We start from the raw sequence: 144,179 nt of genomic DNA on the forward strand, positions 1-144,179 counted from the left end.
ACTGCAAGAGAGAGACAAAAAGTTACGTACAAGGGATCTCCCATTAGATTATAAAATGATTTCTCAACAGAAACACATCAGGCCAGAAAAGAATGGAAGGAAATTTACAAAGTGATGCAAAGCAAAGGACTGAATCCAAGAATACTCTATCCAGCAAGGTTGTCATTCAAAATTGAAAGGGAAATAAGGAGCTTCACAGACAAAAAAAAGGCTAAGGGAGTTTATCACTAACCAAGCCAGCAATGCAAGAAATGCTAAAGGGACTGGTGTAAAAATAAGAAATAAAAAGGGATGAAGGAGCACAGGCACAAAAAATAAAAATGGCTACAAACAAGTACCTATCAATGGTACATTTATAAATGGACTAAATGCTCCAATCAAAAGATATTGAGTGGCTGAATGGATAAAAAAACATGACCCATATATATGCTGTCTACAAGAGACCCACCTCAGAACAAGGGACTCACACAGACTGAAAGTGAAGGGATGGAAAAATATCTTTCAGGCAAATGGAAATGAAAAAAAAGCTGGGGTAGCAATACTTATATCTGACAAAATAGACCTCAAAGTGAAGGCCATAACAAGAGATAAAGAAGGCCACTTCATAATACCAGATGGATCGATACAGCAGGAGGATATAACCCTGATAAACATATATGCAAGAGCACCCAAATACATAAAAAAACTCCTGGAAGATATCAAGAGAGAGACTGACAACAATACAATCATAGTAGGGGAATTTAATACACTACTGACATCACTGGATAAATCCTCTAGACAAAAAATCAGCAAAGAAACAGCAATCCTAAATGACTCACTAGATCAGATGGACTTAATTGACATCTTCAGAACATCTCACCCCAAAGCCACGGAATATACGTTCTTCTCAAGTGCACATGGGTCATTTTCAAAAATAGACCATATATTGGGTCACAAGCAAAGTCTCCCCAAATTCAAGAAGATTGAAATCATATAAAGCATCTTCTCAGACCACAATGGCAGAATACTAGAAATAAACTACAATAAAAACAATCCAAAAAATCCAAACACTTGGAAGCTGAATAGCATGCTGTTAAACAATGATTGGGTTACCAAAGAGATCAAAGAAGAAATTAAAACCATCCTGGAAACTAATGACAATAAAAACACAATAATCCAAAATCTATGGGATACAATTAAAGCAGTCCTGAGAGGGAAGTTTATAGTTCTACAGGCCTACCTCAAAAAAGAAAAGAAAAAATGGTAGTAAATCATCTAACTCTACAACTTAAAGAATTAGAAAGAGAGCAACAAGAAAAGCTCAGAGTGAACAAAAGGAAGGAGATAATAAAGATGAGAGCAGAAATAAATGACATAGAGACCAAAAAAAAAAAAAAACAATACAAAAGATCAATGAAACCAAGAGCTGGTTCTTTAAAAGGATAAACAAGATTGATGAACCTCTAGCCAGGCTCACCAAGAAGCAAAGAGAGAGGACCCAAATAAACAAAATCAGAAATGAAAGAGGCAAAATAAAAACAGACCCCACAGAAATACAAAGGATTGTTAAAAAATACCATGAACAACTCTATTCCAACAAACTAGACAACCTAGAGGAAATTGACATATTCCTAGAAAAATACAACCTTCCAAAACTCAATCAGGAAGAATCTAAAAATCTCAATAGGCTGATAACTATGGAAGAAATTGAAGCAGTCATCAAAAAGCTTCCAGCAAACAAAAGCCTGGGGCCAGACAGCTTCACAGGGGAGTTTTACCAAACATTCAAGGAACAACTAAAACCTGTCCTCCTCAAACTATTCCAAAAAATTCAAGAGGAAAGAACACTTCCAAGCTCATTCTATGAAGCCAGCATTACCCTAATACCCAAACCAGATAAAGACAACACAATGAAAGAGAATTACAGGCCAATGTCCCTCATGAACATAGGTGCCAAAATCCTCAACAAAATTCTAGCAAATCATATCTAGCAGTACATCAGAAAGATCATACACCATGACCAAGTAGGATTTATCCCGGGGATGCAAGCATGGTATAATATCCACAAATCAATAAACATGATACATCACATAAATAAATTGAGAGATAAAAATCACATAGTAATATCAATTGATGCAGAAAAAGCATTTGACAAAATCCAATACTCTTTCTTGATAAAAACTCTCAGCAAGTGGGATTCGAAGGATCATACCCCAACATAATAAAAGCCATATATGACAAACCCACAGCCAACATCATACTCAATGGGTAAAAACTAAAACCATTTCCCCTAAGAACAGGAGCAAGACAGAGATGCCCAATCTCACCACTCCTGTTTGACATAGTACTGGATGTACTAGCCATTGCAATCAGTCAAGAAGAAGAAATAAAAGGTATCCAAATTGGAAAAGAAGAAGTAAAACTGTCCTTATTCGCAGATGACATGATACTGTACATAGAAAACCCTAAAGATTTAAAAAATTATTAGACTTAATGGATTCGGCAATGTAGGAGGATACAAAACACCAAGAAATCTATGGCATTTCTAGACACCAATAGTGAACTTACAGAAAGAGAGACTAAAAAAGCAATCCCATTTACCATCACACCAAAAAAACTAAGATACCTAGGAATAAACTTAACTAAGGAGGTAAAAGACCTGTACTCGGAAAACTACAGGACACTGAAAAAAGAGATAGAGGAAGGAATAAACAGATGGAAGAACATAACGTGTTCATGGATTGGTAGAATCAACATTATTAAAATATTCATACTACCCAAAGCAATCTATAGATTCAATGCACTCCCCATTAAAATACCAATGGCATATTTCACATCAATAGAATAGAATAGAGAACCCAGAAATCGACCCAAACCACTATGCTCAATTAATATTTGACAAAGGAGGCATACAATGGAGTCAAGACAGTATCTCCAATAAATGGTGCTGGGAAAGTTGGACAGATACATGCAAAAAAATTAAACTAGACCACCAACTTACACCACACACAAAAATAAATTCAAAATGGATAAAGGACTTAAACATAAGACAGGAAACCATAAAATTACTAGAGGAATCAAAAGGCAGCAAAATCTCAGACATATGCCGAAGCAATTTCTTCACTGATACCACTCCTAAGGCAATGGAAACTAAAGAGAAAGATAAACAAATGGGGCTACATCAAAATAAAAAGCTTTTACACAGCAAAAGAAACCATCAACAGAACAACAAGAAAGCCCACTTCATGGGAGAACATATTTGCAAATGTTATCTCCGATAAGGGTTTAATCTCCAACATTTATAAGGAACTCATTCAACTTAACAAAAGGAAGATAAACAACCCAATCAAAAAATAGACAATAGACCTAAATAGTTACTTTTCCAAAGAAGACATAAGGAAGGCCAAGAGACATATGAAAACATGCTCAAAGTCACTAATCATCCGAGAGATACAAATCAAAACGACAATGTGGTACCGTCTCACACCTGTCAGAGTGGCTATCATCAACAAATCAATAAACAACAAATGCTGGCGAGGATGCGGAGAAAAAGGAACCCTCGTGCACTGCTGGTGGGAATGCAGACTGGTGCAGCCACTGTCGAGAACAGTATGGCGTTTACTCAAAAAAACTGAAAATGGAACTCCCATTTGACCCAGTGATTCCACTTCTAGGAATATATCCCAAGAAACTAGAAACACGAATCAGAAAGGATATATGCACCCCTATGTTCATAGCAGCACAATTTACCATAGCTAAGATCTGGAAACAGCCTAAGTGCCCATCAGCAGATGAGTGGATTAGAAAACTATGGTACATCTACACAATGGAATACTACGCTGCGGTAAAAAGAAGGAATTCTTACCATTTGCAACAGCATGGATGGAACTGGAGAACATTATGCTAAGCGAAATAAGCCAGTCAGAGAAAGATAAGTAATCACATGATCTCACTCATTTGTGGATTATAATGAACAACATAAACTGATGAACAAAAACAGATCCAGAGACTGAGAAGCATAAATCAGACCATCAAACCTCAGAGGGAAGGTAGGGGAGGGTGGAGGTAAGGGGGAGAGATCAACAGAAGGACTTGTATGCATGCATATAAGCCTAACCAATGGACACAGACACCAAGGGGTGAGGCATGAGTGGGGGGGATGAGGGGGGCAATGGGGGGGATAAGGACACATATGTAATACCTTCATCAATAAAGAAAAAAGATATTAGCTTGTAAGAACATGTAATAAATAACTTCAAAATGCAATGGGTATTTAATTTTAAGACGTGCCTTTAACATGTATATAAAACAGTGTGTAATATGAAAATACAAGAATGCTCAGGATCCGCCCGCAATGTGTTAACTCATGTTGGTGAATATCATATTGATTTATAGTGGTGTACTAACTTTCTGTCTGTGTGGGTAGATAAGCATGGTAATTTATCCTGTGCACAAATGAAGACCACAGGGTCAATGCTATTCAAACCTGTGAAGTCAGTGAAGGTTTTTCTTTGTTAGCCCCATCTTTCTTCATGATCTACATTTTGTCCCATCGATGGTGGCCATTTTTCCAGTTCAGGCACTAAGTATCTTCTCACCTTCTGCTTACCAGCTCCCTCTCTGATGCCTTGACTGAAGCAGGATAGTGTCCTAAGAAGAGCATGGGCTTGGCCTGATCTTGGTTTTAATTCCATCTCTGTTTCTTACCAGCCTGGTGAATTTTGGGAAACCACTCTCCCTCGTTGAGCCTCTGATTCTTCATCTACAAAATGGGTCTAATAAATGCCATCTATCAGATAAAGCTGTGATGAAGAATGAAACAAGGTCATGTGTATAAAACGTCTACCACAGTGAGCATCACATAAACATTCAGCACTTAGTAGTTATCACTGTCACCAATATCATTATTTGAACGAATAGGACGGACCAGGGCTAGCCTCTGTCTGATAGGAGTCAGCATTATATTTAACGTAGAAAGAGTAAAGTTATGAGGGTCAGAATTGGAAAAGTGTGTGGAAACGCTGAGTAGACAGGTTATGCAGTGGAGACATATTGGCAAGGCATCTGAACTTCAAGCATGGCCTGAGAGTTTATGGTTAGGAAGTTGGTTTGGAGTACATGGTCTTGGGGCTGAGAGCTGAAAGGGCAAAAAAGTCACAGAATGGATCAAAGAGCCCAATGAGACCATCTGAGTCTGGAGTATCTTAGGGAGAGTGGCTTGATTAAAAAAAAAGTGCACAAGGTGAATGAGGCAGGCAAGCAGACCTCCATGCCCACCATGAGGTATAGTTGAGGTGGAACACATACGTCCACATATAACTTGATCAAGTCCCCTAAATCTACTGAAATTACTAGAAAATTATATTTGACAAGATTGAAAAAGCAGGAAAGGAGATAGAGGAGTAGTAATTAACTGAGCAGACCCCAGAAGGCCACAAACTGGGAATCCTAAGCCCTAAGTAGGAAAAGCCCCAAACCATCCTGATTTACTACTGTTCCTCTGCCCCCCCCCCCCCCCCCCCGAAGAATCTTCAAAGGCTGCAAAGGGTAACTCTGAAAGTAGAGGTGAAGGGGGTGGGCACCAAAACAATGAGGGTGAAAACTGTTTAAGAACTAGAAGAATTTTCAACCCCCCTCCTGCACTATAAAACAGATAAATTGTATGACATCCAAATGCAAAGCGTTTGTGCATCAAAGGACTCTATGTAGAAAGTGAAAGGACAACTTCCAGAATGGGAGAGACATTTGCAAATCATATATCTGATAAGGGCCTACTTTCCAGAACGCATCAAGAATCTTAAAACTCAGCAACAGAAAGACAAGCAGCCCAGTTGTGGGAAATGGGCAAAGGAGTTGAAAGTACACCTGCTTTGCAGGAAGCAGATGTATGAATGGGAAAGGGTGCTCAACATCACTAGCCATTAGGGAAATGCAAATCAACACCATGAGATACCACTTCGCACCCACTGGGATGGCGATTAGAAGCAAAACAAGAGGAAAATAAGTTTTGATGAGGATATGGAGAAATTGGGGCCCTCAGACACTGTTGTCGGGAGTGTACAATGGAACCATCACTATGCAAATCAGTGGGGCGGTTCCTCAGTAAGTTAAACATAGAATTACCATATGGCCTGGCAACTCCACTCCTAGATACACACCCAGAAGAACTGAAAACAGGTGTTCAAACAGAACCCTGTGCAGGAATGTTCACCGCTGTGCTATTCACAACTGCCAGGAGGTGGAAATTACCCAAGCACCCATCACCTGAGGAACCGATGCACAACATGTAGTCCACCCATACAATGGAATATTATTCAGCCATGAAAAGGGAATGAAGTGCAGATCCATGCTACCACCTGGGTGAACCATAATGAGACCATTATGTTAAGTGAAAGTAGGCAGACACAAAAGCCACCTGTTTATTCTATGATTACATCTCTAGAAATTTCCAGAATAGGCGAGCCTCTATGGACAGGAAGCAGGTTCATGGTTGCCCGGGGTCTAGGGGAGGAAGAAGGCAGTGGGAAGTGACTGCCTGACTGGGTACAGGGGTTTCTTTTGGGGGAGGTTCCAACGTTTTGGAAGTAGATAGTTGTGTTGGCTGTCCAACACCACCAGTTATGCCTGGTGCCACTGCATTGTTTTTTTTCTGTACAAGATTCCTGTCCAGTAGACAGAGTTCCCTCAAAGAGAAGGTCCCATGGTCAAGGGTGCATAGGGAGCTGCTAGCATCCCTTCTTTGCAGGCCCAGGCCCAGGCCCAGGCCCACCAGGGCCAATGGGAAAGCAGTGACCTCATGGAACTTATAGGTTATAGGGCCTGTACCTGGACCAATGAGGGGCCAGACAGGGGTCGCTAGGATACAACGCAGGAGCCTCCGTACCGGCCGTTTTGAGCGGTTGAGACCAACGGGCACCTACCTGACCGCACTGAACCGCACCGCACTGAACCGCACCGCACTGAACCGCACCGCACAGCACACTGCAGATCTAGGCGGGTCGGAGACAGCGCCATCCAGCGCCCATCATGTCTGGGCAAAGGAGCCGTGGAGGGTCTTCTGATCACCAGAGGCGGACCCGCAACCGCAGCCGCACCACCAGAGCAGACTTGACCTTCTCTGTGAGCCACCTGGAGCGCCTCCTGCTGGACGGCCACTACACCCAGCGTCTCAGCCCCAACGCCCCCGTGTACCTGGCGGCCATCATCCAGTACCTGACGGCCACCGTCCTGGAGCTGGCGGGCAACGAGGCCCAGAAAATCGGCTGCAGGCGCATCACCCCCGAGCTGCTGGACATGGCGATCCACAACAACGCCCTGCTCAGCGGCTTCTTCGAGAACACCACCATATCCCTAGCTGCCCCGGGCAGGCAGTAGCTTCCCAACATGACCCGGGGTCCCGGGCCTCCACCCCTCCCAGCCCAGGCGGCCTGGCGCCTTGGGCAGAGTTATTGAAAATAAAGTGTTGACGGAAACCCATGTGCCTGCTTCAGTCACTTTGGGGGGGGGGTGGCTGGAGGGAGGGGGCTGGTGGTGGTGTGTCCTGGAGCGGGGGTGGAGTTGGGGATGACAAGAGGAGCAGCCCCTCATGGTGACAGTGCCCGGGTGGCCCAGGGCGGGGGAGGCCGGCTGGGGTGGGGGTGGGCTGGGGTATGCAAGACTCCCCCATCGCCTCTGAGCAAGTCAGAGCCTGACAACGTCCCAGGAGGCTGGTGTTCACTGGGGTGGAGTGCAAGACCATGACTCAGGCGTCGTGATGGGGTGAAGGTGCAATGCCAACCCGCGTGCAGAATGGGCGGAGTGGTTGGCATCGACTCCCATGGGGCTGTGGCTTTGACGGGAAGATTGAGGAGTGAGGGGGGTGGGGGTATTGGACAAGCAATAAAGATGCAAAATCGGAATGAAGGTCATGAAGGATCAGGAGTTTTTTTGGTCCTGTTCCCTTAGAGATGTTAGGAGACTCACTGAGCAACCTGGGTAAACAAGGTGTCACCTAGCAACAGTGGGTGCCTGGCCAGGGCTGAGCCTGGATTCTCTATTTGCCTATGCTGCTTGCACCAGGCAAGGTCTAGCCCCTCAACAGTTTTGCACGGGAACTGTGTCCCTGGAAAGGCTTTTCCCCAAACCCCTAGTTGGTGTGTGTAACCTGTTCTCAACCAGGTTCTTCATCAAATCACTCGATTTGCATATACCTAGGGAAGGGGGCCTTCGTTTCTGAAAGCCAGATTAATAACTGACTCTGATACCCATATTTTAAAATAAATAATACTTCTTTTTGCCCTATGTAGTTTGATTTTGATTCTGCCTACTGCTTCTCTGCCAGTGTACTAGTCTTTCACTGAACTACAAGGAAGATTTTCTCATTGCCAGGCAACCAATGAGAGACTCACAGCCCATCCAGTGAAAACCCACTACACTTCCAACTCCCAATTTTCTCCAATGGACTCTATTTGTAACAGCCTCTCCCAACTACCCCCATTCCTCTATAAAGAAACAGTTCCTCTCCTTTGTTCTCTGCACTTGCCTATGGTTTTGCCATAGTTTGTCCTGAATTGCAATTCTTTGCCATTCCCCCAATGAGCCCATTTTTGTTGGTAAAATAACTGACTTAAGTGACTGCTGTTGTTTTTTAGTTCAACACAGTCATGGATAAATTTCTGTATGAACACAAATTTTCATTTCTCTAGGGTAAATACCCAGGAGTTGGACTACTGGATCATATGAAAAGATTTCTCAAGCCCCTGTCCAATTATCCTCATCCTCATATCCTAGAGGCAACCAATGTTCTTATTTTTTACACCACATAATAGTTTGGCCTGTTCTAGAACTTCAGATTAATGGATTCATACATGTAAGTACTTTCAGGGAAGCCTCTTTTGAGATCCACTCATGTTGTTGTGTGTATCAAGGATTCATTCCTTTTTCTCACTCAGTGTTATTTCGCTATATTGATAAATCACGCTTTATTTATACATTCAAATGATGATGGACATCTGGCCTGTTTTCAGTTTTTATTATGAAAAAAAGCTGCTGTGAACATTTGTGTTCAATTTTTTGTGTACATGTGTGTTTTCATTTCCCTTGGGTAATTCCCCAAAGGCGGAAGTGTTAGTGTTAGGTGTATATCTAGCTTTATAAGAAAGTGATAAACTGTTTTCAAAAGTGTTTGTACCTATAAGGAGTCAATGGGGACGGGGGCAAGGGGACATGTGTAATACTTTCAACAATAAAGATTTTTTTAAAAAATGTTTGTACCATTTTACATTCCCACTATTTTTGAAGGTCCTAGTTCTTCCATACCTTGCCAACATTTGATGTTGTCAGCAAGTTAGTTTTAGCAATTCTAATAAATGTATAGTTATATCTTATTGTGGCTTTAATTTGCAATTACCTATTGACTAAACATGTTGAGCATATTTTTTTTTCATTTTTCTTCTTCTTCTTTTCTTCTCCCCCCCCCCCCACCCCGCTCAGGGCAAGGTGTTTTCCAATAGGGTGTGTCGACTGTTTCCTGTTGAGCATATTTTTGACTTGCCAATAAAGTGATGTTAAAATCTCCAAAATGATTGTGATTTTTCTAATATCTAAGTAATCATTTCAGCTCTCTTATGCTTTCTGTTTGTGTGGCATATATTTATACAACCTCTTCTAATCTTTCTTTGTCTTTATATTTAAAGATAATCCCCTTTTAAAATTTTCATTTTATTTGGGTAACATTTAAAATGAGGTTCATCCTCTTAATAAAAATTTAGTGTGCAACACATTATTGTTGGATAGGTATAATATTTACAGTAGATCTCTAGAATTAATTCATCTTGCTTATCTGAAAATTTATGCCCATTGATTAGTAACTCCCCATTTCTCCCTCCCCTTTGGCCTTAGAAACTACCATTACACTCTTGGATTCTGTGAAACTGACCATTTTAGATACCTCATGTAAGTGGGATTGTGCAGTATTTGTCTTTTTGTTAGTGGCTTATTGCACTTAGCATAATGTCCTCAAGGGTCATTTGTATGGTTAAAGAACATCTTTTATAGACAGCATGGAGTTGAAGCTTGCTTTTATTTACAGTGTGATTATCAGATTAGTCTTCTATGTTGCCAGAACTGAAAGTAAGGCATTAATATTTTAGAGATGTTGGAATCAAGTTTTAGTTGGAATTCAAGCTCAAAATGCTCTTTTCTCCCCTTTCCCCAACAGTCCTTGCATAATGGAAGGTTTCCACAAGTTCATAGACTAAGAATTTGTGAATCAACATCTAGTTACCCATTCTACCTTTTTTTCATATTTTTTTTCGCTTGTACAATGGTTCATGAAACTTAAAATCCTAGTTAAGATCCCGAAAATCTTTTAAAAAATTAATAGTGTTTCTTTACGCCTACCTAAGACTCAAGATCCAAAAATAAAGGCAAGGTTTCTTTAAAAAGTCCACATAAGAATAAACTCAAAATGGATTAAAAGCTTAAATGTAAGTTGCAAAATCATAAAAATCCTAGAAGAAAACATAGGCAGTAAAATTTCAGACATTTCTCATAGCAATAGTTTTACCGATGTGTCTCCTTGGGCGAGGGAAACAAAGGAAAATATAAAAAAATGGGACTACACCAAACTAAAAAGCTTTTGTACAGCAAAGGAAACAAACAAAATGAAGAGATAACCCACTGTATGGGAGAACATATTTGTCAATGATACATCTGATAAGGGGTTACTTTCCAAAACATATAATTTATACAACTCAACACACACAAAAAATCCAATTTTTAAAAATGGGCAAAAGGCCCTGACTGGTTTGGCTCAGTGGATAGAGCGTTGGGCCATGGACTGAAGGATCCCGGGTTCGATTCTGGCGAGGGCATGTACCTTGGTTATGGGCTTGAGCCTCAGTGGGGGGCATGCTGGAGGCAGCTGATTTATTTTTCTCTCTCATCGATGTTTCTGGCTCTCTATCCCTCTCCCTTCCTCTCTGTAAAAAAATCAATAAAAATAATATTTTAATTAAAAAATGGACAAAGGATCTGAATAGACAGTTTTCCAAAGAGGACACATACATGGCCAATAGACATATAAAAAAATGCTCAATCTCACTAATCATCAGAGAGAAACAAATTAAAACCACAGTGAGATTCACCTCACACCTGTCAGAATGGCTATCATCAATAAATCCACAAACAAGTGTTGATGAGGATGTGGAGAAAAGGGAACCCTCATGCACTGTTGGTGATAATGCAGACTGGTGCAGCCACTGTGGAAAACAGTATGGAGTTTCCTGAAAGAAAAAAAGGAACTACCTTATGAACCAGTGATTCCACTTCTAGGAATATATCCCAAGAAACCCAAAACACCAATCAGAAAGGATATATGCACCCCTATGTTCATAGCAGCACAACTTACAATAGCTAAGATCTGGAAACAGCCCAAGTGCCCATCAGTAGATGAATGGATAAAAAAAGCTTTGGTACATTTACACAGTGGAATGCTATGCAGCTGTAAAAAGGAAGGATCTCTTACCCTTTGAGACAGCATGGAGGGACCCAGAGAATATTATGCTAAGTGAAATAAGCCAGAGAAAGATAAGTATCACATGATCTCACTCATATGTGGAATCTAATGAACAAAATAAACTGATGAACAAAATAGATCCAGGAACATAGAAGCATGGAACAGACAATAGAGTGGTGAAGACCTGGGGGGCGGGCGGGCCCAGGGTGGAGGGGGTCAATGGGACAAAAGGGGGGAACATCTGTAATACTTTTAACAATAAAGATAAATTAAAAAATTTTTCTATTACAGTTGATATACAATGTTATATTAGTTTCAGGTGTACAGCACAGTGATTAGATATTTACATAACTTACGAAGTGATCACCCTCATAAGTCTAGTAGTACCCATCTGACACCATACAAAGTTACTATAATATTATTGACTGTATTCCCTATTACCGTACTGTACTTTACATCCCTGTGACTAGAGAAATAGTCCATTTGCTTTTTCTTACCTTTTTTTCTCCTTTTTTTTTCTGGGTGTCTCTCTCTCTCTCTCTCTCTCTCTCTCTCTCTCTCTCTCTCACACACACACACACACACACACACACACACACACACACACAGTAGACTCTTTGTTTATGGACAATGAGAGTCTTGAATGAGTTTGAAGCTAGTAATTCTAAAACCCAGTGCCCTTGTGAGCTGGATGCAGGCAATTGAGGAAGCACAGCACCAACTGGCTATTCGGGGACAATTTCTGAGCTGCACAGGCTTGCATTTTCTACTAGAGCTGAGTTGCCTATGTCTGGCATTGTGCTGCAAGCAGCCCCAGAATTTTCAGGTGAGTTGATAATTTCTGATGCTCTCTCTTCTTTTGACACTAGGACAGTCCCCATCCCTACCCACCACACATCTAGTTATTCCTATTATTAGTTACGACATTTAGTTATTTAGATATTACTTATTACTATTGTATAGAAAACAATATCTGTGAGTTGAGAGAGAAAACAGGTGTGAGTTGATTATTTCCTGACATCGCTGATCAGCACCACTGAAGTGGAAGGGGGCTATACTGAGCCAAAGTATTCTTAGAGCACAGACAATGGAGCTAATTTGGGAGTGAAATGTAAGGGAGAATAATAAAATTGATGTTAGAAGAGGATAGAATAAGAGAGGAGAATTTATTTTTATTATAAACCCAAGAGATTCCCTTGACAAAAGACCATGTTTCCCAAGTACTTCTTGCTGTTCTGGGGACATGAGGGTCTTATGTTTATTTGCAAGAGGAAGGTGCATGGTGTCAGAGAACTGGTAAAGCAAGAAAAGGAAGTCGAGAATAAACAGCCTATGAGGTCTTCTGAGAGACACACTGAATACCTCTTTTCCCCCAGGGGTCTAAGTATTGTTTGGCTTTTGTGAATGTAATGTTGCTGGGGAAGGTCTCTTCCTGTTGATCCTGAAAATATCCCCACAGCTCAGGGTATAGAAAAAGATTGGGTTCAAGACCAAATACTTTCCCAGAGAACAGAAAGATGGAGTCTACATTAGTAGAACAAAGTACACCTTCAATACAATTACCTTAGTCTAGATGTCTTGTCGGTGGGGGACAAATGTGTAGATTTTATCTGATTTGAAGATTTCATGCCTATAGTAATAAAACTGACTCCAATTTGTCTTTCCAGTTGGTTTATGTACCACAGCTCTTGACATCCTTCCCTCTGCCTCCCTCCAGAGGTCTCTTGGGGACATTACATAAAGTGACACTGGCCTATGGTACAGATAGGGAAATGGTTGAATAAAAGGCAGATACAGGGGTTGGGCAAAAGTAGGTTAAATAACCAGCCCTTATTACCCTAAGGTTAAATAATAAGAAAGGACATGAAATAAAAACAATAATAGTAACAAATAATACAAATAAATAATACAATAATTAATAAATAAACTCTGTGTTTCATGCACTCACAACTGTAAAAGCACTTTTGCCTACCCCTATATTTGACCACTGGAACAAGTAAGTGGAAAAGCCAAATCTACTACTTTGGACAATATGATGGTTAGGATTATCCACAGCATCACTTGGAGCTTATGAGACCACTGAATGGTTAACTCTTTTTCAGTTCATTCTGAAGCAAGACCCTGGTCCATGATTTAATGTTGGAAACTTATAGCTCCTGTTGATTAGTTGAGTCAATAGTTTAAATGCTAAATTTAATGCTGTTACCTATTCTCTCTTGTTTCATTTTTGATGATTGCATTTTTGTTGTTGTTGAAAGTTTAATAAGGTTCTTATTCCAACTCTAGAAAATATGATGATACCCAAAGTCACTAGGGTCCACAGCCAAATGCATACTATTATTTTCTTTTTGTAGAAGAGGAACTTAAGACACAGATAAGTTAAGTAATTGATGGAGGAAGAAAGGTGGAGGTCAGTGCTTGAGGTCTAGTACCAATTAGCAAATGTGAGGAGAGCATCAGAATATAGAAAATAAGAAATGAGTTGAGGTGTCTGCACCTAAGAAGTTTAGAAGTAGGTCAGGAGGTAGAGAGCACAAAGGATGGAGTTTACCAGTTCAGGACAGAGGATGCAAGGACCTGAGGGCTGCCCTAGCCAGTTTGGCTCAGTGGATAGAGTATCGGCCTATGGGCCAAAGGGTCCCAGGTTCAATTCCAGTCAAGGGCATGTACCTTGGTGCGTGCAGGAGACAAGCAATCGATGTGTTTCTCCAGCGTTAATGTTTCTCTCTGTCTTTCCCTCTTTCTTCCACTCTCCCCAAAAAATCAATGGAAAAATATCCTCGGGTGAGGATTACCCGGGACAAGAGGAAAACAACTCCGAGACATGTGGATTCCTGCAACAGAGAGGAATTGACAGGAGTGCTCCAGCCATGAAGTCAGAAGAGAAACAGTCCAGAGATGGAAGATGCTGACGATGCCTTGCCATACTAGCAGTCAGCAGATATGCATCACTGCAGATTGCCCAGGACCAAACCAGAGAGGGTCGGACCTGCAATACCACCATTTGTCCACCATCCAGAACTGAAATATCATTGCTGTTATGTACACATTAACAACTGTTGGACATAGAAACCGGGACTCAAAAGAACTGTTGGCCCAGAAAGAAACTCACTATAGACTGATTCATTTGCCTCTCAGCATAACTATTATTGCTTGTCTCATTTTCAGTTCCTATAAGTGTATTCCTAGTATCACATGAGCTCACTCATCTAGGGGAAAAGATGAACAACATAGACTGAAGAACAAGAACGGCATTGATCAGACTGTCAGACCTCAGAGGGAAGGTAGGGGAGGGTGGGGACAAGGGAGATAGATCAACCAAAGGACTTGTGTGCTTGCATATGAGCCTAACCAGTGATCACGGACAACAGGGGGAGGGGGGCTTGCGTGTGGGGGGGGGGTTGGGGAAGGGAACGGGGGAGGGGGTTGATGACAAATATGTGATACCTTAATCAATAAAGTAATTAAAAAAAAAGAACCTGAGGGCCATGGTATCTTCTGACTGGGAGATGTTTACATTTTACAAGCGAAGAATTGCTGGCTGCACTGGACTCTACTGTCTCCCCTCGGGCCTTCCCTGGTGTGCAGGTCAATAGATGAACTCTTTCCCAGATTTTCTCCGTGAAAGGCTACATTGTATTCTGGAGCCGATTTGAGGTAGGGTTTGAGTTCTGTGAACTCATATACATACCTTTCTTATTAAGTCATAGGCTTATATCTTTTTTCTATTAGATCATACATCAGAAATGGCTTTAATGACATGTGATTCTCAACAGAGTATACATGTTCTGGTCATTTGAATAGATAGTGATCTAGAGTGTAACATGGAATTAAAATACGCGAAATGTAGCAAGAAAGTTGAAGATGAGTGGCTGTGTATGTGTCCAAGGGCAGAAGACAACGGTGCAGACTTGGGAGTCAGATATGCCTGGATTTGACTTCTAGCTCCATAACATGTTTTTCTCTAATCACTTTTACCTTTTTGTTGATTCTCTATATTTTAAAAGCATTTTTTTCATGCTACCCCTCCTTATAATTTATATGATTTTTGTAATGGTGACTTATCTTTGTTGCTTCTGTTATAGTCAATAGTCTTATTTTTTCCCTTACCTTATTTCTCTAATCCTTTTACTTCTTAGTTTTACTTCCTAATTTTAAATATATTTTATTGATTTTTTTTTTTACAGAGAGGAAGGGAGAGGGAGAGAGAGCTAGAAACATCGATGAGAGAGAAACATCGATCAGCTGCCTCCTGCACACCCCCTACTGGGGATGTGCCCGCAACGAAGGTACATGCCCTTGACCGGAATCGAACCTAGGACCCTTCAGTCTGCAGGCTGACGCTCTATCCACTGAGCCAAACCGGTCAGGGCTTACTTCCTAATTTGTTCCCATTTTTAACTTGTGCATTCTTAAGCACATGTCTTTCATCAACTCAGGAACTTTTTATATCCAGCTTTAAATTTGGTCATTTTTTCCTGTTCCTTGAGTGGGATTTTCCTGAGGCACATCAAATATCAACATGTTAGCTTTCCATTGTCTGTCAAATATTTTCCAGTTCATTTTCATTAACAACTTGATTTTATATACAAATACATTATTCTTAAATTATTTAAGACTCAATTGTTTTTCATCCAGTGTATACCAACTTTATTCATGCATTTCCTTTTTACTTAAATTTGTTCTCTCCTTATTATGTCCGAGTACTGTTGCAAACAGGTCTTTTTAAATTTTTATTTATTTTTATTTATTTTTAAAATTACAGTTTACATTCAATATTATTTTGTATCGGTTTGGGATGCATTTTCCCAAAGCTGAATGATTGAGAATGAGATTATACTCTGAAGAATTCTTGTTATCACTCTTGAAACTGTAAATAAAATAAAATTGAATTTAAAACAACAACACACCACACAGCTAAGTCAGTTTGCATGTAACATCTGGACCAAAAAATCTTGAAGATTTAGAGTTTTTAAACGGAACGCCATCATACTTTTGGTCATATACATGATCATACAATACCAAAGAGCCATGCTGATTTTACATAGTCGAGTTAAATAAGAGTTGCAGAAAGATTCCTACTACAAATATAGAAATGTGCCAAGAAATCAGTCATGATAATTTGTGGGTTATAGGTAACTCTCAGAATAGAAGCATACATGTGAATTCCAATGCACACCTGACACATTTGCCTTGGACCCCCCCTCCAACCACACCCCCAACCTGACATTGCACCAGATACATTTGCATTGCAGCTATCCGAGTAAAATGATCTCTGTAGACTCATTGTCCAGTGTAATTGCATACTAAGTACACTGTCAATTTCAAATGAATGAATACATCTTAGAGATGTATTCATTCATTTGAATGAATTTGAATACATCAAAGAGAACTCTTTCTGTTTTCTGGGGCCTGACAAGCAGATAAATTATTCCCATTTTATAGATGAAGTAAATCTAAACCACATGTCAGGACTTTTGGAATGGCTTTATCATAGATTTAGAGCTGTAGCAACAACGATGTATGGAATTAAATGGTTCCCATGAATATGTATGGCGTAGATAAAACAGGAGAAATTGGGTGATCACATAGGTAGATATAGAAATGCACCAAGAAATGAGTCATGATAAAAACACATAGCTTAAGTATTTAGACAGCAGTGCAAAATAAAATCCTGATGATGAAACAAAGATTGGGATATGGGGTGAGGTGACTTGGGTGGAAGAGGAAAAGGATAAAAGGCTTCTCATTTTTATGGTACAGTTTTGGGGAAGCAAGCCATGTGTTCTACTCTGTCCCGATCATACTGCTTTTTTCTCCCACTATTCTGGAAAGAAGCCTTTGGGGTACAGGTAACTTTCAGTCAACTAAATTTCTGTGGTGGCCAGAGGAATAAGCTAACAAAGGTAGAACCGCTGTGATCAATAACTTTTATTTCCCTCCAAATGCAAAGGCGGTGCCCGAGGTCTGGCCGCAGGCAAAGTCACCAGGCTAATGTGAGTCATCCGATCCCCTGTCCCGAGGGGGAGATGGTTTCCTGCAGCACCAGGTGAAGCAGGTGGTTCTGCTCGGCGCTCAGCAGTGGCCACAGCTCCACCTGCAGCGCCTTGACGGCTTCCGTGTCCTTCTCGTGGGTGGCCATGACCAGGGACTGCAGCAGCAGGAAGAGGTCTTCGGGAAGCTGGCCGCTGCTCTCCTGGCCCTGGCTGTCAAACGCCTCCCAGGAGTACTTCTCCAGCGTGTGGGCGTGCTCCGGGAGCAGCTTGGCGGGCGGGGGCTGCAGCAGCAGCAGCAGCAGCACGCGGGACACCTCGCACCGGACCAGGATGTCCGAGAAGGCGCCCAGCAAGGCACCAGAGGGCGCGGCCGCAAAGCCAGCATTCGTCGGGCGCAGCGAGGTGGACAGGACTGGGACCGTGCTGGGTCTGAGCTGGGGCCCCTGAGGCTGAGGCTGCATCAGTGGATGCGACGGCGGCTGCGGCGGGAGCGGCGGCGGCGGCGGCTGCACCGGGTGGCTGCCGTGCTCCTGCGCCAGGCGCTGCATGCGCGTGAAGGTGGCCAGGGCGCCGGTGTAGTCGCGCGCCAGCAGCTGGCAGGAGGCGGCGTCCCCGAGCGCCTGCAGCGCGGCCAGGGGCAGCTGCGACAGCTGCAGCTGGGCGGCGCGCTGGAAGTGGCCGGCGGCGGCGGCCGGCTGGCCCAGGTCGCGCAGGGCGGCGGCCAGCTCCAGGCAGAGGGCGGCGGCGGCGGCCGGCTGGCCCAGCTCGAGGTGCAGGCGCACGGCGGCGCCCAGGGCGCTGGCGGCCGCCTGCAGGGGCTCCCCGTAGGCGGCGGGGCAGGCGAGGCGCTGGCGCGCGTCGAGCTCCTGCTGCAGGAAGAGGCGGGCGGCCTCGGTGAGCGCCAGGGCCTCCCCCGGCCCGTGGAACAGCTCCTGGTGGCAGCGCGCCACGGCCAACTGGCACCAGGCCGCGTAGGGCAGGCACTCCTGGGCGCGCAGCTCGCGGCCCAGCTGGGCGAACTGCTCGCCGGCCTCCGCCACGTTCGGCTTCCGCAGGAACCGCTTCTTCAGCTTGTTAGACACCTGCCGGTACCTGGCCAGGAAGTCCCCGGCATCCAGCCCCAGTCCGGAAAAGCCACCCAGGCCGCTAGAGGACGCCGCCATGTTCCCAGCCCGAGCGCTTCCTCTGGGCGGACTTTGTGGGTGCAGGCAGCTGACAGCGACGTGCCCTGCGTCCCGCTTTGGCCTCCCTCCCACGGAGCAGGCACAGGCTTCGCACGCCCTGTCGTTGCCCTGGTGATATGCAAATATAGGGCACCCTGGGCGGGGCCTAGCCTAGAACAATGAGTTTAAACGAATCACAGATCCTGGGGCGGGGCCTGGCCAGGCGCCCTCTGTTGCTAGGTGACAGCTTGTTTACCCAGGTTGCTAAGGGTGTCACCTAGCATCTCTAAGGGAACAGGACCAAAAATAAACTTGTGACCAGGCGTGACGCTCATTCGCTCATTCTGATTTTGCATCTTTCTCCTTGTCTTCCCTCCTCCCGTGTACTCCTCAATCTTCCTGTCAAAGCCCTTTTGGAGTATATGCCAACCACTCCGCCCACAGCCTCCATTCTGCATGCGGGTTGGCATTGCACCTTCACCCTATCACGACGCCTGAGTCATGGTCTTGCACTCCACCCCAGTGAACACCAGCCTCCTGGGGACGTGGCCAGGCTCTGACTTGCTCAGAGGCGATGGGGGAGTCTTGCATACCCCAGCCCACCCCCACTCCAGCCGGCCTCCCCTGCCCTGGACCACCCGGGCACTGTCACCATGAGGGGCTGCTCCTCTTGTCATCCCCAACTCCACCCCCGCTCCCAGGACACACCACCACCAGCTCCATCCCTCCAGCCCCCCCCCCCCAAAGTGACTGAAGCAGGCACATGGGTTTCCTTCAACACTTTATTTTCAATAACTTTGCCCAAGGCGCCAGGCCGCCTGGGCTGGGAGGGGTGGAGGCCCGGGACCCCGGGTCATGTTGGGAAGCTACTGCCTGCCCGGGGCAGCTAGGGATATGGTGGTGTTCTCGAAGAAGCCGCTGAGCAGGGCGTTGTTGTGGATGGCCATGTCCAGCAGCTCGGGGGTGATGCGCCTGCAGCCGATTTTCTGGGCCTCGTTGCCCGCCAGCTCCAGGACGGTGGCCGTCAGGTACTGGATGATGGCCGCCAGGTACACGGGGGCGTTGGGGCTGAGACGCTGGGTGTAGTGGCCGTCCAGCAGGAGGCGCTCCAGGTGGCTCACAGAGAAGGTCAAGTCTGCTCTGGTGGTACGGCTGCGGTTGCGGGTCCGCCTCTGGTGATCAGAAGACCCTCCACGGCTCCTTTGCCCAGACATGATGGGCGCTGGGGTGCACTGTCTCTGACCCGCCTAGATCTGCAGTGTGCTGTGGCGTGCTGCGGTGCGGTTCAGTGCGGTCAGGAGCAGGAAGGTGCCAGTTGGTTTCAACCGCTCAAGATGGCCAGTACAGAGGCTCCTGCTCTGTATTCTAGCGACCCCTGTCTGGCCCCTCATTGGTCCAGGTACAGGCTGTATGATACATAAGTTCTGTGAGGTCACTGCTTTCCCATTGGCCCTGGTGGGCCTGGGCCTGCAAAGAAGGGATGCTGGCAGCTCCCTGCTCACCCTTGCCCATGGGACCTTCTCTTTGAGGGAACTCTCACTGTCCACTGGACAGGCATGTTGTACAGAAAAAAACAACAAACATGTGGGATGCAGTAGCACCAGGCATAACTGGTGGTGTTGGACAGCCAACACAACTATCTACTTCCAAAACGTTGGAACCTCCCCCAAAAGAAATTTATAAATAAAATCAATTATTTTATTTATACATATATGAATTTACTTCCCACTGCCCTCCTCCTCTCTCCAGCCCAACATCCCTACTCCTCCTCCCCTAGGCCCCGGGCAACCATGAATCTGCTTCCTGTCCATAGAGGCTCGCCTATTCTGGAAATTTCTAGAGATGTAATCATAGAATAAATAGGTGGCTTTTGTGTCTGCCTACTTTCACTTAACATAATGGTCTCATTATGGTTCACCCAGGTGGTAGCATGGATTTGCACTTCATTCCCTTTTCGTGGCTGAATAATAGTCCATTGTATGGGTGGACTACATGTTGTGCATCGGTTCCTCAGGTGATGGGTGTTTCTGTAATTTCCACCTCCTGGCAGTTGTGAATAGCACAGCGGTGAATTTTCCTGCACAGGGTTCTGTTTGAACACCTGTTTTCAGTTCTTCTGGGTGTATATCTAGGAGTGGAGTTGCCAGGCCATATGGTAATTCTATGTTTAACTTACTGAGGAACCGCCCCACTGATTTGCATAGTGATGGTTCCATTGTACACTCCCGACAACAGTGTCTGAGGGCCCCAATTTCTCCATATCCTCATCAAAACTTATTTTCCTCTTGTTTTGCTTCTAATCGCCATCCCAGTGGGTGCGAAGTGGTATCTCATGGTGTTGATTTGCATTTCCCTAATGGCTAGTGATGTTGAGCACCCTTTCCCATTCATACATCTGCTTCCTGCAAAGCAGGTGTACTTTCAACTCCTTTGCCCATTTCCCACAACTGGGCTGCTTGTCTTTCTGTTGCTGAGTTTTAAGATTCTTGATGCATTCTGGAAAGTAGGCCCTTATCAGATATATGATTTGCAAATGTCTCTCCCATTCTGGAAGTTGTCCTTTCCCTTTCTACATAGAGTCCTTCGATGCATAAAAGTTTAGTATTTGGATGACATACAATTTATCTGTGTTTTTTTCTTTGTCTTTTGTGGCTGTGCTTTTGCTCTCATATTTTTGTAACCGTTGCCTAATCCATGGTCATGGGGATTTGCATCTATGTTTTATTTCAAGTGTTATATTGTTTCAGCCCTTAACTTTAGGTCTGTGGTCCATCATATTTAATATTTGTTCCTGGCGTGTATTTGGGGTCCATATTCATTCTTATGTCTGTGGATATCTAGTTGTCCCTGCACTTTTTTTTTTTTTGAAGAGATTTTTCATTCTTTCATTGAATGGTATTGGTACCCTTATTGGAAATCAATTATTTATACATATATGAGTTTACTTATGACTCTAAATTCTAAAACATTGACCTACAATAGGTTTATCGTTATGCCAGGGCCACACTTTGTAGGATTGCTATAGCTTTGTAGTTAGCACTGAAATTGGGAAGTGAGAGTCCTCCCACTTTGTTCTTCTTTGTGAGATTGTTTTGGCTATCTGCATTCCTTGCATTTCCATGTGAATTAAAGCATCAGCTTGTCAATTTTCACAAAGAAGCCAAGTTAGATTGTAACAGGCATGGCACTGTATCTGAATATTGCCTTGGCGATTGTGGCCATCTTAGCAATTTAAATGCTCAATCCACTAACATGGGATGCCTTTCCATTTATTTCGGTCCTCTTTAATTTCCTTCAGCAATGGTTTGCAGTTTTCAGAGTACAAGTCTTACATGTCTTTTGTTAAATTTATTCCTCAGTATTGTATTTTCTTTTGGATGATACTATAAAAGGAAGTATTTTCTTAACCTCATTTTTGGATTGTTCGTTGTTAGTGTATAGAAATACAATTGATGTTTGCACATTGATCTGGGCTCCTGCAACTTTGCTGAGCTCCTTGATTGCATAATTGAATAGGCTGTTGTGTTTTAGTATATTCTTTAGTGTTTTATATGTATATGTATATATGTATGTATATATGTGTATCCTATATAATAAAGAGGTAATATGCAAATTGACCCTCATGCCCTTGTGTCACAAGATGGCTGCCCCCATGTTGTCACAAGATGGCCGCCCCCACATCGTTACAAGATGGCTGCCCCATGTCATCACAAGATAGCCACCCCCACATTGTCACAAGATGGCCGGCAGGGGAGGGCAGTTGGGGGGAACCAGGCCTACAAGGGAGGGCAGTTGTGGGTAATCAGGCCAGCAGGGGAGGGCAGTTGTGGGCGATCAGGCTGGCAGGGGAGCAGTTAGGCATCAATCAGGCCGTCAGGTGAGTGGTTAGGGGGTGATCAGACTGGCAGGCAGAAGTGGTTAGGGGCAATCGGGCAGGCAGGCAGGCAGGCGAGCAGTTAGGAGCCATCGGTCCTGAATTTTGAGAGGGATGTCCAACTGCTGGTTTAGGCCCGATCCCACAGAGAGGGTGCAGGCCTGAGGGGTTCCAGATTGGAGAGAGTGCAGGCCGAGCTGAGGGACGAATTTCATGCACCAGGCCTCTAGTATATATATGTGAACATGTCTGTGAATAGAGATAGTTTTACTTGTTCCTTTCCAATTGGATGTCTTTTATCTATTTGGCCTGGCACAACTTGGAGCACAATGTTGCATAGAGTGTCAAGAACAAACATTCTTATCTTCCTCCTGATGCTTTGGGGAAAGTACCCAGCCTTTCACCATTGTGAATGGGATGCTCTTTATCAGGTTGAGGAAGTTCCCTTCTATTCCTATTTTGTTGAATTTATTTTCATGAAAGGGTGTTGGATTTTGTCAAATGCTTCCCTTCCCCCTACATCTATGAAATAAATGAGCATGAGATTCCCTCCACCCCCTGCATTCTATTAGTAGGGTGCATTATATTAATTGACTTTCACATGTTACATTCATGGGAGAAATCCCACTTGGTCATAGTGTATAACGAATGGTCCACACACCTTTTGTTGAAAGCATAGGTGTGGACCAGGCAAGCTGCTTGATGGCAAGTGTGTGTGAGAGAAGGGACCTGCACCAAGATGAGAAGCCGAGGCATTTGGGGGGACCTGCAATTAGTTTACTAAGACTGGAGAGTAGGTTGCCCATGGGGGCGTGGCTATTGATGTGGCTAGAGTAGAGGCTGCAGGAGCCAAGACACGTAGGTTCTGGTCTGCTATTCTCAGGTTTTGGAATACCTTGTAGGCTATTATGAGCTCACTGTGGTCATTAAGCTGTGGAGTGGCATGACCTGATTTGTTTCCAGAAAGCTTATTCTGGCAGCTGTGTGGCAAATAGGATAGAGAGGACTGAGATTGAAGTTAGAAAGCTACTGCAGTAACTTAATGAAGAAATGATAGATATTTTAACTAAGATGATGGCATTGGTAAATAACTCCAGGGGACAAATTCAATTTAAAAAATAATTTGGCTGACAGATCTCAGAGGGGAGGAGGTTGGGGGGGGGTTGGAGGATATTAAGCAAAGAACATATATGCATATATGTATAGCCAATGGACACAGACAATCGGGTGGTGAAGGCCTGGGTGGGGCATGTGTTGGGTGGAGAGGGTAAAGGGGGGGAAATGGGGGACATCTGTATTACTGTCAACAATACAAATAATAACTTGGTTAGTAAAATGACACATAATAGGTGCTTGAAACACATTTATGATACTGTTGACCTTAGCTGGAGACTTGGTGATTCTTTTATTCATTCCTTCAACAAATATTTATTGGATGCCTACTATATGTCTAGGACTGTGGTAGGCATTGAAGAAATACTGATGAACAATGTACATCAGGTTCCTGCATATAGTATGATGAAAGAGATATATATGGAACCTGACAAATAAAACACGATATTGTGATAAGCGCTATGAGAAGGGAAGTTCAAGATGCTATAGGAACATTTAGGAATAATTTACATGGATTTTGCTGTTTGGGACATATTCCTGGAGACGTTGGTGTCCAAGCTGAAGAATATAAGTTAGCTGAGTGGAAAAATAGAATATTAGTGGAGGAGCGGAGGAAAGCTCTGGCATAACTCCTCGAAAACAGGGTGAGATGACTATGGATTTTGGACCCATTATTGGAGATATGGGCTAAAGATGAAGGTCCTGGTATTTGTTGGAAGATGAGTTCATTTTGGAGTATGTCAGTTTTAGATGCCTGTGTGATATAGAGATGGAGATGAAGGATAAATGGTGTGGGAATTAAAGAGAGAGAGAGAGAGGTCAGGGTGGAGATATAGATTTGGGAGTCATTAGGATAATTTTAGTGGACATGATGTAGTGAGATCATACAGGGAAAGTGTATAGAAGGGGACCAAGGATGACTTCTTTTAAGGGGCCAGCAAAGGAAGAAAATTCTTGGAAGGAGACTGAATGAGTGTCTGCACAGAAAATAAGAGAGGACTGAGAGAGAATCAAACAAGAAAGAAAAGATCGAGGAGTCAGAAAAAGACAGATTTCACCCTAGCTGGCTTGGCTCAGTGGATAGAGCGTCGGCCTTAGGACTGAAGGGTCCCAGGTTTGATTCTGATCAAGGGCACATGCCTGGGTTGTGGGCTCGATCCCAGGTAGGGGACATGCAGGAGGCAGCCAATCAATGATTCTCTCTCATCATTGATGTTTCTATCTCTCTCTCCCTTCCTCAGTAAACAATATATATTTAAAAGAGAGGAGAGAGAGAGAGAGAGAGAGAGAGAGAGAGAGAGAGAGAGAGAGAGAGAGAGAGAGATTTCCTTTAGATTCTTTCTTATATTTTCCATCTGGTTTTTCATTTTGTCTATCTTTTCCATGAGAGTCCTTAACATAGTAATCATAGTTTTTTTGAGTTTCCTGACTGATAATTTCAACACCCATGTCATATGTGAACCTAGTTCTCATGGTGCTTTGTCTCTTCAAATTGTATTATTTCTTGCCTTTTATCGTGTTTTTAAATTTTGTTGTTGTTGTTAAAGGCCAGGCACGCTGTCTAGGACAGTAGATTCTGAGGTGAATAGAACTTCAGGGTGAATATTTATATCAGTCTGGCCAAGAGATGGGCTCTATCTGATGTTTGCCTCTCTGAGCAACAGAGGCAGTAAATTTATCTAGTGACCTTGTTTTTGTCTCCCTTTCCCTTTGTGCTGCACATCAGAGACGGTCTGCCTCTTGCAGCTCTCCTAGCTGTAGCCCACCTTTATTTTAACTGGAGGCGTATTAGTTGGTTGTATTGTGTGTGGGAGGAGGACATTCTCTAATCTTTGGCTTATGTTTCAATCTTTGGAGTGAATAGTGGGCCTATGTCTTGGGAGTGTGGCCTTCACAAATGTTTTTGTCCCTTTCTCAGGTGTTATGGTTTGAACTGTATGCCCCCAAAAGATATGTTAATATCCCAACTCCTAGTACCTGTGAATAAGACCTTATATTTGGAAATAGGGTCTTTGAAGGTAACCAAGATAAGTTGAGGTCATACTGGATTAGGGTGGCCCTAAATCCAACAATTGATGTCCTTGTAAGGAAAGAGAGATTTGAAGGCACAGAAGAGACACAGGGAAGAAGGCCATGTGATGATGGAGACAGAGAATGTAGTGATGTTGCCACAGGCCAAGGAACATGAAGGATTGTCAGCAACCACCAGAATAGCTTTAATGATAACCAGAATCTAGAAGAGACAAGGAAAATCTCTCTCCCAAAGTCTTTGGAGGGAGCATGGCCCTGCCAATGCCTTGATTTCAGATTTCTAGCCTCCAGAATTGAGAGAGAATAAATTTATGTTGTTTTAAGCCAACTAGTTTGTGGTAATTTGTTATAGCAGTGTTATGAAACTAATACACTGGGATAAAGCTTTCCTCCCTCTTCCACCTAATACCTCTCCTGGTGGTAGCATTTCCAGTCTATGACTTTGAACCTCTCTCTTGTACAACGAGGCTTTCTCTTCTTTTCTATTTTTCCTTACATGATACAGGGAGATAAAAGTGGGGCTGGAACAGTGTTCCCTTTTCCTAGCTGGGATGACATTTTACTATTGCCCAAATTATTTTTGTCTTTCTTGCAACCTGTAGGATAACCTTAGAAATAAATGGCTAGAGGTCCTCAGAAAGTATTTTCAGTCCACATAAAAAGTATCTGTTATTGCAAAACAATGTGAATATATTGAACACTACTGAACTGTACACTTAAAATAGTTATGTTAAATTGTATGTTTTTATCACAATTAACAAGGAAGTATTTTTCTCCACACATCTTACCAAAATCATCTCCATGTTGTTGTCAAGCACAATTCAGAGACTTGGAGTCTGTATGGTGTCAATGGATGGTTAATGGAAGTAAGCTTTTGAAGTTGGGCTGTTGAAGGGCCCAATGAATGACTCTTCCCCTCAGCAGGTCCTGGATCCTGCTTTGCAGGTAGGACAAACTGTGGCACATCCTAGAAAATTCAATAATCAGAAGAAAGAGTTAGTAACAACATAAAACAACTTTTATGAGCCCAGGGGAATAAGACTACATACAAAACTGTGTAAAAGAATAGATTTCGTGATCTCAACTACACAGGATTAAACAAGGAAGACATTCTAAACAGCTAAACATAAATGGTCTATAACCATTACTTCTACTTATTCACCAGCCATTCTGATTTTATGCCTTGCAATGTTGATTCCACCCCACTATCTAAGAAGTGGTTCTTTTATTTACTTTTAATGTGTATTGAATTTATTGGGGTGACGTTGGTTAATAACATTATATGGGTTTCAGGTGTACAATTCTATACTAATCCTCTGTATATTGTATTGTGTGTTCACCCCCAACGTCAAATCTCCTTCCATCACCATTTATTCCTCCTTCACCGTCCTCTATCTCTCACCACCCCTCCTCCTCTTCCCTCTGGTAATCATCATAATGTTGTCTGTGTCTATGAAGCAAAAAACCCCCTAGAGAACAAAAAATCTGAGGTAGTACTTTTAAAATTCACTATTTTTTCCCCATTGATTTTTAGGGAGAGTGGAAGGGGGGGGGGAAAGACAGAGAGAAACATTGATGTGAGAGAAACACATTGATTAGTTGCCTCCTTCACGTGCCCCAACCAGGGCCCAGGCTAGGGAGGATCCTGCAACCAAGGATCCAATGCTTTAGCCACTGAGCCAAACTGGCTAAGGCTAAATTTCATTAATTTTAACCTTCCCACCACATATAAGCATTGGTTTGCAGGTTCCATCCTTCTGGGCCTCTTCACTTACAACAGTATTGATTGCCCTCACCCTGGCTCCTTGGAGCTTTCTTTTCCACTGATTGTGGGCAAGTTACTTAAACTTCCAGTGACTCCATTTCCTATTTTGTAAAATGAGGGCATTAATAACACTTCCCTCCTGGGTTTAATATGAGCACTAAAGCACTTAGACCTGTGTCTGTCCCATACTAAGACCTATGTATATTAGCTGCTATCATCATCATCATCATCATAATTATTATGATGGTTGTTGTTAGGAATAAACTATATCTCTTGATAAACCTACTTGGAGTTGGGAACTCCCTGAGTGTGATGGTTTCAGAAAGCTTAATAAAACAACGTTATTTGGATAAAACCTTAAAAGCAATTAATTTGTCTTGTGGGAAAAGAGAAGACATGCAACTGCAGAGAAGCTGAATGGCGCTTGATATGAACCTTGTCAATAATCCCCTAAGGTCACTAAACCCACAAAATGCTATTTTTTGGTATGTTTTTATTGATTTAAAGAGAGAGGATGGAAGAGGGATAGAGAGACAGAAACACTGATGAGAGAGACACATTGATTGGCTGCCTCCTGCATGCCCTGCACTTGGGATCAAGCACACAACCCAGGAATGTGCCCTGACCGGGAATCGAACTAGGGACGTCTTGGTGCATGGGTCAGTGCTCAACTACTGAGCCACACCGGCCAGGCACAAAATGCTAATTTTGAGTGGATGTGTGCATGTGTGTGTGATGTAAGCTGATGAGGGGACTAAATTTCATGTTGATGTGGGATGAAACCAATCACATACCAAAGGCTATAGCTAAAGACATAATAGAATTTGCTGACGACTAAGGGAATGTTCTGAAATAACAGGTTTGGAAGTCAAGAGCTAAAGTCAAATTTATTGAGAGTTTATGGGTGGTTGCAAGGAGCAGAGCATAGAGTGGCCTCTGCTGATATGTGGGTTATATTTATTTTTTCCATAGACTCTTGTTTTCCAAACTCCTACCTATGGGTATTGTCTATTACAGAGGCTATCAAACTATGGCCCATGCCTATTTTTATATGGCCTATGAGCTAAAAATGAATTTTACATTTTTAAAGGGTTGTAAACAAAAATAATGAAGAATATGAGACCAAAACCATATGTGGCCTCCGAAGTGTACACTATTTCTTATCTGGTCCTTCGAAGAAAAATAAAATTCCAACCCCTGGTCTAATGTTCAATTCTTAATCAAATACTCTTATTCTTTTATGTTGTATTACTCCCCCACCCCAAACTACTCTTAAGCAAGTATATTAATTCATTTATTCATTATTTCACCCAACACATATTACTGAGCACTGGAAATATAAACATAAATAAGTCAGCAATCCCAGCCACCATTCAAGAATCTCACAATATAATGAGGAAGAAAGACAAATATAAGGTGATTACCAATACTATCTATGATAGTTGTAAGCACAGAGTACAGTGAAAAAGTGCAAAGGAAAAAGCAGTTAACTATGCCTGGCAAAACTGGGAGGACTCCATGCGATCAGAGTTCTTTGTAGAACTTAAAAATTAGCCTGCTATATTTGCTCAAACATTTAATTAACTCACCTCTAATGCCTTGGCAGGGTCAGACCAAATGATTCCATGGACCTTGTACGGCTTGTGGGCTGGATATTCCCCACCCCTGACCTAAATGATGCTCAAACCCCATCTACTACATTATATCTCTACTTATCACCATCTAAGTTCAGGTCCACTATTATTTCTCACTCAAAGACTGTAATAGACTCCTAATTAATCTATCCATATACACACTTACCTTCAATTCAAACTATTGTGCACACTGTTAGGAAAACAGATATGTCAGTATGTCATTCCCTTTGAATGGATTGCTAGGGCCGTCAGGGTACAGTCCAGTTTCCTTATCATGTTATGCAATGCCTTCCATTACCTGGTCCTGAGCTACTTCTCAGCCTTACTTTCTGCTATTTATGTTTGTACATTATTGCTTATAGTTTCCCAGACCCACTGAATGCTTTCATGATTCTAAGAAACTCATGTTCATGTTCTTTATTCCCTCAAACTGGAAGCCCTTCCTACTCTATCTTTTACTCATCCTCAAGAATCATCTCCTCTAAGAAGTCTTCTCTAAACTCCCAGAATAAACTAGTATCTTTTTTGTTCTCTCATAATACTGTATATGTATCTTTCTTCTTAATACATTTTGCTAAAATTATGTTTTTATGTCTTTCCTCCTAGAAATACTTATATGCTCCTCAATAGAAAGATATATGTCTCATTAATCTTTATACTCTAATATCTAGTATGGTTTCTAGACATAGTAAAACTGCATAAATGTTTGTGGGAATTGGATTGAATTACTTTTCTTCTAGCTTCATAGTCTGTTAAGATGCTTGTTCCAAATCTTTACTTCAATAATAAAAATATTGACTAGGTCAAGCTAAAGGTAGGTTTGAAACAGCCTATCAAAACTCTTCCTTTGCCTGTGGTCTGTTAATCGTTACTCTTTGAGTATGATAATAACTTAATTAATTTACAATTGTATTATCTAAACCATCAATATGGGTTCATAATTATTTTTCATAAGTATGTCATAAAAGATGTGTTAAAATCTTGGTGAAATATCAGTCATTCGCTCATTCCATATTTCTTCCATACTTCCATAAACTACATCTAATGATCTTGTCAGAAGTAAAAATTATATTTGTGTGGAATGTCTTTGTTGATAAGTTTGTAACTTTCTAAGTACTCACTTACTTGAAAACTCTTCCTTCTTTTTCTTTGTTATAAATGGTAATGTATTTACATTAACCCAGTCTTTATTTTGCTTTAAAACTTCTGTACTTTATTTGTAACCCATAATTTTATATCAAGTCAAACTATCAATCAAGGTAAGGATAAACTAAAGACATTTTCATTATTACTGAGGTCACATTGGTTTATAACATTATATGTTTAAGGTGTACAACATTATAATTTGACATCTGTGTACTCACTAACCAAAAATGTAGTTTCCATCTATCACCATATATTTGATTCCCTTTTCCCATTTTGACCTATTATGCCCCCATTCCTCACTAGTAACCACCAATCTGTTTTCCATATATATGACAATGAATTTGTTTTTATTTTGTTTTGTTTATTTTTTGTTTGTTGCATATTTCAAATATGAGTGAAGTTATATGATTTTTGTCCTTTTCTGTCTGATTTATTTCACTTAGCATAATACTTTCAAAGTCCATCCCTGTTGTTAAAAAAAAATGGCAGTATTTCATCTTTTAATTCCATTGATCATTGAGAATAGTTTAACAATATCATCTGAGTTGCAACTTACCCAGGACACATGTACTTTTTTCTTTCTGAGAACATAGTTAAAATGTTATTCCCACTGTTTTTGTAAATATGTATTTATCCAAGCCAGAGGTAATTTGGTGCCTTATTTTTCCAAATACTAATCCTTTAGGCACATGCCGCCTGTTACACCGTTCTTCTTTTCCATATATAATATTATACTTTTTAAAAAGGAACTATGAGCTCATTGTAAAACTTCCTATGCAGCCCCATGGTTTCACTCATTTCTTTTTTAATAGAATAATTTGCTGTTTCATAGTCAAAATTATGTTTTTGAGAGCATCCCAACCTTAAGAGTCTAAAGCCATCTTAATGTAAATTAAGGTCCAACAAGTATCAATCACAATAACAAACTTTTGGAGGCCAGCCATATCTAGAAATTCTAGTCAGAGTAGGCAATTACATAATAGGTCAGTCTGAATCTTTTCATGGTTATTACTAAGGAAGAAGCATTACCTCTCGAGAGGCTTAAAGCCAAGAGTCCATTTAGCTCCTGTCAATTTTTCCTTCCAAATGTCTCTCAGATTTGTCCTTCTCTTTCCATTCCTATAGATGCCTTCATCACTTCATGCCTGGACTACTGCCATAGACTAGATGGTTTCTTTGCCTCCAGTCCATCCATATTCCCATCCACTTTCCATACTATTGCCAGATTAATCTTCTTAAAACACTTTCATCATGTCACTCTCCTGCCTGAGACCTAGCTCTAATGTCACCTTCTTTGTAAAATATTCCTAACTCCCCTAGGAAGAGTTAGCAGCTGACTACTCAGTGTTTTCACAGCTCTTTTTGCATTCTCTTACTAGTACACTTACAACACGTATAATAATTGGCTGTTTATTTTTCTTTCCCCATTTGGTGAGAGCTTCTAGAGGGCAGGCAAAAGGATTAAGTCATCTCTTTACAATGACACTCAAAGCTTTATATAATTGGCCTTATTGATCTTGCCCCCACTGCCTCAAGGCCTTCACACATGTTGTTTCCTCTGCCAACCATGTTGTCCCTCTCATTCTTCTCCTATTCAGTTTTCAGGTCTCAAATAGAAATTCGTTTTAAAAACCTTCCCTGAGCCGAAACCAGTTTGGCTCAGTGGATAGAGCGTCAGCCTGTGGACTCGAAGGGTCCCAGGTTCGATTCCGGTCAAGGGCATGTACCTTGGTTGCGGGCACATCCCCGGTGGGGGGTGTGCAAGAGGCAGCTGATCAATGTTTCTCTCTCATCGGTGTTTCTAACTTTCTATCCCTCTCTCTTCCTCTCTGTAAAAAATCAATAAAATATATTTAAAAAAATAAATAAAAACCTTCCCTGACATCCTTATTAACTAATTAACTGGCTAATCAATTCATTTAAGAAATATTTATTAGGTGCCAACTTTCTGCCCGGCACTATTTTAGGCCCTTGGCATAGATATATCAGTGAACAAAACAGACAAATTTCCTGTTTTTATGGAGTTTATCTTCTAGTGGGAGGAGGTAGACGAAGATAAACAACATAAAGGAAATTATATAGTATATTAGAAGGTAATAAGAGCTGCAAAAAACCCAGCAAAGGTGTATGCTCTTAAGTAGCAGGACTTTTAAACATGGTGGTCAGGGTAGAGTTCATTGAGAAAGATGATATTTGAACAAAGGGGTAGTTTGTCATGAAAATATCTGGTGTAAAGTAGACCAGTGTAAAGGTACTAAGCTGGGATTGTATCTATCGTTGCCAAAGAACAGGATAAAAAGCAGTGTGGCCCAACCAGCATGGCTCAGTGGTTGATTGTTGACGTATGGAACTGGGAGGTCAAGGTTCGATTTCCAGTCAGGGCACATGCCAGGGTTGTGGGCTTGATCCCTAGTGTGGGGCGTGCAGGAGGCAGCCTATAAATGATTCTCTCTCATCATTGATGTTTATAGCTCTCTCTCTCCCTTCTTCTCTGATACACACACACACACACACTCACACACACTGAGTGGCCAGATTATTATGATCTCTGAATGCATAATAATCTGGCCACTCAGTGTATATCCTAGTATATCCTATATAATAAAAGGCTAATATGCAAATTGTCCCCTCGACCAGGAGTTCGACCGGCAGGCAGGCTGGCCAACTGCCCATGTCTCCTCCCCCTGGCCAGGCTGGCCGGACCCCACCCATGCACGAATTCATGCACCGGGCCTCTAATATATCTATATATCTATATCTCTATCTCTATCTCTATCTCTATCTCTATCTCTATCTCTATCTCTACCTCTACCTCTACCTCTACCTCTACCTCTACCTCTAACTCTATCTCTATCTCTATCTCTATCTCTATCCACACACACACTGAGTGGCCAGATTATTATGCATTCAGAGATCATAATAATCTGGCCACTCCATGTGTGTGTGTGTGTGTGTGTGTGTGTGTGTGTGTGTATGTATGTATGTATGTATGTATATCCTACCTAATAAAATAGTAATATGCAAATTGACTGCACCTTTGCTACGCCCAAGCCATGCCCACCAGCCAAAGCCATGCCCACCAGCCAATCAGGGCGAGTATGCAAATTACCCAACAAAGATGGCGGTTAATTTGCATACGCTGAGGGAGGGAGGAGTGAAGACTGAAGACAACTTAGAAGGAAGAGGGAGGAAAAGCGGAAAGCTAAGTGGCTGCCAGAGGGAAAGCCCGGGCAGGGCGGAGCGGGGCAGAGCGGGGCGGGTGGCAGCAGCGCCCCCGTGCAGGCGCGCGGTGGCCGCAACAGCAGTGCCAGCGGCAGTGCATGCGGCCTCAGCGGCCGCTTGCAGGATTCTTCCTACAAATGGGCTACTAGTATATATATATAATTAAAAAACCAGTGTGGCTGGAGCTGAGTAATCAAGGGGTAAACTAATAGGAGATGATGTCAGAAAGGAGCAGATCACAAAGGGCCTTCTATGCTAAAACATAAAAACTTAGATTTTTACTCTGATAGAAATGACAAACCGAGATCCAAGATGGTGGCAGATAGGTGGAAGTTACTTTCAGTTCCTCCCAGGACCAAATTGGAATTAAAACTAAAATATAAAACAATCAATCTAAATAATCAACTGAAGATTAGCTTAACAGAAGTCTTATAACCAATGATTTAAAGAAGAAGCCACATCAAGACTAGTAGGAAGGGTGGTATCATGAAAAGGGCTGACTCTACACCCATGTGCAGTGGCTGAGAATCCAACGGGATATCTCAGCTGCAAAGGTTCCCCCTGGGGAGCCTGAGGTCTCAACCCCAAACCAGGCTCCCCTGCCTAGAGCACCAGAACTGGGAAGTGGAGCCTATATAACACCTGGCTGTGAAAATCAGTGGTGTTTCTGTCCACCAGGGAGATACGGGATCTGCTAGAAACCCAGACACCCTCCTAATGGGTCAGTGCACAGATCTCATTGGCAGCCACTCACCCTGGGCTCCAGCGGAGGGAGGGAGGGAGGCTCAACGCAGAGTGGAGTTGTGTGAGAAGACTGGATTGTGTGGCTCCGGGGAGAGTTGAAGGGACAACCACCTCCAAATGCCATTAGCCTGGAGGAATGCAATGGCCTGACTCCTTGTCACCTTGCCCTCCAGAGCTCATGCCCTGAGAAGTCAGCTGTCTGGGTCCAGGGTATAGAGGTCTGGGTGGACTCAAGGGGTGTCAGAGACTGAGATGTGTGGCTCTGGGGTGGGGACCATTCTATCTGCCTTCGCACTAGCCTGACCAGTGCCACCACTTCATGGGACATCCACTATCCCTACCCTCCTGACTTCTGGCTGCCAAACTCCAACTCTCCAGGAGGTCTGGGTAGAATCTCAGAAGGACTGAGTTGTGTGGCTCCAGGTCAAGGGCCATTTATCCCTCACATGCCCAACCAGTGCAGAGCGCTCACTTCCCATGGTCAAATCTGGGTCTGTTTGGGTCTGATTAACTCTGCTGGGCTCCAGCAGAGGTAAGGCGGCTTAGAGTGGACTGGAATCCTACAGGGAGAGATTGAGTAGTGTGGCTTTTGGGAAAGGCCAGGAAAGACAGCCACCAAGGTCCCTGTGCTGAGTCCTTCTCCCACACCACTCACAGATGCCATCTTTCCTGGGTTGAGCACTCCCTTCCATACTGCCTCAGCTTAGAAAAATGTACCAGCCTCACCCTCCAGACTCCCCGTGGCCCCACTCTGCTGAGCTCTCAACTTGCGGGGGAATCTGTTGCCTCTGGCCAGACTGGGCCCATGGTGCAGACCTTCTTAGAAGGCTCTCAAGGAGGTCCAGGCAGACTACAGGTGGCAGAGATGAAGAGAGAAAGGCTTACTTGTGTGGATCTAGGGAAGGGGCCATTTTTCCTCACTTGTCTAACCAGCACTACTATTCCTGTAAAGAACCCTCCTTCCATACGTCCAAATCTTTTAGCCTGATGAACTCTGCTGTCCTCCCCCAGACGACCCCCTGAGACCCTGCCCTACCTACCTCATAGGTCTGTGTTCACCTGGCGGGTGACAGCTGGCCTTGGTGTGCCCTGGGACCTTTGCTGAGTGGCCTCAGACTTAGCACTGGTACTGAGTTTGAATCTGTGTCAATCTGGTGAACACCACTCACCCCTACCTGGTGACTCACTGAGAACCTATCACATGCAACTCACATACCACCAAAGGCCCTTTTAGTGACTGAGCCTAACAGGCAACTGGTAGGTGGAGGCAGGTGAAGGTGAATCATGAGGTGCTTTAGACATTTTGCTGACCTGCCACTGGGCTCCGTACTGGTGAAAATGTTGCAGATCATTTTTTACATGAAAGGAGATGAGCACTGTTACATATACTTTATTTAGTATCCTGTAAGAGAGAAGCAAGGGTTTAAAGAATTAGGGGTTTGAAAAGCATTGACAACTGTGGCCCTTGGTGAGAAACAACAATGTCAAGCAGGACATGGCCAATTTCATCAGTGCACCTACTGTAATGAGTATGGCTTGTGGTACTGGGAGGCAGGCAGGACAGGTTGAGGTCAAGTTTATGTCAAACAAGGGTGGTCTAGGGTCAAGAGTATGTGGAGCTTCCCTTTTAGTTTTCCTGGTGTGTCCTTGTCTACAGTGAACAGACCTCATGTTTATGCATGCCACAAGACATAATGTCAAATGCAGTGCCACAAAACGTCTTTAAGTGACTTATTCCATGAGTCACAGAGGCACACTGGGATGGTATTATGGTACAGGCAGAGAATTTGGGCTTGGAGTTGGCAAAGTAAATATACTTCCATCAGGACCTACAACCGGCAACTTAAGTATACTTCTTCCAGTATACTTAAATATACTCACATACACACATCAACCACATACCCTATGTCCATTTGGTAAGTCTGCTGAGCACAGGTGTTGGTCTGTTGTTGCTTCTGGATGAAGCCTACTGACCCTGGTTCCCACTGGAGGGGATGCCCTTATACCCTAGAGAGAATGACTTTACAGCAGGGACCACTGACCTATACTTTGGGAGTGGCTTTTGGCTACTGAGGACTTGTGGTATACGTATGGACAAGGCACCCCATCACCCATGTGGGGTCTCCTGTACTGTTGTGTTGGAGAAGACCCTTTTTAAGATGCATAAATGCTGTGGGATAAGATGTGGTATAAATGAAGAGCACTCCTAAGTGCCTTGGGATCATTATGAAATCTGGGCAGCTGTGATGCATTGTTAGAAAAAAAAAGTTCCAATAGAACCACACGTGTTAGTGCCTTTTAGTAAAAACTGAACTAAGGCTTTATCTGTGCATGTATATGCTTTCCAGGGAGAGTAAGTGGAGCCAGATGACTCCAAAGCTAGCAACTGAACTTTTGTGTTCTGTTAGCTGGTTTATCCGTTGGTATCCTTAATATGAAGGGAGGCAGCTTCTTTCCTCAGGGCCATACTTACCATATATATTGTCTACTGGCGCACCATTATCTCTTCCAATGACACACCATGGTGCTACTAGAATTACTGATTGAAGGGTAGACTTTATGAAGGTCAGGTATTGCAACCCAAGGAGGATTTCCATCAGTGTCTAGGTGGAAGGTTGTAAGCACTGCTAAAACCAAAATAGAAACTATCAGAGATAGTCCAAGGATGACCTACTAATATGAAAAGATAAGATTATGGTCAGGAGACAAAGGTTTCCATGAGTGTTCAATATGAAGGATGAAGAAAAGGTTCCAACAGGAGAAACAAGAGAGTTTCTGGAGAGTCAAATGGGAGATGGGCCAGTGTTAGTCAAATGGAATGACTTATGATTTCCCTGTGAATGGCCACTTATGCGCCAGGACTCACTTATTTTATGGTTTGAAGTACATGATTAAGAAGTGGGTATATGTGATTCAAGGAGACAAACTATTCTAGTTGAGGGGGGGCTCTCAATGTTCTGACCATGGTCTTGTTCATAATACTTTACTTAGAATGTTCTCTTTATGTAAAATCTCTATTGACTTTTCAAAGGTCATTTCAAGTACTATTCATTGAGAGAAGCCTTCCTTACCTTACCTGGACTACACAGATTTTTGTCTTTCCTGATGTTCAACAACACATACTGTTGGAACCAAACATGAGGGTATTATCTTGAGTGAATTGACCTAATTGTTTCAAGAATGTAAGCTTTGATTCTCCAGATAGGCTGTAAATTCCATGAGGTCACAGAACGAATTTCTTTGTAATCCCCACAGTGCCAAACATATACTAAAGACTCAATGCGTTTTTATGTTAATTAAATTAAGTCAAGACCCAAAAGTCATTGATTAAAAAATATTCACAAACACTTGGGCAATGGCAACAGCTAGAAATTCTAGTTGGAGTAGGTAATCACATGTGTCAACTTCAATCTTTTCATGTTTACTACAAAGAAACATCCTCTTCTGAAAGTCTACAAGCCAAAAAACTAGGCATTTTGATTCCTGAATGACTGGCAGTGACATTTGAGGAGAATGACTACATTAGGGATTGGGAAAAATGATGACTTTGACTCTCCTTTTTCTGCAGCACAAGAATCACGCTAAGAAATTGAAACCACAAATGTCTATGTTTTAGCTTCAATTGTAAAACAAAGCAAAACAAATTATCCAACTGCTATAGGGTCACTAAAAGACTGAAATCTGCCCGGCCAGGCATGGCTCAGTGGTTGAGAGTCGATCTATGAACCAGGAGGTCACGGTTTGATTCCCGGTCAGGGCACATGCCCAGGTTGCAGGTTCGATCCCAGTGTGGGGTGTGCAGGAGGCAGCCAATCAATGACTCTCTCATCATTGATGTTTCTATCTCTCTCTCTCCACTCCTCTCTGAAATCAATAAAATATATTAAAAAAAGAAAAATGACAGATCAGAAGGCATAAAATCAGTAAGAACATAGCTGAACTCAACAACACCATCAATCAATTGTATATAATTGAAATCTATAGTCTACTTCATCCAAAAATGGCAGAATGTATCTTTTTCTCAAGCTCACATGAATCATCCACCAAGATAGATCACATTCTGGGTCATAAAACACACCTTAACAATTTAAAAGAATAGAAACCATACAATGTGTACAGAAATATAACTGGAGATCCCAAAATATGTGAAGATTAAACAACACACTCATAAATAACCCATGGTCAAAGAAAAAAAAATCTCAAGAGAAATGTAAAGCTGCTTTGAAATAAATAAAAAGAAAAACACAGCTTATCAAAATTTGTGGGATGTAGCAATTTTAGTGCTTAGGGGGAAATTTACAGCATTGAATGCATATATTAGAGAGAAAAAAACAAGGCCTAAAATCATTATTCTAAGTCACAAAAGACCACATACTGTATGATTGCATTTGTATAAAATGTTCAGAATAGGCAAATCCATAGGCATAGAAAGCAGATTAGTGGTTGCCAGGGGCTGGGAGAGGTAACAGGGATTAACTGCAAATGGGTAAGAGAGGTATGTCATTGAGTGATGGAAATGTCTAAAACTGGACTGTAGTCATGGGTTGCAACACTCAACAAATTTACTAAAAATCCTTGACGTGTACATTTAAAACGAGTCCATTTTGTGGTATGTATATTATATCTTAACACACAATTTTAAAAACACCCTAGAAAGCAGAGAAAAAAGAGTTTGTCTCTTAGACATTATATTAGGAATAATACAGAGCTCATTAGGCTCTTGCATGTTGTTGCTGCTACTGTGGTGATGGTAGGAGTGGTGGTTTTCCCATTAAGACTGAGGGTCCAGCAATGATTTATATCTTCTAAAATAAAGATTTTAAAATCACTAAATATCCTGGCCAGTGTGGCTCAGTCCTCCCATGCACCGAGAGGTCACTGGTTCGATGGTACATGCCTGGATTGTGGGCCCAATACCCAGTAGGGGGCGTGCAGGAGACAGCTGATTGATGTTTCTCTCTCATCAATGTTTTTCTCTCTCCCAAAAACATATTTTTTAAAAAATCACTAAAATAGAATGATTCTGGCTTGAAATCTGGAGTAGCAGTGGGGGGCAAACAGAAGTGGGTGGGATTTAAAAATATCCAGGAGGCAGCAGTGACAAGATTTTGCACTGATTAGATTCAGGGAATGGGGAAGAGTGAGGATGCCTCCGACTCAGCATGCTTAAAATTGAACTCCTGTTGTCTTCCCAAACTTACTGTCCCCCGTGCTGCCAATCGCAGTGAGTGGATCAGCATCCTGGCACAAAGTAAGCGTTTATTGATTGTCTTTGGAATAAAGGAATGAATGAACAGAGTAAAAATATGACCAAAGCATCCACCAGGTCCTGCCAAACAGCCAGTCCTAGACTCACCCTCCAGGATGACTCAGCAGACGTCTACCACAATTTCCCTCTCATTTATCAACCGTTTGGGAAATCATCAGGTCCCGTGCCCTGAAGGACACCCACCTGCATATCAGCCCCGCCTTACACAGAACCTGCCAGTGTGCACAGATGGGGTTTTGTCGAGAGCCTCTTCTTCTGTAAATTCTTCACGTGAGGTCAATGGCAGGTGCATGTACAGCCCATATGAGCATGGGAAATATTTCATGTTGAAGAAAGAGGGTCACAAAGGTGTCCAACTGGTGGATCTATGTTCACTTGGGCTCTAGTCAGAAAGAGACTCTCCCTACCAAAAAGGTGTATTCATCCAGCACCACCCCCTTCCTGGCAGGCAGAAAACACAGCTGCTAGAAACACTGCAGTCGCTGAGTGATGTTTGGATATTTTACTGCTGTTCCCAGGGTTGCCAAGCGGAGATACACAACTGCATGTGGTTCCTAACACAGATGCCAAAGCAAGGAAGTGATCCGTCCCAGTCCACACTTCCCAGATGAAGAATGCGGTGGGACACTCAAAAGATGCCCCCACACTCAACCACCCCAGCGAACATTCCCTTCTTCACACTGGTTAGGAAATAAAGTATAACCTCTTTATGTATGGTGGCCCATAAACACACCCACCTCTCATTTTGAAGATTATAGTGCTTTGCATAATATATGGTTGTCACTCTCATTATCACCAGTTCCTTAATGCAGAGGATCAGATTGACACCACAATGTTGGTTCATGGTGGTTATAAATTCTTCTTTGCCTTTACAGTTAAGTTCATGTGAAATAAATTGCATGTCATTTTTACTACCGTGTTTCCTGAAAGAGCAATACCAAGCTAAGAAGCACCTCTAAAAAATTGCTGTATGGGAATGGATTATGAAAGTATCCCTACATGTGAGAGCTCACGGTTTTCTTTCAGCGATTGGGTATACACGCTAAAGTCACGCAGGTCTTTTCTGATGAGACTTGCTAAGCAGTGTATTATGGTCATTGAACACAAAACATTTTGGTCAAACAATCATCCAGTTAAAATCTTTAATAGTAAAGCATTCACAAGAGCATTCTTCAGAGTTGACATTCAAACTAAGCATTGAATGGATGTTGTCTCCCGTTTTCAGGGCAGTCAGTAGTATTAAAAAGGCTTTTCAGAGTTGTTTTCATTAGAGAGAGAACTTCCCTCGCCTAGCTTCCGCAATGCCTTGCCCTGCCACTCCTGACTTGCCAGGCATCCTCGCTCAGGAGGGGCAGACAAAGGGTAAAATCTGGGCAGAGAACATTAGTGGATATTAGAACGAAAGAAAAATCCGTGCTGCAAGGTCTCGCAGGCAGCCACCTTCCCCTCCACTGCCAAAGCAGAGCGAAGCAGAGAGAGAGGGCAGGGACTTGCTGAAAGCTAGACACCAAATCAGTTTCAGATCCAGGACTGGGAAGTCCGATCGAGTTTAAAACAATGTATACTGGGCGCAAGTCCCAAGGCGGGCTTGCTCCAGATCTTGCAGCTGTTTTCCAGCGTTAGGCCCATCTGGCCCTGCGCTGATCTCGGGGCGGACTCTTTGTCGCGCAACTGGCACGAACCGTGACGACGGACGGCCCTGCAGCAAGGCGCGAGTGGCCTCTTTCTCCGCGAGGCTTAAGGTGAGTACCACCGCCCAGGGGCCGGAGCAGCTGGGGTGGGCGCCACCGTGCCATCCCGCACTGCGCCAGGCCTGCATGCAAGCGCCCGGGCAAACCCCACCCATCGCACCCACCCGGGGCACCCGTTCCCGGATCCACGGGGCGGGACCCACCTGTGCTGGAGATCGCGACTCCCAATTCAGCAAAGCGGAAGGAATTGCAAGTAAGGAGAGCCTGGGGAGGCAGCCTGGCGCCCGCCTTTTGCTTTTGCCTAAAAAACAGTCGGCCCCACACTGGCTTCCCCGAGCGGGTTCAGGCCCAGCTGGGAGCCTGGAGGCCCCGCCCCGCTCCTTCCGGCCGTGCAGGGTGGGCTCCTCGCGCGCCCGGGACTTGGCCCACGGCGGCGGTGTAGCAGAGCCTCCGATCCAGAAGGATGGGAATGGGGCGCACTAGTCTGATTAAAAGCTTTTGGAGCCACAGGCTCAGAGAGGATAGGCGGACCCGTACAACTACGCTGCATGGAAAACGCGGGTCGCCTTGCTTGCCTTTTCCATGCGCCTACCCAGTCTCCCCACTACGCTCCTATTCATGGTGGCTTAGCAAGGTTTGCTGGATCTAAAATCCTTTCACTATCCTTCCAGCACTTTCTTGAACTTACGTCACGTATTACTCAATGCGGGACTCCCAGTAATTCAATTGAGCACCTTGAATTCAGGGTGCAGGTATAGCGCTAAATACAGTGAGTACTAGAAGGGAAGTAACCATTAAGAATGCATATTTTATGCGCGTAAAAATTAATGAACAATACATATTACAAAGAAGGACCAAAAAGGGCACCGAATTAGCAAGTGCAAGGGCAATCCGGGGCAGAGGAAAACATTGAGAGCAAGAACAAACAGTATACATAATATATAGAGACACTGGAAAATGGGAAACTGAGCAGCATTGTAGTTATTCGAGATGAAAAATATTAGGCTAATGTCAAAGGGGTAACAGTGTGCAAAAGTTAGAATCAACAAAAGAAGAAAAGGCTTTCATACTTTGCCCCGACTTGCCTATTGGAAAAACTGCTTCTCCTTATTTTTTGACTCAATTTACATGTTCCTTCATCTGTGAAGCCTTTCCTATATTTCCCAAATAAAATGTATTTTCTCAGTTTCCATGGGTCCATTATGCCCAGTGAGTCCAGTATAGGCCTTAAGTATAACACATCATTCTAGATTATAGCCTCTCTCTTTGAATGCTTGTGTCCTCCAATGAACAAGTAGCTTTTTGAGAGCAGAAAATGTGTATTTGATTTTTTAAAAAAATATTTTTATTGATTTCAGAGAGGAAAAGAGAGGGAGAGAGAGAGATAGAAACATCAATGATGAAAGAGAATCATTGATTCGCTGCCTCCCGCATGTCCCCACTGGGGACTGAGCCTGCAGCCCGGGCATGTCCCCTGAATCAAACCATGACCTCCTGGTTCATAGGTTGACACTCAACCACTGAGCCACACTGGCTGGGTGAAAGTTTTTATTTTAAAAATTTATTTTCCAAGACCCTAGCCCAGAACCTAACATATAGCATTTGTTTATTTATTGAAAATTGTCTAGAACCAGTGAGTAGACAGAAAAAAAGCTGTAGCTAGCATGTGAATTAATATACAGAGCAATACCTGAATAAGGTCAGCTACTAGGCTGACTCAGGTTGGTTTTCATGCAGCAAACATTAATGAGGGCCTACTGTGCACCAAGTGCCATAGTAACCTCTGGGTGTACAATGGCAAAGAAAAACAGGTATAGTGTCCTCACCCTTATGGAGTTTAAAGAACACATAAGAATTGGCCAGGCAAACAGGAAAAGAAACATTCCAGACAGAGTGAACAGCATAATCAAAGTTCCTGTAATAGGAAGGAGCAAGACAGTAGCAATTAAAGTGAATAAGATCAATAAACGTAAGATGAAATTAACAGATAGAAAGTACCCAGAAAGAGGCAAGAGGTTGATAGATAGAGGCCTGTTGAAGAGTTGGGAAAAGAAGCCAGTTTTCTTTGCAATAACGCTGGGCTAAGTGTTTTATAATAGACACTGAAGGTAGATAATATTATTATTCCTGCTTTAAGGATAGGGAAACTGGGGAATGAAGAAGTTAAGCAATTTTGCCAGGATCACACAGCACTTAAGTTTCAGGGCTGAGATTCAAACCTAGGTAATTTGGCACCAGACCCAAGGGCAGGAACTGTAATAAAAGCACAAGTAAAAACTACAAAGAACTCTTTCACAAAATATGATCATTGTTCCCAGATATTTAGCATCTATGAGAAACAATACCCTGGACTCGAACATTAATGCTCTAGACATAAGACTTTGGCATACACATTGGTTGGTATTGGCGCCTTCGGTAGGTGATACCATCAAGCAGCAATCTTAACATTAGCCATCAGCAGCAAGCCAGAGCAGAGGAGGAAGAAAATAGCAGATGCCCTGAGCGCTGCTTTGTGGAGCACACATGAGAACTTGAGCAAAGGACTTCACCTCTCTGACCCTTAATTTCCTATTTCACAAACGGGCATAGTAATATTTATATCACTACTAGAGGCCTGATGCACGAAATTCATGCAAGGGGCTCAGCCCTTGCAGCCGTGGTGGCTTGCCTCAGCCCTCGCAGCCCCAGCTTCGTCTGGAAGGTCATCCGGCTATCTGGTCTAATTAGCATATTACGCTTTTATTATAGTAGATGTGTGTCAAGTACCTGGCTATATCTTACACCCAGTAAATGCTCAATGAGTATTAGCTGCTATAAAGATGATTGTTACTATTATATGATGTCGTTTAGTGACTGAAAGAGGGGAGGCATGACCAACCAGGGAAGATGTAGTTCGGGTATAATTTGAGGAAGGTTACATGTAATATCAGATGCTGACTAGGTGGTAAAAGAAAAGTTTATTGCCTCCTCTGTATCAATTGCATCCTCCCCCCTCATTTTTAGTTAGCACTTACTATTTTGTGTTATAATTGTTTACTAGTTGGTTCCCCTTATTACGATTTGTGTGTGTTTTTGTGTGTGAAGCAGCTAATAGTGTCTGGCACACAGTGGACACTTAAAGAATATTCACTGAATGAGTGAATTAATGTCCAAATAATTATCAATAGGTACAAATGTGCTATAAAATAAGGGGAGAAATGATAGTATCTGGGTCCGTTTATGGCCTTCCTGTGTTTCTAGAACACATCAGGCTTATTCCTGCTCTTCTTCCAATAATATAATCTGCTCATCTATTTGTCTCCACTTGCCCTGATAGCACTAGGGACCAAGAGGTGGCATTTTTTTCTATAAAGGGTCAGATAATAAATACTTCAGGCTTTGTGGGGTGCATACATTCTCTGTCTGCTACTACTTAGTTCTACCTTTAGTGAGCAAAAGCAGCTGCAGTCGACACTTAAATGAGAGTGTGGATGTGTTCCAATAAAACTTTATTTACAAAAAGAGGCAAGAGACAGAATTTGGCCTGTGGGCTTATAATTTGACAACCCCTTCTCTAGGCCAAATTAGCACCATCTCTTGCATGGACCATTGTATACGAATGCTGTGTGGCAACTGTCATCTTTGGCCAATATCTACATCTTGGTTTGCCCAGCATCTTAATGAAGATGCCATGCTCTCTAATCTTGTTCATAACCTTCAGTTGTTGAAAATCGATTAAGGCAGTGTGCTATAATTTTGAATTGTGATTTTTCAAAATGGTCCTTAAAAGAACCAACTAAGAGCAATCTTTAAAAAGGTTAAAAAATGAAGGAAAGGAAAAAAAATGAAGATTTATAATAAAATGAACTTTGGTTATGCAACTGAAAGTGACTCTTAGCCAGAAAATAAATATTCTGGACACAACACAATGTTGAATTTGGTGAAGGCTTTGGTCTACGGCAATTCTACTACTAACTCTATACAGAATCAAATAAATACTGACATTTTAAAAAAATCATCTAGACCATGCAAAATTTTCCTCATCTACCAATGGACAAAAATGTGTTAAAAGCTGAAAGTGTATTAATTTGTGTCTGAGGATATGAGCAGGATGTGAGCATTTCTGACTCTCAACAGAAATATGATTCAGCACAACCTCAGCATCATTCCGCATTCCGAGTGATGATGATGTTGTATGTCTTGATTGTGATGTTGGTCCCACACTGTATAGATTTGTCAAATTCATTGACCTGTGCGGTTAAGATTTGTATATTTAACTGTGTATAAAATAACTTTGATAAAAATTAAGTTGGAAGAAAGGATAGTTGGAAGCTAACAGCATCATCATAAGGCCTAGAGAACGAGGCATGGGGCTATTTCCAGGTGCAACAACCAAAAGTTCACTGCACAACTGGTGTGGTGAGGAGACCTCTTTTGATAATCACAAAACACTAGGTACCACAATTTATACCACTGCTACTGCTGCAGCAGAAACTTTCCTGTAGTCAGTAATGTTGATGGCTGCCACTTCTATACTGGACACTCAATCTGGCAACTGTCATGGCTCTTCACAGAGAAATTATGAATGTAAGCATGTACAAACAACTAAATTTTGTGATCAAACTCTGCCACAGTCGTTATTGTCAGTTTAGTTCTCCTGACATTATGTGAGTCTACAGATGATGTATTAGAGAATTGTACCCCTGAAACCTATAAATGTTATTAACCTATGTCACCCCAATACATTTTTAAAAACTAAAAAAAGGAAGTAATATAATTGACATTTGGAGATGAAAAGATTTTGACACTGAAGCCCCTTGGGCAATCACTTGTAGCCAGAGTCTACAATGGACTTATATAAAAGAAAATGAATTAATAATGATATCTGAAGAGGAAGAAAGAGACACGCAAAGTGAGTTTGGAAAAGTAAATAGTTTTTAACCTTTATTTTAGAAGATTTATTCCATGCATGTCCTGTATTATAAATGACTTTAAATCCATTTTGGATTTGAGTCAAGAAATGCATAAAACAATGAAAAAGTATATTCTAGTCACAAAGGCATATTAATTTTTCTCTTATTACCTATTACTTCCTTTCCAGTCTCACTGCTGGTAAGGCAAAGACTCTGCAGTCTGACAAACCTAGAATTCTATCCTGGTCCTCTTGTATTGACCATCAAACCCTTCTTGGATTTTCCTTTGCTTTCCCACTCCCCGACTTCCACAAGTCTTCCCTAGATTAAACATTTTATGAGAAACTTAAACTGTTTCTCATAAAATGAGTTGGACTGCCATCACATGCCAACAGGAAACATTGTCTTCAAGAGTCTGGAGGCCAAGTTCCCAAATGGTATCCTGTCCACTCAGAGAGTCAGGTTGATGTCAGCCAAGGTCTCCTCCTTCCAGTATGGGCTTCATTAGGGTATAATCAGTAGTGCTGGGCCCAACTTCTGTTATTACTGACTTCCTGGGCAAGAGACCCAGGGTCTCTGGAATTCCAGAGCAGCCCAAGTATTCAGGATGCTCTTTGTTGATACCCCATCTTATGTCACAACTTCTATACATCTGAGAGAGAGACTTCTCCAACAGAGCAGTACAAGAAACCCTTGCACTGCACCTCTCTGCCCATACTTTTACTACAAACTCTCAGCAGCCAAAGACCACCCCGAAGTACAGGTTGGTGGTCCCCATTATAAAGTCAGCTTCTCCAGGGTATAGGGACATCACATCCAATTTTGAGGCATTTTTTTCCTTTCAAAAATTGTTGTTGATGGCAAATTTGAAATCTACACCAAAGTAGAAAGAATGTTATTATTCCCACATACCTTTCCCCCAGCTTTGACTATTCAATTCATGCCAAGTTTTGTTTCATCTAGATACTAGAGCCCGGTGCACAAAATTCATGCACTGGGGGGGGGGTGTCCCTCAGCCCAGCCTGCACCCTCTCCAATCTGGGACCCCTTGAGGGATGTCCGACTGCTGGTTTAGGCCTGATCCCTCTCACAATCTGGGACTGCTGGCTCCCAACCACTCGCCTGCCTGCCTGCCTGCCTGATTGCTCCTAACCACTCCCCTGCCAACCTGATCAACACCTAACTGCTCCCTTGCTGGCCCGGTCGCCCCCAACTGCCCTTCCCTGCTGGCCCAGTTGCCCCCAACTGTCCTCCCTCCCCTGCAGGCCCGGTCGCCCCCAACTGCCCTCCCCTGATGGCCTGGTTGCCCCTAACTTCCCTCCCCTGCTGGCCTGATCACCCACAACTACCCTCCCCTGCTGGCCATCTTGTGGTGGCCATCTTTGACCACATGGGGCGGCCATCTTGTGTGAGGGCATGAGGGTCAATTTGCATATTACCTCTTTATTATATAGGATTCTGAAACAAGTTTCTTATAATTTATCATTTCATCTGTAAATTTTCCAGTATGTAGCTATAAAGTATAAGGACTTTTTTATTTGTCATAACCACAATGCCATATTGCACCAAATAATATATCCCTAATATAAACAACTATTCAGTCAGTATCCTAATTTCTAATTGTCTCATACATGTGACAGATCTTTTCTGTTTTTCAGTTTGTTTGATTTGACCCCAATAATGTACAGAATCTGAAATTGGTCAGTTTATCCTTTAAATCTTTTTAAATGTAGACTTCTTCATCTTTCTTCTGTTTTACCTTGTCCTTGTTATATGTTTATTGAAGGATTGCTTATCTGTATTTTCCCAAAGCCTCAATTTTGCTGACTATTTCTGGGCATGTTTTAAAAACAGATTTATTGAGATATAATTCACATACCATACAGTTCACACATTTTAAATTCAATGAATTTTAATACATTCGTAGAGTTGTGCATTCATCATCACAATCAAATTTAGAATATTTTCATTACCCCAAAAAGAAACCTCACAGCCCTAGCTGGTTTGGCTCAGTGGATAGAGGATCGGCCTGTGGACTGAAGGGTCCCAGGTTCAATTCTGGTTGAGGGCACATACCTCAGTTGTAGGCTTGACCTGGGAGGCAACCAATCGATGTGTCTCACATTGATGTTTCTCTCTCTGTCTCTCCCTCTCCCTTCCACTGTCTCTAAAAATCAATGGAAAATTATCTTCAGGTTAGGATTAACAAAAAAAGGAACCTCACACCCTTAATCTCCTGACACCCAGCCCTGCTACTGGCAACTAATCCACTTTATATCTCTATATATTGCCTGTACTGATCATTTCATATAAATAAAATCATACGATGTGTGGTCCTTTGTGACTGGATTATTTCATGTAGCCTATTGTTTTTAAGGTCAATTCATGCTGCAGCATGTATCAATACTTCATTTCTTTTTTAAAAAAATATATTTTATTGATTTTTTTACAGAGAGGAAGGGAGAGGGATAAAGAGCTAGAAACATCGATGAGAGAGAAACATCGACCAGCTGCCTCCTGCACACCCCCTACCGGGAATGTGCCCGCAACCGATGTACATGCCCTTGACCGGAATCGAACTTGGGACCTTTCAGTCCGCAGACCGACGCTCTATCCACTGAGCCAAACTGGTTTTGGCAATACTTAATTTCTTGATATGACTGAATCATATTCTCTTGTATGAATTTGCCAAGTTTTGTTTATTCATTTGTCAGTTGATGGACATTTATGTTGTTTTTTTTTTTTACTTTTTGGCTTTTGTGAGTAATGCTTCTATGAATCTGTGGGTACAAGTTTTTATGTGGAGATATATTCTCATTTCTCATTTCTCTAATAGTGGAATTTCTGGGTCATATGGTAGCATTCGTTAGTTATTGAGGATCTGGCAGTCTATTTTCCACAACAGCTCCACCATTTTACATTCTCACTAGCAATGTCTGAGGGTTCCAATTTTTTTCACATCTTGCCAACACTTGTTTTTTTAAAAAAAATATTTTTATTGTTTACAGAGAGGAAGGGAGAGGAAGAGAGAGATGGAAATATCAATGATGAGGGAGAATCATCTATGGCTGCCTCCTGCACACACACCCCTACCAGGGATTGAGCCTGCAACCCGGGTATGCGCCCTGACAGGGAATCAAACCATGACCTCCTGGTTCATAGGTCGACGCCCAACCCCCAGCCATGCTGGCCAGGCTGTTATTTTTATTTTTAATTATGGCCATCCTGGTGGGTGGTGAAGTGGTTTGGAATTGCTGTTCCTTAAGGACGAATGATGTTGAGATATTTTATGTGTTGATTGGCCATTTACATATATTCCTTGGAGAAATTTCTATTCAAATCTTTTGCCTATTTTAAAGTTGGGTTATTTGTCATTTTATTAGTGAGTTGTAAGAATGCTTTACATATTCTGGATACAAGACCTTAGCAGATATATGATTTGCAAAAATGTTCTCCCAGTCTGTGAGTAGTTTTTTTAACTGTCTTGATGGTGTCCTTTGAAGGACAAAGATTTTTCAGGATGTGCAGTTTATTTTTTTCTTTTGTTGCTTGTGCTTTTGTTGTCATAAGAAACTATTGCTTCAGCCAAAATCATGAAGATTTACATCAATGTTTTCTTTTTTGCTCTTACACATATATCTTTCATCCATTTTGAATTAGTTTTTGTATATGGTGTGATGTAGAGGTCCAAGTTCATTTTTTTGCACTGTGGGGATGTTTTAAATGTCTTGTTTTTTAGGCCAAAAGTATCACACAAGCAAGTTCTCCCTCAGTTTAGTTTTCTCATCTCAATGTAACCTGAGATATCATTAATATTTGTTAGGTAGCGAAAGCTTCATAATCATTCTACCTCAAAGATCTTTCATTATAAGTCAGAACAGCCATCTCTGACTTGTAGAAAATATTGGTTACTTTTAAAAAATTATTTTCCTAAAATTAATTTTATTGAAGTTTAATTGACATATGACATTATATTAGTTTCAGGTATACAATGTAATGATGCCATATCCTATCTAATAAAGAGGGAATATGCTAATTGACCCTCACACCTTTGCAAAGATGGCAGCGCCCACAGCCAATAAGGAGGGCATATGCTAATTGACTGCCCTGCCCCCAAAGATGGCGGCACCCACAGCCAATAAGGAGGCAATATGCTAATTAACTGCCCCACCCTCAAAGATGATGCCACCCACAGCCAATGAGGGCATATGCTAATTGACTGCCACGTCCTCAAAGGGCGCCTCCCAGTCCCCGTTCCACATGCCTGTCTCCAGAGTCCCCCAGTCCCCTCAGCTCCCTAGCCGCCCAAGGTGCAGGCAAGCCTCGGATGGCTGCTGCCCAGCTGCCCAGGGCCGCCCGAGGCTCCGGTAACCAGGGCTGGCCAAGACTGGCAGTGCCAGCAGCAGAGGTGTGATGGGGGCGTCACCTTCCCCTGATTGCTGGGTCACCTCCTGTCCCTGAGGGCTCCCGGACTGTGAGAGGGGGCAGGCTGGGCTGAGGGACCCCCCTCCAGTGCATGAATTTTCATGCACCGGGCCTCTAGTTTGTATATATTGTGAAAGATCACCACAATTATTATAGTTAAAATTTATGACATAGTTACAAAATTTTTTTCCTTGTAATGAGTTTTAACATCTACTCCCTTAGCAACTGTCAGATATACATTACAATATTATTAACTATAATCACCATGCTGTACATTATATCCCCATGACTTATTTCTTTTATAACTGGAAGTTTGTACCAGTTGACCCCCTTCACTGTATTGCCCACCCACATCCCCACCTCTGGCAACTACCAATCTGTTTTTTATATTATGAGCCTTTTTTTAGATTCCACATATAAATGAGATCATATGATATTTGTGTTTCTCTGTCTGACTTATTTCCATTTGCATAATGCCCTCGAGATCCATCCATGTTGCCACAAATGGCAAGATCTCCTTCTTTTTATGGCCAAATAATATTACATTGTATTATATACAATATTTTCTTTATTTTTAAAAAGAATATGTTTTTATTGATTTTTTAGAGAGAGAGGGAGATAGAGAGATAGAAACTCGACTGGCTGCCTCTTGCTGCCCCCTACAGAGGATCCCGCAACCCAGGCATGTGCTCTGACCAGGAATCGAATCAGCTGGTGGTAAATTTCCTCAGTTTCTGTCTGTCTGAGAAAGTCTTTATTTCTCCTTTACTTTTGAAGGATAATTTTACTAGGTATAGAATTCTAGCTGGTGGTTGTTTTTTTCCAGTAGTCTCAATATTTCACTCTACCCTCTTCTTGCTTTCATGGTAACTGATGAATCATTCCTCAGTATCCATAGGGGACTGATTCCAGGACCCCCCATGGGTACCAAAATCCGAAGATGCTCAAGTCATTTATATAAAATGGCATAGAACAATACATGCAGTTTGTCTTTCACATCTGAGGATTCCCAAACACAGACTGAAAATACTGAGGTTTTTCTTTATCCCAGGTTGGTTGAATCCATGGGTGCCAAATCCAGGGATACATAGTGCCAACTGTATACTTATTGAAAAAAAATCCATGTATAAGTGTACTCCAGCAGTTCAAACACTTGTTGTTCAAGGTCAGCTGTATATAGTTAAAGTGAATGAACTATATCTATATATAACAATGTAGATACATATTAAAAACATAATGTTGAGTGAAAAATTAAGTTCAAAAGGTATGCACAGTATGAAATCATTTATATGTATATAGTTATATATGTACCTTATACATTAATTATATATCTACATATACAGTAAGGAAAAGAGAACAGCAGATATCTTTATGATATCTAAGTAGGAGAGGGATTATTTAATAAGACATAACAATAAATCATGACATAAAATACATAAAAATATAAACCATAAAGGGAAAGATTGATAACTTTAATTACATTAAAATTTAAAATATAGAAGTATAAGCAAAAACAAAAGCAAGTTACAGACTGCCAGAAAACATTTACAATCTGATATCCGACAGTTTTTAAATTATGAATATATAAAAGTTTCTATAAGCGAAAAGAAGGACAAATAATGAAACTAAAAATATGGGTACATTATGAGCCAGCAACTACTAGAGGAAGAATCCTGAATGACAAGTAAGCATATTAAAAGAAAATTCACCCCACTGGTATACAGGTAAATACATCACAATGACCTATTAATTCATATCCATTAGTCTGATAGCGCCAAGTATTGAGAATGAGGAGAATTAGGAACCTTTATGTATGTATTTATTTTATTGATTTCAGAGAGGAAGGGAGAGGGAGAGAGAGAAACATCAATGATGACAGAGAATCATTGACTGGCTGCCTCCTGCATGCCCTACACTGGGGATAGAGCCCGAAACCCGGACATGTACCCTGACGGGGAATGGAACTGTGACCTCCTGGTTCACATGTTGATGCTCAATCACTGAGTCACACTGGCTGGGTGAGAATTAGGAACTTTTAAATTGCTGGTAATTTTAAATTGGTAAAACTGCTTTGGAAAGAATTTAGCAATATCTAGTAAATATTGAAGATGCACAGACGCATGTTTAGGCATATACCCTGTAGAAAATTGTACATATGCAAAAAGAGATATGGTAAAGGAAGTTAATTGCAAAGTATTTGTATGGGAAAATATTGTAATGTACTTAACTATCCCTTATTAGAGAAATGGATAAATAAACTATGGTTCATTAATTCAAAGAATACCTTAATGCAGTTAAAGTGGATGAACTAGACATATATGTACCAATATAGATATGAAATAGGGGGATGTTTATTTGTTGTTTTCTTCAAAAGGGAGAGAAATGAAAATGCTTAAATAATGATGAGAAAGAGTCCATTCAAGGTAGAGTTTGAAGGTACAGGACAAATAGAGGGCAATTGATAATGTCTAGTTCCTGAAATGGTAAGACTGGATGAGATTCAAAGCATGGAAGAAGAGATTGGCCCTCGCCAGGAGGAAGAACAACTCCTCTATTATAATAATTATAAGTTGAAAGGAAGATAGAATGGGGGCAGAAATAGGAAGTGAAGGGTTGGTGGCAAGAAAATGAAGGAACCCTTATCTGGTGGCTTTTGTTATCCCTCTAAAGTAGGACTAGGAAGTAAGTTTTTCAGCCGGGGAGATGGTGGTGGTGATGGTGGTGGGTGTATTCTGTTCATCAAAAGATACCATTAGTAGAGGGGAAAGGAAAGCCACAGAAAATAATTGCAATACATATACATGTCAAAGGGCTCATGTTCAGAATATATGAAGAACTCTTCTAAATCAATTACAAAGGACAATAGCCCAATTAAAATGAGCACTGAAAAAGACAAATACCATATGATTTCACTTATATGTAGAATCTAATGAACAAAATAAACAAAACAGAAACAGACTCATAGATACAGAGAATAGACTGACAGTTGTCAGAGGGGTGGGAGGTTCAGAGTCTGGGTGAAAATGCTGAAGGGATTAAGCAGTACAAATGGGTAGTCACAGAATAGTCACAGAGATGTAGGTTACAGTATAGTAAATATAGTCAATACTATTGTGACAACTATGTATAGGGTCAGGTGGGTACTTGAAGCAGCAGGGGGGACCACTGTGTAAAGTACATGATTGTCTAACCACTTTGCTGTATGTCTGAAACTAATACAGAATAATCGTATCTAATAAAGAGAGAATATGCAAATTGACTTTCACATCATCGCAAAATGGCAGCGCCCACAGCTAATAAGGAGGGAATATGCTAATTGACTGCCACACCCTCAAAGATAGTGGCACCCACAGCCACAAGATGGCGGTGCCCAGTCCCCTCAGCTCCACTGCAGCAGGCACACAGCACGGCCGGGCCTGACCCCAGGTGGTCTGGCCACTCTGCACGCCTGCCTCCAGAGTCCCCCAGTCCCCTCAGCCCCCCCAGCTTCCCAGGGCCGGCCCAAAGCGCAGGCAAGCCTCAGATGATAGCTGCACAGCGGATGCCTGAGGTGCAGACAAGCCTTGGATGTTGGCTGCCCAGCTGCCCAAGGCTGGCCCGAGGCACAGGCAAGCCTCGGATGGCGGCTGCACAGCAGACGCCCGAGGTGCAGGCAAGCCGCCGATGGCATTTGCCCAGCCACCCAGGGCCGGCCAGAGGTGCAGGCAAGCCTCAGATGGCAGCTGCCCAGTTGCCCAGGGCCGGCCCGAGGTTCAGGCAAGCCCCGGATGGTGGCTACCCAGCCTCCCAGGGCTGCCCGAGGCTCAGGTAACCAGGGCCGGCCGAGGCTTGCGCTGCCGGCAGTGGCAGCAGCAGAGGTGTGATGGGGGCGTTGCCTTCCCCTGATCGCTGCGTTGCCTCCCGCCCCTGAGGGCTCCCAGACTGTGAGAGGGGGCAGGCTGGGCTGAGGGACCCCCCCCTCCAGTGCATAAATTTTCATGCACCAAGCCTCTAGTATTGAATATAAACTGTAATTGAAAAATAAAAATAATAAATTTAATAAATGGTCAAAAGACCTGACAAGACACATCACAAAAGAGGATATCCAGATGACCAATATAAGCATATGAAAATATGCTTAACATAATTACCAATCAGGAAATGCATATTAAATCTACAATGTGTCTACTGCTCATCCACCTGAATGGCTTATAGAGTAGACAATACAAAGTGTTGCCAAGGTTGTTGAACAATTGGAGTCTTAAACACTGTTGATGGGAGTATAAATTAGAACAACCTATTTACAAAAATTAACAGTATCTATTGAAGCTGAACATATGAATACCCTAAGACCTAGCAATTTCACGCCTGAATGTATATCTAATAGAAGCAAATGTGCATGTTTACCCAAAGACATGTATATGACTGATAAGAAAAGCATCATTTGTAATAGCCCCAACCTGGAAACTACCCAAAAATCCATCAATAGTAGAATGAATTAAACTTTTATTTGAATGCCATTAGAAACTACTGACACATATAACAATATGAATGAATCTCAAAAACAGTTTGCTGAGCAAAATAGCCAGATACAATAGAGTGCATAGTGTATCATCCCACTTGTATCAATTTTTAGAAAAGGCTGATCTAATCTATGATAAGAAAAAGTCAAAATAGGGGTTACTTCCTGGGAAAGGACAGGTGGAATATAGAATCAGAAAGGACCAGTGGAAACTTTGTTAGATGTTGGATGTGTTCTATAGCTTTATCTCTATAGAGGTTACACAGGCATATACACATATGTGCAATTTTATTTAGCTGTACACTGAAGATTATTCTTCTTTATGCATTTTGTGCATATTATATCCTAATACATTTTTAAGCTCCTAGGTGATTCTTATATTACATCTTTCCTCACTCCCTCGCCTTTTTTTGAGCCTCTTACTATGGAACTCAACACTACCCTTGGGCTTCTAGAGTAACTACCTCTCCTTGAGACCCATATTTTCTCTGTGCCTTTTCTGTTCTATCGCTGGTGCTTTTTCTCCTTTCTCTTCTGCTTAGGCCAATCTTATAGAATATTCTAGTCGCTATGTTCCAATCCATAATTACCAGCTCTAGGATAGTGTATTTCTGCCCTCTTCCCTGTTCCATGATTTAGGATTGTCCATGTTATAAAGGTCCAAGGGCTCAGGGGGAGACTTATGGAAGATTTGCTCTTAAAGTGTCTTTCAAATAAAAAAGTAGGCCATCATAGACAGTGAGCCATTAGTAACCCTAATGCAATACTGGCCCCATTCCAACGATTTGCTTTTGGAGATAAACAACCTAGATCAGACAAGTAATAAAGGGATTCTTTCTTGGCATTAAGTACCCACTGAATAATTTCTAATGTGTCTCTAAATAATCATCAATGGCTTTTATAGAGTTACCTTTAAGCTAATTATCCTTCGCCCTCTTTATTCCTCCTTCCTCTATCCTGATGTTCTTATTCTTTCACATCATGCTATCCATCTTAACTACTCATATTATTGTATTCCTCAGTCATCTTACACAAAGCTTTTTCTAAAATTTATCCTTGGACCTCTCACACACACCCCATGGTCTAAATATTGAACTATTTAAGGTGTACAATATGTGTAAGTCAAATTAATCTCCCACATTATTAACTGTGTCTTTAAGAAACTGACCTTAAACTGAACATCTCATACCTTCTAGAAAGATGAATCATAAGCATACTTATAATCCCTATGCTAATACATTATCAGCTAATCACAACACAGACCACAGTACTGCTTCAATTAATGGCTGGACATGCTTACCATTACCATTTTTTTCTAAGTTAAAATCCACAGAAAAGACCTAAATATACGGTGACAATATCTAGATATTTCTCAGTAAGTTCCATTGAAGTGTGAATGCAAATGTGTAGATTATTATTCTGAATGAATTAGATACTCCATGCTTGCATGCTCTGTCAATTGAATTCTCACATATCCTATTAGTGGTAAAATAGTGTAGTGGAGAAAGCACCTGACTCGTAGTCAGGAGAATGAGTTCTTGTTTTGGCTCTGTTACTAAGTAGCTATGTATTTTTTAAATTTATTTTTATTGTTGAGAGTAATACAGATGTCCCCTATTTCCCCCCCTCCCTTTGCCCCCCTCCACCCGGCTCCCTATCTCTTGGCTTTAGACTTGTCTGTTCTGTAAATTGAACAGCTTAGAGTATGAAATTCCTTTTATTTGTATTTTGCTTTATAGTTTTAAAAATTCTTTTTAAGAACTATCTTATCGGACCTCATAGCAACCTGTGAGTTATACAAAGTAGGCATTATTTTCTCTGCTTTTACATATTAGGCCCAGAATGGCAAAAGGACTTGTTCAAGGTCAAACAGGGCAGAACTGGAGCTAGAACCTTTCAGCTACAATGTTCTTTCCATAATACCATACTGGCCTTTTAAAGCCTGTTAGGGGCCAGAACCACAGATCATCCTCAAACAGAGTTACCTGAGGGAAGTCATCCCATCACTAGTCCATGGTCTTTCCTTGTCCTCAGATATGAGCCCGCGGTAACCTTTTCCTTTCATATAGCATACTTGGCATGCTCTGTACCATTTACCTTTATCTCTTGCTGAATCATGGTACTCCCACCTTCTAAGGCTTTGTAAGGTGCTGAGGCAATCTGCTAGGTTGCGATACTTTATCTTAGACATAATGAGGAAGCTGGGGGCCGGAGGATATAGAACTAGTAGACATACGGGAATGATGGGCTGGAAAGAGAAATACAATTATTTATTTTAAATTTTTTTCTTGTAGACTGCTCATGATTTAAACAGTGATCTTTTAGCCTAACATTTTTGTTAATCACTCTCTCTCTCCCCTGAGTCATTCTGATCCTTGAGGCAAGGAGCCAGTTTTCTTCTGCAGGAAGGTTATTGCTTATCCAAATGTCTGGGGGATGGGGATATCTTAAGGGTTGGTATTTGGGCTTGGTGAGGAAGCAGGAAGGGCGTGCCAAGGGCTAGGACAAATCATTCTCTGTCTTCTTATAGCTACCATTCCAAGTCTTAGCAATTATCCAACTATTTCATTCAAACATTTGTTTTGAGAAGTTATTCATAGTCTATTATCTATCTATCTATCTATCTATCTATCTATCTATCTATCTATCATCTATCTATCTATCTATCAATCTATCTATCTATCATCTAGTATATACCTATCATGTATATCTATCTATCTAGGTGCTATATCTTAGGCACCAGAATAAGAATACAAATACAAAAGCTCACAAAGTTTCTGCCTTTAAGGGCCTTATGTCATGAGCACAACATATGACTGAAAGTGATATGCTTTCAAAACACTATATGTATATAACTTTTTTCTTCTTTGTTCACTAAATCTGAAATAGATTTGAAAAGATGTTGGTATTTCTCCTGTGGAAAGCATTTGTTGGTTTTAGTAAATCCTTCCTGGTATTCTCAAAAGGGGACATTGCAGTGGGACAGGTTTCTGGCCAAAGTTTGTCAGAAATGCTGCCAAAGTGTGAAATCAGCCAAGGTTTCTCTGGTGCCCTTCCAACCTCCCTGACTACTGCCTCTCAAATCTCTAAGGCCTTCCAATTGTCCCCCAGCTTTCCAACTCTCTTCTTACTGCATTTTACCAAGATCTTTCTTACTTAGGCAGTTCATGCTTGGAGTTTTTCTCTTCAGTCTTTTGCTGGGTAAAATGTATCTAGACTCTTTTTCAGAAGGCCATGGACTGTGAGAGACTAACCTTATGGAAACAGACACTGATTCAGGATACAGTTAAATAGATGGCAGCCCTATTCACCTCTGGTCAGTTCTATCAATGCACCAAGGATGGGATTTCTCCTTGTGCCAGACTGTTAGAACTATAGCCTATCCCACTTACCTCGTTTTTAATTTGTTTTTAAAATCCTTATTGTTGAAAGTATTACATAGGTCCTCCTCTCCGCGCCCCCCCACCATTAACATATTCTAGCCTGCTCCCATCTCTCCCCACTAGGCCCTCACCATCCCATTGTCTGTGTCCACGGGTTATGCATGTATGCAGACAAGTTCATTGGTTGATCTCTTCTCACCCACCCTCTTCTGCCTTCCCTCTGAGGTTCAACAGTCTGTTCATATTTGTATGTCTCTGGGTCTATTTTTGATCATCAGTTTATTTGGTTCATTAGATTTCACATATGAGTGAGATCATGTGATACTGCATGTATCTTTCTGACTGGCTTATTTCGCTCAGCATAATACTCTCCAGGTCCATCCATGCTGTTGCAAATGGTAAGAGTTCTTTCTTTTTTTATTGCCATGTAATATTCCATTGTATAAATGTACCACAGTTTGTTCGTTTTTTTATCCACTCATTTCCTGATGGGCACTTAGGCTGTTTCCAAATCTTAGCTATGGTAAATTGTGCTGCTATGAACATAGGGGTGCTTATATCCTTTCTGATTGGTGTTTCTCATTTCCTGGGATATAGTCCTAGAAGTGGAATCACTGGGTCAAATGAGAGTTCCATTTTTTAATTTTTTGAGGAAACTCCATACTGTTCTCCACAGTGGCTGTACCAGTCTGCATTCCCATCAGCAGTGCACGAGGGTTCCTTTTTCTCCACATCCTCACCAGCACTTGTCTTTTGTTGATTTGTTAATGATAGCCATTCTGACAGGTGTGAGATGGTACCTCACTGTCGTTTTGATTTCTATCTCTCGGATGATTAGTGACTTTGAGCATTTTTTTCATGTCTTTTGGCTTTCTGTATGTCCACTTTGGAGAAGTGTCTATTTAGGTCCTTTGCCCAGTTTTTTAATTGGATTGTTTGTCTTCCTTTTGTTAAGTTGTATGAGTTCCCTATATATTTTGGAGATTAACCCCTTATCGGATGTATCATTGGCAAATATGTTCTCCCATGTAGTGGGCTTTCTTGATATTTTGTTGATGGTTTCTTTTGCAGTGCAGAAGCTTTTTATGTTGATGTAGTCCACTTGTCTTCTTTATCAACTTTCTCTAAGTAATTCCACAACAGCTATCTTTATTTTGCTTCAATTCAAGATTCTATGTGTATTTTACTCTCTATTATGGGTGATATATACTAGTGTGTGTGTGTGTGTGTGTGTGTGTGTGTGTGTGTGTGTGTATCTTTATTGTTGAAAATATTATATTTTTCTCCCCCCCCATTAAGCCCTCGAGCCAGCCCCCTCCCCCAGCCCCAGACATTCAATGGGTGATATATTTTACAAAGAACCTTGGACTAATTTCTAATGACAACTCTAACACTAACTTGGACAATTCAGTCGCCATAGTTGAAAGGAACCCAGACCCAGAGCTCATTTTGGATAATGGTTCCAATCCTCTTGGCATCATAACTCAAATAGAAAACAGTATTTGTCTATCTAACTAGGGCAAACAGGTAGTAAAGTTGCTTGCAGCCAGAAGCAACTGGCCTGGAAGTTCCAGCCTCCCAGAGCTCTGTCTGGTCACTGTGTAGGCTGAAGGAATCAATATCTTATTGCTTACCCATAGTCTCCATTTGTAGAGAACCAGTGCCAAAGACAACACACCAATTGGGAGGTTTTAAGATTTCCTTTTCCTTTTTCTTGTTTTACCATCTTCTCATACTGAAGAAAAATTTCTTGTATGAAGTCTTTTCAATTAAATTTCCAGTCTCTTCTCGAAAACTTCCAGAGTTGAAAAACTCACTGCCTCTCAAGGAAGGAAGTGTGTTCTATTATTGGCTAAACCTAATGGTTATACGGTTCTACTTGTATCAAAGTAAGTTTTGCCTCTCAGAACAGAGCACATTCTTTCAGGTGGGATTTGGTCAGAGCAAATTTAAGTAGAATTTTTACACCTCCCTTCCTCTGTACACTATACTTTTCTTAATTAAGACTGAGATGTTGCCCTATCTGGGTTGGCTCAGTGGATAGAGAGCGTCAGCCTGTGAACTGAAGGGTCCCGGGTTCGATTCCGGTCAAAGGCACATGCCTGGGGTTGCGGGCTCGATCCCCAGTGGGGGGCGTGCAAGGAGGCAGCCAATCAATGATTCTCTCTCACCATTGATATTTCTATCTCTCCCTCTCCCTTCCTCTCTGAAATCAATAAAAATATTTTTTAAAAGAGACTGAGATTTTGCTCGATTTTTTATCAATTACACATTGTTGACTCATAGGCAGTCAATTTTATATATATATATATATATATATATATATATATATATATATATATATATAATTATTATTATTATTATTTCAGGGAGGAAGGGAGAGGGAGAAAGAGATAGAAACATCAATGATGAGAGAGCATTATTGATCGGCTGCCTCCTGCATGCCCCACACTGGGAATCAAGCCCACAACCCGAGCATGTGCCTTGACTGGGAATCAAACCTCGACCTTCCTGGTTCATAGGTTGATGCTCAACCACTGAGCCACGCCAGCCAGGTTCATAGGCTGTCAATTAAATCCCATAAGTCTTTTTTCATATATGAAGCTCTTAAGCCAAGTTTGTTCTTTCCTGTGTATTTGAAGAACATTTCCATTGATCTTGATCACAGTTCATTTTTTAAAATATTAAATCTATTTGAGGTCTCTTTATCCCTATCTAAGTCATCAGCAAAAATTGAATTAGCTTTTGGTTTGATTGTTCAACTAGCTGTGAGCCTATCTAATTGTGTTGTCACCTTTCTATTGTTTTCAGAATTATATCATATGAAACTTTGTCAAATGCCTGCATCATTCAATCCAGATACAGCATAAGAAGGAAGTGCAACATGTCTCTAAATAGATATGAAATTGAAAGTTGGAAGCTTAGCTGTCACTTGCCAATAAGAACACAAGAATTTATGTGGATGTGTTTCTGGCTTACTTTAGGAGAAAGGCTACAAGAGAAACAAGAAATATGTCTCTGTATGGAAAGAGAAGAGGAAAATTTGGGGGGAGGGGCGTGCCATAGAATGAGAAAGGAGATATATCAGAGTAATGGAGAGTGACCAGCACATGGCTTAAAGATATGCAAGTAACTCCAAAAATAAGAAGTAGTCAGTTGAGGACCTCCAGGGTCGGAGGGACAAAATTTTAGGTGTTAGGAAACACACAACAACGATGGTGGTTTCCAAACAAGAATATTTTCCACCACTTTGGTCATTATGACTGAAACAAAGATCATCCAAAAGACTATGAATTGATAGTGTAGGAAAGATGTGGCTGGTGGGCTACATCTGCCAGCTACTGACAATGTTGTTATATATTGTTTTCTGTTAATTGAGCTTCTTCATGTAACACTGTGGCAAGGGTGTAAAATGTGCAAAAATATGATGCTTAGGGGAAAAGAAAGCTACTTGCCTCAGTACAACATATATTTCTAGCTGTAACATATACTAAAATAAAGTATTCATAGTATCTTAATTTGGATCTTTTGTTCTATCAAAAATCAGCACAGAGTTTTCAGTAGGAAATAATAGTATTCTGTCAAAACTGTTGGTCATAACTCTCAGTTCCTGGTGATCACTACATTTTTTCTTCTCACCCATAATTATTTTTTGGTAATCAGTTCTAAAGTCTTGACCAAACTTTACATTAAGATCACATTTTATAAGTTCTTAGATTTTCCTTCATTATTTTGAAACTAAGGACTATATTTTCAACCTCTATTTTAATAGACTTTATATATTTTTAAAATATATTTTTATTGATTTCAGAGAGGAAGAGGGAGGGAGAGAGAGATAGAAACATCAATGATGGGTGAGAATCATTGATCAGCTTCCTCATGCATGCCCCCTACTGGGTATCAAACCCGCAACCAAGTACATGCCCTTGACCAGAATCGAACCTGGGACCCTTCATTCTGCAGGCCTACACTCTATCCCAGGGGTCCTCAAACTTTTTAAACAGGGGGCCAGTCCACTGTCCCTCAGACCGTGGGAGGGCCGGACTATAGTTTAAAAAAAAACTATGAACAAATTCCTATGCACACTGCATATATCTTATTTTGAAGTGAAAAAACAAAATGGCAAAAACACCCACATGTGGCCCACGGGCCATAGTTTGAGGATGCCTGCTCTAACCACTGAGAAACCTGGTTAGGGCTAGAGCAGTTTTATATTCACAGCAAAATTGGAAAGAAAGTACAAAGAATTTCTATATACCACCTGACCCTGCACATGCATAGCCTCCCTAACTATCAACATTCCCCTCCAGAGTTGTATATGTTATTATCAATGACACACCATTATCACCCAAAGTTTATAGTTTACATTGGGATTCTCTGTTGGTGTTGCAAATTCTATGGGTTTGAACAAATGTATGAGGACATGTATCCACCATTATGGCACCATACAGAATAGTTTCACTGCCCTAAAAATCTTCTGTGCTCCACCACTGATAGTTTTTATTACCTCCATAATTTTGCCTTTTCCAAAGTGTCATAGAGTTGGAATTGTACAGCATGTAGCCTTTTTAGATTGGCTTCTTTCACTTCAAAATAGGCATTTAAGAGTTCTCCACGTCACCCTGACCAGTTTGGCTCAGTGGATAGAGTGTCAGCCTGCGGACTCAAGGGTCCTGGGTTCAATTCCAGTCAAGGGCATGTACCTTCGTTGCAGGCACATCCCCAGTGTTTCTCTCACATCAACATTTCTCTTTCTTTCCCCCTCTCTTTCATACTCTCTTTAAAAATCAATGGAAAAATATCCTTGGGTGAGGATTAAAACAAAACAAAACACATAACATGAGATCTACCCCTGTAACAAAAATCTAAGTGTATAATACAGGATTTCTAACTATAAGCACTATGTTGTCGTAGGTCTCTAGAAATTATTCATCCTGTGTAACTGAAACTTTATGCCTATTGAACTTTTCCCTCTTCTCAGCCCCTGACAAGCACTGTTTCTCACTATTTTATATTCCCCATTATAAGTAGAATCTTACTGTATTTGTTCTTCTGTGACTGACTTTCACTTAGCATGATTTACTTTAAATTTATACATGTTATTGTATATGACAAAATTTCCTTCTATTTAAGGCTGAAAAATATTCCAATGTATGTATATACTACATTTTATTTGTCCATTAATCTGTTAATGGACATTCAAGTTGTTTTCATGTCTTGACTATTGTGCACAATACTGCAATGAAGATGCAAGTGTAGATAAATTGTTGAGATGCTGATTTCCATTTTTTAAAACAAATACCCAAAGTGGGATTGCTGAATTATATCGTAGTTTTAATTTTTTGAAGAATCTCCATATGTTTTCCATAGCAGCTGTACCATTTTATGTTCCCACCAACAGTGTACAAGTATTTCAATTCTCTATATCTTGGCTAAATCTTGTTATTTTTGTATAATAGTTATCCTAACAGGTGTGAGGTGATATCTTATCATGGTTTAGATTTGCATTTCTCTGATGATTAATGATGTTAATCACTTTTTAGATTTCCTTTCCCATACTCTATAAGTCTTCAAAGATCATCAAGAAGGATCTCACCAATAACTTTTATCAGTATGAATATGATTCATCTGGTTAGAAGACTTGAACCCATTGAGTTAGCTACATACTTTCCTCTCTTTCATCACTTTTATTGGGCTAAAAATTTTGCTTTCTAAAGTTTTATTAAGTCCAGTACAAAAACCAATATCTTTGACAAGGAGTAGGGGGACAAATGGTATCTGAGTAATTCTGATTTTTAAAAAAAATCAGATGTTAGCATATAATATGGCCTAAGCATTTTCCCCACATGTGAGTGGTTCCCAAAGGATGTGAGTGGTTCCCAAAGGATAAATCTTGTAATATGTGAGTGGTTCCCAAAGGATAAATCTTGGTAAGATATCTTGTAATGGAAATCAGAAGACCTGAATTTTAATTCCATATCCCTCCTTGTGCTTACATTTGCTCTTATGATTTTTGGCAAGTTGCTTACCTTCTATGGACGTTAGTGTAGAATGAGTTGGGGCAAATGATACCTAATATTTGTTTTTACAGGTTATATGGTTCTAAAGATCTATTAGAATATGAAATCTCTGTAGTCATAGATGCTCACTGCTTTTATGTTACCCACTGTCCCTATAGACATCTTAGGCCCCTTTTGTATTCTTCCTATTTTTTCTTTTCATCCTGTACATTTCTAATTGTATTTTAGCAGATTCATGTCAGTGATTATAGATGATAATTGAATCATAGGATTATATAGTTGCATCTCTTACAACATAGTCACAGTGAGAAAAGCCAACAAATTACAGTCATTTGCAAAGGTATAAAAAAGTTACAAGTGACATCAAGTTAAAAATAAATACTCATCAATAAAAATACTGATGTAAAGTTTGGACATATCTAATTGCTACACCTGTAGACATAGACTATTAGAATGTTAAATGTTGCAAGTGAAAAATTGATGTTCTGGGAGGTGGAGACCAACTTTTCCTCTCTCCTCTGGTTTTGAAGAGAAAAGATTTTCCCTACACTCTTCTGTTATTTGTCTGTTCCCTCACCTACTAATTCTGGTGACTTACCTGACTGATGAATTTGGGAACATGAACGGAGCATGTGTAACTGAGACTCTTTTCCCTTCTCTTCCCTTGGTTGTCAGCAGACTACAAGGAAGCATGTGGTCCTGTCTAGTTCTTTATCCAAGTTTTACAGGGACAGGCTTTCACATAAGCATACCTATGGTTGTAAAGTATTGGATAGAGAAGTGACTAATTATTTGGTGTAATATTAAGAAAGCCACATTCTCCAAATTAGCTTAATCAGTAATAAAGTTGATGTTTTTTATCTCCATGTGTATAACTTCTCTATTTTTAAGTTGGTTCCAAACTAAAGCTAAGAAAGGGAGAGCTATATGGTGACCCCCTAGAGCCCTTATAACCAGAAAATGGAGCTCCTACAAACCTAGAAAACACATTCGACCTCTATGGATTCCATTGGGTACCTGCGAAGTCATTCCAAGAAATGTCTTATCAGAGCAGAAAGGTTATCTATTTTTCTGGCCAAGACTTCATGGCTCTCCTGATGGAATACTTTTTTATTATTCCCATTAACAGACTGAAATGCCTACTGAGTGACTATTTGGTACTGGGCACTCCAGTAATGTTGGAAAACTCCCACCAAAACACACACACACACACACACACACACACACACGCACACAGCATGGATGGAACTAGAGAGCATTATGCTAAGCACAATAAGCCAGTCAGAGAAAGATAAATATCACATGATCTCACTCATATGTGGGATATAATGATCAACATAATTTGAGGAAAAAGACTAGATCCAGAGACAAATGGTAGGGGAGGGGAGGTTAAAGAGCAACCAAAGGACTTGTATGCATGCATATTAGCATAACCAATGGAGACAGACACTGGGGTGGTGGGGGCTTGTCCCGGATGGGAATGGTTTGCGGGGGAAGGGGGGTCAAGCGGGGAAAAAGGAGATATATGTAAAACTTGAGACAATAACTAAATTTAAAAAATAAAAAATAATAAAAGTGATTAAAACACACACACACACACGCACATACACACACACACACAAGATCTGGTTTTATAAAAAACCATAGACTTGTGTTTGGCTATACTAGCCTTCCACATAAACCTGTAAGCTTTTTGAATAAGGAAAAGATGTGTCCAGGGGTATATCAGCACTGTCACATTGAATGAGATGGCCTGGGTTGAAATGTGAGGATCCTTACGGACTCGAATGGACTATTCTAGACGGAATGGGCTAGTTGTCAAAAGGGACTTCTCTTAGTGTAAATTTTTCTCTCCTTAGTTTTATTATCTGTGCTCTGAATTTAGGAGAAAACCATTCTATTCCTAACCTCCTAAAGTGCAGTTAAGAGAATGTTCCTATAATCCTATTTCAGAAGAAAAAACACTTTAATGACTGCACTAGAATGACTCTAGTAGCCTTCAAAATGGACAGGAAAATCCATGCTGAGTAAGATACTGGCCTGTCTACTTGTGATTTTGTTATGTTAATCTATAAAGTATCCAATTCTAATGTCCTATATTTCTGGCTGAAGAAATCCCTTATAAAATACTTAGCAAATTAACAGTCTGTGTCCCTTTGCTAGAGATCCCAAATCAGCCCTTTCCATTGAAGAAAAAAAAAAGGACTAAAAGTGAGAAAGAAAATATATCTATACTGGTAAAGAGCTGAAAAGAGTTGCTTTTGGATGTGGTAGAATTTTCAGTGAAGCCCTCTAGGTTGGGCACTTCTTAGTGTAATGCTTTATTTTAAGTTATTAATTCAATCTATTTTTATGAGTCTATGAAGATGCTTAATTTGTTTTTAAATCTCTTTCAGTGTTTTGTGTTTTCCTAGGAATTTGTCCACTTTAAGTTATCTAATTTGTTGGTATATTCTTGTTTATAATATTCCCTTATAATCCTTTTTATTTCTATATGGTTGGTAGTGATAATGTCTCTTTTTTTATATTAGTTATTTGAGTCTTCTCTTTACCCCCCTTGATCAATCTATGTAAAGGTTTGTCAATTTTGCTGATAATTTCAAAGATCCATGCTTTGGACTAATTTGCTCTGCTTTTTTCTATTCTCTATTAATTTCTCTTCTAATCCTTATAGTTTCATAAATATGTCACTCTTCACATCCTTGGCCTTCTTTCCTTTACTGTAACATCATCTTTGTAGTGCCTATTGATTTGCCCATGGCCTTGAAAGTAATACATTTAGGAAATAAAGAAGATAGAGATGTGTAGCCTGAAGAATTCACATTTAAGGAAGTTTGTTCTGTGTAAGAGATAATAAGTTTATTCAATTGGATCCTAGAACACAAATTAAAACAAAAGGTGGAAATTACACAGAATTAGATTTCAGATCAATTATAAAGAACTTTGTAAACCATTGGAGCTGTATAATTTTATTGTACATGTGAGGAAACAGACCCAGAGTGGGGAAGGGAATTTCATAAGGTCTTATATTGAGTTAGTAGAATCAAGAGCTTTCAAGCCTCCAGCTACACAAAAGCCTGGATGTAGTCTTGCCTCTGAATGAAGGTTCTTTGTGAAGAAAGCTACTGCAATGTTGAAAGTTAAGTTCCCTCAGTTTAGACTTGTCATTAAGTGATTGTTCAAGGTCACTTTTTATTTATGAATGCAGTAGCTAACTCTTTGCAGGCCAATCACTTGTGCATGATCCTTAGTCCCTAACTTTGCTGCCCTAACTGCTTTTTTGGTGGATAAGGATACAGGAGCTTAGTTCTTTCAATCAGCCAGTATCACACTGTAAAATTATACACAATGACCTCTGTGAGATCTGTTATTAATATTTGATAACCCTAATCTGATCACATCTATATATAGAAAAGCCTAAGTGACCGTCCAACCATTTGACCATCCGACTGGTAGCTATGACACACAATGACCACCAGGGGGCAGATGCTCAATACAGGAGCTGCCAAGCTGCAGTGACTTGGCAGCGGCGGTTCTCAGGTGATGCACCCCAAAAACCAGAGAGGAGGGAGCCTGATTCTTTGCTGGGCCACACGATTCCACCTTCGGCCGTGGGTTATGTTATTACTGGGGCACTGTTGGCCCCGAATCTGGTTTACTGCACACTTGTATTTGCATTCCACACCCTGTATGACAGCAACTTTGCAGCGTGCCCTCTTGCACTCCGGGACCCCTCAGGGGATGTTGGAGAGCCAGTTTGGCCTGATCCCCGCAGGCCAGGCTGAGGGACCCCACCTGCCAGAAGATCCCTGTGGAGGTTGGCTCCAGGGCGTGTCTGGCCCATCTTGCCCAGTCCCACCCCACTGGCCACCTTCTAATTAATTTCCTTTCAATGTGCATGAATCCATGCACTGGGTCACTAGTAATTAATAAACACAGAAATGTATCTTTGTCTTAGATTTTCTGCTGTATTTTCACTCTTTCAGCCAGGCCTTTTATTCTCTTTTTCTTCTTATATTTTGTTTATGCCTATATTTTTTATTTTATATTACAGTCATGGGCCAAATAACAATGTTTTGGTCAATGATGGACCACATATATGACGATGGCCCCATAAGATTATAATGGAGCTTAATTTACTGTAATTCATGGAAGTATATGTGGTTCAGGAGGAATTTTTTTCTTTATAGCAGCAATACCTGTGGGGCTTGACAATAGATTCCATCTCACTCACAGCACCTCAATTGTGAGTGCACAGATTACATCCCAATCAGTCAGCCACTGACCTGTTTCAACACAGAGGAGCCTATCCCCTCCCCCAGAACTACATATTAAGAGGGTGTTACAGCCATCCCAGAACCAGCTTGATGGTCTTCAGAGTACATTGCTGTAAGTTTTCTGAGGAGGATCTAAGATCCTGTACAAGGACACAGGTCCACAGGAGCTACCTTAACAAGTATTAGGTGACACTGCCATTTAAGTAAAAGCTTTCTGTGGTAGAGAGGAGCCAGCCTGTCCCGTACTTTAAAAAAAAAAAAAAAATATATATATATATATATATATATATATATATATACTGAGTGGCCAGATTATTATGATCTCTGAATGCGTAATAATCTGGCCACTCAGTGTATATCCTATATAATAAAAGGCTAATATGCAAATTGCCCCCTTGACCAGGAGTTCGACCAGCAGGAGGCAGGCTGGCCAACTGCCCATGTCTCCTCCCCCTGGCCAGGCTGGCCGGGCCCCACCCATTCACGAATTCATGCACCGGGCCTCTAATACACACACACACACACACACACACACACACACACACACACACACTAGAGGCCCAGTGCATGAAAATTCATACACTGGAGAGGGGGGTCCCTTAGCCCAGCCTGCCCCCCTCACAGTCTGGGAGCCCTCAGGCACGGGAGGCGAACCAGCGATCAGGGGAAGTTGACGCCCCCCTCACACCTCTGCTGCTGCCACTGCCGGCAGCGCAAGTCTCAGCCAGCCCTGGTTACCTGAGCCTCAGGCTGGCCCGAGGCTTGCCTGTGCCTGGGCAGCTGCCATCCAAAGCTTGCCTGCGCCTCGGCTGGCCCTGCTTGCCTGAGCCTCAGTCAGTGGGGGGTGCAGGAGGATCCGAGGCCCCCGGTGGGGCTGAGGGAACTCGGGCGGCAGGTGCGGAGCAGTCAGGCCCCCCCACCCCCGCTGTGGGGGCTGCCATCTTGTGACGATGTGAGGGTCAATTTGCATATTACCTCTTTATTATATAAGATATATATATATATATATATATATATATATATATATATATATATATATATATTGATTTCAGAGAGAAACATCGATCAGCTGCCTCCTGCACACCTCCTACTGGGGATGTGCCCACAACCAAGGTACATGCCCTTGACCGAAATCGAACCTGGGACCCTTCAGTCCGCAGGCCAATGCTCTATCTACCAAGCCAAACTGGCTAGGGCATCATGTGATTTTTAACTTTCATTTTGTTAATGTGGTGTATCACATTGATTGATTTAAGGATGTTAATCCATCCTTACATCACTGAAACCGAAACCAATCCCACTTGATGGTGGTGTAAGATCCTCTTAATGTATTGTTTCATTCAGTTAACTAGCATTTTGTTGAGGATTTTTTCATCCATGTTTATCAGAGATATTGGCCCATAATTTCCTTTTTTTTGTAATGTGCACAGATTTGGTATCAGGGTAATGTTGGCCTTGTAAAAATGAGTTAAGAAGCATTCTCTTGTTTTCAACTTTTTGGAAGAATTTGAGAAGGGCAAACATTAAGTCTTGTTTGATTATTTTGTAGCATTCACCAGTGAAGCCTTCTTGTCCTGGGCTTTTTTTTAAACTACTATTTAAATTTCCTTATTAGTGATTGCTCTGTAAATCAAAATTAATTTTAGACTATAATGGAGAATAAAAAAACATTTATTTGAGCAAAAGAAGCTGCAGGTTTGGAGACACAGATTCAGGAAGCAACCTTAATTATGTTTCCTCCAGGCAAAAGGAAGGCTGCCTTTTATAGTGAAAGTTCCCACCCAGGTTCTCAATTAAGTTTGTTTAATGTAAATAAGGTATCCAAATGGGAAGTTCTGATTGGATGGAGTAGGTCTCAGTCCGTTGGTAGAAAGATGAAACCAAGTTTTCCCTGCAGTGGTTGACTCAGATAGCATATAAACTTCCCTCTTATTAAATCACTTTTGCTGCATCCCAAAATGTTTGGTATGTTGTATGTTCATTTTCATTTGTCTCTATGTGTCTTTTGATTTCTTCTTTTATTTCTTCATTGACCCAGTAGTTGCTCAGTAACATGTTGTTTAATCTGCATATGTTTATGATTGTCCCAGCTTTCTTCTTATAGTTGATTTCCAGTTTCATATGATTGTGTTTGGAATGTATGCTTGGTATGATTTCAATCTTCTTGAGTTTATTGAGACTTGTTTTATGTCCCAACACCTGTCCTTGAGAATATTCCATGTGCATTTGAGAAAAATGTGCAATCTGTCATTTTAGGATGGAAAGTTTTATGAATATCAATTAAGTCTATCTGGTATAATGTGTCATTTAAGGACAATGTTTTCTTATTGATTTTCTTTCTGGATTAGCAGCCCATTGATGTTAGTTGGGTATTAAAGTCCTCTACTGTTATTGTATTATTGTCAATTGCTTCCTTTAGGTTTTTTAAAAATAATTTCTTTATATATTTTGATGCTACTATGTTGGGTGTATATATGTTAATAACTGTTATGTCTTCTTGATAGATTGCCCTCTTCATTATAAAATGTCCACTTTTGTCTCTTGCTATCTTTTTTTTTTTTTTTTTTTTGTCTTGAAGTCTATTTTGTCTGATATAAGTATGGCTACACCAGCTTTTTTTCCTCTGGCTACTATTTACTTGGAGTATCATCTTCCACCCCTTCTCTTTGAGTCTGTTTGTCTTTGAAGCTGAGATGTCTTCTGAAGGCAACACATAGTCACCATGAGGTCTGTATAAAATGTCTGATCAATAAAATACTCCTTTTTCATCTGGCTGGTATGGCTCAGTGGTTGAGCATTGACCTATGAACTAGGAGGTCACGGTTTGATTCCCGGTCAGGGCACATGCCTGGGTTGCGGGATCAATTCCCAGTGTGAGGTGTGCAGGAGGCAGCCTATCCATGATTCTCTCTCATCATTAATTTTTCTATCCTTCTCTCCCTCTCCCTTTCTCTCTCTGAAATGAATAAAAACATATTTTAAAAGAATATTCCTTTTCTTCAGTAGCATCTGACCTTTATTTGCTTATACAAGTTCAGGCTTTTTCCTCCTACCCTTTGTGTTTTGTTGTCACCAATTATCCCTTTTTATGTTGTGTGTTTGTTACCAAATTACAGTATTTTATGTTATTTTAATGCTTCTCCCCTTAACCTTTATGTTATAATTGTTTTTTATCTTATTCTGAAATAAAGTTGCATTTTCTTACTTCTATCTGTTCGTTTGTCACCTTACTTGAAGTTTTGTATAATTTTGTCATTTTGATTTAGGTAAAAGAGTTCCTTTCAACATTTCTTATAATGCAGGTCTTGTGACGATAAGTTCCTCCAGCTTTTGTTTGTCTGGGAAAGCATTTATTTCTTCTTCATAGCTATAAGATAATTTGCTGTATATATCATTTTTGGTTGGTGTTTCCTCTCTTTCAATATTTTAAACATATCATTCCATTCTCTTCTGGCCTGGGAAATCTGATGACAATCTGATCGGGCTTACTTTGCAGGTTACTGTCTTTTATCCCCTGGATGCCTTGAGAATTTTTTCTTTATCATTAACTTTAGATAGCTTTAATATAATGTGTCTTGGAGAAGATGTTTTTGCTTTGAAATAATTATGTGTTCTGTTAGCTTTTTGCATTTAAATGACCATTTAATTCCCTAGTTTTCCAAAATCCTCATCAATTATTTCTTTGAATAGGCTCTCTGTTTCCTTCTCCCTCTCTTCTCCTTATGGGATACCCATTATCCTTTACATTGTTTTTTCTAATGGAGTCAGATCTTTTAGAGTTCTTCTATTTTTAAAAAAAATGTTAGTTCACTCTCTTCTTCTACCTGAATCATTTCTGGATATCTTTCTTCAAGTTTGCTAATTCTCTCTTCCATTTGATCTGCTCTATTTCCAATGCTTTATAATGCATTCTTTATCTCATTCATTAAGTTCTCGAGCTCCAGAATTTCTATGTTGTTGTTTTTTTATAGTTTCAATCTCTTTGGTAAAGTCCTTCTTTTGTTCATTAATTTTATTCCTGAGTACATTGTTCTGCCTTTCTGAGTTTTCTTGTATCTCGTTGAGTTTCCTCAGAACTGCTATCTTGAATTCTCTGTCATTTAAATCACAATCCTCCGTGACTTAGAGTTTGGTTTCTGGGGACTTATCACTATCTTTCTGTGTTACCATGTTTTCTTTGTTAATGTTACTTCATGTATTGTTCCTCTGCCAGAGCAGTTGAAGTATTGGGCTCTTTTCTTATTCAGGTAACATTTTGAACTTAACAATTCAGCAGGTTGGTAGTTAGAGCTCTATCTTTTGTTTTCCAGCAGATGGTGCAATAGCACAAGTTTTTTCCTCTTACCTATACTACCAGTGCCTCTGGGGTAACGGGTGGGGGAGTGTGGTTGGATGTAAATTGACTCGTGAGTGAACAGGGTGGTGATTGTCCCTGCTGAGTCTGGGGCACCACCACCATGGTGGGGGAGGGAGGGCGGAGAAGAACTGGGTTTGCAAGCTGACAGTGCTGTCTCCTAGTTACTAATGGCCATAGGCCTGCTGTGTTGTTAGTGGCATCTGTGCTGCTGATACCAGGTTCTGCCACAATGGGAGGCACAGCTTCTTGTGCACCAAGGCTGCTTCTGCCCCTATTACCTTCCATTGAACCATAATGTGGGGTCCGAAGCCTGGCACTTTCATTACTACTATGTTGACTGGGGTCAGGGCAGTACCAAACTGTGTCTGTGGATACCATCTTTATCCTGTCCCCAATTCCACCTCTCCTATGCATTCCAATGTGCCCATCTTCAGATGTAGCAATACATGGATCTTTCAGGTATGTTAGTGTGTTGAGCAAAGGAACCTTTGTTGAATTACAGTTGTCCATCTTGTTGTAAATTTAAAAGGAGATACAAAGGGGTCTTCTCACTTGACCATGATGCTGACAGCAGAAAAGCCAAATACACAATTTTTTAATATATAACTATGTCTCTATTATTGGACAGTTAGCCTGTTTTCAATTTTTTTTGCAGTGTTGTAGAAAAATATTATTTTACATGCCTCCTAATACATGTGCGTGTTTTTCTCCAGGGAAGAAATGGAGTGGGTGTCATAGATTATTAACATTTTTAATTTTATTAAAACAGTCAAAATATACCCCAAAATGGCTGTAACAATTTAGACTCTCACACCCTTGCTAAAATTAGATATATATTTCAAATGTAACCTGTGCAAAATCAATCTACCTTGTGGCAGTCTCAGCATGGTGTCAGTATCAAAATAAATACTTGTCTAAAATCCAAAAAGAACTGTAAAAAAAAGCCTTAAGTTTTCCCCCTCTTAATACGCCTTTCACAACACTTAGCAAACTATCTTTTAAAAAATAATTTTCATGTATTTACTTTCCAAAATTCCCACTCATATGGTGTAGAAGATAAACTAATCCCTTTCTATCTCTCTCAAAATTACGTAAAACACTTATATCTAACCTAAGTTAATTTTTCTTCTTTTAGTAATTGTCTAAACTTTCCAATGTAAATCAAACAAATCCTGGTTTATTCCATTTCTATCTCTTAACCATTATCCTGGTCTTTGAAACAAAGTCCAAGAAATGCAAGGACAGAATTCTCTTTAGTGGATTTGTGAGGATTAGAGGTTGTAAATACTTTTATTTTAATTCTTTTTCCTAGCATATGTGCTTGTGCAAAATGCAAGATTAGTTTTAAGTTTGAACTTTAAGCAGGAAGAATGTCTTTCCACAAGAGGGGTTTTAAAATTCCTCTTTTATGTACACAGTACACAGAAAAATGTAGATACTGAAGAAAGGAAAACATAGCTTCCAGGGAGAAAACAGATAAGGAGTGCTCAGATCAGAACAGCTGCAGCAAGTAGCATTAATAAAACCCTTTCTAGTTATGATTATTCTACTCACATAGTTTCTGCTTTAAAAATTCTGTGCCTTTCAAGCAGGGCTTTCAATATTCCCATGATTGATTAGTAGATATTTCTAGAGTTCTTCCTGTGTGCAAAGTGCAATATTGTATAGTTTGTGACAGAGGGAGAGCAAGCATAGAAGACACAAGAGATATGGTATCTGCTCTTTGATACTTTTTAGTTTAGTTTCATAGTGTCACTGGGCTAAAAGTACAGACTCGGAGGTCAAACTTCATGGTGACACGACTTCACCACCTATTTGTGTGACCTCGGATAGTTTCACTCTCTGAATCTCCCTTTTTTTCACTTATGAAAGTAATAATAGTACCTATCTCGTATATCTGTTCAGAAAGAAATCGTTTTTCCCATTCCTGGTATATCTTATGTAAAGGGTAAATAAAAACATGTCTTTTCTCTGATCCTCATTTACTCCTTCATCAGGGAAACACAAATCAAACCCACAGTGAAATACCACTTCACACCCACTAGGATAGCCATAATAAAATAAAAATAATGGAAAATAACGAGGGCTGGAGAGGCTGGAGAGAAATTAGAACCCTTGTACATTGCTGGTGGGGATGTAAAATGCTGCAACCACTGTGGAAAACAAGTTTGACGATTCTTCAAAGTGTTGAACATAGTTACCATATGACAAAAAAATGTGCACTCCTAACTATATCTACAAAAGAAGTTAAACAGGTTTTCAAGCAAAAACTTTGACATGAAAGTTCATAAGATTCCTATTCACAGTAGCCAAAAAGGGTGGGGGAGGAAACATAAATGTCTACCAAGAGACAAATGGAAAAACAAAATGTGGTCTATTCATACAATGGTATATTATTCAGCTTTAAGGTATACTATATAATTCTACATGCTACATGCTACAATATGGATGGATCTTGAAAACATTATGTTAAGTGAAATAAACCAGACACTAAAGGACACGTATTGTCTGATTCCACTTATATATCTTATATGTTTATATTATATTAAGGAAAAAAGTGTGTTTACATAGCCCAATTTTCTCTTCTCTTTTTGGAGCTAGACTGCCCATAGGAAGCATGCAACATAGGAAAGCATGCAATTTAGTGTGGCCTAATGTCTTTGGCAGGAGAGGGCACAGAGGGAAGAGAGTCTGATTCAAGGCATCTTGCCACTCTAGGACTTTGGAGTCAGCCCACTTGTGAACCAGGTGGAGGTTTGGGAAAATTAAGTCTTAATGTTCACAAAATATAATTCAACACAACTCTGAAACCGTGTGTGTGTGTGTGTGTGTGTGTGTGTGTGTGTGTGTGTGTGTGTTCTACAGTAATCCTATAGTGGAAATTCCAGCCAAATCCTAAGAATAAGCAAGAGTCTTGGAGAAACAAGAACAGCTTGAACAGGGCAGACACGATGCTATCTGAAAGATCTCCTGAGGTGATTTGTGTGAAAGAAGCCAACCTAGCACAGTAATGGGCAAGAAGTGGTTAAGCAGCAACAAAAGAACTCCTGCTTCCCGGGGCAATTGGGGTGACATTTCCCTGCAACAATCCTACCATCTATATCTCTGCTAAGTGTGGTGTTGGTTTCGCTTTGAATTTCAAGGAGAAGGGACATTTCCTGGCAAACGCGGTTTAAAATGTTTCTCTCAATGTTGTGTTGTATAGAAAAACATTAATCACATGGAGAGAATTAGCCACACACACACACACACACACACATACACACACACACAAAAAAAAAAAAAACACAGGGGAAAAATGTACAATCCAGAAAACTAGAGTCAGAGAGACAGGGCCACAGCCGCACACAACCATTGCTCACAATGTTCAGAGCATTACTAGAGGGAAACAAAGTCTTCCACAGGAAACCTGCTACACCAGTCTTAGCAATGGATTCTTTTCATTTAGCCTAGGGTCATTCTACCTGTGGATTATTTTGTAGCAGCCTTTCCAGGTGATACCTAGATTTTCAATCTCCCCTAATTCATTGGGTTGAGCCTCAGGGACTCTTTTTTATGTGTATCTGATTCAGATTTTATTTTAGAAAAACGTGGAATCAAGGAAGAATAGTAGGATAGTAAAATACTGAGTGCAAAGCCCCTTTACTAATTTCCAATCATGTCTGAACTTGTGTGTAAGGAACATAGAAGCCCCTTTCAATTCCTAGTCTCTTCCCACCACTCAAACATTCCTTATGGAGAACAGAGATTCAATGTGACTCCAGTCGCAGGAATAGCTCTAGAGAAAACCATTTTTCTCTAAGCTGTAGAAATTCACCTCATTGCACACCAATTTTAATTCCCTAAATTCTGTTTAAATCAAAGATAAGCAATTAGAATGAGTAAGCTAGTTGGTGTTTTATAGAATGGTTTCCTTGAAGCAGAGGTTTGACTTATTACTTAACTGTTTCTGTCACTAAGGGCACATTGGAGACCTTGTAGTAATATTAAGTTACATTGCTACTGTGCAGCCCATAAGACTGGGGGCTGGTACAAGGACTATCATGAAACATAGCTACTGAGGACCACTGACAACTTTTTATTGGTGTGGCTGAAAGCAACTGGCAAGAACAACAGACAAAACTTCTGTTGATAGAAGTCATCTGTGAGGACAGAAGCTAAATATTCAGGCTTGGGAGACCTTACTGTGATGTTCTAAGATACTTGACCTTGTTGTTCAACATAAAAATCATTCTTGTCATCAGGAGAGGCTACTGACATTTCACTAAACCTCTAAATGAGCAGATAAAACAATTTGACCTTGATCAATTTTTCTTAACCTCCATTGAACATCAATTTCCCCCTCTGAACATAAGAGTACTTACCTCATAAATTTGTTGTGAAACCTAATTGAGATAAAAATGTATAATTAATCTTGCATAATGCTTGGTACATAATAAGCACCAAGGGTTCTTAATATTATTATTTTCACTAGCGAATATAGTAGGGCTGAAAGCTCAGTAACACTGGGTAAGAACTTGAGCCAGCCATAGAAACCTTGAATTGTAACCTGGCCTTCAGATTCCTCATCAGGAGGGTGGGACCAGGAGTAAGAGCGTTACACTTGGCACAAGGCCAAACTGCATGACTGCACAAACACTGTAACTGTTCTGTATTCAGACACATTTGAAAGATTTTTCCAGCATAAATTTCTAAATGTGCTGCTTGTTTTGTAATTTAATCTAGGGCAGCAGCAGCAGTGCTATCATTATTTACATTTCTGCCTTTCAGTCTTGGTTCCAAGATATTTGCAGCAGTATGAATTGGCTCATAACAAAATTCTTCTCTTTTCTTAAAAAAAAAAAAAACACAACAACACCATTTCACATTACTTTCTTTTATACCTGTAAGCAAATAAATATTAACAATCTTTTACATTGATTTGTTTCTGGGACATTTGGTCAAAAATAATTTATAAAAATAAACTGATACAGACATTATAGGTAGTTTGACATTAAATTCTTCCTATGGATTTGATTTTTAAGAGCTGGTTTCAGTAGCCTGAGAGCCTCGTTAGCAACACATTAACTTTCTAATGTTATTACATTTTTTATTTTAATAAATGAAGGACAATATAAAGACCTTATAAAAACTGGAAAATCTTCTCACTCTCAATTAACTTTTCTATTCTCCAGGATTTCCTATCTCCAACAGTAACTTGGATAGCTTTTAATCCTCAATTTATAACTGCAAAGGGGAGAGAAACATTTTTATTTTTATATCTGTCAAGTTTTAAGGTGGTTCTAATAGTGACCAACTACTTTTCACTCTTTGTTTTACCCTGGTTGCGTTTGGAGTCTTACATTCTCTAACTTTAATAAATAACTGTACATCTACATTAGTCTTTCCTCCCTAGGGTACCCTCAAATTCTGGAGGGACTAACCTGGTTGATCTACAGTGGACTGCTGCATGGCCCCCAAAAAAGAACTCCTGCAAAATATGCAACTAGTCTAGAATAGGAGCATGGGAATAAGTAGTTTTTGCAGGATGAATGATTTAATGGTCAGGATTGATCTATGTAAGAAGGCTACTGGAAGTGTTCATTCTACATGCAATGTTTCCAAGTAGTACTATATTTCTGTATTTCTGCCTATATTTCCATGTATTCCTTTTTTGAATCCTCATTCTCTCTTGGCTCTGAACTGTGGGTGTGAGACCCTATATAACTCCAAGCAAACTTTCAGCCCTCAAGTGCCCTCAGTATTGCAACCTTTCTGAAGCATAACAGAACGTTTCTCTAAATTAAAGGGGAATGACAGGGCCTCACACTTAATGGCTCTTGATTTAAAGTTAATTTTCTTTCCTTAGATGCCTAAATTATCCCAGCTCATAATTACAGAATCTTTCTTTGGAAAAGGCCCTAGAGCTTAATCTAATTTTCAACTCATTGCATGATTCATTATTACAGAATCAATGATAGTTTGTAAATCAGTCTCTGATTATTTACCTGATAAGGAAGACTGCTTTTTTTGTTTAAAAAGTATTTCTTAAAATGAGCTAAGATCCACCTCCCTAAATTTTTCTTTGAACAGAAGTTCATGGTCCCATATAAGAAAATCTTTACATATTTTCATTTAAAATGTTTTTCTATCAAATTATCTCGAAGTGGATCAAATGTAGCATATTTTAACAGGAAGTATTCTTTGTGGTTTTTGTCTATGTTAATCCATAGTCCATAATATTGTCCACTCTTTCAAGCTACCAGCCCTGATGCAGCATCCCAAACATCAGTGCCAAAACCAGAAGTGCATTCTCCTATTACATTAATAATAATTTTACAGTATGGTGGCAGGAAATGCACTTTCAGTTCACTGGCTATAGCTATTATACTATGCGGAAACGGCTGCTTGGAAGGCAGCCAGGTCCTTTGGCTTAAAGGCCAACCATGAGGAAGACAAAGGTAATACAAGAAGGGAAACTGTGCCACCTGACCAAAAGCATTATTGAGACACTCTAAAGCAGGACTTCTCAACTCTCTGTGGTGAGGAACCATTTTTTTTAAATTCCAATCTGCCATAGACTTTTGTAAAATAGGAAATCATGCATTTGGGTGTAGCAGCAATGTTAAAATGCTCTAAAAATACCTAGCTGCTTACTTAACATCTGTATATTTGTTCAGTATACTTATCATACTTATGTGATTTGTATGTTTATCATACTTATTTCATCAGGTGTTGGTAACACACAGTCTTAGGACGGGTATTGGTCTGTGGAACACATGCTGAATAAGAAAGGATGAGAATTACATTTGGCAACCTAGTCCTTGGAGTATAGTTCAAGTGGCATGCTAGTTCAAGCATCCCTGCTGCTGGTAAGCAACAGATATGTGTGTATGTTAAATACAAATTGGTGGCTATGCTTAAGGAGGTACCAAACACCTGGTTATGCAGAGCATATCAATAAGACCACTTGCCAATTATAAATCAAACTTAAAATAGTTTAATGATGAAATCTTGGCTAATCATATGCATATGGAAAAAGTATGTTTGGCACATATTTGTAGGTTGTATCAAATATCATGTTTTCATAGTTAAGTAATTATAAGAAATAGGGCTTAGGTAGTGGCGTGGCCACACAGACAAAGGAGAGACCTCCAAAAAAAGTAATTTTGCTAGTAGAACCTTGGAATACCCTAGGTCAGAGGTAGCAAGAAGAGAAAGGGAATGGGTCATAGGATGACAGATGGAAGATTTCATTAAAAGACTGAGGAACAGTTACATGAATCACTGGTGTTTGATCCAGGATGAAGACTTTAAACAAAGAATTCTGATATTGAAGGCTGACTAACAGATTGGGCATTAGGAAATGTCTGGCTGCTACATGGACTCAAGACTAATTAGGAGAGCACCATCCACCATGAAGAGGGAATGTTCTGGTTTTACCCTGCTCCTATGTACAATGAACTAGGGATATAGCAATCCGATTCTGCATTAACTGCCAAGAATTTTCACACGCACAGAGAATATGAATTCAAGACACAGATGCTTTTATTTATTTTTATTTTTTCATCCTCACCTGAGGATGTGTTCATTGATTTTAGAGAGAGGAAGGGAGAGAGAGGGGGAGAGAGAGAAGAGAAGGAGAGGGAGAAGGAGAGAGAGAAGGAGAGGGGGAGAGAGAGGGAGAGGGAGAGGGAGAGGGAGAGGGAGAGGGAGAGGGAGAGGGAGAGGGAGAGGGAGACATCGATGTGAGAGAGAAACATCGATTGGTTGCCACCTGTATGCACCCTCACTGGGAATTGAACCTGCAACCCTTTTGGTGCACTGGATGACGCTCCATCCAACTGAGCCACCCGGCCAAGGCAAGACACAGACATTTTTAAATCCAGGTCTTCATGTGTAAATATAAATAGGTACCAGTAATAAAGAATCACCAAATATTTAGTGAAAAGTAAACACACACACACACACACACACACACACACACACACACACATACACACACATAAAGGTCACCACACTCAAGCAACACAATAACTAAGTCTAAGGAAATAGTAAATAGAGGAAAAATCATAAATATGGACAAACAGGTTTTAGAGAAAGACTTATAACACTCATATAATATATTATTAATCTCTCACGTTCATAAAAATAATCTTCTGTTCAAAAAAGGAAATCAGGTTTCTTATTTGTAAGCAATCTAATCCATGCGGCTAGTTTAAGCATAAGAAAATATTTATTGAGTGGCTGCTATGTGCCAGCTAGTCTTTTAGATATTGGGGATACAGCAGAAAGCAAAACAGACAAATTCCTGTCCTTAAGGAGCTGATATTTCAGTGGGATGCAAGAGACAATAAAGAAATATATGACTCAGGAAATGATATCAAGCTGAGTAAAGGAGACAGCAAAAAACAAGGGTGTGTGTGTGTGTGTGTGTGTGTGTGTGTGTGTGTGTGTGTACGCGCGCTATTGTAAATGGTCTGATCAGAGAAGGCCTCTCTAATAAGATATTTGAACTAGGAATTAAGGGAAGTAATGACGTGAACCAAGAGGATAGAAGAAGAATGTTCCAAGCAAAAGGAGTGTCTAGATTTTTAAAATATGTATCTATTTTAATTCTAATATCTGTAGAAACTTTATTAAATTTATTGCAGTAACACTGGTTAATAATATTCTATAAATCTAAGGTGTACAACTTTATAAAATGACATCTGCATACTCTATTGTGTACTCACCACCCAAAGCCCAGTCTTCTTTTGTCACCATGTATTTGATCCCCTTTACCCTCTTTGCCCTCTCCTATCCCCCTCCTCTCTGCTAACCACCATTTTGTTGTCTGTATTTATGATTTTATTAATAGTAAAGAGACCAGTGTGGCTTCAGTGGGGTGAATGAGGAAGAGTGGTAGATGTTAAAATGGAAGTGATAAGAATAGGCTAAATTATATGTGATCTTGTAGACCACTGTATTTTGGCTTTCAGTAAGATACATGAAAAGCCATTGTAGGGTTATGAGCAGAAGATTGATGTAATTTAGCTTACATTTTAACAGTTTCACTCTGGTGGCTGTGTAGACAATAGACTAGAGAGGGCAAAGGTAAAAGTGGAGAGACCAGTTAGTAGGCTATTACAGTGATACAGGAATGAGATGACTGTGGCTTGGAGCAGGGTCTTAGCAGTGCGGATAAGGATTTATGATCAGACTCTGGATATATTTAAAAGGAAATATGGACAGGATTTGCTAGTGGATTGAATTTGGGGAGAGAGAGAGAGGGGGAGAGAGAGAGAGAGAGAGAGAGAGAGAGAGAGAGAGAGAGAGAGAGAGAGAGAGAGAGAGAAAATAAAGATAACTTGAAGATTTTTGCCTGAGGAACTAGAATAACTAAGGAGCTATTTATTCTAATGAAGAAAATTGCAGAACTAATTTATTTTGTTGGAGAACGATGAGCTGAGGTTTTTGACATGTTAAGTAGGAGATGTCTATTGAACATCTAAGTAGAGATGTTGAGTAAGCAGTGGAATATATTATTCTGGAGTTCAGGGGAGGGATCTTAGGCTATAGATATTAATTTGAGAGTCCTCTATATATAGAAGGCATTTAAAGTCATGAGACTGGATGAGATCAGCTAAAGAATGAGTGTAGACAAGAAAAGAGGACCAAAGATTGACTCTTACATTACTTCAATATTTTGCAACTGGATACTAAAATATCACCAAAGAATACTGAGAAGAATTAACCAGTGAGATAGGAGGAGAAGTATAATGAGGTGTCCTGGAAGCCAAGTAAAAGAAGTGTTTTAAGGAGAGGGTAGCTGAAGAACATATATGCATAAACCACAGACACAGACAATAGTGTGGTGATGGCCCAAGGGAAGGGGGTGCAGGGGCTGGATGGAAGTGGGCAAAATGGGGGGAGTATATGGACATCTGTAATAGTGTCAACAATAAAAATAAAGTTAAAATACTGGCAAGTCAAGTATGATGAAGACTGGCAATTAACCTTTGAAATTAGCAATATGGAAGTCATTGGTAACCTTAACAAGGGTAGCTTATTAAAAGGGTCATCAGGTGAGAGTGAGAATGGAGTATGTATTAGATATTGGAGGATTAAGGAGAGAGTAGATAGTATAAAATAGTCATCTAGAGATTGGGCATAAAATGTCATAGCATTGCCAGGCAGCACTAAAGGCCCTCTGAGGTTAATGGCCATGAATTTGAAGACTAAAATTAAATCGATCAAACCAGTTGACATGGGAACAGAATAAATGGAGACCTGAATTTAATCAGGTTTGGGTTTTTCCCAGGTGAGTAAGATGAATGAAAAAAGAGGCAAAAGAATTAATGGTATATGCCTGGGAGTGATTATAATGATGTACCATGAAATACAAAGTCAAGTAAGAAGGAAAGTAGCAGTAAAAAGTAGCAGGGTTAATGGATTGGAGGTCCCAGTAGGTTGAAGAAAATGTTAGGAATCTGGCATTAGAAGCAGTAAGCAGAACAGATAGAAAGAAATGGTTTGAAAAGGGGATGCTAAAATTGGGATTATGTACATGGTACAGTTATTTATTAAGGAAAGGCTGGAAAACCAATCTTAAAGCTCAGTTTCCAGAAACAATTGCCTAGGACAGTGGTCGGCAAACTCATTAGTCAACAGAGCCAAATATCAACAGTACAACGATTGAAATTTCTTTTGAGAGCCAAATTTTTCAAACTTAAACTTCTTCTAACGCCAATTCTTCAAAATAGACTCGCCCAGGCCGTGGTATTTTGTGGAAGAGCCACACTCAAGGGGCCAAAGAGCCGCATGTGGCTCGCGAGCCGCAGTTTGCCGACCACGGGCCTAGGACTAATTCCACAGAATTTGCCTGATAAGAAAAACTGTTGCTCCACATTAGATGCCAAGAAATTGACTTTACTGCAACAGCTACTGCTGCCAGCACTGATGCCACTACTTTAATTAAGAACTTGACCTTGCAATCTCTGCCATCCTTCAAAGCCAAGTTCCTTCACTACCACCTATTCCAGCAAAATAAAAACCACACAGTATTACTTTATTCATGTCTTCAATTCCAAATCAAAGTGTCATGTTAGGGCATCTGATTGGTAGACCTAAGTCATATTTCTACATCTTAGTTTCAGTACAGACTAGAAGTGTGAGTTTTGACTTCAACATCTGAGTGGTAAAAATTATAATGTAAGAATTTCCCAACTATAGAAAGGCTATTCATTATATGTTGGTCAGACACAAATATGACAAGTGTCTACTATAGAGGTTTTAGAAATGAAAAACATAATTGCCAAAACTTACCCATTACTAAAGGGGTGACTAGCAGTATGCTAAAACAAGAATAACTTAGTTGAAGATTGAATACAGAGATTCTCCCAGGATTCAATACAAAAATACAAACAAACAAAAGTTAAGAAAACTTAAGAGATGTGCAGAACTTTATGAAAAACCCAGTGTCTGTTTAATGAAAGTTCCAGAAAGAAAAGGAAGGGAAGGGAAGAGAAGGGAGACGCAAAGATAGAAACAGGGACAGAGAAACAGAGACAGAAAAGAAGAAACGAATGTGAGAGAGGAGAAGAAGGAATAAAAGAAATACTGAACTAAAATTTCCTTAAACTGAAGAATGACTTCAGTGTTCAGATTTAAGGAGCCCATTAAGCAGGAATAATGGGAAGAATGACACGTGCCTAGACAGATCTTCGTAAAAAAATTTTAAGCTTTAAAGTAAAAGAAAATACCCTCAAGGCACCTTTGTACAGTGCATAAACTACACATCCCTGTGAGGTAGCTCTGCTGGATTACTAACATATCTCTCTACCAAAATAAACTCAGATGCATCGGAGATTTATTGAAAAAATGAAATTATCAAAATATAAGAAATACTAGAAGAAAACATGGGGATATATGGCCCAAAGCTAGATGTCAATCTCATAATGGAAAAGATTGATCAGTTTAACTTCATAACAATTTAAAGCATTTGCAAAGCATGAAATATTATAAATAAAGTTAAAAGGCCAATGGCAAAGTGCTAAAAAAAATAATGTTTATGCCAGAGGTCTAACTGCCTTCATGCTTTTAAAAAATATTTAATTGAATTTATTGGAGTGACATTGGTTAATAAAATTATATAGGTTCCAGATGTACAATTCTATAATATATCATCTGTATATTGCATTTGCATTCACCACCCCAAGTCAAGTTTCCTTCCATCACCATTTATCTCCCGTTTACCGTCTTCTACCTACCCTTACCCCACTTTCGCTCTGGTAATCACCATACTGTTGTCTGTGTCTATGAGGTTTTATTTATTTGTTGCTTAATTCCTTCACCTATAACACCCCCCAACCTCCCTCCCCTCTGACAGCTATTAGTCTGTTCTCTGTATCTATGAGTCTTTCTATTTTGTTAGTTTATTTTGTTCGTTACATTCCACATACGAGTGAAATCATATGGTACTTGTTTTTCTCTGACTGGCTTATTTCACTTAGCATAATACTCTCCAGATCCATCCATGCTGTTGCAAATGGTAAGATTTCCTTCTTTTTTTTTTACCACCATGTAGCATTCCATCACACATTGGCCATTTCTGTGTCTTCTTTGGATAAATCTTTACTTAAATCCTTTGCCCATTTTTCAATTCAGTTATTTGTGTGGGGTTTTTTGTTGTTGAATTGGAAGGTTTCTCTGTCTACTGTGGAAACAAGTTTCTTATCAGATATGTGACTTGTGAACATTTTCTCCCATTCTATTGGTTGTACTTTCATTTTCTTGATGATATGTTTGGCAGCAAAAAAAAAAAAAGGTTTTGATTTTAAAGAAGTACAATTTATCTATTTCTTCTTTTGTCATGTGTGCTTTTGTTATTATATCTAAGAAGACTTTGCCTAATCCAAGGTCACAAAGTTTTACTCATTTCCTTCATTGGGTCTATGATCCATTTTGAGTTAATTTGTGTATATGGTTTGAAGTAGAGGTCCAACTTCATTCTTTTGCCTGTAGCTATCCAGTTGTTCTGACACCATTTGTTCAAAAGACTATTCTTTCCCCCATTAAATTGTCTTGACACTGCTCTAATTTATAAACATGAATGTCTTCCCACTTATTTAGATCTTCTTTAATTTCTTCCAACATTTTATAATTTTCACTGGACAAGTCTTGCACTTCTTTCATTAAATTTAAACCAAGTATTTTATCTTTTATGATGATATTATAAATGAATTAGGTTTCTTCATTTCATTTTCAGGTAACACATAGTAGCTAGTGTATAAAAACGTGTGTTTTAGAGAAGTTGCTCAGGAAGTTTTCTACAAATAATAATCATGGGCTGACTATTGAGTAATAGTAATAGACTAAAACAAGTCATTTGTATTGTTGAGTAGTAATCCATTGTATGAATATAACAATTCATCCGCTGTAATTGGTGCAGAATTTGCAATATAACTGTATAAATTGTTTATGTCTTGATGAATTCACATAGTCTAACTAGAGAATAAAGAGAGTACTAGTGCCTAAAATTCAGAATTATAATTCAAAACAAGCAGGAAAAAGGGAAATCAAAAACCCTTTCTAGTTCTTTTCATGTTTTATCCCAGTTTCTCTGAATTCTTTCACCTTCACATTTTGCTTTAGTAAAAGCAAAGTTAACAAGAGTACAATCTTCTCAGTCAGCTGAAAGCTATTTTAGAAGCTGTTACCCTTCTGCTCCCTGTTTATTTAGTAGGCATACAATAGACACTAATCCTACTATAGAGAAGTAGTATGGCATGGGAGTTAAAGGTGTGAGCTCTGTAGTCAGACTGCCTAAGTTCAAATTCCATTTATGGCATATTCACTCTTTGGCCCAAGGAAGCTTACCGTTACCTCTCTTGGCCCCAGTTGTCCCATCCTAAAATGGGGAGGATTTTAGTTCCTTACTTGGAGGATTTTTTTAATTAGGGTTATATGTATAAAGTACTCAGAAAAATACAGTGTTAATGCTCAATAAATGTTGGCATGTCATTAATATCATATGACAATCAGTTGGCACCTAAGGAAACAAACATGGCTATCTTCAGCCTGGGGAGATTCAAAAATAAATAAATAAATAAAATATCTCATTTTAGTCTTAAGACATCTGTATTCTCTTGACCTATTAGGGGAGGGCATTCATAAGAGATTGTGTTTTTAAAAATTGGGGACATCAAAAGGAAAGTGCCCAGAAGGGATAGTGAAGTACATCAAGAAATCAGAGGAGAGAACTAGGAAAGACGAGATATTTAGAAGGAGAAGAAACCAAGGAGGCCAGAGAAAAGAAAGTAGGTGGTTGGGGAGAGGGAGTATAACAATAATAAGTTTCATAAAGGTAGTGGAGAAGGGTGGGGAGGAGGGTGGGAGGGAGGGAGACTGACTTTGTAATACAGAGCTAAGAGCTTTATTGAAGTTTAACAGAAAAGAAACCCTTGTTTGAAAGGAAGAGACTGGCTATATTTAGTACTGGGTAGGATGTCAGTTCTGAAAATAAACTGCTCCCAGAACCGAATGTAATCCTCTGTGCTGTTGTCACCTGTAACAGGCTGTCCTCCCTTGTAGGAGAGTGTGGAACATGGACACATCAGTGACCTCAAAGCTCCAGCCATTCTCAGCTTTGTCTCTTTACCTCATTGCTGTTTTAAACCTTGCCATTAATATGGAGAAAAAAAAGTTGCATAGCTGAAAACAGTGAAGGGTATGCTGGTATATATGTAAAGCAGGGAAATGTTCTGCAAAGTAAATACCAGAATCTAAACACCATGTGGCCAGATGCTCAATAAAATATTCACCACCACCATGGTACACTTTTGGTACATGAATGTGGACACAGGGGCCCAGTAGGAAGTGTGACAGGCCATATAAAAAGATGTACTTGAGGCACATTATAAGTGGCCTAGGGGTAAATTCTGTGGTGATGGCATGCCTGTGCTACTTAGGGCATGCAGACAGGCCAAAGTCAGTATACATTCAGAAAAGACAGAGACATTTACACACACACACACACACACACACACACACACACACACACACCACATTTTGTGTTGGGAAAATATAGGTGATGCCTTTCACTGAAATGGGGGAAAAAATCAGAAAAACACACACACAGGTATTTGGATGGCAGAAAATATAAACAGAGTTCCAGAATTCTAACTTCCAAGTCTATCTTCTCATCACTTCCACTGTTACTCCTCTCACATCTGAACTGTTACAATAACCTCCTACTTATTCTCCCTACTTCCACCCTAAGTCCCTCTCCCAAATATGTACTCCATAGGGCACCCACGGTGATCTTTTTAAAATTACCTATCATATTACATCACTCCTTTAGACAAAAACCTACAATAGCTTCTCAAAATGCAAAATTGTTAACATAGCCTACAAGACTCCACATGATCCAGCCCTGTGCTGGTTTCATTTACTCCTTCCACTCAAGGCATGCTAATCTCCTTGTTCTTCCTAGAACATGCCAAGCACATGCTGACCTCAGGGATTTGCATATACTGTTCCCTCCATGTGGGAGTTGCTGTTCCCATATAGCTTATTTGAGACTCAGCTCAAATGACACCTAATGAGAGAGACTTTCCATAACCACCATACATAAAATAGCCATCTCCATTACCCTACATCACCTTTGATGATGGGTGGAAATGTCTGATCGGCTGTTGGATATTTGGGTCTAGAGTTAAGCTAAGAAGTCTGGACCAGATATTGTAGATTTGGGAGTTTCCATTAATCCAGGCAAGGAAAATAGTGTTTGTAATGGGTCTAGCGGTAAGAGAAAGCATGGAACATTCAGGAGCCATATGGGACTCTTTGAAAATGCAGATTCTTTGGGTCTCACCCAATAGCTTCTGAGTAAGAATCTCTGGAGGTGAGGCTTAGCAATATGTAGATTGATCAAGTTCCACATATGATGCTGATGTGCAGCCTTGGTTGAGAATCACTGCTTGAAAGATATAATTCTATACTCTCCACCAAATTTACTAGTAATCTCCAAATTGCCAAACCAATAGATACTTTATATCTTTTATGTATCTCGCTTGACCAATCTGTTGCAACTGATAGTTGATCATTCAACTTCAAATATACTTCCTTAGCTGCTAGGCACCACACACTCATGATTCTCCTGACTCATTTCTGGTCATCCCTTCTCAGTCTATTTTATAGACTTTTTTCCTGCCAATCCCTTAAATACCTGTGCTCTCTGGGGTTTTGACTTCTACCTTTCTATCACTCTAACATTCTGCACACTCTGTCTGGCTAGACTCATCTATTCACATGACTTAAATCTGTACACTATTAGTGCCCATATTTCTATTATTGACCCATATCCTCTTTTAAGCTCAAAACCCGTGTTTAATATTACCTACATTACCATTTAGATATTACATAGGCATCTCAAACCCAATGTACTCAAAGATATTTTAAATGTTCCCTCCATACTTCAGTAAATGATGCAATTAACACACCACATCTAATAAGGCAAAGTCTTAGTTATTCTATATTCTACTGATCATCCACTTTTCTTTATCCACACTGTCCCTATCTTCATTCAAGCCACAATTATGTCATCTGATTTAATGATCAATTTTATTGCAGTTTATGTGTTTATATATATATTTATTCTACTAGACTGAATAATGAGAGGATAAGACCACTCATTCATTCATTCATTCATTCAACCAGTATGTATTGAGGGCCTAGTAGATGGCATATTGTATCACAATTCATCTCTGTGTCTTTCTTCACATCAAATATATTGCCTGATATTGAGTAGGTACTCAGTATATGTTTGTTTTATTTAATTACATTGAAGCATACTATGTTACAGATAAGAAAATGGGCCCTAGATATGAAAAATGACCTTCAAACCCACACAGCAGGTTAGGATACTGGATTTACAGTTCCTTACTCTTAATGCAGATTTCTTTCCACAGGACCACATTGTCCTTCCATTCTACAATTCTATACTCTCCCAGGTCTTTTTTTTTTCTCTCTGACTTTTCTATACCATTATCTTATTATTGATGATATTGCTCCAATGTTTGTTTGCCAGCTTCTGTGGAAAAGAAAATAATTATCGCCAACCCTATAGGTTTTTGGTTAAGAAATTCTATTTCCTTGGCATTACCTACTTCTTCTGGCATCACCACTGCTGAGTCAGGATGCCCATAGATTTTCATCTGGTACTTCTTTTTTTTTAATTTTTTATCTGCACCCGAGGATATTTTTCCATTGATTTTTAGGGAGAGTGGAAGAGAGAGGGAAAGACAGAGAGAAATATCGATCTGAGAGAAGCACATCAATTGGTTCCCTCCTGCATGTGCCATGAGCAAGGCCCAGGCCAGAGAGGAGCCTGTAACCTAGGTACTTGCCCTTGACCGGAATCAAACCTGGGACCCTTCGATCCACAGGCCCATGCTCTAGCCACTGAGCAAAACCGGCTAGGACTCATCTGGTACTTCTAAAGAGCTACTCTTGACTCCAGTAGACTGAGTAAGGAGATGATAGAACTGGCCTCATATAGGAACTTACAGGCTCTCAAATGGATTTGGGCTCTATTCTGGGAAAAAGAGAATAAGGAAATATTTTCAGAATTTGTGCAGAATACATGTTTCATGCAGACAAAATAAGAGAGAATTGGTTATAATTATAGGTTGAGAGAATTTTATATTTGATTTGGTTTATGGATGAAGATTCTGATAATGATTATTTTAGACACTGAATCGGACTATCATACAAACTTGGTTTTTCATGTATAATCTATTTCCACTTGCTACAATTTAAGAAAACCTAAATAAGCTTAGAACATTCCAGGAATATGAATAAAACATGTGGGTGGTGCCTTTTAGAGAAAATTTCTGCTCTTGACTTGCTAAGGCTATGAGTGTAGGGTACCCTCCTTAGAATGGTTGATAAAACATGTTGTTGTCACATCTTTGTGTCTTTGTTCATTATGCTATCTTTGCTTGCAATAGTTTTTATTTGTTCTTTTGACTATCAAATATTTTTTGAGTATCTTCTCTGTTCCAGGTATTATACTGAGTTTGGGAGATTCAGTGATGGTTCTATTTGCAGTTCAGTTCATCCTGTCATCCTTTATGCTACCTCTTGCCTTCTGCACATGCTATTCCCACTGGCTATAATGTCCTTCTCATCCTTCAAATTTATATTTCAATGTCACCTTTTCTAGGAAGCATTCCATAACCCCCTTAACCTTTTGCACTCGGATGTCGAGTGTGATTCGACACGGTTAGCATCGGTAGCAGCTTGATGAAAAAAGCAAGCGAGTGCAAAGGGTTAATACTGGATGAGGTACATTTCCTCTCTGATCCCTTCCATTGCACTTGTCCTTTATTATATTTGTCTATTTGTTATCTTCCCTGCCAAAGTAGGAGCCCCTGGAGAGCAAGGATTCATTTATTAATTATGTATTAATAAATAATATCTAATTACACATTTGACCTTTGAACAATGCACCGACCCCCTGAACAGTTGAAAATCCTTGTATAACTTATGACTCCCCCAAAACTTAAGTTGTCCCTCAGTATCAACAAGGGGTTTGGTTACTGAAATCCCCACAGATACCAAAATCCACGGATGATCAAGTCCCCTATATAAAATAAAATAGAACAATGCATATAATCAGCTCTCCGTATCCACAGACACCGAGCCACAGATAAAAAACAGTACAGGTATTTATTGAAACATTCAACCTGTCTTATGTTAAGAGGAGAGAAGTGGAATGTATAGAGTTGGAGAATAACTTGATTGACAGGCAGAGTAATTTAGACTTAATGCTCTAGAAATTAGAAATAAGTTTTTGAACAAGGGAATAAAGCATGAAAATAGTCACATTTAAGGAAGGTATATTTAGCATATATCTGTTCAAATGTAAAGCTGGACTTTAAAAAACAAAAGGATTTCAAATGGAAATAATCTCTTGCCTCTCCTATAGGCTACATTAGGGTGAGAAAAAGTTCTTAATATTCATATCTACTGTTCATTGAGCACTTACTATATTCCAGACACATGATATACCTTTTAAATGCAAGACTTTATTCAATCTACAGGAATTAGCACAATCCTATGATGTAAGTACCTCCATTTTAAAAATGAAGAAACAGGTTGAGAGAGATGGATTGAGTTGCCCAAAGTCAGACAGCTCATAAAGTGAGAAACAAAATTTGAACCCTGGTCTGTTGACCTGAATCTAGTAAGTACAGTGCTTGGCACAAAGTTGATGTGCAATAAATACCTGCTAAAAATGGTGGATGAAATATCAGCAAATCTATCCTCTTGTGTGGAAGAATTTACAGATTAGCTTGAATGGTTTTTATAATTTTGATACGCTCAAGTCAATGTTTGAGCCACAAAAAGAGAAGAATTTACAAAGGAAAATCTTTTGACTCTGGAAATCCTGATTTGTTTAGAAATTACACACACACACACACACACACACACACACACACACAATGGATATGTACATTGTATATACATTCACACACACATACACATCAACAAAACAGTGTGGAACAACTTTGCCACTCACGCACTCACATGCACATGCAGACCCATGTAAGCATTCATGTTTTTAATCTCGTTTTCTTTACCCTCCTGAGAGGGTGTAAATAGAATGTCAGAGCTAGAAGGTATCTTAGCAATTACCTAATCAGATCACCTCCTGTATGTAGAAATAGAGGCACTAGATAGAGGTAAAGTAAATTGCAAAGGTCACACAAGGAATTAGAGTAAGATTAAGAATCTGAGTTTCCTGACTCCCAGGTTTGTTTTACTCTTAACTGTCACCATTTACCTTCTCAATTTTATCGATGGGATAACCAAAGCATCCTAAGAATGTTGATGGTCAAGCTCCTGCTACTTGTCCATTGAAGCAGGACTTGAAATCAGATCTCTTTTATTTTAAATATGAGGTTTGTTTTCATCTAAGTGCTTCTGTCTGGACGCCCAGAAGGAAGACCCCCTTCCTACTGAATTGAACAGTGAACTGAGGATAATTTACAGAAAACTCCGTCCTTTGGTTTCAGAGAAAATGTCCAAAGCTGCTTGATTTTCAGAAGCCTGGCGGCCCCAACGAGGCTCCCCTGGAAACAGGGGTTCTGTCTTCCTTATTGAATCCGCAACACCTAGCACAAAGGAAGGCTCTCAAACATAGTCGTTGAATATATGACATACTCAAGGCAGAAAGGGAAAGTAGGTTGGTTAATGGTTTCCCAATGGATGATGGATGGATAATCTTTATGAGCGCTGAAAAAGTGGGACTGAATGTAGAAAAGACGTGGGAGAAACCCTTAAACAAAGGAGAAGCTCTGTCTCCATCTGATTGAAGCTGCAATCACTCAGCAAGGGCTGAGTGGCTCTGTAGGACTGTGGCTGGCAGAGATATTTAAATAAGGCCTCCTTAAAATTGTTACTCTCCACCCCGCCCCCATTCCCCTTTAAATCCTGTTTCAGTCATTACCCAGGGACCGGATACAGAGATTCCTATGGGGAGTTCTAATGGGTCGATTCAATTTCAACTGGATGACGCCACTTAGCCAAGCATTAAGAGCTACAGCTCCGGGAAAACAAACGACACTGAGAGAGGGAGAGAAAGAAATTATAACAAGGAGCAATAAATCCCTTCCCTCCCCTCCTCCCCTCTAACCCATTCACAAGACCTCCAGAAATCATCTACATTCACAAAACAGCCAGCTAGCTCAGCTGAACGCACAGCAATCTCGCCTCCCTTCCCTCCCCCCCTGCTCTCTGCAGATTATATACCAACACACCCTGCGCTATATAAATAATCACACACTATCGGTATCTATTGCTCTGTTGAGATACCCTGTGTCTACAACTGCAGTTTCTGCAGCTTCGGTTCATCTGTCAGATTGGAGGAGACAGAGGCGGAGGTGGAGGCGGAGGCAGAAGAGGAGGGGGAGGAGGTAAAGGAGGAGGAAGGGGAGGAGGGCAGGGGAGGAGGGAAGGGGGAGGGGAAGAGGAGGGGAAGGAAAACGCTTGAGGAGGAGGGGAAAAAGAAAGAGGAGGAGGGGGAAAAGGGGGAGGAGAAAGAGGCGGAGGAGGAGGAGGAGGAGAAATAGGAGAAGGAGGAGGAGAAAGAAGAGGAGGAGGAGGCGAACAACTTACCCTGCTGAGCTTTCTTTGGGGAATACGTGCATCAAGATTTAGATCTGCAAGGAAAATCTATACAAAGTATCTGCCACTACAGGTCTGACTCTCCTCCCCCCACCACCGTTTTTTTTTTTTCCCTTTCCGTTTTCTCTGCTGTGTCAGAAAGACCAACCAGCCCGAGACAGAACTATCTCTGTTTCTGGCTCCACTGCCGGTGAAGGAGTTTTCATTCAAGACTTTCTGAAAAGAGGTTGGAGAAGCCTAAAGACTCAGAAGAGGTCTTTTGAGCCAGATGGGGCATTAATTCTTCTGCTTTTCTCAGCATGGATAGATCCTTCCCTCAAGGTAAGCCATACCGATTAGATCTTAAGGACCCCAGAATTCTTTCTATGCACAGATTGCCATTCATTCCAGCCATCGTCTGTGTGTGTGTGTGCGTGCGTGTGTGTGTGTGTATGTGTGTTCGTGTGTATGTGTGTGTGCGCACGCGTGTGCACGAGCACAAACGCAAGCGCGTGGGTAAAATGAAATGAAAACCATTTAAATGAGATTTCAATGAATCGGCTCCTGCAGAACACTATTTTTTTACGGGATATTTATAAATCAAAATGGAACTTGAAAATAACCCTTTTGTGGCCAAATGTCAATTTCGTTTCTAGCCTGTTGACCTTTCCATGCATTTTGATGCTTGCCTGAGTCCCTTATAGCGCAGCCTAACCACGCAAACTGAGGATGTAGGGAGAGCCCATGCTGAGGCCAGTCTGGCTGCCCAGCGGGTATCCTGTCAGCGTGGGGCTAGTCAGCTATTGGCTCACAAGTCTGGGCTGTGCATCGTTCAGATTTCATCACATCACCTTGCCCTGGGTAGAAATGGCGCAAGCTGACACGGCATAACCCCCTACTTACATTGAGTCAGAGCAATGATTTAGAAATCTCTGGATCCATGCCTGGGGGTATGGGCACATGTCTCTATGTGGCATATGGAAATGTTGTCCAAAGTGAGAACCTGTGAGCATGTCTGGTGAGCCAATAGGCATTCGATAGGACCTCGGGCCGTGATTTCCAGTCCTTTCCATTCTTCTGATTATAATGATCACTCACCTCTGCAGGCTGCAAACCAAGTCGGATGAACAGAAAACAGACCTTGAACTCTTAAACAGAAAATCTATTTTGAAATGCAAACCACTGTTGCTTTTCTGGGTGCATTAAAACTTCACTGTAACCTAATGGGCTATCACATGAATTTAGATCTACCAGGTGTTAAATCATGTTCCCAACAAGTGAGCAGCATACATGCATACAAATAAGGAACAGGCTAGCAGTTTATCCACAAGGAAGTATTAGTCTTCCCCCTGTACCTCTAAGTAAACATTTACCAAGACTTTACTGTAATATTCTACACATTTTGTGTGTGTGTGTGTGTGTTCTGGTTTTTGCTCTCTCTAGCTGTGAAACAATCAAGATAGTGATCCGAGTGACTTGGATTTGGAGGTATTTTATTCAGCGTTGAGGAGCTGAGTAGTGAGAAAGGAAAAAAATTTAAAGGAAGGGAGACTAATTCTTCATGAAAGACCTTTGAGACAGAGAAACGCAACCTAACAAGCCAGCATAAAAAATTGAGAGCATCAGGAAAAGAAGGGGCTTTTACAGCCTTCCTTTGGTATCCCCTCGTTTTGCAGATGAAGAAACTGAGGCCTGGAACAAAAGTCACTTGCCCATAGTCACACAGCAAAGCAGAGCTAGAGCTAGGACTAGATCTTAAGTTTCGTGTCTCCTATAACATGATTTGGGGTCCAAAGGGAGATTTTTTTACTTCTTAAAATGAACAACTATCATTTTCTTCAGGATTAGAAGTGTGTGGATGCATTTGATATTACCATTTTCCTGTATTGCTCATCACTAAAACACCTAGATCTTTAAAAATGCAAGGTCTTAAAACTGCAAGACTCCCTGGTTTGAAAGAAATGGCTATGATTCTTAATGAAACGATTAAAGTCATGAATAGGACTAGGGGAGCAAAGTGACAAGTTAAGAGTTAAATGTGGTGAGAACCTGGCAGCTCCAGCAAGATGTATGCGGTAGGAGTGAGGCCCAGTCAGTGGCTGAGAGGTTAGTAATGTAAACTATATACAACTTGGTATTTGTAAGGGGGGAGTGCTGTGATAGAGATGCAAATGCTTTTGCACAGAGAGGGATTTTGAGAGAGCAGACTTTGGAACAGTAGAACTAAGAAAACATATAAAGCCATAGCAGAAATTCCCCCTATGTTTGCTTTCAGTTATTCTGAGAAGGAGTGTATATAACAGCAGAGCACAGAAAAAGGCAACACACCCCAGAGCCGTTACACAGTAAGGCACAAAACAGCATTGAACCCAAGGGAGTGGGAGCAAACAGGAGCCAGGCTCTCCTTCTTCTCTTCCCCCCCCCCGCCCCCCGCTTCTTTGAAATTGAGGATGAATCATATTGTATCAGAAAGGATTTATCATAGAAATCAGAACTGTCTTAAGGTGTTAGCATAGAAGGGCTTTAGATAGGAAAGTTTTCAACTTTAGTCTCAACATGGCAGATTTTAGGTTCCAGGGAGAAAGTACATTTTTTTTCTTTCATTAACAAGCAGAATTTCTTGAATGGATTTAGCTTTCTAGTCCCTAAATTGACATAAGAAAAGGAATTTCTGTTTAGGTTGAACATAGCAAATTTCAGGGCTACAGAAAAACTGTTGAGAAAGCTATGAGCACCTGGCCAGAGGGACTGAGATGGGAGTGGGTTTACAATGCATCATTCATTACTGCAGAGGCACTACGTGACAGAAATCACTAGATCCCATCAATGTACAGCCAAGACTTTTAATCACCTTGGCTCCTACTTAATAATATGTGATATGTATATTCTGTCTCTCATTTATTAGAAAATGCAATTCACCAACAGCATAGTCAGTTTCTTAACTGTTGCTGCTCACAATGAATGGGCCTTTAATGGGTGTATTTCTAAATCATAAACATGCATGTAGTCGTAGTTTTTCATCTAATCTAGGTACTGCAAACAGTCTCTTGCCTATTCGTTTCTCAACACTTTTTTTCCCCCTCTTACCTTCCCCTACAGTATCTATTTCAGTTCATCCTGTTAGCTCAGATCGGATTCAGCACGTCCAGAATGGCAAACAATTTATTGTCATCCAATCCTGTTTTATCCTACTCAACACCCTGAATTTACCCAGGTCCTACTGCCCACCGTATTGCAGATCTTCCATGGTCCATTCTAAAAAAAAGGTTTTACAGGGCAAGAAGAAACCTTCTGAATGTATCCTGTCAATCCCCTTACCTGTAATCAAGACAGTAGTACCTCACCATCCCAGATTGATGCTCAAAGCTTCCTTTAATCATTTAACCAATCATCTCAACTCCTCAATCTTGCAGCAATCTAATCAATATCCAAATACACTTTTTCAACCTAAACACCACATGCCCTTTTCTGCCCAGACAGGATCCCTTTGGACATGGTTCTGAGTCATTTCTATTATGACCTAAATTCCCCAAGCTTAGCTTTCAACCTTCTGATCATGTCCCTGAGATACCTGGTGACAACCCTGGAATCCCATATGATAATTTTCTGTAGCTTTTAGACCTTGTGTGCCTTCCTTTGAGTCACTGATTCTTGGAATTTTCAGTATGTTTTGAATCTGGTTTCCTTTGGGAAACCAACGAGTCTAATGAATCCAGAGCGTATGTTGTTCTTACAGGGTAAAGGACTTGAAGGGCCCCACACCTTCTTTGCCTGATCAATGGTGAACAAATCTATTTCTTATAAGTTTGTCAAGAGATTCTTCCCAATCCATAGCTCCTACAAGTCAGCTGAACAATGTGTCCTTGTTTATTTGAGTGTTCAAATGAAAACGACCTGTTCTTTTCTAATGCTGAGATTATGAATCTTAATAAAGATACAACAAAGGTAGAGGTGCGAGGCTTCAGGAGGCTGTGAGTCCAAGTGAATAAAAGAGAATTTTGCCTTGGAATGTCCAAATATATAAACAAGGCCATGTTGCTTAGTTTTCCCTCAAGGATTGAAGATGTAGAAGGTGTAGACGAAGATAAGTCTTTTGTCAAATGATGTAGTTATATAATCATAAACAATAATGGGGGACAGTCCTTCAGAATCACCTAGCCCATCCCTATAATTATGTAGATAGTGAAACTGTGGTCCAAGCAAAACAAGTGATTTGACAAAAGTTATACAGATATTTGTCTTAGACTCTCCATAGTGTTTATCTGCGTTCTCCGTGTTGCATTAAATAACACTGAAACAACTCACACTGGTTCTGTGATGTTATGTGCCAGAAAAGTTATTTTTAACCAAATTAAATCTTCTTTTCAAAAAATGAACAGATGTAAATTCAACTAAACAGGTTTGCATGGGGATATAGCCTCAAAAGGCAACGAGGCTGGTCATATTATTAGCCACTGAGTCCTTTATGAACTGCATCCTTATTTTTCCTGTTATTGAACTTGGGGCATATTTCAGTATCACGTTTGCTTGCTTATGGAAGCCTAATCAAGCACTATGCTCTTTCACTTGTTCATTCTATTACTCATTCAAGCTTTCCATCCCATACAGTAGTGTGAGTAATCAATCTATTTTGAGACTCCTGAAATCTGATGGATTTCAAATATGTACTTTGTTCATGATGTTGTTTCCTAGGTCCTAATGCCTCCAGGATGACTCTTAGATTTGTGTTTAGGTTTCCTTGTGTACATCTTTTTGGCTGTTCAGTCTTCTGGTGGTGCAATACAGTAAACGGCTATGTGTACACTGTTTTCCTCATGGTCACCATTAACAATACTAGGCTCAATCAAATCCTTCAGGGAATAGCCACCAACTATTCTGGATTGTAGTAAAATGGAGATACAGCACATGCTTTCTTAGCTTAAATCTGATATAAGAACATTGCTGCTCTTTAAGAAAGCCAGTTTATTGTATTGTGTAAGGTAAAGATAGAGAAAAGTACTCCAAGCAGATTCTGCCAAGTAAATCCCGTCAATAAAACTTGATTTAGGGTGGCAATAAGTATAATCATAGGTGATATTTAAAATAATTCAGGGCTCGTCTTGTATGGTTCTTTCAGCCCCAGTGTTACATATATATATATATATATATATATAGAGAGAGAGAGAGAGAGAGAGAGAGAGAGAGAGAGAGAGAGAGATAAATCGATTGTGGAGCCACACTGCTATTTAGAAAGAATTACCTCCTCAATAAGTTAAATCAGCCTATAAGATGAGGAGAGCTGTAGGATGATTAGTCTTGGCATCCTTTCCCCCTGGGAAGCCATTTTTCCTATTATTCTGCAGATAGCCTAATCTCTGCCCTCTGCATCTCTGCCACATCTCTGCCATTATTGCATCTTGCTTGCTTGCCTCTATCCATTGAATCAAGCAATGTCACTTCTCACTTGTTTATTTATGCTTCTCACAAATTTCAATGAAAGGAGAATTTATATATAAAAATTCACAGAAGACTTTTGAGGCTTTCTCTTTGACATCAGCATTGCCTCAGGGAGTGGCCTTTATGTTTGAAATTAGGGTCCATTTTTATTAGAATTTTGATGCTTAAGGCCTAGATTTCTCTGTTAGCAAGCATCTGAATGAGCTAGCTGCTCCTGTGACCCTAGTCATATGATGGAATACAAAAGAAATCAATGATCCGATCTTTGCTCCCAAAGTGTTTTATAGTCTGAATGGGAAGATCAGACTTGCCTGTAAAGAGGTAGGTGAGGTCATTACAGAATAAATATGTAACATGAAATCTATCGTAAAATGATCCAAGGTAGTGGTGGTGATAGGCCCTGAGCTTTATAGGTTCCCTGCAAAGTACTCATGCCTGTGTGTTCTCATTAATTGTTTCTATTTCTTCTCTCCTAGGATTTTCTGATGTTCCCTAAGGTCTATGTAAATACAAGGGCTCTTTATCACCATAAGTGCCATCCTGACCCAAAGCCACTCAGAACTCAAGAATCAAGGCAAAATGGATGCTGCAGTGACAGATGACTTCCAACAAATCCTGCCTATTGAACAGCTGCGCTCTACTCATGCTAGCAATGATTATGTGGACCGGCCTCCTGCCCCCTGTAAACAGGCCCTCTCCAGCCCTTCCCTTATTGTGCAAACCCACAAATCTGATTGGTCCTTGGCTACCATGCCTACTGCTCTCCCCCGCAGTCTCAGCCAGTGCCATCAATTGCAGCCCTTGCCTCAGCATCTGAGCCAATCTAGCATTGCCAGCTCAATGTCCCATAGCACCACTGCCTCTGATCAAAGGCTCCTGGCCAGCATTACACCCTCACCTTCCGGCCAGTCCATCATCCGAACCCAGCCTGGAACAGGGGCCCACCCGAAGGTTGATGGTGCTCTGAAGGGAGAAGATGAGCAATCTGCAATGCACCCCAGTGAGCACCTCTTCATCTGTGAGGAGTGTGGGCGCTGCAAATGTGTCCTCTGCACAGCATCTCGCCCTCTCCCCTCCTGCTGGCTGTGCAACCAGCGTTGCCTTTGCTCTGCCGAGAGCCTCCTCGATTATGGCACTTGTCTCTGCTGTGTTAAGGGCCTCTTCTACCACTGCTCCACTGATGATGAAGACAACTGCGCTGATGAGCCCTGCTCCTGTGGGCCTAGCTCTTGCTTTGTCCGCTGGGCAGCCATGAGCCTCATCTCCCTCTTCTTACCCTGCCTGTGCTGCTACCTGCCTACCCGTGGATGCCTCCATCTCTGCCAGCAGGGCTATGATAGCCTCCGGCGACCAGGCTGCCGCTGTAAGAGGCACACCAACACTGTGTGCAGAAAAATCTCTTCTGGTAGTGCGCCCTTCCCCAAGGCCCAGGAGAAGTCTGTATGACCTCCTCACCAAATGGATCCAGAGCTTTCTCCTTCTAGCCCCCATCAGTAATGCAAACGCCTCATCTTTGAAGAGGGGAAGGAGGAGTAAAGTAGCCAAAGCTAGGGCCTCACCAATTTTGTTCCTGCAGTGTCAGGGGGAATGGCCAAGTACATCCTGGTGCAGGATGCCTTGTTCTTTCTCACAGTATCTACCCCACTCCTCTCCAACCTTTTCGCACCCCACCATCTCAGCCCTTATGGCTGTCATGACAAATTCAGGTGATATATTGGCATGAGATTTGAACACTGAGGACTGGCAGAGCCAGCAACGTGGAGGTTTAGGGGCTCCCCAATGCAAAGCCTCTCGATGCAGGCTCTGAGCGTCACTCTGCTTTCCACTGTGCCTTTGAAAGCTTTCTTCTAGATGGTTTTCACAGGCCCATGTGGAACAACATTCACTATTCCAGGGAATCTGACCCTTTCTCCCTGTTGAGTGCCCTTCTCTTCTTTAGTCTTCTTTTTCTCCTCTCTCCTCTTCTTTCATCACTCTGTTCTGGACTCCTTCCTCCTTCATTCTCACCCACTCTGCTGTCCCTCTTTTCGTTCTGTCTCCGTCCCTTTTTTTACTCCTTCTTCCCCTCTCTCTCTCAGTCTAATCCTTTCTCTGCTTGTATTTCTGTCTTGTTTGATCTGTCTTTGCTCTCTCTACCTGTCCCTCTTTCTCTAACACATCCCAAAGTGCTGTTTCTCCGTAGGTGTTTCCTTTGACGCCAAACTTTGCTATGCTATACTATTTACTAATTTTCATTAAGGGAAATGGATTACTGTAACGGACTGATCACTAGCAATAGTCTATATCCTGACGTGTGTGTGCACTCATAACCACACTTAACCGGTTTGTGAGCATATGAAGCAAAAGTATCTTACATTTCCAGGTTTAATTGGTTGGAGGTTTACTCCCTTTCCCAATAATGAACTTATAGTACTGACAGATTCCACTAGCATGCTGAGTAGGATAGTAAATCAGGATGCTCATAACTTCGTATGTCTGACCCAAGTGCCAAAGGCAGACGTGCTTTATAGCTAAATGAACAAAGCAAAGGATATCAAAGAGGTCTGTTCTCTCTTAGAAGCTAACTGCCCTGAGACTGCATGGCTCAGGCCTTAATAATGGACATCAAAAGTCATAAAACTGTAGAGCTGGAAGGAATCTTAACAGTTAATCTAGTTTAATGCCCTTATTTTACAGATGGGAAAACTGAGACCTGGAGATAGGAAGGGAATTTGCTCAAGGCCACACACGGAGTTAATAGCAGAGTTGGGACTGGAATGCAGGCCTCCTGACTCCTAGTTCCATTTTTCTCTCCCCTGTTCCATGTTAAGTCATGGGACTTTTCTCTGAGGGCTCTATTAACAATGACAGAAAGCCATTCCCATTCAATTTTCAGGAACCATGCCAAGTTAGTGTGGTGATCTTTATACAGTGCAAGGTGGGTAGCTCATTAACTACCAGGTGTTGGGGCTGCCCCCAGTGGACACCACCTTTGGCTCTGTCACCTTGTAGAAGCTCGCGTGGAAAAGAAAAGAACATTTAAGGAAGTCCTAACCAAGCTGTATCTTTGCCATCGCGCCTCCTTTTGCTGCACACACTGTGCTTACTCCTGACTTTACAATGACAGTTGCCTGAGAACCTAAATTTCAGCAACGGTGGAAAACTGAGACGAAAAGGGTGTATGATACAGAGAACTGACTTCTCTTTTTCAAAGTACTGAGAGCCTGTGCTGTGAATACCTTTGGATGGAAAACAGCTGCAGTGATGATGGCAGGCTCCGAAAGACTGATGCTAAAAGACGCAAGGACTAGACGCAGTTTCCCTCTGTACGTGAATCCAACACTACAGAATTCAGAGATTGAGGGCACTTGCTTGAAATGAAGGTGCTCCAACTTAGTTTAAGACTTCCAGACTCTAACTTTATATATCATCTCTTTGAAAGTGTGCATGGATGTGTATCGCAGGGTGGAGAGGTAGGGAGAGATGTATAGTCATACACAGGGGGACGAAAAAGAAGGGACCATCTATGTCCCCCTGTTGGATGTGTACTATAGAAATATGTGCCACTCAGTCATTGTTGGTTCTGAATCTTCCTGAAGTGTACTGACATTTGGGTTGCGCACAGCTCCACGCCTTCATGTTCACCTCCTCTTCTAGAATTGCTTTGCTCTATTTTTGTATATATAAATATGTTATGATGATTATTAATAATGTTAATGATATTGCTGCAAATGGTGCCATATATAAGGTTTGGCTTCTTGGAAAATTTATAAACCCAAACCAATACCTGTAACCTCTTATGTTGCTTTCAGATCCTTTAATTTTTAAGTACTTTTTTTTTTGTTAATCTTATAAATTTGCCTGATTGAACTTTGAACTTATATACCCTTAAAAGCTGTGCCCAGTTCTCTGGGTCAAGCTGGATGGTGATGAGTAGCAACACACACTTCTCTCTGCTTCTGCCTGATATTTGCTTAGTGCTGAGATATATAAGGATTCTATGACACTAGTGCTTTGTTCCTGGAGCTAATGTTATTCTATGGATGTTTGCTTATTAGTTTCAGGGCCCAAAGCAATGCAAGTCCCTCCTCCTTGATAGCTCCTTGATAACCCAATCCTGCAGTCCTTACTCAGGCAAATTGTGCACTGCCAGAGGGGCCCTGGGCTCTGCCATATACCCAGATGAGCTCTTCTCAGTGTGTTTCTAAATGGCCTTACACTTGGTAGAAGAAACTGAAGGGTTACTCAAATGCAGTTGCAATCTGCAATCTGCTGCTGAGTCAGGGCTTTCACTTGTGTCCAAGTTGGCCTGATGTGGGCTGCATCTGGTTTACGTATAGATGGGTCCTGTTGGGGTACGCGCACGGACGTGTGAGTGAGTGTGCATATGTATCCCTTCTGTGATTATATATATATATATATATATATATATATATATATATATATATATAACCTTTGTAAATATATATATTCACACATCTCTATATATTTTAATGTATTGCACATGTATATTTAAAATATATACGAAAGAACTCTAAATCCTGCAGAGAGGCTCTGTTTTCATTATTTTTCGACTTTGTGTCATGTACTGTATAAACAAGAATATTTAGAGGGTGTTTCCTGCTTAGCATTTTTTTGCAGTTAAGTCATCTGTTACCCCCTAACTCTACTGCTTTCTACATATTGGTCCCTTGATACATTTCATATGGCTTTAGCCAAGAGTTTTTCTTTGGTTCCAGCCCATCTTCCCTCATCACGATAGCTATAATAAATGTAGTGAACACTTACATAGTGCTTACTATGTGCTAAGCATGATCTTAAGCACATTGCCAATATTAGCTAATTTAATGCTCACAATAATTCTATGATGTAGATACTGTTACGATAGCCATTTTACAGATGAGAAAACTGGAACACAGAGAGGCTAAGTGACTTGCAAAAGGTAACAAAGCTTGTAAATGGTTGAGCTAAGATTTGACCCTATGCTGTCTGACTCCTGAGTCTATGCTCTGGAGTCAGGTATAAAAGTCTGGAGCATGATGTAAACTCTGCTGGTATAACAAGCCTCCAATGGTATATAGTCATTTCCCTAACTCCATTCCACCTCCAGCCTAAGAGCTGAAACAAATGTGCTCCTATGTTAAGAGTGAAGCAATAGTTATGGACATCATATCTTCGCTGTCTTGCTTCCCGACATGGTGACATTACAAACTTTTTCACTACTCCCTTTGAAAATATGCTTGCAGTCAGTTGCCATTTCTCAGACAGCTTATGTTGTAGAGCTAGTAGAGAAGTATTTTCACTTGTGACAGAGAGGGTAAGAGTTTATTTGGCCTTCTCTTTATAGACCCGGGAAACCTAATGGTATTTTTCTGCAGAAAGTAGAACTAAAACTATTTTTGAAACTTGAGATTGGTTGGAGCTGTTAACATTGAGTGCATTCTTCTCATTCAAATGTAAGCAATCCACTGATGACCATTGGACAGTATAATACCCTACCTTTCCCCCTCACCTCCCTCACACTGACAATCTTTTACTCTGATCCAGTAGATGTAAAAACATCTACTTCAACATCAACATTTTATAGTTGGAGAAAAAGATGCACAGAAAGGAAAATAACCTGTCCAGAGTCACGTAGTTCTGAGTTTGAATGGAATTATGACTTAATTCCATATCCAGATGTCTTCGTCTGAGTTTCTTAGAGTTTAAAGCAAAAGCTTTCATGCAATACCCAGGGAAGTAGGAGTAAGGAGAAAGAGTAGTGAGGTAGGGAAGGAAAGAGAACACACTTAAAGGAGTGTATTATTATGTTGGCCACAATCTGTTTCATGATAAGCTAATCTTTCACGCTCATGTGACAGGCCTACTGCATCTCCATACAGCCCGTCTGAGGGAGGAAAGAAGAAGAATTTATCTCATATCTCCCATTCCATTAGTCAAATACCATCTGCGTGGGATATCATTTCCCCCTTTACTTCTGGGTAGCGCATGTGTGGGTGCCCAAGCATGTACCCTGGCTTCTCCTGCCTCAGCAGCAATGGGATAACATTACGGCTCCACTACCGACAGCAAGGCAAGTGTGTGGATAGAGGAAGACACATGAACTTAAAGTGCACACTAGGCTGGTGCTTTCTCCTTACATCTTGAATCACATTCATTTAAAATGACTTAGAGATAACCTACTATAACTTTAAAGAACATAAGGCTTTATTGTGGTGCTCAGAAATGTACTAAATTTGCCTTCCTGAATCTATGTCTTCTCTGACGTGCTTTGAAGGGCTTCCTTCTACATGGAAATTAAGTTCTAGTACAAGTAGAGGAGTAACAAAGTCTCAAGATAGCCTTCTTAGTATAAAAAGAAACTTTATTGTACTGAGCTCTTCAAAAAGCATGTCTAAGCCAATGCATGTACAGTACAGCAATTCGCATATGTTCATTTAGGCTCCATCAGCACAATAACAGAAAAACTGGTCAAGTTAATAAATTCAGGAAAAAAATGGTTAAACAAGTTATTTTGTAACGTGGAAATAAAACACTCTGTTGGTTGACTGGATTTTTTATATTTCAACTAATTGTGATGGCACCATATAGACATTCTTTTTTCTCTCACATATGGATGATGGGAGGGTGTACCAAGTTCCTACTATTTTAACTACTGGGAGGCTTATGAAATTCAGAGGAACCTAGAAGTAGATCATGGGGTTTGTTGCTATCAGACCAATCTTACAGATCAATCCATTTCCCCAGCCTTCACTGTTCACATTTCATGTTTCTCCTCTCAGCCCCATCTGATTCTTAACCTGCACTCTCAGAATATTACATTTAGACAGGCCCTCTGCTAACATCCAATCCAGTCTTCCCAGTTGTACAGGTGAGAAAACTGAAGTTCAGCGAGGGCAGGGCTTAAGCTATTAGTGCTCCCAACAGGAACCCGGCCTGGAGCGGGTCTGCCTCCGGCTGGCCTGTAGTGTGTGGGTTCTTGACGTTGTACAGGAAAAATTTCACAACACAAGTCCAGGTGATTTTGAGAGTACATTTATTAAAGCTAGGGACAGTGAAACAAGGAAGGGCCTAGGATAGAAGAAGCAAGAGGAGAGAGACTAGGTGGGCCTGCTTTGGTTCTCTAAAAGTGTTATAGGAAAGAAATGAGCCTAGGCTGGGCTGCTTTGGCTCACTGAGAAGTCTGAGAAAAGGAGGTCTTGGGGACAGGTTCAGGGGGTTAGCTTGGGACGAGTGGCCCTCTGCCCACTGCTCCCTTAGTTGCAAGTCTGTGGGGACCCTTAGAGTTTAAAAGATGCACATTGCCGGGGGAAGAAGAGGGAGGGGAAGGGCTGGGGCATGCTCTCAGAGGGGGAGGCTAGACACATTCTAAGAGGTATACTATCCTTTATTCTCATACACAATAATTCCCTGTGCCCTATAGACCATTCTTACCTGAAGTCAAGCATCTAGTTGAAGAAAACACCCCATTGATGTGGTTTTATATTTATGGTCAAGTCATAAAAAACACTGAATGCATTCCACTGGTTTAATTCTTTTTCTTTTCTTTTTTCATATAAGAAAAAATGAGCATGGCTGGTATGGCTCAGTGGTTGAGCATCGACCTATGAAGCAGGAGGTCACGGTTCGATTCCTGGTCAGGGCACATGCCCGGGTTGCAGGCTTGATTCCTAGTCAGGAGCATGCAGGAGGCAGCTGATCAATGATTCTCTCTCGTCATTGATGTTTCTATCTCTCTCTCCTTTCCTCTCTGAAATCAATAAAAAAATATATTATTTTAAAAAAGAAATGATGAGCCCTAGCAAGGTTGGCTCAGTGGATAGAGCGTCAGCCTGCGGACTGAAGGGTCCCAGGTTCGATTCTGGCCAAGGGCACATGCCTGGGTTGCAGCTCGATCCCCAGTAGGGGGCGGGGGGTGCAGGAGGCAGCCAATCAATGATTCTCTCTCATCATTGATGTTTCTATCTCTCCTTCTCTCTTCCTCTCTGAAATCAATAAAGAAATATATTTTAAAAAATAAAGAAATATATATTTTTAAAAAAGAAATGATGAGCATAAGGGAATTCTGAAAAATTTCCAAGGCGAATAATGAAATCATGCTATCATTTCAAACAATCTACCAAAACTGTTCTCCAGTGACCTCCATTTAGTGAGTCTATTGATTACTTCTCAGTTCTCATTGTACCTGACCTACAAGAAGCATTTGACACAGTTGCCTACACTGTCCTCCTAAAAAACACTTTTACTACTTGGCTTCCAGAATAACAGACTCTGCTGGTTTTCCTCCGACTTCACTGTCTGCTGCTTCTCTATATTCTTTGGGCACCATTTACATGATGACTCAAAGTTATATCTCCAGCCTGACTGCTCCCCTATACTTCCCACTCATATATTCAACTGCCTATTTCGCATCCCTACTATGATATCTCTAAAGATTTCAAACATAACGTGTTCAAACCAAGCTCTTGATTTTTCTCTCTTTAAGCCTGACCTTTGCAGCCTCTCCTATCTCCTTTCATTCCAATCCCAAACTTCTAATTTCTCAGATCAAAAACTTTGTAGTAATCCACTAGACTTTTTATTAGTTGTGAATGTAGCCAAAATTCTCAACCTCTGAATCCTAAATTAGTCTTCTACTCTGGTAATTTAGGCTGGATCATATGCGCTCATTAGTACCCCTTTTGAACCTCTGGCCTAAGGTTTGATAAGAGTGAAATCCTTGTTCCCTTTATCCTAATCTAGGCCAGTATCCTTATCTTGGCCCTCAAATTTATCATCACAACACTACCAGTGCTGCTGCTTTCAAAGACCAGGATGGACAAGACACATAGCCCTTCAAAGGACATCTTTGGAATGACACTGCTCATTGTTTAGGGATCTTGCTGTCATTACAATCAAAGTTGTATGTGTTGCTCCCAAATGTATTTGATGACCAGGCCTCTGGAAAAGAAGGGGATAATCCTGACCCATGAGTTGTCATTCTCCAACTATTCAAGCAATCCTTTTAACTGACTGTATCAGATAATGGTCATATCTCTGATGGTTAGAGACACAGATGACAAGAATCTGGAAGCCCCCAAGTCATAGAAGTGACTAACACTGCTGTTGCTAGTTACTAAGGGTAAAAAAACAAAAAACAGATACAGTTTCTCAGGCAAACACCAAAGTTTTATTAATACAGGGTTTTAACCTCAAGTCACCTGTATGTTCTCCTATTATGACAAGCTGAGGTGAATCATACATGCATCCTGAGGCTCATTTTGAAGTCTATGTCCCTTTTATCCTAGGCCCACACTTTAATCTTAGCCTTCAAAATTTTACCACTCGGATGAACAAAAAGAAACACTAAAAGGGAAATAGTAGGGAAAAACCACTATTTTTTAATACCAGAGATGAGTTGGCTTAAAAAGTTTTACTGTGAATTTTCTTCTAAAAGGTCCCCTTCCAATGGGAGTGAAGACCTCCCAAGAAGAAAAAGCCTCTAGGCCCATCTTAATATATAAGCTCTATTGACGGAAAGAGAGAAAAAAAAAAGTAGTGGGCAAATGTGGGTCCAGGAAGAAAAACAAAAGTTAAGAAAAGATAGCCATGTGAAAGAAATCAGTTTGGTTCTCTCACCTAAAACTCCATTTCACGAACCTCTTAGTGCAGTTGTATCCTTGAACTCCATTTTGTCCTTGACTTATATCAGCACTCTTTTTTTTCAAATTCCTACAGCACTTCCACTGGAATGAGTGTGTGTGTGTGTGTGTGTGTGTGTGTGTGTGTGTGTGTGTGTGTGTGTGTTTGCGCATGAGAGGGAGAGAGGGAGAGAGGTGGATGGAATGGGGCCCTTGAGCTCACCCCTAGAGGTTCAAAGTTAGAATATGCCTGCTAACACTCTCAGCCTTTCAAACTCCCTTCTAGGACATGCCCCACAGTATTTGGATCTTATACTCAATGACAAGGTTTCTCTCCTTCAGAGAGAAATACCAGACTGGATTTGTGACTTTCCTCGGATTGGCATCTTCTGAGTCAGTGTGGTGTTGTGCAAATCACAGTCTTCTCAGACAAATGAAATCAGAATCTTTGGAGGTGGAGCCAAGGAATGGATTTTCTTAAAGCTCCCAGGTGATTATAATACTGAAACAGCGTTTAGAAAGCCCAATCATCTCATTCTATAAATGCAGATACTGAAGCTCAGAGAGGGCGAGTGACTTGCTCATAAACACACAGTGAGTTAGGGACAGTTAGGAGTATGAGAATTCAAGCCCTCTAACTCCTAGGCCAGAGTTCTTGCCTTTATACCATGTTGCTTCTTTCTCTACTCCGTGGTCTCCCTGGACCATTGCTTTTCTCATATGTAAAATGAAGATAATAAAGGCTAGAGATGTTGTGAGAGTCATTAAAGCGAAGCACTTTTTAATGTCTGAGGTTGTGCACAAATACAAAGGAATGTTATACTTGAGGGAATTAATGTAAAACACATATGTGAGACTGAGTCTCTAAAACAACATAATAAAAGTTGTTTTTATTTTAATAACAATCATTTCTGTGTTGTGTCTGCCTGGTAACATGCATCAAGGTTTAACACTTGGGTGGGTTGTATGTACCTTTAAACAGAACTTGGCCTTAATGTCAATCAAAGAAATTAGGAGTTGAGGACAGAGATCATTCTTTTCTTTCTTTTTCCCTCCCTGAGAATGTTCTTAAAAGATATATAAAAGTAATGGGATCTCTGGACTTCTTATACTCAATCAATTATAGCATGGCCTTAGGACTGAATTAGCCCACAGTTTCTTTGGGACTATTCCTAAGGCCTGTCATAGGTTAGAGCCAGGCGGGGGAGAGCGAGGGGGGAGTAAAAAAAGGATGTCTCTTCTGAAAGGCAGTATGCACAGGAAGCCAGGGGGGAGGGCTGCCTATGAGGAAGAGCTGTTGCTATAAAAGCCAGAAAGGAGGGAAGGGGCTTTCTGATGTGGCTAATCTGAGGAAGTAGATTATTTGGGGATCTAGTGTCCCCAGAATGATCTGTAACTACAAGGAACACATTTCCTGAACTCCAGGGCCCCAGAACAGATTATCCAGACCCATTCCTGTCATATCCACCCCAGATATTAGAAATTTCCAGAGGGGGCCACTTCTATTCCCCTAAGAGCCATACATCTGGCTACTTGTTTATTTGGTAAAAATGGAATTCTGTACCATTTATAAAATGGACCTCTTGTGTCTTCCTTATTTTGAAAGTATAATACACATTCCTAATTCATCATTCATTTTGCCAACAATTTTTAAGTATTTATTTGAAAGTTATTTTTAAATACAAAAATATATTTATTTAACAAAGCACTCCTTTATTCCTCTTATCTGAGCCATGTTAACAAATTAAGAACAAGCCATGAATAAGCTAGGTATTTCTATATGTCACATTGCAAGCTAGTTAAGAAAATCTACTTAGTAATAATTTCATCTTGAAATGCCTTCTGTTGTAAGGGGGAGGTACAGAGACAAGCAACTTACGGGAATCAAGAAGCCTAAAAATATAGTGATGGGCACTTATAATCCTGACCTGCCTCAGGCAGGGGCTGCCTTTCAGGTAACAATTAAGAGGCAATGAAAAAATTGGGTTGTTAGAGGCCATGTTTTAGAGGTCTATGATTTCCTAGAAAATATAACTCAAAAAGCTCCTTGCTAATAGCTTTACTGCCACTGGAGTGATTGTACTTTGCCCAACAAAAATTGCCACAAGAGCCTAGGATGAGCTGCATAAAATAGCACGTGTACAAAGAAATCAGAATGTCTGTAGTTCTAAGAGAAGGGTCAAATGTGGTTGTGGTATCAGGCATTAACAGTAGGAACATTGAAATCTATTTCAAGAGAACATCAAATAAACAGAATGGAGATGGGAACCGAGAGAGTAAAGGGCAATTACTGCATAAAAGGCTAGAGCATAACCTAAAAGTCCAGAAGCAACATTGAATTTTAAAAAAATAAATGTAAAAGCACACAAGACAATATGAAATAGGAGGAGACAGTCTTGATGAATTTCATCCAAAGGATTATAGTTTGCTACATCATGTGCTATGGGCCTTTGTAAGTTACTTAGGCTTTCTGTGTCTGGTTTTGACCCAGGAACTATGGCTAAAACTATTGTGCTTTTTTTTTTTAAAGAAAGGAAATAATATTTATTTAATTTAATGATGTCTCCTGTAAGTTTGGCTACATTATATACATGTGCATACAGATATTTGTATACAGCTGATAACTCTGTTTTGTTGTGGCTTTCAACTCAATCACATTATGTTTACAACAAGATAATAATCCTGGATTTTCCATTGTTCAGTCTGTCAGAGTTTAAGATTAGCTCTTGAATGAATTATCAGTCATCTCCTTTTAAATGTCAGATAACTATTAAAATTTACTGGGGTGACATTGATTAATAAAATGATATAGGTTCAAGGTGTACAATTCTATAATACATCATATGTATGCTGTATTGTGTGTTCAACACTCAAAATCAAGTCTCCTTCCGTTACTATTTATCCCTCCTTTTCCAGCTTTTACCACCCCACCCCTCTTTCCCTCTGGTAATCACCATACTCTTGTATGCATCTATGAGTTATTGTATGTTTGTTTGTTTGTTGCTTAGTTCCTTCACTTTTTTTCACCCAGCCTCCCAAACTCCCTTCTAACAGCTGTCAGTCTGTTCTCTGTATCTATGAGTCTGTTTTAATTTTGTTCATTAACTTATTTTGTTCATTAGATCCCACATTTATGAGAAATAATATGGTATTTGTCTTTCTATGACTGGCTTATTTCACTTTGCACAATATTCTCTAGGTCCATCTATGCTATTGCTAAAGGTAAGCTTTCCTTCTTTTTATGGCTGAGTAGTATTCCACTGTGTAAATGCACAACAGCTTTTTTTATCCACTCATCTACTCATGGGCACTTGGGCAGCTTCCAAATCTTGGCTATTGTAAATAATGCTACAATGAACAGAGGGGTGCATTTATTATTTCGAACCAGTGTTTCGGGTTTCTTCAGATACATTCCCAGAAGTGGAATCGCGGGGTCATGAGGCAGTTCCATTTTTAATTTTTTTTTATAAACCTCCATAGTGTTTTCCATAGTGGCTGCACCAGTCTGCATCTCCAACAACAGTGCACAAGGGTCCCTTTTCTCCACATCCTCACCAACACTTACTTGTTGATTTATTGATGATAGCCATTCTGTCAGGTGTGAGGTGATATTTCATTGTGGTGTTAATTTCCATTTCTCTGATGATTAGTGACATTGAGCATCTTTTCATATGTCTATTGGTCATCTGCATGTCCTCTTTGAAGAAGTGTTTATTCAGGTCCTTTGCCCATTTTTTAAAAATATATTTTATTGATTTTTTTACAGAGAGGAAGGGAGAGGGATAGAGAGCTAGAAACATCGATGAGAGAGAAACATCGACCAGCTGCCTCCTGCACACCCCCTACTGGGGATGTGCCCGCAACCAAGGTACATGCCCTTGACCGGAATCAAACCTGGGACCTTTCAGTCCGCAGACCGACGCTCTATCCACTGAGCCAAACCGGTTTCGGCTTTGCCCATTTTTTTTATTGGATTGGTTGGTTTTTTTTTTAGTTTGATGTAGTCCCATTTGTTAATTTTTTTCTTTTGTTTTTCTTGCTCAAGGAGATATATCAGAAAAAAATATTACGAAGAGTGATGTCAAAGAGGTTACTGCCTATGTTTTCTTCTAGGACTTTTATGGTTTCAGGTCTTACATTTAAGTCTTTAATCCTTTTTGCGTTTATTCTTGTGTATGGTGTAAGAAGTTGTCTAGTTTCATTTTTGCATGTATCTGGCCCAATTTTCCCAACCATTTATTGAACAGACAATCTTTATTCCATTGTATGTTCTTGACTCCTTTGTCAAATATTAATTGACCATATAGGCATGAGTGTATTTCTGAGCTCTCTATTCTGTTCCATTGATCTCTATGTCTGATTTTATGCCAGTACCATGCTGGTTTGACATCAGGTGGCATGATACCTCTAACTTGGTTATTCTTTCTCAAGATTGCTATTGCTATTCAGGGTCTTTTGTGGTTCCATGTAAATTTTTGTAATATTTGTTCTAATTCTGTGAAATACGCCATTGTTATCTTGATAGGAAATGCATTGAATCTATAGATTGCTTTGGGTAGTATGAACATTTTAATTATGTTATTTCTTCCTATCCATGAATATGGCATACACTTTCACTTATTTGTATCTTCCTCAATTTCTTCCTTCGGTGTCTTATAATTTTCTGAGTACAGGTCTCTTACATTTTTGTTAAATTTATTCCTAGGTGTTTTATTTATTTATTTTTTGATGCAATTGTAAATGGGATTGCTTCCTTAGTTTTTTTTCCTGATAATTAGGTGGTGGATTTTATCAAGTGCTTTTTCTGCATCTATTGATATGATCATGTAATTTTTCTCCTTCGTTTTGTTTATGTCAAGTTAATTGATTTGTGGATATTGTACCAACCTTGCATCCCAAGAGTAAAGCCCAGTTGGTCATGGTGTGTGACCTTTTTGATGTATTGCTGGATCTGGTTTGCTAATATTTTGTTGAGCATTTTAGCATCTATGTTCATCAGGGATAATGGCCTATAATTTTCTTTCTTTGTAATGTCTTTATCTGGTTTTGGAATTAGGATAATGCTGGCCTTATAAAATGAGCTTGGGAGTGTTCTCCCATCTTGAATATTTTGAAATAGTTTGAGAAGGATAGATGTTAGTTCTTTGAATGTTTGGTAAAATTCACCTGTGAAGCCAGGTCCAGGACTTTTGTTTGTTGTGAGGTTTTTTTTTAATTACTGCTCCAATTTCATTAGCTATAATCTGTCCATTCAGATTTTCTGATTTTTTTTTCTGATTCAATTTTGGAAGATTATATATTTCTAGGAATTTATCTACTTCATCCAGATTGCTGTTTGTTAGCATGTAGTTATTCGTAATATTTTCTTATAATCCTTTGTGTTTCTGTGGAGTCAGTTGTTACTGCTCCTCTTTCATTTCTGATTTTATTTATTTGGGTTCTCTATCTTTTTTTCTTGATGAGTCTGGATAAATGTTTATCAATCTTGTTTATCTTTTCAAAGAACCAACTCTTCTTTTTAAAAAAATCCTCACCTGAGATATTTTTCCATTGATTTTAAAGACAGTGGAAGAGAGAGGGAAAGACAGAGAGAAATACATGGATTGGTTGCCTCCTGCACATGCCCCAGCCAGGGCCTGGGCTGGGGAGGAGCCTGCAATGGAGGTACGTGCCCTTGACCTGAATGGAACCTGGGACCCTTAGGTCCACAGGCTGACTGACACTCTATCCACTGAGCCAAACCAGCTAGGGCAATAAAACAACTCTTAATTTTATTCATCTTATTCATTGTGGTTTTTAAAAGACTATTTTGTTTATTTCTGCTCTGATTTTTATTATTTCCTTTCTTCTGCTCACTTTGGGCTTTGTTGTGTTTTTCTAGTTTCCTTTGAGTGTAAAGTTGAATTGTTTCTTTAAGATTTTTCTTTTTTTTTTTTTTTTTTGTTGTTGTTGTTGTTGTTTTTAGGTAGGCCTATAATGCTATGCATTTCCCTCACAGGACTGCTTTCACTGTGTCCCATAGATTGCTCTAATTTTCATTTGTTTCAAGTTATCTTTTGATTTTTTCCTTGATCTCATTGTTAATTCATTCATTGTTTAGTAACATATTTTTAGCCTCACCAAATTTGTGTGTTTTCCAGTGTTTTTCTTGTGGTTGACTTCTAGTTTCATACCATTATGGTCAGGGAAGTGGCTTGATATGATTTCAATCTTCTTAAAATTATTGAGGCTTGTTTTCTGTCCTAACATGTGGTCTATCCTAGAAAATGTTCATGTGAACTTGAAAAGAATGTATATTCTGCTTCTTGGGGTGAAATGCTCTAAAGATATCAATTAAACCTATCTGATCTAGTGCGTCATTTAAGGCAGCTGTTTCCTTGTTGATTTTCTGTCTGGAAGATCTAACCATTGATGTTAATGGGTGTTAAAATCCCCTACAATGACTGTACTACTGTTGATTTCTCCCTTTATATCCATCAAGAATTGCTTTATGTATTTAGGTGCTCCTATGTTGGGTGCATAAATGTTTACAAGGGCTATATCCTCTTGGAGAAAACAGCTGACATTCTTATGGAAGCTCCCTTGTAGGTAATTGTCATTTTCTTGCTGCTTTTAAGATTCTCTTTGTCTTTAACCTTTGCCATTTTAACTATGGTGTGGGCCTCTTTGGGTTCATCTTGCTTGGGACTCTTGGAGCTTCCTGGACTTTTGTGTCTTATTGCTTCACCAGGTTTGGGAAGATTTCAGCCATAATTTCTTCAAATAGATTCTTGATCCCTTGTTCTCTCTCTTTTCCTTCTGGTACCCCTATGATGAGGATGGTTATGCTTCATCTTGTCCAAAGTTCCCTTAAACCAGCTTCCTTTTTTAAAATTCTTTTTTTCTTTTTTCTGCTTTCATTGGGTGTTTGCTGTTAACCTTTCTTCCAAATTGCCAACTTGATCCTCTGATTCATCTAACCTACTGTTTATTCCTTCTAGCATATTTTTATGGTTTTATGTCCTCCTTATGCTTGCTATTTATTTGTTGAAATTCTTACTATGTTCCTTGAGCATCCATATAGCCATTTTTTTTAAAAACTCTAAATCTGGTAAATTGCTTGCTTCCATTTCATTTAGCTCTTTTTTGGAGATTTCTCCTGTTCTTTCATTTGGAGAATGAGTCTTTGTCTCCCCATTTTGGCTGCCTCTTTGTGTTTTTTTCTGTCTATTAGGTAGAGCTGCTATGACCTTTAGTCTTGGTAGGATGGCCTTATATAGTAGGTGTCCTGTCGACTCAGTGTCGCAGTCTTCTTTGTCACCTGAGCTGGGTGCTCCAGGAATGTCCCCTATGTGTTTTATGTGGGCCTTCCTGTTGTGATTGAGTCTTGATTGCTATTGACTCATTTGTGCATAGGGTAGACCCTTGGGCTGACTATGAGGATCGACCCATACCACAGTGTACAAGCTGCTGTGCAGGTGCTGCCCACACAAAGTGGAATTCACCTCAGCAGTGTCTGGTGCCTGCTGAGATCTCCCTTTGGATTTGCCTCTTATAAGCTGATTGGATCTTCCTCTGATGTTGTCTGAAGCTGGCCACTGGGTGTGATGATTTTGGGCCTCTTGGGAGGGACTCTGGTGCAGGCCAATGTGAGACACTGCCTATGATGATTGGCACTGGGCAATCTGTTTGGAGCTACACAATGATCCAGAAGTTTGTGGCTGTCTGTGCTGGACCTGGGTGGTGCGAGAAAGACCAAGCTGTGCACCAAGGCTGCCTATACCAGTACCAGCCCCTGGAGCAGGTCAGCAAAATTCCTAAGTCACTAAAAGAGCCTCAGGCAGTTCTCAAGTTGCATGAGGTAGGTTCTCAGTGACTCACTACTAGGTAGGGGTGAGTGATATTCACCAGATTGATACAGGTTTAAACTTAGTGCCAGTGCTGGATCTGAGGCCAGTCAGCAAATGTCCCAGGGTTTAGAAAGTCTTTCTGCCACCTGCTGGGTACCTACCTTTGTGGTGGGGCTGAGTCTCAGGGAATCATCAGGGTGAGGACAGCAGAGTTTATCAGGCTCAAACACACTGATATTTGTCCGTGGAAAGGCATGGCTTGCGAGGGAAATGGCCCCCATCCTAGAGCCACACACCTCAGCCTATCTGATTCTGCTGGAATGCCAAGCTCAGCAGAGGGGGCCACTGGGAGTTGGGAGGGTGGGGCTAGTGGATGTCCCATAAGGGTGAGGTGCCAGTCAGGCAGGGGGAAAGTGAGAGGAGTGACCCCCCACTCCAGAGCCACACTACTTAGTCTATCCTAGATTCTGCCCAGACCTCTGCAGGTCACAACACCAGCAATAGGGAGGTTGGGGTCACCAGGAGACCCGAGGGTCGGACTAGTGCAGTGGTCGGCAAATTGCGGCTCGCGAGCCACATGCGGCTCTTTGGCCCCTTGAGTGTGGCTCTTCCACAAAATACCATGGCCTGGGCGAGTCTATTTTGAAGAAGTGACGTTAGAAGAAGTTTAAGTTTAAAAAATTTGGCTCTCCAAAGAAATTTCAATCGTTGTCCTGTTGATATTTGGCTCTGTTGACTAATGAGTTTGCCGACCACTGGACTAGTGGATCTCCTATTGGGGGAGGGGGTGCCGGTCAGGTTTATGAGAAAGTGAGATGAATGGCCCTGCCCCAAAGACACATCACTCAGTCACTGACACACCTTGAGTCTGTCCAGAGCTCTGCACCCCAGCCCAGGCAGCTAACTCTTCAGCAGGGCATGAGCTTCAAAAAGTGGGGTGAGAGGAAGTCCAGATGGTGGGGCTATGGCATTCTTTCAGGCTGATAACATAAAGAGGTGATTGCTCCACCGAAGAAAGATGGCATCTGCAGTGTGGAAGAGGGACTAAGCACAGGGGTCCTGGTGACTGTCCCTTCAGTTCTCTCCCCAGAGCCACAAACCCTAGTCTCTTCTTACATGACTCTAGTCTGATCTGTTCTCCCTCTGCCAGAGTCCATCATGAGTGGCTGGGAATGAGATTTTGTGCATTGTCCCTTTAAGAGGGCGCCTGTCTCTAGCAGACTCCTGTTTCTTCCTGGAAAACAGAATCCCTGTTGATTTTCACAGCCAGATGTTATGTGGGCACCTCTTACCAGCTCTGGTGCTCTGGGCTGGGGAGCCTCGTTTGAAATTGAGACCCCAGCTCCTCAGGGGGAACTTTTTCAGCTGAGATATCCCTCTGGAATTTCAGTCACCACCCGTAGGAACGGGACCAGTCCTTTCGTGTCACTGCCCTTCCTACTAGTCTCGATGTGGCTTCTTTTGTAAATCCTTAGTTATAAGAATTCTCTTCAACTAGTCTTCAGATGGTTATTCGGGCTGATGGTTCTATACTTTAGTTGTAATTCCAATTTGTTCTGGAGAGGAGATGAGTGTAACACCCACCTACTCCGTGACCATCTTGGAGCTCAATAAAAAGTTTTGTGCTCTTAACTATATAGTCTGCTTATTTTCAGTATAAAAATGGGTATACAAGTAGAGTCATAATATGTCCCGATTTGCCTGGGATAGTCTTAGTTAATCCCAGAATATTTCATAGTGCTCTCTTACATTCTGAGAACTTATCTTGACATGACCTGTATCCTATATAATAAAAGGCTAATATGCAAATCAACCCAACGGTGGAACAACTGGTTGCTATGACGTGCACTGACCACCAGGGGGCAGATGCTCAATGCAGGAGCTGCCCACTGGTGGTCAGTGCACTCACATAGGGGAGCGCGGCTCAGCCAGAAACCAGCTCACAACTGGCGAGTGCATGGGGTGGTGACAGGAACCTCTGCAACAGAGCTAAGGATGTATGACTGACAGCTTAGGCCCACTCCCCTGGGGGAGCTGGACATCCCCTGAGGGTTCCCAGATTTCAAGAGGGTGCATGCCAGGCTGAGGAACCCTCTCCCCCCGCCCCGCCTCGAGTTCATGAATTTTGTGCACCGAGCCTCTAGTATAATATATAATAGTATGTTTAATTGGCTAACTGTATTAAAATCTTTGCATAAAAAGAGATCTGCATAATTTCAGTGTTGGCTCTCTCACTCCTATTATCCTCAAACACCACCCAAAATTGACCTCCTCCCCCCGCTTGAAGTCCTTCTTAACCCAGCTTACATTCCCTGGTCTGTCACAACACCCTTGACTCTCTCTCCCTACATGCTCTTCTCATGATATCTACATGGTCTACTCTCTCACTTAATTCAGGAGTCCACTCAAATGTCAAACTTTCTCAAGGAGGCCTCTCCTGACCACTCTAAATCAGCATTGCTCACCATTCTATCCTCTTGTTTGCTTCATCTCCCCCCTCCCCCTGCCACCAACAGGACTTCTTACTACCTGATTATATTATATTTTACTGTGAATGAATAAATAAATGGATATTATGGGAATTTAAATTGGAACAATCTTTATTGAAGTCAACAAATATTGATTGAATATCTCCTGGGTGCCAGACACTGCTGTATGTACTGCTTCACTCTGTTCCCTTCCAAAATTCTTTATCCACTTCTGGAATTAAGTAAAACTCTGATATTACTCTGCTTCTCCTTCAGCACTTTCTAGTGGAGGCTGTTCATTCTCCTGTACATGACTTCACTTCATTCCCAATGCAGTCTAGTCTCCAGAGAGATGAAGATTTAAGTATTATCCTCATAAAAAGTGTTTGTTGAAATTGGAAGTCTATGATCTCTGGCAGAAAGTATAAACTGGGGAAATGCAGAACACTAGGAGAATCTTTCCTTTAAAGTGATGCTTATCATCATTAGAGAAAACAAAGAGATTTCTCCTGGCAAGAGTTCCAGTCGTTAACAAGGGCAGGTTCACTAGGCCTGTTTACTGTAAAAATACTTCTAGAGAAGTATGTTTGGGAATAACTACAGTATAAAAATAATAGATACCAATTATTGAGTTCCTAATATGTTCCAGGTATAAAGTTTAATACTCATGACAATCTTATTATGTATATTTTTATTACTATTGTCAACAGATGTGGAAACTGAGGCTTTGGAAAGTTAAGTGATTTATATAAGACAATAAAATAACAAGAGGAAGGGTGAGGATTTTCTCAGCCGCATTAAGATATAATTGATAAATAAAAGTTGTATAATTTGAGGTATAAAACATGTTTTGATACATGCATATATTGTGAAATGACTGCCATGATTAAGCTACTTAATATATCCATCACCTCACATAGTTATCATTTTTGTGAATGTGTTGAGAGCTCTTGAGATCCACTCAGCACTTTCAAATATACAATAACAGCATTAAATTAAACTCATTGTTGTACATTACATATCTAGAATTTATACTATATAACTGAAACTTTGTATCCTTTGAACAACAACTCCCTATTTCCCCCACCTACCAACCCCTGGCAATCACCATTCCCTGCATATATGAGTTTGACATTTTTTATTCTCTATGTAAGTGAGATCAGAGAGTAATTTGTCTGTGTCTGGCTTATTTCACTTAACATAGGACCTCCAGATTCATCAATGATGTTTCAAATGGCTGGATTACCTTATTTTTTAAAGTTAACTAATATATATATATATATATATATATATATATATATATATATATATATCCTAATATATAAAGAGCCAGGGTCTGTCACGACCTAAACTTCCAGACAGACGACCAAACACCAGGCTAGGATCCCATCTGGCGCGGCGGAAATCAGTCCTGGGTCCTGGCCGTCTGCGGCAGGAGTCAGTCCTGGGTCCTGGCAGGCCACGGTGGGAGTCAGTCCTGGGTCCCGGCCACCTACGGTGCGGCGGCGGGAGGGAGCTGTGGGCCCAGGCTGCGCATGGCGCAGCAGCAGGAGGGAGCTGTGGGAACAAAGCCATGCTGCCATTGAACTGGCCTTTGGGTCTCTCCCTCCGCCCGCAGGCTCTGGGGAACCAGAGCCATGCTTGGATCTGGGAATCTTGATTCCCTCCCCCTGCCCGCAGGCTCCGGGGAACTGGAGCCATGCTGCGATCAGACTGGCCTCTTGGTCCCTCCCCAACCGGCCCACAGGCCTGGCCAACCAGAGCCATGCTGTGATGGGACTGGACCCTACCCGAGGGGTCCTGGATTGTGACAGCGTGAAGGCTGGGCTGAGATACACCCCCCAAGTGCACGAATTTTTGTGCACTAGGCCTCTAGTATTATATAAAAGCCTAAGCGACTGTCCAACCATGCGACCATCTGACCGGTAGCTATGATGCACAATGACCACCAGGGGGCAGACACAATGCAGGAGCTGCCAAGCTGCAGTGACTTGGCAGCTGCAGTTCTCAGGTGATGCACCCAGAACCAGAGAGGAGGGAGCCCAATTCTGAGGTACATCACCCGAGATCCACCCTCTAACAATCTGGCACCCCTTGGGACCCCACTGGTGCATGGCACCAGGCCTCTAGTATATACTGTGTGTGTGTGTATATATATATATATATATATATATATATATATATATATACTGAGTGGACAGATTATTTTGATCTCTGAACGCATAATAATCTGGCCACTCAGTTTATATGTATATATATTAGAGGCCCGGTGCATGAATTCGTGCATGGATGGGGTCTGGCCAGCCTGGCCAGGGGGAGGGGACACGGGCAGTTGGCCGGCCTGCCTGCTGGTCAAACTCCTGGTTGAGGGGACAATTTGAATATTAGCCTTTTATTATATAGTATATATATATATATATATATATATATGTTTGTGTATATAAACACACACACACACATATATATATATATATATATATATATATATATATATATATACTAATAAAAGAGTAATATGCTAATTGGACTGGGAGACCTTCCAGGAGACCTTCCAGACATTCTTCTGGACAAAGTCATGGTGGCAGGGCCGAGGTAGAGGTGGTTAAAGGCCAGGAGGGGAGGGCAGTTGTGGGTGATCAGGCTGGTGGGGGGGGCTGTTGGGGGTGATCAGGCTGGCGGGGGGGGGGCAGTTGGAGGTGAGCAGACCAGCAGGGGGGCCAGTTGGGGGCGAGCAGGCTGTCAGTGGGGGTCAGTTGGGGGTGATCAGGACAGAGGGGGAGGGGCAGTTTAGAGTGAGAAGGCCAGCAGGGGGGCAGTTGGGGGCGAGCACACTGGCACGGGGGGTAGTTGGGGGTGATCAGGCTGATGGGGGGGCATTTGGGGGCGAGCAGGCCGGCAGGCAGAGTGGTTAGGGGCAATCAGGCAAGCAGGCAGGCAGGTGAGCAGTTAGGAGCCAGCAGTCCCGGATTGCGAAAGGGATGTCCGACTGCCGGTTTAGGCCTGATCCCTGTAAACCGGCAGTAGGACATCCTACGAGGGGTCCAAGATTGAGAGGGTGCAGGCTGGGCTGAGGGACAACCCCCCGCCCCGTACATGAATTTCATGCACCGGGCCTCTAGTATATATATTCATTAATCTTTCTTAAAAATATTTTTTATTGATTCAGAGAGGAAGGGAGAGAGAGATAGAAACATCAATGATAACAGAGAATCATTGATCAGCTGCCTCCTGCACGGCCCCTAGTGGGGATCAAGACTGCAACCCCGGGCATGTGCCCTTGACCGGAATTGAACTGGGGACCCTATCACACTCTATCCACTGAGCCAAACCAGCTAAGGGCTATTCATTAATCTTTTGATAGACATTTAGGTTGTTTCCATATCTTGGCTATTATGAATAATCCTGCAATGAACATGGGAGTGCAAATATCACTTTGAGACACTGATTTCATTTCCTTTGGATATGTACTCAGAAGTGGAATTGCTAAATCATCTGACATTTATATTTTTAAATTTTTTGAGGAAACTCCAAACTATTTTCCACAGTGGCTGTACCAATTTACATTCCCACCAGCAACTTCAAGGGTTCACTTTTCTCCACACCCTCACCAACACATGTTATCTTTTATCATTTTGGGAATAGATTTTTATAATATCTTATTTAATAATAGATTATTTGATAATTTCTAACACGTGAAAGGAGTTACTCATTGTAGTTTTGATTAGCATTTCCTTGATTAGTGATGTTAAATATCTTTTCTATACCTTTTTTCCACTTGTATGTCTTCTTTGGAGAAGTGTGTACTTGGGTCCTCTGCCCATTTTTAATCGGATTATCTATCTATCTATCTATCTATCTATCTATCTATCTATCTATCTATCTATCATCTTTTTATTTATTGTTGTTTAGTAGTGAGTTCCTTATATATTTTTTGTTTTAACCCCTTATCAGATGTATGGTTTGCAAATATCTTCTCCCATTTCATATGTTGTCTCTTCATTCTGTTGATTATTTCTTTTGCTGTGCAGAAGCTTTTTGGTTTAATGCAATCCCACTTGTCTATATTTGCTTTTGTTACCTGTGCTTTTGATATCATATGCCCCAAAAATCATATTAAATTTCTGGCTGGTTTGCTTGTCTGTTGCTTGCCACAACCAGTATCAAGATCTCATAGCTAGCTTTTATGTTGCCATTCCCTGATAGTTTGCCATTGAGCTGCCTCAGATTTCAGATGGTTAAGGAGTGGAAGACAGGTATATACTAGTAAGTGGTTTTAATGATAAGATGGCTGGGAGCCTGCAACTCTTAGTAGAAAGCCTAACTTTTTCTATCTCTCCTGTCCTCTTTTCATATATGATACCTGGGCCTAGGGAAAGCGGTCTAGGACAACTTAGCTTTAGGTACTGAGTAATGTGTTTCTTCTTTGACCCGTTTCCCTGACATTGGAATATGTGGCCTTTCATGTTGCTGGAAAGTAATAGAGGTTCATGTTTGGGCTTAGAAGGAAGCCACTTAAGCCTTTAGGAATAAATAAATAAATAAATAAATAAATAAATAAATAAATAAATTTGTTTTCGTATGACTCAGACTGACTGACAAGTTGTTAAGATTGAGATCCAAGCCTGGCTGGCGTGGCTCAGTGGTTGAGCATCAACCTATGGTCATGGTTCAATTCTGATCAAGGGCACATGCCCAGGTTGCAGGCTCGATCCCCAGTGTGGGGCATTCCGGAGGCAGCCAATCAATGATTCTCTCTCATCATTGATGTTTCTATCTCTCTCTCCCTTTCCCTTCCTCTCTGAAATCAATAAAAATATATATATTTTTAAAGGTTGGGATCCAAGTTCTCAACTAACAATTAAACATGTTTTGTTTTGTCTTCTTCTGTGGCTATATGTACCTCAAGGACCTCATAGAAAGGAGGAATAATTGGGATAAGTCAGGATTCATATATTCCTGGAACGTCCTATCAAATTATCATCTTAATAGACCCTCTTAACAGCTCCCTATTTCAGCTCCTTACATGACCAAGCTACCAGCTTAAATTAGAGATCCCTTGACATTCCCTGTCTTGTTCCAAACCTGTGTTTGTACTCTTATACTGAAAATCTTCCTGGTATTCATATACCTCTCCTCTATAGTAATAGAGTGACAATCTTAAACTTCAATCCTATAGTTGTCTCCTTCCTGCTTCCACCCTCTCTGCTGCCAAACTCCACCCCCTCAAATTGACTGTATACCAATTTCTGTGCTTAACAGTTTCCAGGTATCAGGCTTTACCTAACTATCTGACTGAACTTTCCTGCATTATGTACATTGAATATGCTACTTAGTATTACCTTATGTTAATGAATATATCTAGGCTTCTGTTACCAATCCTACCCCATGGGGTCTGTGTAGTCATTGACCAATTTATTTTTCGCCTTTCTCATAGCTATAGAAATAAAGTTATATGAAAAACTCATCTCTGAATACGCCTAAAGTATAACAGTAAAGTGTTTCCCTTTAGGATTTTTCTAGTGTGGAATTTTGGTCACATTTCAAAGTACAAGTAAGTACTAGGGTAAAACAGATTAAAAGTCTATATGACATTTAACAGACAGGAGGCGATAGCAGCTGGAACTAATATGAAAACCATCACAGGTGGTTTTTTTTAAATGGAGATATGACTCAGAAAGAAAAATCTTGCTGAATCTTTACTTTGGTTTAATTAAAATATTATTAAGTATTTAAAAATGAAATAAAGTTATAAACAATTGTGGTTCCAATTGACTTCTTGAGAAATAAGGTGATCTCATTTTGAGAGGTGCACATTCTTCTCTTTTAAATATATTTGTCCTAGTATTTCCTCAGGTCAATGTTAGCATCTCTACTGTTTGCTTTTTGTAATAAAATTTCATTGAGTTTATTTCTATGGCTACATAGATTTGGGAACAAGACCTTTTCCTCTATACAACATGACCTAATAGTATTAAAATTTGTATAAAGATATTATTTCTAGACAATAAAATTCATCCATTTTAAATGTACAGTCAGATGAATTTTGGTAATTGTATACAATTGTGTAACCAACACATACATAGTGGTTTGGGAATGGCTGCTACCTCTATCTACATATCCTTAGCAATTTTTCTCAAGTGGTTTTTTAAAATATACTTTTATTGATTTGAGAGAGGAAGGAAGAGGGAGAGAGAGAGAGAGAGAGAGAGAGAGAGAGAGAGAGAGAAACATCATTGATGAGAGAGCATGTGCCCTGACCAGGAATCGAACCATAACCTCCTGGACCTATGAACCACTGAGCCATACAGGCTGGGCTCAGGTGGTTTTCATACACACTGCACTTTGAGCACCATTGAAATATTTATTATTGTTGCCTGGCCCAAGGTTATTTTGCATCTGATCCCTTTTCTCTCTTTTTCTCTCATAGACTGTTGATGTGTTATAGGGGAATTGTTTTCCCGGAATCCACAGATAGTCAACTTTTATTTTTCTTCTGATGTTACCACAAGCAGAGCCACACATTCAGCTGGTATGGACTCAGAGAATGGAAATTGCCATTGTGTCTGACTAGACATAATATTAATGAGGTTTAGTGCTTTCACAAACTCATATCCTGAAGTTCAATGCCAAATAGAAATGCTTTTTGTGTAAACCACTGTTTGTAATTCAATGGCTACAGGTACTGCTGTGGCCTGATTCTCCAGATGTCAGGGATGTACCTATAGTAGGTAAGTAAAGGCAATGAGGAAAATTCTTACTTCTTATTTTAGAATAAAGAAATGGCTTCAGAATTACACTTTAAAAACTATGCCCTGTGTTTCTGCACTAATATGATATAGAGTAAAGCAACAATGTAACTCAGAAATTTTATACTAGATGCACAAATGCTGTTTAGCATCATTAGAGTCTCCTCCTAGTATTGTCTATAGAAGTACAGAGTGGGCTAGAATAATCAGTAGCAAGTTAGAATCTTTTCCATAATAAAAGTATTTGGAACCAGCCAGCATAGCTCAGCGGTTGAATGTCGACCTATGAACCAGGAGGTCACAGTTCAATTCCCCGTCAGGGCACATGCCTGACTTGAGGGCTCGATCCTCAGTGTGGGGCGTGCAAGAGGCAGCCGACCAATGATTCTCTCTCATCTTTGATGTTTCTATCCCTCCCTTTCCCTTCCTCTCTGAAATCAATACGAATATAAAATATTTTTTTAAAAAGTATTTTGGAAATGAGGAATACTTATGTATTGGAGCCATGGAATCTAATCCTGACTTTGCTGCTAACTCATTGTTCTGTGTCTCGCTTTCCCCATTTTACAATAAGGATGATAAATTCAGTAGCCTCTGAGGGTTTGTCTAGCTCTGAAATTCTACAAACCTGTAATTCTCACCACTTTTCTCCTCTTAAACTGTGTGGAGAGGGAGAAGTGTTGTATTGCTTTTACTCTTTCAGTTCAACAATTAGCTCTTGAGTTGATTAATGCTTTGCTGGCAACTATTGCATCTTAGTGAAGATGATTTAGTATTTCAGCAATTGCTGGATGCTTATAAATGTGCCAGCTTGGTGTATTGAAATTATTAAGATTTGTAAAGGTATTTCAAGCTGGCCTTAATTAATTAAATGCTGGATAGATGCAGTCCAAGGTTAACCACTTAATAAATTGGCAACCAAATAAAAAAATGGAATCAAACATTTTGAGCAGCTTACTGGAAGGGATCTGGGCTATTCACCAAGAGATTCTGTAGCAATGCTGGCAGCAGGGTGGGTCATTTTTAAGTTCCTGACTCATTGTCACTATATCTTTTCACCTATTCTGAATCCTTACCCCCCCCCAAAAAAAAACTGCACAGCATTGCTTCATCTGTAACAACAATGATTATGTTAATGTCTATAAATTAAAAGAAAATACCCATGTGAAATGTGAATAGCTGAGACAGGAACCAACTTCAATTCACTGTGTATTTGAACATAATGATATCATAAAGAGCACAATAGTGATAGGTCTTAGGTACATAGAAAAGTCCTTTTCTATTTCTCTGAACTGGTCTTTAAGTTGAAGACTAGATTAAAAGTAAAGAGAAAGTGCTTAGAAAAAGAGATCATAAAGCAAGATGATTTGATCCTGCTTAGAAGTCTATAGAAAGTTAAGTTATTGAAGATTTGAAATCAAGAAGTAATTAAAGGGTTGGCCATGTACCTAGTGAGTATATTAATTCAGTTTTTGACAAAGATCATCTGCCAACATTTTTAGGTGACAAGTTTATAATGGATGGATCAGGCTGACAACACATGAACAAACTAATCAGTGTTAACATCACAAAAAGAGAGACAAACAGATATATGTCTTCTGATGTGATGTAATAGGAAGTACAAAAAAAACCCACTTATAATCTATTCTTGTTAAAATTTGAATCTAAATCTGATAAATCTCAATACCTAACTACAGGAAAATAAGGGGTCAGAGGCGCTGGTGAGTGGTGATACCATACCAGTTTAATCAGTTAGGGAAGCCTGGACGAGGTTAAATGACACCATGGGGGAGGAGCATTCTGTCAAATCCAGAATGTGGGAAATTTTACAGGACAGAACTGATTTCTTCCACAAATGCACTAAAAAGAAGGAGAAGAGAAATACTAGAACCTATAGATGAAAAAAAGATTAAAAGGACATACCAATCAACTCCAATGTATGTGCATTGTTTAGGTCCTGAATCAAACAAATCAATTGTAAAAAATGTAGAAGACAACCAGAAAGAGTTGGACGCTGAGTGAATATTTGATTATATTAAGGAATAGGTGTTATCTTTACATGTAGTAATAGCTTCAGATAACTAAAGAATCATTATCTTTAGAAATGGTATTGTAATTATGTTTAAAAACGAGTCTTTTGAGATACTGAAATCTTTATGGATGAAATTATATATATTGGTCTTGTTTCAAAATGGAGGGGATTGGGTTGTGGGTATAGATGAAACAAGATTGGCTAACAACCTAGGATTTTGGCTGGCACAATTGGGTGCACAGTGGTAGAGTTAGATAGGGAAGCCAGAGAGAGAAACAGGTTTTAATCAGGACAAGGGGAGTGGCAGGTTAGGAGTTTTATTTTTGATACAATAGATTTGAAATGTCTATTGGGTGTAGAAGTGGAGATATCAAGCAGATAATGGGATAATAGAGTCAGGTGCTAAGAGATCACACTGGAGTTATAACTTTGGGTGTCACCAGATTCTATAGTTTACACTCTCCCTATGTGTTCTCATTTATCCATATGCCTTTAATACTTTCTACATTATGTAGGAACTTTTGTGTTCTATACAGTTCCTACCACTCCTAGGTAGTGTCAGTTTGTTCAGCCATCTATACTAATAAAAGGGTAATTTGCTAATTAGACTGGGAGACCTTCTGGGAAACCTTCCCAACATCCTTCTGGACAAAGCCATGGTGGTGGGGCTGAGGCAGAGGCAGTTAGGGGTGATCAGGCCAGGAGGGGAGGGCAGTTGGGGGTGATCAGGCCAGTACGGGGGGGCAGTTGGGGGGTGAGCAGGCTGGCAGGCAGAGTGGTTAGGGGTGATCAGGCAGGCAGGCAGGTGAGCAGTTAGGAGCCAGCAGTCCTGGATTGAGAGAGGGATATCCGTCTGCCGGTTTGTGGGATCAGGCCTAAACCAGCAGTTGGACATTCCCCGAGGGGTCCCAGATTGGAGAGGGTACAGGCCAGGCTGAGGGACAACCCCCCATGAATGAATTTCATGCACTGGGCCACTAGTTTTAGATAACAAGTTAGCAGTTTGTAGGCAAATTAAAATGTACCTCTTCAATGAGCAAGCAATCTGACTTCTCTGTATCTACCTTAGAGTAACATTTGCACATGAGCAAAAGCAAACATGACAAGGGTACTCCCACAACCTTTGTATGTATTAGTAAAGAATTGAAACAACCTAAATGTTCATCAATTGGAGAATGACTCAATTAAAAACATTTCCAAATTATAGAACAGTATGCAACAGTTAAAAGGAATTCAGGATATCTGTATGAACTGTAATGAAAAGCTCTCTAAACCCTGAATTGTGTGGCTCAGTTGGTTGGGCATCATCCTGTGCACTGAAAGGTTGCCAGTTCAATTCCCGGTCAGGACACATGCCTGGGTTTCTGGTTAAATCCCCAGTAGGGAGCCTGCAGGAGGTAGCCAGTACATGCTCTGACATCCATGTTTCTCTCTCTCCCTCTCCCTTCCTATCTCTCTAAAAATTAATAAGAAATCTTTTTTTAAAAGCTCTTTAATATATATCAGGGGTCCTCAAACTTTTTAAACAGGGCACCAGTTCACTGTCCCTCAGACCGTTGGAGGGCCGGACTATAGTTTAAAAAAAACTATGAACAAATTCCTATGCACACTGCACATATCTTAATTTGAAGTAAAAAAACAAAATGGCAAAAACACCCGCATGTGGCCCGCGGGCCATAGTTTGAAGATGCCTGATATATATTGTTGAATAAAAGCAAGTTGCAGAGAAATACTTCTATTTCTATGCTGAAACCTTAAAAAAAAACACTGTGGGTGCATGTGTGTATACATAAATTTGTATATACAAATTAAGTTTTTTAAATACTTAAAATACTATACAGAAAAACATAACATTGGCTGTATTTGGATAGGATACTGGATTTGAGGGCTGTTCAAGAGAACTTTTAATTTTATAAGTAACTAGAGGCCCGATGCACGAAGATTCGTGCAAGCATGGGCCTTCCTTCCCCTGGCTGCCGGCACTGCCTTAGCTCCAGCCTGGAGCTGCCTTTCCGCCTTCGCTTAGGCCTAAAGATGTCTTTCCGCCTTCCCATGCTGCCCAGAGGCCCGGAGCGGCTGGGGGGGGGGTGCGGAATGCCTGCATCGTCGCCCCACCCCCAGCCGCTTGGTGCCTGTGTATGCAAATTAACCCACTATCTTTGTTGGGTTAATTTGCATACTCACTCCTGATTGGCTGTGGGTGTCGTGAAGGCATGGTCAATTTGCATCTTTCTCTTTCATTAGTGTAGATGTTTTAATTTTATAATAAAATTTTTATATAACTTGCAAAATTATCTTTTATTTAATTTAAAAGAATTAAGTAATTAAATGTAACTATCTGGAATCAAGTCATACCAAACTGCATGGTAAATTGGTTAGGAACAGACTTTGGAGTGGGACTTGCTGAGTTTGAATCCTGGCTCTGTAATTTAGTAGCTGTGTTTGAGCAAAATATATATATTCTTTATGCTTTTGTATCTTCATTTTTAACATGGAGATTACAATAGGACTTACCTCAAAGGATTGTGTTAAAATAATATATGGAAGATGCTTAAAAGACTGCCTGGCACATAGTAGGTGATCAATAAATTTCAGCTGCTTTTATTATTGTTATTTCTATTTCTTAGTTAGGCTTCTAGTTTGGAATGTTAAGGGTGTCTGAATACTATTCTAGTGAATAAAATGATACAATGTGAACTGAATGGTATCATTAGGGTATTCATAGCAGATTCATTTATTAAATATTTTGCACACCTATTATGTGCAAGTGTGTGCAAAGTGTTTTCATTCATAGATTGTTGTCTGCCTGAAAAGCCAGTGTGGTACTATTCAATGGTTTTGTCAAAGACTTGAGAAGAAAGAAAGAAAAAAGAAAAATGCAGATGACATAAATCTTTAAGGGAATACTAATTCCATTGATAAACATGCGGGGTTGAATACAATAAGATAAAAGTATTTTTCACAAAATAATCTTAAATTAGATCTTAAAGTTTTTCTTATCCAACAGCCACTCAATGCTTTAATACTCTCACTACTGTGCATAATAAGAATCATTCTGTCTTTTAAACATTGTCTTGAACAGAGGACTCATTATTTCATGAAGCAGACTGTTCAATCATTGAACAGCTAAAGCTGTACCTTATGAACTCTGTGCCTCAAAGAATTCTGTAACTTTCAGAACTGGCTCTTTTTCCAACTAGAGCTACACAAATCTTTTCTTTTTCACCTTCTACATGGCAAGTTTTGAATGCCACCCTAGAATCACCTCTTTTTCAGGTTAAAAATTCCCAAACTTATTTGATTTCCTATCACCCTCCTTATCCTCTGGACCAATTCCAGTTCACTGGTGTTCTACTTAAAGCGTAAGGCTTCGTATTTTTGTTGCTGGGAAAGTACATCTGCTATTGCAACTTGCCACTTTTGCACATATAAGAGAGATAATCTGGAGCACTTGTTCCTCTAATGACCTCATATAATTAACCCTTGTGGTGTCTAATTAAAAATAAACATATATCGGGGCCCCTATGTTTCCCTGTGGAACTGTTCTAATTCATCTTTGTCCTCTGGCTACTATTTTACATAAGATAACCATAGGGCAGTTAATTTTGGAAACACATATGATAGAAACTTGCAGTTCAGTTTTTTTCCTTAATGTACTTTCAATCAGTCCTTCTGGTTATATTCTGATAATTTTCTCATACCTATTTATTCTGCCATTCCTAACCCTATGTAGGCAATACTGAAAGTTAAACCTTAAAATAGCAAGGCCTAGGTTAACGCCATCCTCAGAATTAGCAAAGTTCTCCTCTGAAGCTAGAAGACAGATATTTTCCTCAACCAGGGGACATCTTAGCCAACTCTCACTCAGAAATGGGAAGGCCACACCAGCACACCTGAGCCTGTGTCGTTAGGCCTTTACAGACCCTTTGATTATCAAGTTCTGACTTTTAAAGAACCCATAATTTGCTCTTTTATCAGGGTCACTGAATTCAGAGTTATTTTGTTTCTCTGGCCCTTCAAGGTAAGTCTCAGCTAATTCTTCCAAACATTGGAACTATATCCTTGGATCTTCTCTATCTACAATTCTCCCCTCCCTCAACTAGACTTGTAGTGTTAAATATTATACTGGGTGGGGCAAACATAGTTTTACAGTTGTTCGTACGGAAAATAATATAATAATAAATAATAATACAAGAATAAACTGTTTCACATACTCACAACTGTAAACCTACTTTGCCCCACCCTGTATATATGCTGATAATACAAAATATATATCTCCTCTTCAAATCTTTCCCTTGAATTCTGCCATCCTGGGTGTTAGATTTATCCGAAGGAAAGCTACAGAGCAACATCCCTTATGAACAAAGATACAAAAGTACTTAACGAAATATTAGGAAATTGGATCCAGCAATGTAGATGAAGAACAATGAATGCATCACAAACAAGTTGAGTTTATTCTGGGAATTCAAGGTTGTATTGACATTTGAAAATAAATTGTTGTAATTCATCATGTCAACAAGAAAAAAGAGAAAAACCATATGATCATTTTAATAGATACAGAAAATTCATTTGAAAAAAATAAAAACTAAATCATGATTTTCTTTTGTTGTTGTTAATCCTCACATGAGGATATTTTTCCATTGATTTTTGGAGAGCGTGGAAGGGAGGGGGAGAGACGGATTGAGAGAGAAACATCGATGTGAGAGATACATACCAATTGGTTGTGCCTGCAACTAAGGTTCATGCCCTTGACTGGAATCAAACCTGGGACCCTTCAGTTCACGGGCTGATGCTTTATTCACTGAGCCAAACCGGCTCGGGCAAGACTAAATCATGATTTTTTTAAAAACTGTCAGCAAAAAGAAATGGAAGGGTACTTTCTGAACCTGATAAAGGGCATCTATCAGAAAAGCCCTACAGTACTCTTAAGATTGAGAACAAGGCAAGGATGTCCACTCTTACCATTTCTTTTCGACATTATACTGTGGGTCCTAGCCATTGCAATAAGGTCAGTATAAGAAATAAAAGACATAAAGATTGGAAAGGAAAAAGCAACACTATCTTTACTCACAAGTGAGATTACCATGTACATGGAAAATCTTTCTAAATCTCAAAAAGAGCTATGAAATACACAAGTAAGCAAGGTCTCAAGATAGAAGATCAACATACAAAAGTCAATTGTATTTTTGTAAACTAGAAAGTAGCAATTGGATATTGACATAAAAAGTAAAATAGCATCCAAAAACATGAATTACTTAAAGTTATGTTTAATAAAAGATGTGCAAACCTGTAGATTTAAAACTTACTGAAAAAATTGAAGATAACTTAAATGGAGAAATACACCATATCATAGGTTGGAAAACCCAGTTCTGTCAAGGTGTCAACTCTCCTCATAGTAATTCATAGATTCAAGTCAAGGTCATCAATATCCCAACAGGGTATTTTAAATGATATTTACAAGCTGATACTAAATTTTGTATGGAAATGCAAAGATCTAAATACCAAAAATAATTTCTAAAGTAACAAAGTGGTGGAGGGGGTCGAGGGGGGGGGAAAGGGGATATATATAATACTTTTAACAATAAAGAATTATTTAAAAAATAAAAATAAAAAAGTAACGAAGTGGGAGTACTTACACTACCTGATTCCAATACTTAACTAAAAGGATGCAGAAATCAAAATAATTTGGTGTTGGCAAAAGATAGTCATATAGGTCAATGGAACAGAATAGGGCATCCAGAAATACTAGCAGACCCACACAGTTATGGTCAACTGATCTTTGATCAAGGTGCGAAGATAATTAAATGGAGAAAAGATAATCTTTATAGCAGGTGGTGCTAGAACAACTGGATATCTGAATGCAAGAAAAAGAAAAGAAACAACCTTACCCTACACCACACAAAAATTCATTTGAAATGGACAACAGAAAAAAAAATAAGAGAAAATATTTTTAATCTTGGGGTAAGTAAAGATTTCTTGGCATTCAATTGTAAAGCATGAGGCATAAAAGAAAAGACACTGATAAACTGGATTTCATAAAAATTTAAACCTTTTGTTCTTTAAAATATTCTGTTAAAATAAAAAGACAAGTCACAGATTGTGTGAAAGGTTTGTAAAAACATATCTGACAAAGAACTTGTGTCAAGAGTATGCAAAGAGCCCAGCCAGTATGGCTTAGTGGTTGAGCATCATCCCAGAGGACACGGTTCTATTCCCAGTCAGGGCACATGCCCAGGTTGTGGGCTCGACCCCTAGTAGGGGACGTGCAAGAGGCAGCTGATGATTGATAATGTTTCTCTATCCCTCTCCCTTCCTCTCTCTAAAATCAATAAAATATATTTTTAAAATAGTATGCAAAGACTTCTCAAAATTTATAATAATAATCCTATATAATAAAGAGATAATATTCAAATTGACCCTCATGCTGTCACAAGATGGCTGCGCCCACAGCAGAGGTGGGGTTCCCATAATGAGCCGTAACGAGTGATCAGCAGGGACCTGAGGCTGCGTGGTGTTGGGCCAGGGTGGGGGACCTGAGGCTGCACCCCACCCCCCGCCCCAGCGCTGGGCCAGGGGACCTCAGGCTGTGCGCCCGCCCAGCTGGGCTTGACAGGGGACCTCAAGGCATGCTCCCCACCCCAGCGTGAGCTGGGGGACCTCAGGCCGCACCCTCCACCCATCAGGGCTTAATGGGGGACCTCAGGCCACTTCCTCCGCCCAGCAGGGCTTGATGGGGGACCTCAAGGCGCGCCCCCTGCCCCGGTGCCAGGCCAGGGGACCTGAGGCTGCGCCGGGGAACCTGAGGCTGCACCCCCACCTGGTGGGGCTTGATGGGGGTGGGGCTAGCCGGGTCTGGATCTCGCCCAATGGAGGTGGGGCCAGCCGGGTCTGGGTCTCATGCGATTTCGAGGCACACACAGGTGGGTGGGGACTTGACTCTGGGTCCTGTGGCATGCCCCAGACTCTGACAGGAGGAAGATTTTCATATACATTTTACTAATTTTCTTTCATCTCTGACACTTCTATTATAGAGAAAGGGCAAATAGCAATATTAAAGTATTTCCTCTAATTAATTGCCTTTTAATGTGCACGAATTTCGCGCACAGGGCCACTAGTAATAATAATCATGGAAAACAACCTGCAGAAACATTGGCCAAAAATTTGAACAGAAATTTTATAAAAGATTTTCTACAAAACTAGTCTTCAGGAAATACGAATAAAATCACAATGTGATACTACTTTATAGCCAATAGAATGGCCGAAATTAAAGGCTGTAACAGTAACCCATATTGGTAAGGGTGTGGAGAAACTGAAACTCACATCTTATTAGTCAGAACATTAAATGGTACAACCACTATGGAAAACAGTTCAGCAGTTTCTTATAAAGCTAAATATATACTTTACATAAAACCCTGTAATACCACTCCTACATACTTATCCAACAAATACAAACATACTTCCATAAGAAGACTTGTATTTGAATATTTATATCAGCTTTATTCATAGTAACCTTAACCTGGGAATAACCAAAGTTTCCATCCCAGATGAATAAATAAACAAATTATGCTATATCCATACAATGGAATACTAATTTCTGAAAGAGTTTGTGTAAGATTGGTATTATTTCATCCTTAAATGTTTCACAGAATTAATCAGTGAAGCCATCTGGTTCTGTGATGTTTTAAATTATGAATTCAATGTCTTTACAAAATATAACATATTCAGATTTTCCTTTTTATAGTCAATTTCAAAATTTTGATTTTTCATGGAGTTTGTTAATTTCATATAAGTTGTGAAATATCTTGGCATAAAGTTGTTCACAATATTTCCTTATTATCCTTTTAATATATGAAGGATCTGTATAGTGACATTCCCTCTTTAATTCCTGATATTTATAATTTGTTTCTTCTCCTTTTTGTTTCTTGATCTCATTAGTTAAAACTAATGAATCTTTTCAAATAACTAGCTCTTGGTTTCACTGATTTTTCTCTATTGTTTTTCTGTTTTCAATTTCATTGATTCCCTTTCTTTATTTTCTTCCTTCCACACTTTGGGTTGAATTTGCTCTTCTATTTCTAGTTATCAAGATAGAAGCTTGGATTGTTGATTTGAATACTTCCTTCCTTTCTAATATAGTAAGCACTTAATACAATATATTCCCCTTAAGTACTCCTTTAGCTACAACACAAAAATTTTAGTATCCCATGTTTTCATTTCCATTCAGTAAAAAATATATTTTCATTTAACTTATGATTTCTCTAACCCATATTAGTTCCAAATATTCGGGGATTTTTTGAGATATCTTATAGATTCCTAATTTAATTGTAGTGTTGTCAGAAAAACATATTTTGTATTATTTCATTTCTTTTAAATTTATTGACACTTGCTTTATGGCCCCAAATATACCTGTTTTGGTGAGTGCCCATGTACAGTTGAAAAGAATATGTATTTTGCTGTTGTTGATTGGAGTTTCTATAAATGCCAAGTAAGTCATGTTCGTTGATCCAGTTCTTCAAATCTTTTATATCCTTATTGATGTTCTGTCTACTTGTTCTAGCAATTACTGAAAAAACTATGTTGAAATATCTAACTGTAATCTTGTTTTATCTATGTTGTCTTTCATTTCTGTCAGTTTTTGCTTCATGTATATTCAATTTCTGTTAGGTTTATACACATTTAGGATTGCTATGTCTTCCTAAAGAATTGACCTGTTTATCATTATGAAATGTCTGTCTTTACTCTTGATAATATTTCTTATTTTGAAATCTATTTTATATATTAATATAAGCATTCCAGCTTTCTTTTGCATTGTTTTCTTTTGTATTGTACACCAATTGCCACATATTTCCTTTTAACTTATCTGTGCCTTTATAATAAAGTGAATCTCTTTTAGACAACATATAGTTGGTTCTTGGTTTTGTATCCAAGAGAGAAAAGAAAATGTTTCTTTTTTTTAATATAAGGAACTCTTATTTGAAAGTCAAATAATGAAGTCAAATGAGTGTATTTTCTAAGATGAGTCAACACCGCCTGACCCAGCAGGATTTGAAAAATCACAGTAGGAAATAAAAAGAATTAAAAGTACTTCTGGGCATTTTGACATTGAATGAATAATGCATGACTTTCAAGCAGTATATAATACAAATTAAAATTTTCAAGTCAACAGCTCAGGCACATTTTAAAATAGGATTGCAATAGAGAATGAAGTATAGGTCTAAGTCATAGACATGATTGAAATACACATATCTCTCAATTTTACACTTTAATATTTTTGGAGTAATGACATTGATGACTATGATGAGCAATAATCTGAAACTCATTTTTGTTTATCAGTGGAATAGACTGCAGTATATTGATACATGTAATTTATTTCCAACAGTTTTACAATATGCCAGGTAGTGAGGACACAACAATTAACAACACAATCACTATTCCCTCCCTCACAATGTTTATATTTTAGCAGCAGAAGAAACATGTAATTAAATAATTACTAGTGGTCAGAGCACTGAGTACTATAGAATTGTATAATGAAGAAAATAATCTAGTTTCCAAAGTATCATAATCAAAGATGACAGTTAAGATATCTAAAGAATGTGCAGGCATAAGCTATATTAAGGGGGTTGGTTTGATAAACCAACATGGGCAAATGCCTCAGGCAGAATACAACATGGCATGTTTAAGGAAAGAGAGATGACCAGTATATCGGGAATAAAGTGGGGGAGGTGAGTAGAATATGAGATGGAAGAGGAGTCGGCAGGGACCTGGCAATGTTAAGAAATTTGGTTTACTAATTAGGGAGCTCAAAGAGAAATGAGATCGAGACAGTGAAATAATCAAATTTTCACTTAAAATCTCACTCTTTGCTATGTGGAGAAAATATTGGAGTGAACACAAAAGGTTTTATGATGAAACTAGTTAAGAAGCCATTGGAGCAGTGCAATAGGCATTGTTAATAGCTTTGTGGTTAGTAAATTATGGTTGTGGAGAGGAAACAATTGGAAGGATTTTTAAGAAAGTAGAACTGACAAGACTTTGATTCACTGCATATATTGGGTGACGAAGAAGAAGAGAAGATTAATTCATAAGCATATGGCTTGAGCAGTTGAGTAGACAGTATTACTATTCATTGGGTTTGAGAACCCCTGAAGATAAGCATATTTAAGGGGAGAAAAGATAATTAGTTCAGTATTAAACATATTGGACTTGAGTTAGCTATAATGTAGAGTATGAAGTTAGATATACTCTTTTTTTCTTTATTGATTAAGGTGTTACATATATGTCCTTATCCCCCCATTCTCCCCCCACCCCTACTCATGCCCTCAACCCCCTGGTGTCTGTGTCCATTGGTTAGGCTTATATGCATGCATACAAGTCCTTTGGTTGATTTCTCCCCCTTACCCCCACCCTCCCCTGCCTTCCCTCTGAAATTTGAAGGTCTGATCGTTGTTTCTCTGTCTCTGGATCCATTTTTGTTCATCAGTTTATGTTGTTCATTATCTTCTACAAATGAGTGAGATCATGTGATATTTATCTTTCTCTGACTGGCTTATTTCGCTTAGCATAATGCTCTCCAGTTCCATCCATACTGTTGCAAATGATAAGAACTCCTTCTTTTTTACCACAGCATAGTATTCCATTGTGTAGATGTACCAGTTTTTTAATCCACTCATCTGCTGATAGGCACTTAGGCTGTTTCCAAATCTAAGCTATTGTAAACTGTGCTGCTATGAACATAGGGGTGCATATATCCTTTCTGATTGGTGTTTCCAGATATATTCTTGATCTTACAAAAATGGTGTATGCTGGAAATATAAATGTGGGAATCATCAAACTATTGATAATAGCTGAAATCCGAAGAGTGGATAATATTTCTTAGGAAAGGTGTGTATAGTTAAAAAGAAAAGAGCCCGGGAGAAGTCCTGAGTACTCCAACATTGAAGGGTCAGATAGAGGGGAAAGGCCGAGAAAAGGGAACTGGGATGTAACCATATAAATAGAGAGGAAACCAGGAAAATGTAGCTTACTGGAAACCAAGGTAGGAAAGAACTGCAAGGAAGGGCAGGTCAATTTTATTAAAAGCTACTGATAGAGCTGGTTAAATAAACAGGCATATTTAATTTTCATACACATATTCTAAATGGATATAATTAAGAAAAGAAGGTGGCATTTTACAATGCAAAGAACGTAATGTCTAATTAAGACAAACCTGGTTTTATTTACTTGTTATATATTTTTTTCAATTGCAGTTCACATTCAATATGTATTATTCTGTGTTAGTCTCAGATATACAGCATAGTTTGAAAATTGTGAACTCTACAGAGTGGTTCCCCTGCTGTCTCAAGTACCCACCTGGCACCACTCATAATTATTATATTATTGACTATATTCTCTGTGCTGTACTTTACATCTCTGTGACTATTCACTCATTTTTAGAATGGACAAAGAATGAAATAAGAATTGTTTGGGGGACTGGAGGCATTTCTCCAACAAAAGTTTTGCATGCGCCGAAACCGGTTTGGCTCAGTGATAGAGCGTCGGCCTGCGGACTGAAAGGGCCCAGGTTCGATTCCGGTCAAGGGCATGTACCTTGGTTGCGGGCACATCCCCAGTGGGGGTTGTGCAAGAGGCAGTTGATCGATGTTTCTCTCTCATCGATGTTTCTAACTCTCTATCCCTCTCTCTTCCTCTCTGTGAAAAATCAATAAAATATATTTTAAAAAAAGTTTTGCATGCTACACCTCATTTGTGATTCTCCTAGCACAAAAGGGGTTATTTTTGCCAAAACATTTGAACAACTCACTGTTTCTTCTAAAGACCCCTCATTAATTTGATATCAAAATACCCATCCCTTATCAATCTACATAAATTTTCTTCACTTCAGTTGGTAACTGATCTAATTCATGCGTCAGTGGCTTTGGTGGGTTGAAACAGTTATCCACCACTACTTTCAACTTTATGAAATCCTGTATCTTTTGCAAGATTTGTAATTTTACCTTGCAATTATTTGTAATTTTTTCATTGTTAGCATTCAATAGTTGACAAAGGACCAATGATGCGAAGGAGAATAGAGTTGCTATTGTTCAGCAGGGAGGGATGTTTGAAGAAGACTAATTTTATAAGTGATCAATTTATTAGTGATCTTTTCCATGGTATAATGAACTTTGTTTTCCTATACGAAGTCAAATTATAAGCACTCAGAAAAATATTTAAAGTAATTCTATATACACACATACACATACATATACCTGTCTGTACAGCCTATATAATAAAAGGCTGATATGCAAATTGTCCCCTGGACTGGGAGTTCAACCAGGGGATGGGGATGGCTGGCCAACTGCCTGTAGCCCCTCCTCCCGGCCAGCCCCACCCCTGATCAGCCCCTCCCACTCCAATCGGGGCCAGGGCCGGCCCACCAACTGCCTGCAGCCCCTACCCCCGCCCTGCCTGATCAGCCCAATTGGGGTGGGCTGACTGGACCCCACCCATGCACGAATTGGTGCACCGGGCCTTTAGTGTATATGTAAACTCCTGTAAAATATATACCCTAAATGACAGGATTAAGGTTGTTTTTTTATATTTTCCTTATTATCTACTTGCATTTTCTGATTTCTTATTACTGATCATGCATTACTTGTATAACTACAAAACTTTTATGACATATCTAATGAAAATAGGTTTTGAATAATGGTTGAAAACAATGAGGCTTATAGTATCTGTCTAGTGACAGATTTTGTTTGCACTGGTTTTACAAACTGGTGACTGAAATTAGGCTTATATCATAGAGTCATTAAGTCCAGAATTATAGGGTACCAGTTATGAGGGACAGTAAGTGAACTTGAAACTACAGAATGAAAGATTTAGTTTATATGTAATAAATAACATTCTGACAGTTAATGCTGTTAACTCTGGTAGGCACTCCTGCAAATTAAAAAATCTGATTCCAGTTTAGGATTAAATCTGATCCTATTCTTAGATTGGGGCATTAAGTAAATAGGTTTTATAGCCTCTGCTTTTACAGTATTTTCTTATCAGTGTTGCCTGGGTCTCTTGCTATAAATACGGATCCTCATCTTCCACCCTAAACATTGTGACTTTGTAGGCCAGGAATCTATGTTAACAGCTAACACCCCAGGCGATTCTGATGCAGCCCATCCATATAGTGGTGTTAAGGAATCAATGTTTTAATCCAATGGTTCTAGAAAGAAACCACCAAACTCTTGGTGGATGGACATTTAAACTCACTTCTCCATGATCATATAATGAGAGAGTTCCTTAGGGTATGGTCCTCTTTGGGCAATACAAATACATGCAACTTCTACCTGTATCAACTGCCAGCACCTGCCAACCAAGAGAAAACAAAGGATGACAGTGTTATTGCTCACTATCAAGTACCAAACAATAAAATGCAGCAAAACCTTAAAGAGAAAAGCAATCACTTAAAGAAATTTTTTTTGCCAGATTCCAATACAGTTACATCATAAAAATTTTTCTAAAAGATCAGCTAATACGACCTCATAATTTTACAGATGAGAGTCAGAAAGGTGAAGTCATATGAGTTGCATTGAAACTGGAGGTGTAACAAAATCCAGGACACAATGACTCTTACACTTGCGTGTTTTTAATGACTCAATTACATATATTATTTGAGTTCCTTGAGAGCATGTGTCTCTAGTACTTAGCATACTTCTCTTGGCACGTGATGCCTCAGTAAAAGTTTGTTGAACTGAATTTCTCTGTGTAATTGCAGGTACTTGAAATTAAAGTCATGGGGATAACTTTTAAAAAAAATTCTAGGCTGGCCAATGTGGCTCAGTGGTTAAGCATCAATTTATGAACCAGGAGGTCACAGTTCGATTCCCAGTCAGGCCATATGCCCTGGTTTCCGGCTCGATCCCCAGTATGGGGCGTGCAAGAGGCAGCTGATCAATGATTCTCTTTCATCATTGATGTTTCTATCTCTCTCTCCCTCTCCCTTCCTCTCTGAAATCAATAAAAATATACTTTTTAAAAATCCTAGAATGTTGGTCTTTCTAATTTGGCAGGCTATAATTGTATGACTAACTCAATACATCTGGACAATTAAAACATGTTACCTTCATGACTGAAAAAAAAAAAGAGGTTCCTTGTGTGGGACTTATTACATAAGCAGTAACCTTTTTCTCTATTACATTCCTGTCCCACTCATCCTTTAAGACACAATTTGACTGTGAAGTCAGCTATGAAGTTGCATTGTATAAAGGTATATAGGGGACAATGAAGTCAAAAGAGACATTGAATTTGAATTTCAGCTTTGTTATTAACTTTTTACAGGGTACTTTATCCCTTTAAACCTAAGTTTTGTCACTATCTTTCACCATGTCCTTTTATATATCTGCATAAGGAGATGTCTTTGGATTATTTATAAAATTGTAGTTGCTGCTGAAATTTCAAGAGATATACCTCAAGATGATATTATTCAGGTTTGGTAGAATAGTAACTGAGACTAAGTATACATATTTTTTAAAAAACAGAAGGTAAGAATACTTGCCTGACATTAAGCAGTAACTCAACAAATGCAATCTCCAAGAGGGCAGGAACTGTGTTTTATGTACTGTTGTATTAGTATCTTGGACATATCAGACACTCAATACATATATATTCAAGAAATAAAGGGGAATGTGTTTCCTTTCCTTCCTCTGCCTACTTGACATAAAATATCTATCATTCAATGATCATTGTACCATGCATACGTATTTTTCTACTTTACACCTCCACCCAGATTGTGAACATATGGTTTTATCCTTGTTTGTAGTCACCCAGTTCAGCAGGTTTCAATAAATGTTTAGTCTGTATGTTGCTTCAATTCTTTTAAATTTCTATATGACTTTCTGTTATACTTAGAAACTTACTGTCTTCCTACAAAAAGGTATTTCCACCTCTCAACAAAGATAATAGTCTGCATATCTGTGTAAAGATGTAGTAATCGTCAATGTAGAGTTGAGCAATAGTATATTCTAATGATCTTGCGAGCCACAGGATGTGAATGAATTTGTTACTTTTTTACAGAACTTCAAAAACACTTTGAAATTACTCTCCAGAAGGGAGTAAGATGGACAAATTAAAAATATGTATTTTTGATTTCCTTTGTGTGATATATGACGAACAGCTTTCTTTTTTAAAAATCTTTATTGTTGAAAGTATTACGTATGTCCCCCTTCCTCCCCCATTGACCTCTTCTAGCCCACCCCCTACCCCCATACCAGGCCTTCACCACCATATTGCCTGAGTCCATGGGTTACGCATATATGCATACAAGTTCTTTGGTTGATCTCTTCCCATCCACTCCCGCCTTCCCTCTGAGATTCCACTCTCTGTTCCATGCTTCTATGTCTCTGGATCTATTTGACGAACAGCTTTCAAATGCTCTAAGACATTTGAAAATCATTACCTTTACATCGAGCTATCTGAAGCTTTTATTCTTTTCCTTACAGGGAACCACTGTGGCCACAGATCTGAAATAAAATTGAAGGCTGTAGTGGGAATTTTAGAAAGCCTTGAGATGTGTTAGGAAGAGCAAGGGTCCAGGGAGCAGCCACCTCAGCTTGGAGACCCAGTCTTGCAGCCTCTAACTGCAGGGTGATTTAGAGCCTTGCTGTATAAGACTCTAGAGGTGAACTCCATCTGTGGTTTTGACCCATCATTTAAACCCCAGCCTCCTTTCTTTCATAGAAGTGCTCCAAGTGAATCTCAAAACCAATGGGGAAGGAGATGAAACCCCGTCCACTCTGTTGTTTTTTTCGAGGAACAATGAATGAGACAAAAGAAAACCAAAGCTGACCTGGTCTACGTGATGACTGTTACATCCCCATGCCCCTTGAAGAAGGTCATAGTTTCAGTCCATTTTCCACCTCTCTCCGGAACCCAGGTCACGAGCTCACATTCAGTGGCCACAATCTCTAAGGAGAGCCGTCCTGCAGCC

At 40.3% G+C, this 144,179-nt stretch overlaps 4 protein-coding genes across 4 annotated transcripts; 2 read left to right on the plus strand and 2 right to left on the minus strand.

The window, feature by feature from the left end:
* Positions 1-7,005: 7,005 nt before the first annotated feature.
* Positions 7,006-7,353, plus strand: LOC307095444 (histone H2A-Bbd type 2/3-like; the record flags this gene model as incomplete). Its single annotated transcript, XM_079764639.1, has 1 exon — positions 7,006-7,353. One exon carries the CDS (start codon positions 7,006-7,008, stop codon positions 7,351-7,353), a length of 348 nt encoding a protein of 115 aa, XP_079620765.1.
* An 8,913-nt stretch (positions 7,354-16,266) lies between these two features.
* On the minus strand, positions 16,267-18,738 carry LOC307096247 (40-kDa huntingtin-associated protein-like). The gene is made up of 2 exons (XM_079765815.1): positions 16,858-18,738; positions 16,267-16,818 (listed from the first exon to the last, which is right to left on the minus strand). Exon 1 carries the CDS (start codon positions 18,633-18,635, stop codon positions 17,478-17,480), a length of 1,158 nt encoding a protein of 385 aa, XP_079621941.1. The 5' UTR covers positions 18,636-18,738; the 3' UTR covers positions 16,267-16,818; positions 16,858-17,477.
* A 763-nt stretch (positions 18,739-19,501) lies between these two features.
* On the minus strand, positions 19,502-41,434 carry LOC307095445 (histone H2A-Bbd type 2/3-like; the record flags this gene model as incomplete). Its single annotated transcript, XM_079764640.1, has 3 exons — positions 41,328-41,434; positions 26,442-26,620; positions 19,502-20,041 (listed from the first exon to the last, which is right to left on the minus strand). Exon 3 carries the CDS (start codon positions 19,847-19,849, stop codon positions 19,502-19,504), a length of 348 nt encoding a protein of 115 aa, XP_079620766.1. The 5' UTR covers positions 19,850-20,041; positions 26,442-26,620; positions 41,328-41,434.
* On the plus strand, positions 41,017-106,354 carry SPRY3 (sprouty RTK signaling antagonist 3). Its single transcript, XM_079765166.1, has 3 exons — positions 41,017-41,175; positions 94,271-94,453; positions 100,024-106,354. Exon 3 carries the CDS (start codon positions 100,127-100,129, stop codon positions 100,991-100,993), a length of 867 nt encoding a protein of 288 aa, XP_079621292.1. The 5' UTR covers positions 41,017-41,175; positions 94,271-94,453; positions 100,024-100,126; the 3' UTR covers positions 100,994-106,354.
* The last annotated feature ends 37,825 nt before the right edge of the window (positions 106,355-144,179 follow it).

The sequence above is a fragment of the Cnephaeus nilssonii genome, assembly GCF_951640355.1.
Source record: "Cnephaeus nilssonii genome assembly, chromosome: X".
NCBI lineage: Eukaryota > Metazoa > Chordata > Mammalia > Chiroptera > Vespertilionidae > Cnephaeus > Cnephaeus nilssonii.

Excerpts from the sequence above, each read along its gene's own strand:
- LOC307096247 (XM_079765815.1), bottom strand. The coding sequence starts at position 18,635 with ATGGCGGCGTCCTCTAGCGGCCTGGGTGGCTTTTCCGGACTGGGGCTG.
- SPRY3 (XM_079765166.1), top strand. The coding sequence starts at position 100,127 with ATGGATGCTGCAGTGACAGATGACTTCCAACAAATCCTGCCTATTGAA.